At 45.0% G+C, this 125259-nt stretch overlaps 4 protein-coding genes, 2 non-coding genes and 2 pseudogenes across 15 annotated transcripts; 1 reads left to right on the top strand and 7 right to left on the bottom strand.

The window, feature by feature from the left end:
• Positions 1-24791: 24791 nt before the first annotated feature.
• RPSA (ribosomal protein SA) lies at positions 24792-33459 on the bottom strand. 2 transcript variants are annotated; one of them, XM_037890211.2, is made up of 7 exons: positions 33311-33459; positions 30418-30586; positions 28880-28998; positions 27015-27260; positions 25846-25974; positions 25449-25638; positions 24792-24933 (listed from the first exon to the last, which is right to left on the bottom strand). In XM_037890211.2, the coding sequence occupies exons 2-7, from the start codon at positions 30548-30550 to the stop codon at positions 24839-24841; spliced, it is 912 nt and encodes a 303-aa protein (XP_037746139.1). In that variant the 5' UTR covers positions 30551-30586; positions 33311-33459; the 3' UTR covers positions 24792-24838. The 2 variants fall into 2 exon arrangements, with proteins under 2 accessions (XP_037746139.1, XP_043396677.1); XM_043540742.1 differs by lacking the exon at positions 33311-33459 and adding an exon at positions 31840-31954.
• On the bottom strand, positions 26658-26817 carry LOC114022109. Its single transcript, XR_003566345.1, has one exon. It is a non-coding gene; the product is annotated as a small nucleolar RNA SNORA62/SNORA6 family (small nucleolar RNA).
• On the bottom strand, positions 29077-29236 carry LOC114022110. Its single transcript, XR_003566346.1, has one exon. It is a non-coding gene; the product is annotated as a small nucleolar RNA SNORA62/SNORA6 family (small nucleolar RNA).
• Positions 33460-40278: 6819 nt separating the features above from the next.
• Positions 40279-54853, bottom strand: SLC25A38 (solute carrier family 25 member 38). Of its 8 annotated transcripts, none has more exons than XR_006288893.1 (9): positions 54633-54825; positions 53782-53858; positions 50536-50675; positions 49764-49848; positions 48976-49155; positions 47906-48074; positions 46962-47128; positions 41320-41499; positions 40279-41241 (listed from the first exon to the last, which is right to left on the bottom strand). XR_006288893.1 is itself a non-coding variant. In XM_027832843.3 (8 exons), the coding sequence occupies exons 2-8, from the start codon at positions 53848-53850 to the stop codon at positions 41377-41379; spliced, it is 915 nt and encodes a 304-aa protein (XP_027688644.1). In that variant the 5' UTR covers positions 53851-53858; positions 54633-54853; the 3' UTR covers positions 40279-41376. The 8 variants fall into 8 exon arrangements, 6 of the variants coding, with proteins under 6 accessions (XP_027688644.1, XP_043396673.1, XP_007070741.1 ...); XR_006288894.1 differs by having other exon boundaries at positions 50536-50657; positions 54633-54820; XM_027832843.3 differs by having other exon boundaries at positions 40279-41499; positions 50536-50657; positions 54633-54853.
• A 9102-nt stretch (positions 54854-63955) lies between these two features.
• LOC102947272 (caspase-14) lies at positions 63956-91616 on the top strand. Of its 2 annotated transcripts, none has more exons than XM_043540737.1 (7): positions 63956-64411; positions 66984-67081; positions 71575-71730; positions 77319-77547; positions 84021-84149; positions 88213-88322; positions 91102-91616. In XM_043540737.1, exons 1-7 carry the CDS (start codon positions 64150-64152, stop codon positions 91129-91131), a joined length of 1014 nt encoding a protein of 337 aa, XP_043396672.1. In that variant the 5' UTR covers positions 63956-64149; the 3' UTR covers positions 91132-91616. The 2 variants fall into 2 exon arrangements, with proteins under 2 accessions (XP_043396672.1, XP_037746136.1); XM_037890208.2 differs by having other exon boundaries at positions 63958-64411; positions 91116-91611.
• Positions 91617-92055: 439 nt separating this feature from the next.
• On the bottom strand, positions 92056-93880 carry LOC102947051 (annotated as a pseudogene).
• A 7978-nt stretch (positions 93881-101858) lies between these two features.
• On the bottom strand, positions 101859-112051 carry LOC102946817 (C-C chemokine receptor type 8). The gene is made up of 2 exons (XM_007070685.4): positions 111531-112051; positions 101859-105745 (listed from the first exon to the last, which is right to left on the bottom strand). The coding sequence occupies exon 2, from the start codon at positions 105735-105737 to the stop codon at positions 104670-104672; it is 1068 nt and encodes a 355-aa protein (XP_007070747.3). The 5' UTR covers positions 105738-105745; positions 111531-112051; the 3' UTR covers positions 101859-104669.
• A 10835-nt stretch (positions 112052-122886) lies between these two features.
• Positions 122887-124352, bottom strand: LOC119565515 (annotated as a pseudogene).
• Positions 124353-125259: the final 907 nt, after the last annotated feature.

The following is a 125259-nucleotide window of genomic DNA, read 5'->3' as shown; positions in this document are numbered from 1 at the left end:
TGCATTTGCAACTGCAAATGGGCAGGTTCACTTCTCACATGGAGGAAAGGCAGAGGTGGGGTAGCCCAAGATGTCTGGGAGACTGGAAGTGTACTGGCCTGTCTCAAAAACAGTCAGCTTTATCTTTGTTTAATCAGAAATGCCAGTGGCCACCAGAGCTAGAAGCTAGGAGTTCCCAAGATTTGGTGGTTGAGATATCAAACCTTTCTGGGTCATGGTCATACTTGCATGTTTGCTGTGCTGCCCCTGGGCTTACAGAATCCCACCCCAGCCTCCGGTTCAGGCAGTCTAGCTGTGCAGAGAGGGTGCTCTGTGCATTGTTGTTTAAATCCTGTAGAAAATAAACCCGTGCTTCTGAGTAACAATAGAATCCTAAATTTCTTGCTGTAAGTTTTACACTTGAATCAGCTGAGAGGCTCAGGCTCAAAGGCCTCCCCCTACACCTCTTCTCCCTGGCTCTGCTGCTGCTCCTCAGCCCAGAGACGAGTAACTCTTGATAGTGGGGAGGCAGGTGACCGCCCCATGTATCGCCTCTAGGCTGAGGAACAGCAGCAGAGCCAGGGCCACCAGTGCAGTGGCAAGCGAGTGCCTTGGGTGCATCTCCTGGCAGTCTTGCTCCAGGGGCCGGGGCAGTCTCCAGACGGAACAGCAAATCCATTATTTTTCAGAAATGGTGATTATCTAAGGCAAAGAGTAGCAAAAGGCAAGTTTTGCCATCCCCAAATATATTGTGATGGTGGACAGATTACAGTCTCCCCACAGCACTGCGCCTTTCCCTAGGAATTGGGAGGCTGTTTGCTGAAAAACGTCTCTGTAACTCGCTCGGTGCTCTTTGAGGCAAGTTGCTCGGATACACAGTGTTGATGAAAAATCTTCTCTCCCCCCATTGTCACATCACCACCAGTCGCAAAGCAGCATGGTGAGCCTTTACTACTGCACAAAGTCTGCAGAGATTCCCAATGAGCTAAGTTCAGAAGAGAGCCAAAAGAAAATGCCTTTCAACTGCCTAAAGAGCAGCTGCAACAGTCAGAAGAAAAAAGGCTCAGTCATGAACACCTTAAATGCATCTCAAACTCTCACAAATGCCCCAGTTAAGAACAAAACAAAACTGAATTCTGAACCTTTTGGACCTAATCTGGTTTCCACCAAAGTCCCACAGGAGGAATCGGTCACATTTTTCAAGGTGTATTTAGCAGACATGCAATCAGCCCTGTTAATCCGAATTAGGATGGTTTCGGGGTGATGTTAGCCTGATTTTCAGTCAAAACCTGGAGTTCCTCTTGGGTGGCCTCAATTCTCAGTACAAGTGACCCACAAAGGGAAAAAGATGGATTAATGTCTCACCTGCCCTTTCGTAGACGCCCCCTTTGATGTATAAGGAAAATCTGAAAGATTGAGGAGGGGAGGGCAAGAATCTTTCAAAGATTTTTTTCCCCTTTTTTTTAAGTTAACTTTAGAACTATGAGGGATATTGTTTATATCCTAGCCGCAGCCAACAGAAAGTAGGGCCCCACTGCTCTAGGCCCCGTACAAACACACAGAGCTGGATGGGCACCTTACAGTCCAGGCCAAAAGGCTTTTGGCCTTACAGTCCAGGCCAGTGCTTTTGGCCTCAGCAGGCATTTTCAATTTCTGCAACCTCTGCTGAAATCCAGCCCCCCTACCCCACTCCACAGCTGGCCAGTCACCAAAGAGGGCAATAGCTAAGGAAAGGAGAGGTGATTAGACACAATGCTGAATGCTTCTGTCATTCTACAGTGGTTTAAAAGTAACCGGGGCAAAGAGTTTGGGAAGGGCAGACAAATCACATTTGTCATACAAAATGCTATCCAGTTCCTGTGGAAGGTGCAGAATGCAGAGCTACTTGACTACTGGCAAGCATCCAGAGGTGCTGGGCACAATGGGTGTTCAGGGACTCTCAGAAGCTCAGGGACATCAGGATGTAAGAGGTGCTGGTATGCTGGCTATTAAAGTGTTTTCTCCCAGGTGAGGACTGTTCAGATTGGAACCAGGAATGCTAACATGATTAAAACAAGAGCTGACCTGAATCATTTGTGAGGTTCAGGGAAGTTACAGTAACATCTCCCTTGCACTTCTGTATATTCTACCTGATCCCAGTGGATGGGTCTGTTGCACACACAGGAACATCAGCTCCAGCGGTGTCACTTGCTATGGCACAAGGTTGGGGGGCAGTTCCCCCCCCAAAAAAAAACCTTCTCATAGGGCTATATGCCCCACTTGGTACCACCCCTACCAGGCTTCACAGGATACAATATAAATCACAGGTAATGTTCTATAAGATGACACAACTTTGCTGCCCTACCACCAAAACCAAAATTTTTTCTTACACGATACCCCTGATCATCTCTACTATCACTTGAAAAATACCCATGAGACAGCATAAAGAGGGGATGAAGGAAATATCAGCACAACCTGCCACAGAGCTCATGTTATTAGGGTTGCCAACTATGACTGAAGCTATTCCAGATTTCCCCCCCACTCCCCCCAACGTGATGTAATGTCATTTTCTTAAAATATCCTATTAAAATCTCCCAGATTGCTTTCAATAGTCACCAGGAGATTGATGCCAATTCCGGGAGACTCCAGGCCAATCCTGGAGGGTTGGCAACCCTACACGTAATGCCTGGGGGCCCTCCACAGCAGGGGATCCTTGCTCTGTTGCTCAGCCTGGGGCCCTCCAAAGGGGTTGGCAGGGGGATCATCACCCTACTGTGCTGAGTAAATGCTCTTCACCAGGCATTGGCTGTGAAACACCTTTGAAAGCCAGCCTGTTGGTGCCTTCTTGGGGGATTAGAAGATCTTGCCAGAGCAGTAACCCAAGTCGCCTCCCAGCTCTGAACTAAGAGACATGGTCAAAACTAGGGGGTGTAGCAGGATCAGCTACACCAAGCACAGCCTGTTCAACATACACAAACAAGGTCAGGCTCTTGTGTATCCTCACAAGGAGCAGAGATGCAGGCAAGGCTCCTAATGAAGACTTATTTCCATTGCACACATGGCTTCAGGGAAGCTGAAACATCAGCTTATCTCTGGCTGCATCCCACTCCAGTTCAGAGTCCCTTCATTAGGAGCCTTGCCTGCATCTCTGCTCCTTGTGAGGATACCTTTGAAAGTGAAATTTTTAAACTGGCCTCTTTAAGAATGACTCATGGTGCTGGCAATAAGTTACGCTGGCTTTCATCTCTAGATCATTGGATCAGATGTGGCCTGGCTTCCTAACAGTGATAAGGTACCATTGGCAGATTGGAAGGCCCTGGAGGTTTTTCGCCTTCCTCTGTAGCATGGGGCACGGGTCACTTGCTGGAGGATTCTCTGCTCCTTGAAGTCTTTAAACTACGATTTGAGGACTTCAATAGCACAGATATAGGTGTGAGGTTTTTTTGTAGGAGTGGTGGGTGAAATTCTGTGGCCTGCGTTGTGCAGGAGGTCAGACTAGATGATCATAATGGTCCCTTCTGACCTAAATATCTATGAATCTCATGGTTGCTCAGAGGCCTGTGTGGAAAAACCACCACTAGAACAAACAGGGCTAGTTTTCTCTCTTGAGCATGTCTGGGCTGCTTAGCCAAAGTAATTCCCACAGTTAGTGGAGTGGCTACCGTAGCTTATAAAGTAAGGCAGCTGCAGTATGGAGGTGAAAATTCTGAATTGGAATTCTTGTATTGCTTCTCATCGATCTCCTCAGCTTGACACCTTACTCAGAATAGCAATCTACAGGTATCCCTCATAGTTACACATTATGCTCACTCAGTGCATCCCTCACTGCAAGCCATTTATTTTCCCCACGTGGAACCCTTTATTTTGCATTTTGGTTTAAAGTGATTGAGAGATTCCCTGACCTAGAAAAGCAAATGATGTCCTGAACCAGCACCTTGAAAGAGAAAAAAAAAAAATAGTTCGAGGCAGTTTATGAAGAAATCCTTCTCGACTCTCTCAGGTGGTATAACAACACTGTCTGCCATGAACAGAGACAAAAGACACTGAAACAACAAGATGACTGATTAGATGCGAGACCTTTGTCCCATTGTTTATTTGTTTGTTTGTTTTGGGGTAAAATGGCAATCCTATCAGCTGCTAAGTTTCAAGGGATGTGATAAATGACTGTCTTAGAACAGGTGGGGATGATTTTAGAAGCAGATGATGAAAAGACTGAAGAGGCAAGCCAAAAAAAGAGAGAGGAAGAGAGATAACATTTGGGAGTTAAATTCCTTATTGAATTGGTTTAGAAATTGCTGTTCATAAGACAGATGGAGTTGTTAATAAAAGATTTACAGGGATGAATGTGGTTCACTGTTTTGAATAAGTGTTTTAGGTTACCATAGGCTAGCAGATGCCATACTGTCAATGGATAAAGATGTGCAATACTTTTGTCTCTCTTCTTGCGAAGTATAACACAACATGAAAATTAAAGCCTCAACTCTTTAAAACCCTGTCACTTCTGACCATCAAAGGAGACTGTTTAGTCCTCACCACAGGACTGAGACCGTTCCTCCAAAGCAATTCCAAAATATGGCATAGAACTAACCTCCCATTTGTTCTCCCATTATGCAGTGAAAAGATGCTTCTCTGCTTTGGAGAAGTGGGGTCTTCGTATCACAGGACCAACCACAAATGTAATATCGACTGTATCTGTATGGGTGTGGGCACACACATGTTAATATGTGCATCTCATCCATATTTTAAACAAAATCCTTTATTTGGAGTCTAATGTTCCATGTTAATGATCAGAGAATTCACTGTTCCATATTTCAGCAAAGTACACTATATGATACTAAGTGATTGAATTCTCAATGTGTGTAATTTTTACCATGAATAAAAATCATACAGACAGGTGGCCCTTTGAAAATCAACTTTGTCCTCATACCTTTCACACAGTTGTCCTTTTATTTCCTTGAAATGTGAGTGGCCACCCTAGTTCATCTGGGAAACAAGCATTTTCTGCAGTGCAACCCCCACCCCACCCCGAGGTTTGGTAGTTCAGTAGACTGATTAAAGGAAGGCTGGAGGCAGGGGACAAGGAGGAGAAAATATCAACAAATTCTGATGTTTGTTTTCCCAAAGTCCTTTCTGAATTCAGCATTGTGAGCTGTTGGCAAAAGTGAACACGCAAAACTCAAATGCTGAAGGTTTTCCTATTTGGTTGGAAAAGTGAGATGCAGTGGGAGCTATCTGGTCACACACCACTGAGCATTTTTTCTGCTTAGAGTGAGCTTCAGGGGAGGCTTGGGATGGATTTGATTTTTCAACAAATACCAGGGCAGGGGGAGGAAATCAGTGTTGGATTCTTAGTCAAGCATTTATTGCCATTACTAAGAATATAAAAATGGGGACTAATCCAAACTCTGCAGAAGGGTCTAATTATTTGTTGTTTAACCTCCAAGTGGCATTTGCATAAATGGCAAATAGATTTAAAAATAAATTTTTTGTTCAATAAACTTGGTTATTTTTAAAGGGGCTTTCCAAATGGTGAGATAAAATAAATGGCCCATCTTAGAATCAGATTACCAGACTGCTTGTGTTTGCTGCAGTCATTGAACACCTAATGCATCCAGTACAGCCTGAAGGCTCTGTGCTAGCTAAAGATATTGATCAATTAGTGATGGCCAAACCTCAAAAGATTAATTAGTTAATGTGAATCAGGTGCTTTGAAAATGATTAAATGCTTTGTAACTGCTCTGTTTTTGTTAAAAGGGTTAGCGGCCTGACTCAGGTAAGCACTCAGACATTGGGATGGTTATTCAAACCTTAGCTGAAGTGCTCTAACCACTCAGGTCTGCAGAACTGGGCTGAACACTCAGGAGTTCAAGCATTCTCTTAATACTTCCTACTTCCAGCACTCGGAGAGAAGTGCTGGGGGAAGGAATTTGCCTGAACCTTAAGAAATGGGGGGGCGGGGGAGAAGAGGGAGTCTTTCCATTTACTTCAGTGGGCTTTAAATCAAGTCCCTGGTGTCCATGCCACTTCCTTTCCTTATCAAGATTTCCCCGTGGTGAGCTAGCTGGCCACAAAAACTTTGAGCTTGAGACTAGCCTGGTTCAGCTGAATCTGCACGGGGATGAACATGCCATCATTCTATAAAGCAACATGCTGCTTTTCGGTGGGAGAGAGAGATGGGCTGCGTTGCTGATTAAAAGAAAAGTGTATTTCTGCCTGGGTCAGAAACTGCCCCAATAAAATGGAACTCACTGCTGGCAGTGTAAGAGGAATATCAGAAGGAGAGGAGGAGTAAATAAATGTACGAGCGAGAGAGAATATATGAGGACATGCACAAGAGAGACTCCAATATTGCTGTCACAGTATTTGTCCTGTTGGTTCCCGCGACTGATTTATTGACGACAATAAATCAAGTGGATCCCCATGCTCTGCTACCATGATGCAGGTCAAACTTAGACCTTCACAGTCAACTTCACTGAATTTCTAGAGTATGTCCCTTCAGAGCAACTCTATTCCTTCTGAGCAGTGACTGGCATGAGAGAGTGGTCAATGGGTGGTTGAAATGGTGCTAGCATCCCTTCCTTTGATTCATGCTGCATTCCTCTGGCAGAGCATCCTGCAATGCTGGCTGGTCTCTGGACTGAAAGCTTAAGGGAATTCTCTCTAACTATATCCACTTTTTTTGTCCCTTGTTTATATGCTGCAGGAGCTTGGCCTCTGGCAGGTGTTACCCCGTTTTCATCTATATACCCTGACTCGTTATTCCACATTTGTCTATATTTAACATTCACTATTTCTTAGTCAAAAGGCAGAGCCCCATGTGACTCAAGTCTTTCTAGATCACACTCTAATCTCTGCTATTCAGCCTTCTCCAATAATGTGGTCTGAAATATTTAATTTAAATTAAACAGATGTACTGTAAATAAAACATGTCAACCTAACCCTGTGCCCTATAATGCCCTGCTAATATCTGTAGGGTTTTGGTTTTTTTCCCAGATTTCCCACCCCCATCAGTTCTCAGTCGCGTGAACCACTTTCTCCCTACTCTTCTTTCTGCCAATTAGAAAAGATGAAATGATGGTGAAGGTTTCCTCTAAAACCTTGGAGCTGTCCAGTGTGTGCAGTCACATTATGCATCACATGTAGCCAAGATTCCCCATAAGATGATATGCCACATTCAGCCAAAAAAATGGATTGCATTAGGTCTCATGCAGAGAGGTTATTGTAGGTAGCATGATCCAACTCCACCAAAATAAGAGAGTGGGTCCAGTATATGGAGTAAACGGCTTCTTTTGAGGAGCTGACCTAGCACCTGAACAATGATCTGACAAATTTCAGAAACTTCTGGAAATAATATTTTATGTGAGCAGACAAACACAAATTGGGGAAGTAAATGTTCAGTCAGAGAAGGAGAGAAAGGAAAAGAAAAGTTAATCTTCTTTCTTTAGCTCATTTAAACTCTCTCCCTCAATCCCTTCTTGGACTCAAATGTGTTTAATTTCATACACATGTAACCCTTCTGCCAGTCAGAGTTGGCAGCAACAAGGGCCAGGTTCTGTATCTAGGGGTTCCATTCCAATAACACAATGCAAAACTGGCTCAAGCCCCCACCCAGTGACCTGGGACAAATATATACCACCCTCACTGGGCGCCTCTAAGAGGCAATACTTCCCCTCTCGCAAGCACAGAGTCTGAGAGTAGCAAGTCCCCCCATCATAACAAAAGGCCAAGTGCAGTTCCACTGTCCTTGATTCACATAATCAGGATAATAGCAGTTTATTCTTCCTGCCCCAATAACAAAGAAACTGGGGCTCCTACAGCACCTAAAGTGACCATCTAGGCGAGGTGGGTGTGCCTATGCAAATGAGATCAGCCCCTGAAGTTCTTTTCCACAACCCACCACAACTCGCCACCAGATGTCAGGGTAGAGCTCATCCTGACTCTGCTTACACACACATCTAGTTCTTTATTTATGAAAGTGTGAGTGTGAGTGTGAGAGACTGACTCTCTATGGATAGTGATTCCATGCTTGAATAATAAGAATATAGCTGTAAGGATATATTATCTGCCACCTGACCAGAATGTTGATAGTGACTATGAAATGCTCAGGGAGATTAGAGAGGCTATAAAAATAAAACACTCAATAATAATGGGGGATTTCAACTATCCCTATACTGACTAGGTACATGTCACCTCAGGACAGGATGGAGAGATAACGTTTCTAGACACCATTAATGACCGCTTCTTGAAGCAGCTAGTCCTGGAACCCACAAGAGAGGCAATTCTTGATTTAGTGGAGCACAGGATCTGGTCCAAGAGTTGAATATAGCTGAACTGCTTGGTAATAGTGACCATAACATAATACAATTTAACATCCCTATGGGGGGTGGGAGGGGTAACAACACCACAGCAGCCCACCACAGTAGCATTTAACTTCAGAAGGGGGAACTACACAAAAAATGAGGAAGTTAGCTAAACAGAAATTAAAAGGTACAGTGCCAAAAGTGAAATCCCTGTGAGTATCCAGTGGTTAAGGGACTGGATACCACAGGGGGAAGCCTTGGCAGTTGGAGCACGCCTATCGCTAGCATTGCCTGTGGCTGGGAGTGTCAGGGAGCCGACCCCTGGTAGGTACAGACAAGACTATCGCACACTGAGCACAGGTGGTAGCGAGGTGCCTCACAACTCTGGGAGGGGTCACAGAGGACAAAAACAAACAAAGTTAGTGGACATTTCTATAACCTTTGACCTTAATCATCTTTTGCAGGGCTGTAACCAGAGCAAGGTGCACAGGGCAGAAAAAAAAATGTCCCCCCTCCCCCTCCCCCCAATTTCTTCCGCCTTCCATTCAACACAGAGGTTTTTAAACTATGTGGCGCACCTCACCTAGGGGGGCACAACCCACAGTTTGAAAACTGTGCCCTCCTACCAGGAGCCAGCAGATTGGAACCTGGTGGGAGCTGCCCAGCCCTCTTGGGCCCCTGGCTCTCTGTGCTGCGGGAGCTGAGGTGATGGCTAGCTGCCCGGCAGCCCTCCCTGCCCTGCTTCCCGAACCAGGCCGCCTCTCCATGGCCAGGAGCTCCTCAGGCAGGGCGGGCGGCACACCTCTGGACTGCGCCCCTGACGCGCTCTTGCCTCTTCCCTGAAGGAGCCCGTCACCAACTGGTGAGGCTCCCTGGAGCTGGCCCCTGTCCGCAGAGGCTGGCTGCCATGAAATGCTCCCCAAGGCGCTCACTCTCCGCTGCCCTGGTGCTCATGGCTCTGCTGCTGCTCCACAAGTGCCTCGGGGAAAAGGCAAGAGCACGTCAGGGTCGCAGCTCAGAACTGTGCCACCCACCCTGCCTCAGGGGTGCCCTGCTGTGCAGAGGTGGCCTGGCTCAGGGAGCAAGGCAGGGAGGGAGGGTGGTCGGGCAGCCAGCCAGCACCCCAGTTCCCACAGTGCAGAGAGTCAGGTGCCTGAGTGGGCCGAGCAGCACCCACCAGCTTTGGATCCCCTGGCTCCTGGCAAGAGGCAATTGTTTTCAAACCGTGGGGCGTGGCCCAAAGCGTCTGTGCTTAATGGAGACAGAAATCTTTTCATTACATTCAAGGGGCCCTAGAGAATTATTTTTCTGTTTTTATATAACAGTTTATAATTTACTTATATACAAGCTGTAACCCTAGATGCTTTACAGCGTTAAATACAAGCCAGTAGATGAGAGACCTCAGAAATTATGGAAACTAGAGGTGTCATGATGACAAAAGCCTTAAAGCTGAGGGCCTGTGGGGAAATTAAAAAGGAACAGTTGAAGGATGGTGTTAGCAAAGGGAAAATTGATTATGGATGACAGGAAGGCAAGAGATTTAGGTTTTAAAAAACTACAGGTTAAAAATCTGAGAATGAAGAAAATCACTGAGAATGAAGAAACAGTCACTTTTCATCTACTCAAGCAGCAGCAAATGTGACCTAGCTGCTTGCAAACCCTCTTCAGTATGTGTTTGTAAGGGTCTGGCACAATGAGACCTCAATCCCTGTTTGGGGCCTTATGCACTATTGTAATATGAATTATTATTAAAAATGAAATACTTTCCCTGGGAAATGAGTGGTAAGCATAGCAGGCTGGAATTCAATGCACGGCTGAAAGTCAATTTTAGGGCTTGAGAGAGAGATTACTGGAAAGACTTGGACTGGGCCTGTCTTAGTTATATTTTTGGTGATAGGGGTAGGGGAGGTTGGAAGCTTACTAGGAAATAGCTGCAGGATACAAGAGTTACAAACCAGGACAACTTTTGGAGGCTTGAAGCAGCCCCAGAAGGAGTAACAGCTAGAGTAGGTTTTTCAAAGGAGCTAGGTATCAACAGAACAGTGCTCAAAGAAGATGCCAGTGCTAAATTAGATCTCTTCAGGCAGATAGCAGGGGTGGGTGGAAAGCAGCTGAGCTAAAAAGGAAAAAGATATAGATTTGGCTAGACAGCTCCACCATATGGCCTGTCTCTAGGTTGGTGAAAAATTACCAAGCACCAAAGATCAGGTATGCTGAAAGTGCAACAATGTAAGTGATAGCTAGACCTTAATTAAAATGCAGTAGGGCTGAGTAGGCTATTAGCACATTCTATTGGGGAATGACTGCTTCTGAAGCATCCTAAATAGGCATGTTTTCCCCACAAAGCAATGCTGTTTAGTAATACCTTTACACAAACACGTCATTGTTTTAATTAAGGAGCGCTTCACAGATATGATGTTATTTTTATGGTATGTGTAGTAAATAATTCACCGTCTAAGTAGATGTTTATGATCTTCAGTATATGAAGGGCTATATGACTGATTCATAAAGCATATACTAGGGGCCATAAACATCCAATCAGAGAGCAACTGCTTTTATAATAAAACATTTTATACAGTAAATGGAGCACATTGTGTATGAAGTTTGGGTATATCAATGTAAATGCTACCTGAATATAAAAGGGAAAGGAGATTGCACTAATACAGCAATACAGACACAGACATGGTGTAGCTCTTGGGATGTTGATATTAAGATATTGGACAGAAAAAAATACACTGATCATATTGCTCAAACATGTCTTTTTTGGGGGTGGGGGAGCAGAGTTCTCAAAAAGGAGAATGGAAATTTTACTTCTGAGGGCTACAAAATAGGGTATTGCAGTAAAAGGTGCTACACCAAAACATGTTTGCATTTTTGCTAAATTGTATCTTTTATAGACCGTGCACCCTAAGATTATTCACGCAGTTAAATAATGCAGGTATGTAATAATAAATAAATACCTAGATCTTATATTTTGTTTTTCATTAATAAATCTCAAAGCACTTCACAATCTTTAATGTATTTACCCTTTAATGTATTAGTGTTGGTCAGGAAATGTATCGGTTTTCTGATGAAAGATAGCAGAGATTTTTCAACAACACTTAACCCGCCCCCCCAAACCTGATTTCCTACCAGTTCTAATAAAATATACGGTCTTCCCACAATTAATGCATGTATGTACCACTGCCCTCTACTGGTCATGATGTGTTAGAACTTCTCACCTATGGCAACCATGTTACCCTCATCAACAGGTGTTATACTCTAATGCTGCAGCACACAATACCCTTGCAAAAAGAAAAAAGAAAAAAGTTTAGGGCGGAGAGAGGAAATCTGAAAGTAAATGAAGGGCCGTGAAGGTACAGGAAAGCTGTACCTTCTGATGGCAAGATATGCATCTATAAATTAGGATACATCTTTTAATGAAGCCTTGCAATACTGTTGTGATTTTCTGAGAGGAACTGCAGGTGCTCAACACCTTGAAAAAATCATCCCACAAATCTAGTCACCAACCTTTTCTAGCATTGATAAAAATAATGAAAAACCTAACATACCACTTACCCAAGGGGATGCCGGGGGGAGGGGGGGGGTGATATTTCTCACCTGGGCGGATAGACAAGCAGAATTTTTTCTAAACTGATTTAGCATTAGATCCTTTCTGCCAGTCACTAGTGGCCATATAGGTGGAAGATCAGGAGACAAGGGTAATTTTGTAAAAGAGAAGAGGACAAAATTCTATCTTTGGGGCATTAGCTGTCTCTTACTTCAAGTGCATATAAGGAGCCTAGCACAATGGGTCTCTGATCTTGGCTGGAGCCTGTGGGTGCTACCATAATGCAAATAATCAAGAAGAATAAATAAATAAATGAACCAAATTGTTTGAGGATGAATCTTACACAATATAACCCAAATACATTTCAGGACAAGAAACTTATCTGAGCAGAATCCTGAAAACAAGAACAGTTTGAAGAAGAAGAAAAAATAGAAAGATCTCTCAGTAGTGTCTTGAGGGCACCAAGTCCAAGTCTCAGAACAACAAAGTGGAGTGTTTTTAATAAACCAGTGTGCACTATTGTGCTGATGCAGAGAGCATGGGATGAGAATGAGCTACTGGCATTTCACAGTAGACTGAGGCTATTATAATCGTTCTTTCTCCTCCTGGGATGATTAGCATTCAGAGATGGGACACAGACACCATAGTATACAGCACTATGGAAGTATGCTTCAACTGTTGAACATAAACAATGTATGTTAATGGTGTTTCACAACAGTACTTATCAGTGAAAGGTTAGCTGTTAGCAATGTCTTGACAATAGCACCATAGCACTGTTTGCAGTGCCTTATAGATTGCAATTGACTTCTAGCTGGCAGGCAGATCTGAATAAAGCTACAGATACTGAATCTTTAGACCAGCATCTTGGCAGAATGCCAGTGTTTGGGACTACATGTATTTGCCTTGGTGTTGTTCAAACCTCATAGATTATACAGATAATTCAATCAAATGAGTTCAGAAGCACCGTCATTTCCATTGAACAACGCTCATGAGGAGGCTCATCTGACAGCTTATTTTAGGAAAATTTAGAAATGGTGCACAGGATTTCCAGGTGGACCATATACAGTACTACATGTTAAACGTGACAGTTTATCTGATAAAAAAATAATGCAAAGTATTAAGAGCTGAAATTCAAGACCCACTGGGCCAAATCCCAGTCCTTACTCAGGCAAAATTCCTATTGATTTAATAAGACTACATTTACAGATTAGGAAACAAAAGCAGAGGTTAAGCAGCTTTCCCAGGATCACCGAGCAAGCCTGAAACAGAGCTTGGAATGATTTTGCAGCGCTCCCATCACTAGCTCATACTTTAACCACTACTAGACAATATTTCCATGTGTACTTACAATAGCCACACAAAGCATTTCAGTAAATCCCCCCACCCAAGTTATGTTAATCAATGGATTTAACAGGTTATACCTTTACTAGTGGAAAGTCACAGATACCCCAGTATCACCTCATGGGGGTAGAGGAAGGGAGAAAGAATACAAAGCTTTGTTCAAATAAATGAGTGATGGGAAGGCTGGGGGAGACCATGCCCTTCTGAATAGATTGTATAAACCATATTGCCATATTTTAGTGCTGGCTCAGTGCAGCTGCTTCTCCTCTTTGGAGAGAATGCTGTTATGCTTTTGGGAAGGAGTTAGAGATGAATTACAGGGAATCCTCCACAGATTGCCTGAGAAAATGCTTTACCATAAGCAGGGGATCTTACAGGCTGCTTGGGAGCTGACTGCTAGTCTCCATTTCCTTCCACTGCATACTATATAAGGGCCTGATCCTGAAACACTTATATCGGTAGAACCAGTGGAGTCCATGGGACTGCCTGCATAAGTAAAGACTTGGAGGATCAGTGCCTGTAGCAGAGTGCAGTGATGGAAATCTGTTAAAGGGCACTCATGCTCAGTGCTTCTGTGTGCTGCCTTAATCCTAGTGAGATGCTGAGCATAGCAAAGCGGGCAAAACAAATGTTCTACTCCCTTCTGGGGGAGCCACACATTAACTAGGACTGGATTTAAAATATCAGAAATTTATATCTCCCCATGCCATTCACACCTTTTACAGTATTTACTAGTATCTAGAAAGAACTACTGAAGATTTTCTCTTCCATCACAGAACCAAAATTTAAAGGTAAGCCAAACAATGCCACTTCTGGGGTGGAACACAGCAGTTGCATACCACCACGAAGCACCATTACAATGCACTTTAGACCAGAAAAAGAAAGCCACACCAAACTGGAACTGCAGGGGAATTTCAGGTAGGCAGAATAAAGTTACCCAAGCTCAAATTTTGCCTGGACAGAACTCACAACTCTAACAAAAAGTACCACAGCATCTTTAAAGCATACACAGGCCCTCCAATTTTACATTTCTCCCTAAAAATACTCTTCTCCAGCATCGCACTATGCTGGGATGTTCACAGCAGGTACTCTTCCTTCTGAATCAGTGCAGAACTAAGCCATAAGCACAGCTTCCTACAGCAAACGGATATTGCTTCAATATCTAGCTTCCAAATATAGACCCAGCCTGACCCAGTGCTGCCTCTACTCCTCTTAGTCACGGCTCATTTACTAAATGTGTTTAGAATCAGTGTCTTCCATGGGTTAATTGTAGCTGGAATAGAGCCAGCACTAAGACATCTGTCTTCACAAACCATCTACAGATAGCACAATAATACCTATTTCCAAAGGCATTTGGGCCTCACTCTTAGAACTGAAAATAAGATGTGTACAAATGCAGCCTTACATATTTAAAGTAATGAGTCCCCCACATTAAAGAGGCTGCCAAGGACAAGAAAAGGCTTATCCTGTATTTCTAATGAGAGCTGGCAGGCAGGGCTATTCACCAGCTACCTGAGTTATCAGCCTGAAGCTCAACACATCTCTAATGAGACAGTTTACTCTACTCAGGAGGAACAAAAACTGTTTGCATGTTGCATGGCTCCCTTCTAGGCTGCAGGCAGGGCCACACAAAGGCTATGGAGGCGCCCCCCCCCGGGCAAAAAAAATTATCGCTGAAGGGAGGCCAAGCAAGGGGTGTGTGTTAGAAAGCAAGCCCTCCCCATGGTGGTAGCTCGTGTCCTGGGAGGGTAGGGGGCTGTGGAGCTGGGCCTGGCTCCAGGAGTTGCAACCTGGAATGTGGGGGTCACAGCACCAATCACTCAAATCAATCAAATTTGGCCTGGCTGGTGACGGAGGGGCTACTGGGCCAAACCTGAGTAGAGTTGCAATCCTGCACACTGGATCCCCCTGCCACAAACTCATATTTGGCCTGGCTACCTGCGGTCACAATAAAGGAGTGTTCAGGCCAAACCAGGTGCTGCGACTCCTTTGTGCCAGCTTATAACACCATTCAGTTTGGGGGCCCTCTCAAATGGCAGGCCTCGGACAAACTGCCCTTTTGCCACCACCCCATCTGCATGGCCCTTGCCCCTTATGATCATTCCAGGTACTTCTGCTTAGCTAGAGATCTTGCTCAGATAGTCTGAGTTCACACACTGTAAGAACGTCCTCCAGGTGCTGAAATCAGGAGAGAGCTGGGCACATATATGGAGCTGTTGACAATTAGCACATAGGAGCTGTTGAGAGCAAAGAATCTGAGCCCATCCAGGGTCTGTAAAGAATCTGGGCGTAGGGAGAACTTTTTTAAAGCAACGTTTTAAAGCCCTGGATTCCTGACTCCTATGTTTGGGGGACCTCACTGGTGTGGTAGGTTTTCCTTCTCCTGTAGGAGCAGTGTCTGGCATACAGAATGAGTGAGGGCAAGTAAATCCGCTCCCTAGAGTCTGGAGCGCTGCAGCAGGAAGGCCTGCTCCACGTCCCTGTAGGAAGAGAAATAGAGAGAATAGAAGGAAACAAATGGAAAGGGGGAGAAAGAGTACCAGAGAACTGATTTTTTCAAAGAAGAATAGTCTTGGACCCATTCCTCAAATACACTCCTCTCGCAATACTGAAGAAAATATATAGCTCTTAGATGGCTTTTCATCAGTAGATTTCAAAGGGTTTCACAAAGTCAGCCAGCATCATTATCCCTAATTTACAGATGGGTAAATTGGGGGACAGAAAGGTGAATGGCTTGCCCACAGCAAGCCCATAGAAGCTCTGGGAATAGAACCTAGGTCTCGCTAACTCCCAGTCCAGGGCTTGCCCTGCGAAGCCTCCACAGGTATGGCACTGTCTGCCAAACACAGCATTTCGGCCTTCACCTGGCAGTGGCAATTTAGAAAGCTTTGATGAAGGCTCTATGCTGAGCACCAGCTTTTACTGACAGGAGACCTTGTGTGAAAACTGACAAACTTCTTTGTTTTACAATGTGCTTTCTGGCTGGTGACACATGGGCAACCTGATCCCCAAATCCCGCTGTGATGAAAAGCCTTTTTGTCCCTTTAACGTTTTTTGTGAAAAGAGCTCCATACATCAAGGACTCCCTGCTTTTACCAGCTCCAGGGAACCCATGAGACTGATTTCAGAAGTAAATCACATCACATTTACATTTTTAATGTGTCAGTTATAGGCAAGTACTTAAACATGGCACTTTTCCATCATCTCTCAGGAGTCACTAAGCCTTAACTAATGATGATAATAAAACAGTCTTCAGGAAGGTACCATACCCTTTAAAATCTGAATGGTTCCTAAGCAGAGATATAGCATTGCGGAGAGTGGGGAGGGAATTGAGTATTAGGCTACATTAAGGAGACTACAATGCAGAAAATACATCATAGATCATTCTGCATCTTAAACACCAAGTTCATTTTTGGTCACCATCTCTCAGAAAGACAGAGCAGGGTAGGAAAGGAGCAGAAAGGGGCAACAGAACCAATCTGAGATATTTGGGAGAGCAGGAGAGTCCAGATAAGGAGAGACTAACAGCCCATGGAACTAGTTGGTTTAGAAGAGAGCAAGAGGAGCTATAAGAGGCATTGTCATAGTCAGTTCCCTGCAATTACCACTCCTGGTCTCTAGATTTTTCCCTGTGTCCCAGGGTGACTACAGTACTTTTAGGGAACAAGTTCCCTTCTGTCCAAAGCAGGGACTCCACCCTCCCCCTGGAGTCAGAGATTTGCTTTCCTTCGCTGTGGAACGGCCCCCAATCATTAGCCCCAGAAACAATCCCTAAACCAAGGCTATCTTCAACAAAGTAGCATTCTTGTCCCAAACTAGCACTAGTTTATCGCGCTGTGTTACACATACACATGAAGAACCCTTCCTAATTTATCTGCAGTACCAGGATTTCTCCTGGATAGTATTCAGCCCTATTGAGGGAGATAAAAGTAAACGCTATAAAGAAGGCCAATCAACTATTCCTCAAATATAACAAGAAACACCTGAAATTTTAAAATAAAATATAAATTAAAATGAATACAAAGCCCTGCTACTTACCTATCACCGCTGTAGGAGTCGTACTGTCTGCTACCACCAGATTCTAAGGTGCAACAGGTTTCAGAGTAGCAACCATGTTAGTCTGTATTCACAAAAAGAAAAGGAGGACTTGTGGCACCTTAGAGACTAATCAATTTATTTGAGCATAAGCTTCTGTGAGCTACAGCTCACTTCATCGGATGAAGTGAGCTGTAGCTCACAGAAGCTTATGCTCAAATAAATTGGTTAGTCTCTAAGGTGCCACAAGTCCTCCTTTTCTTAAGGTGCAACAGTCATCCAGAGAGCTAACCCTCCCCACATATTGCAGACTCACAGGGACTGAAGCCCAGTGCATCCACTCCATAGAACTGTAGCTCAGCTGCAAATTCTCACAATTATATTGTGAGTTTCATTATATTTGATTTTTTTTCTTAAAGGCTCAGCTCAGGCTCATGTGATTAGGTAAGAAAAAAAGTGTGTAACCTTGATGGTTGCAGAGAAAAGCTTAACAATATGACTTGACCTGAAGGCTCAAAAAAAAAAAAAAAAATACCCACAAGACTAATAAACTGGATCCAAAATGGATTCTATTTTTTAAATATCTCATGATTTTTGAGGCCCTATTCCTGGTTTTTGAACACTTGGGATTGTCAGTATTGGTTGCTGGAGATGCCAGACCCCCAAAATGAGCTGGGGCAGCATATTTGACTACCTACAATGTCCAAACAAGGAATCTTTAGCTCACCTAGTTTTGCTAACAAGCTAGAGAATCACCACTCCCTGTAGCTATATTAGGATAGCAAGCTAGTACATCCGTTCTGGGGCGACCAAAAGCCAAGTTAAATGGAGAAAAGGAGATTTCTGGAGCCAGAAAAACATTCCACTTCTAGCTGCCAGCTCTCTTCCAAATGGAGAGAAAAGCCACACCCAAGGGAGTGGCTGAAGAGCTACACACTCAGTCTATAGCCCTTGGAGAGAGGTAAATGGCTGTACCCAAACACACAGGGGAAAAAAAAGGCTTTAAAGGAACCTGCAGGGAGGACTAACTGCACTGTGAATGAAGACTGTTTACTTGTAGATGGTAGGGCCTAAATGAAAGCTTAACTGCAGACTGTGGTCACCTGAGTTTTGGGGGAAAAACCAGAAAGCAGTAAACAAAAGAGGATTTGGGTAGCTGTGAGAAGGAAAAGATGCTGCTCCTTTATTCTGCCCCAATGAAGCCACCTCCCTGTTTCCCCTAACGTCCCCTCTCCTTCCAGAACAAAAAGTCAGGACCAGTTACAGCAATATGTGTCTGTTCTTTTCTTCTCTTATTTCCCAAGTATTTCAGTCCCTCCCTTCTCTTTCACTCACAACCAGTCGTTTTCCTCTCTCCTTCCCGTCCGTTACGGTGGAAAGGAGCCTAAAGGGCCTGTGTCCTGAGTGGACTGAGTGGTCCAGGGCCCCTTGAGGGGGCTGTGAGCAGGTTTCAGGGGGTCCATCAAGCAGGGCCAGCATCAGACTCACTGGGGCCCAGGGCAGAAAGCCAAAGCCCCAGTGCATGGGGCTGAAGCCTGAACAGCTTAGCTTCATGGGGCCTCAGGAAATTGCCCTGCTTGCTACCCCCTAACACTGGCCCTGGCTTTTATATGCAGAAAATCAGTCATTGTGACACAGGTAGGCCATGGAGGTTTTATAGCATGCTGGGAGGGTGGCTCAGAAAGAAAAGGGTTGAGAACTCCTGATCTAGGGGTCCTGTCTCAGCACTGGGGAATGGACTAGATCAGGGGTGGCCAACCTGAGCCTGAGAAGGAGCCAGAATTTACCAATGTACATTGCCAAAGAGCCACAGTAATATGTCAGCAGCCCCCCCCCCACCCCATCAGCTCCCCTGCTCCACTGATGAGCACCTCCTGATCAGCTGTTTTGTGGCATGTAGGAGGCTCTGAGGGGGAGAAGCAAGGGCACTGCAGGCTCAGAGGAGGTGGCAGAGTGCGGGCAGGGCCTGTGGCAGAGTCAGGGGTTGAGCAGTGAGCACCCCCCAGCACATTGGAAAGTTGGCACCTGTAGCTCCAGCCCCGGAGTCGGTACCTATACAAGGAGCCGCATATTAACTTCTGAAGAGCCGCATGTGACTCCAGAGCCACAGGTTGGCCACTCCTGGACTAGATGACTTCTCAAGCTGCCTCTCAGCCCTACATTTCTATGATTCAATAAGAGCCACAGTCAACATCTAAAAACTCCTGGTTTTTTGTAACACCAGCAGGGCAAGCTGAGGGAAGTATAAGCTTCTCAAGGAGGGAAGTTTTTCTGATCACCCAAGGCAAAAGAGAACAAAGGAGGGTAGACAGTAGGACTGGGAGAGGGAAAACCAAAAAAAAAAAAAAAGCAGTGATTGTGCTGGGGAAGCTGGGACTAGGAAGTATAGGGAAGAAGCTACATAAAAGGGGAAAAAACCTGAGTCAACAAGGAAAAGTATTTGTTTTCAAATAGGGCCCAAAGCAACAATCTTCGAAGAACCAGAGTAGAGTAAACAACAGAGCCTGAAATGCAAGGCAGACAGATGGTGCCAATCAATCCAGGTAGCAAACCGCTGTGCTCAACCTGATGGAAATGGCACCAGAGACCTTCTGCTTCAAGGATTTTCCACCTCAGCTTGTGAGTACTATGGCTACAAGGAACCTGAGAACTGAATCTGGGAATACTTGAAACAAAGCTGCCATGCTAAAGATTTCCGTGGAGAGGAACATTTATGAGTTTCTACCCAATTTTTATCATTAACCCTTTGTGGGTTCCACTTTCTCCCAGAGATTAGAGAGAACCAACGGTGGCTTAAATTAGGAATGGAAGTGTCAAAGGCTCTCTTCAAATTATAAGGCCAATGACCACCCATGTGTCCTCTATAACGGAAATAAAACAATGTAAATTTTACAGCAGAACACTGAGAAAGTTTAATATTCAAAATGTGTCTAGCCAGAGTAACATCTGCAGTTAAATTACAATATCACTGAGATGCCTCTTATCAGGATGAGGGTTCTACTGGGAGATGGTACCATTTAAATTTGATAAAGATGCAGAGCTGGATGTAATCTACTTACTGATGGCACTTTATGCCATATTCTCACCAGCTCTCCCAGTGGTTTCAGAGATGTTAAGATGGGGAGAGGACTGAACCTTGTGAAGTGAGAGTGTTTGAGGTGGAAAAACTGTTGCCCAAAGCAACTCTCTCTATTTTCAGTGAAAGAAAAGACCTGAAATATTTCTGGGTGTTTCCTTTCAATCTCTTAGAGGTAAAATGGGATTATATGAAAGTCAATATTATAAAATGTGACACAAATCCATTAGGATGATTACTGATGTACTGTAGCCTGCAGACAGGTCAGCTGCCAGATCAAGTGCTGTCTATACCATGTTCTAGCCCTGACTGAAAGAGACCAGAAGGCTGACAAGCTGGGACTGAAGCCTGTCTTTCCAGCTTCCCAAGTAACTTGCTTAGCTAGCAGTTATGCAATAGGTACTAATGATTGTTTCTTCAGTACTGCTTAGAGAATGGCAGGTTTTAGGATGGGTGATAGTCTCTTGGAGGACAGGAGTCTTATCAGGCCCTTATTGAACCCAGAGACGGATTTACCATGAAACAAACAGTGTGGTGGCATGGAGCCCCCCAGTAACAAGGCCCCCGTAAATGCAGGACAAATCTCATCTGACAACCTGCCCCCGAGTCCCGGCTGGCTGCGCAGCAAGGCTCAGGCAGGCAGGCAATACTGGGTTTAAAATGGTTCCAGTGGCTCCATGGAGCCGGCCCATGCTGAGAAGGCTCCGCTTGCACTGCTCCCCGAGACCCTCCTGCCCACCACTTGCTCCTCTTGGCCTGCCTGCTGGCTAGCCGAGGACCCCTCTCTGCACCATGGCCTCACCCCCTGCTCCTCTCAGCCCCCTGGCTGGACCCCAGTGCACCTCCGGCTCCAGACAGTATCTGCTTCCCATCACCTGTGGGGCCCTGCCTGTCTCCCTGGAGCTGAGCCACCTGTAACTGGTGCAGAAGCCTGGCCAGTGTCAGCCAGGTGTGAGGGGAGACAGTGCAGAGGGCTTGGCTGGGCCCCTCCAGGCAAGTGCATCTTGAGGGAGCCCAGCCAAGGCAGGCCCTGGCCTGGCTGACTGCACCATTCCCGAGGGGCTGGAGCGATTCCCAGCCCTGGCTGCGCTGCTGGCTCAGCCTAGCAACAACAGTTGCCTCCCAGCAGGGTTGGTGAGTGTGGCCGAGTACCTCACTTTATTTTCATTTACTTCCTATTACTTATAATATAGAAGGCTGAAGGGGAAAAAAATGAAAAGCAGAGGGTGGGTGTCTGCACTGCTGCCTGCAGGTACCACCCCCACAGAGATAGAAGGATGTTCTTTTTCTTGGCTGGGTCCTGGGTCAAAAAGGAAGCTGCATACAGGGCCCCATTAACTCAATCTGCCACTGACTGAACCAGTGGAATCCCACTCTTCCCCTCAGGTACTGCTTTGTCAAGCACTTGTTTTTCAGTGTTGCACTGCTGGACTCCGAAGCAGCCTAGATGCAACAGCACCACCTACTTGGCTTGCACAAATCAGGGGAAATTATCCAGCTCTGGGGTTCCCAAATTGTGGGTAGTCCACAGGCACAACTGCGTTCTCCAGTCAAATCTAACTCCAGCTGACTCATGTAATCCCAGTAAGCTATATAAGTAACTTTTGAGCTGTATAGGGTGGAGTATAGACTTTCTTAAATGCAATGTCACATTTAATTCTCACAAGTACAATGGTGCGTTTCACTTTAAATAACCTAGAGCAACACACTGTCCACCATTTACAACAGTATAAAATGACCAGCAGTATTTCAATCTGACATGGATATATTTATTTTTCAAAAAATAAAAGGAGGCACTGGTGGAGAAGATATTTACTGGATCAGATGAGTACCTGTTGCCTCAGGGTTTTTATTTACAATATTTGATTTTATAATTAGTAGAAAATAGTGGGGAGTCTTTACTTACATAGCCCACATTCAGATTTTACACTAAAAAATTGAAAAGTATTCAAAGTTGAATGATTACTTTAAAATCAATGAATGTTAACATGGTGTTTTTTATACATTGTACATTAATATATGGTGTGCTCCCTCTGAATACATTTTGCTCTCAACTTTAATTTAAAAAAAGTAGTTTTAGTAGAACCATTTTGTTCCAAAGATCTTGAATTTCTTTGAGTGAATAGTGGTAGGCATTTCTATTACAATCATTTACATTAAAATGAAAAGGAAATGTACATTTAGTTTATATGTAATATTTTTCCTGCAGTGGAGGGCCTCTAGCAAAGTAGTAAGAGTCCTGATCTAGCTGATGAGGGAAACAAAAACCCTCCCAAGCAGCGAAGATTTGAACATGCACCTTCCCCAATCAAGTTTAAGAGTTCAACTGTGTATACGTAAAATTTCAACAGAAGTTAAACTACCTCATCCCTACCTTATACTAAGTGTTACATCCCAACATTATCAAAACTTTATCAGGTGAGGGATTTATAGTAGAGGACATGTGGTGAGCTTCATGGTCCACAGAGAAAGGGACAAATTCTCAGCATCAACCCAGGTTTGATTTACCACAAAGGCAATGGAGCCATCTGAACTGGTTTCATACCAGACATTGTGGTGTAAAATGCCACCAATTCTGCTAGAGACAGTCCATTATGTCCAATGTGGGGAGCCACAAACCATGATCATATTGTTGAGGACTGCAAAATGACAACTTCCTGGAGGTCTTAATACCTTGAACTTTGTTGATAAGAACACTGGTGCTTGGCTTACAGAATTGCATATATCAAATCATGCACTGTAACCTCACAAGCCTGGTGGCTCTACGGCATAAGCCACTCTAAACATCAAAGACTCATTGGTTTATCAGAGCACCTAAAATCAGCAGCAGCACAGCTCCATATAAACAGTCTTATATCCACTAGACAAGGACTATGCATAGACTTGCCTGCACTCACCCATGTGTCTTATAAAATGGTTAAATTTGAAATTAAAAGGCTGGTAGGGTCACCTGCTTCATAGTTGATTTCTAGCCCTTTCAGATTCACTTATAGTACTTAAACATTCAAAACATCCTTCATTTCCACCACCCCCACTCCAACAAAATTAGGCTTAAGATATGATACACAGCTTGAATCAATGCCCACACAAATATATTCTGAAATGGTGGGAAACAAGCAATCTGAATAATGGTAAAATGTGAGAAAACTAAATGCTACTTAAGTTAAAAACTGCACTTGTTTCAGAAGCATCTCTCAATGTTGGGCATGTAGATGTATAACAAAGGGGCACAAGGTCTTCCCAGTTTTTGTGTTAGATACAATTTTCAGTTCTCCTTAGCATCAGGCCTTAAATATCTAACTCCCAGCACAATTTTAATATGCAATTGATGAGATTCATGTATGCATTCAAGAAGTGGTCTGAGGTGGTAGTTTGTGCAGCATGCATGGACATATCCCCTTTACTGCTATCATCCATTATTTGGAATTTTTAAGGAGTTACACCTATATGATAGGAGACAAATGCACACTGGCTTCTTTTTATATTGCTTTAGTTTTCCATCTGTCTGAGTTTCAACAGCCCCCATCCTACCAGCCATGGAGTTTAGAAGCTATGGCCAGTTAAATGTGAATATTGGCTTTTAGTACTGACAGCCAGTGAACTTCTGTCTTTACTCCTTCTTAGTCTGTTTCTAGATTATTTTTGAGTCAATCAACCTGATTTACTGCCACTATTAACTCCTGGCTCACCAGCCCTGTAAATTGCCTCTTGAAATTATTCAACTTTGCAGGAAATGGCTTCTCTATATTGCTTGTTTTACAGATCCAGTGTACAGATTGGTCACTTACACCAGCCTGAAGGAAAATCAAATCAGTGCCCAAATGTGCATTTACTTGTTGGCTAGTAGTTTATCATAGCTGTAATGGAACCAAGCCAATTAAGGTGACTGAACTTCTCCTTTGTCCTTCTGAAGTATTCTGACTTTTCTATTTCCTTCACAGCTGCATTTTTTGCCTATGTATAACAAGCTACTGGTTTTGAGACTTCCCGTACTGTGGGTCTCTGCTTCATGATAGTCTAGACTCTAGAGAGAGATCGAAAGGAAAACTTGAGCTGACAGTTGCTGGGGGTCTTAACAAAGGGGCCTGGAAGCACGTCTTTACTCTTCCCCAAACTGTTGTCTTGGAAGGTCTGAAGACCCTTAATATGACCCTAGGAGTGGATTGGGGCAACTGCTTTCTACGGAGTTCTTCTGTCCCTCTTCCCCTTTGGGAAAAAGGGGTCTCACGGTTTGGCTTCTCTTGCCATGAAGGATTTGGGAGTGCTTAAGGCCTCAAGATTTCTTTATACTACCTGGCTTTCCCTGGAGTGGCTCCTATTGTGCTCTTTGAAGCATTTGTGTCTGAAAAAGCACAAAAGACGACTTTACAAAGTGAAAATTATAGGTTATATCTTGGGCATCCCAAATCTTGGCAAGTGCCCCATCTCAAGTTTGCCTATGTCTAAAGAAACTAACTGGAAAGTAACAAATTGAGATTTCAGAAAACACCAACATAAATATACTAGAAAGGAGGACCAGAAATGCAAGGTGTAAGAAACAGATCTTTATTTACTTCTTTCACTGTACTTGTACGGAAGTTAAGACCATTCAGTGGCAGTCCCAACCCACTCAGTGGCCTGTGCTGTGGGAGCTGCAGACCAGTCTTCAGTGGCAGGCTGGGCACTCCAATCCTCTGAAATAACAAAGTGACTATCAGGAACTTCTACAGCAATTGTACTCTCATTCTGTGCACCTATTAACAAGTTTCACATGCATATCTAATCATGCATTTGAATAGGCAAGAACACTTATGAAAACAAAAGTGTGGTTGACTGTTCATGTATCCCATTGGAAAACAATTTGTGACCACTAAAAAGCACTGATCCAAAGGTTTAGGCTCTTAAGACAGGGAAATCTATACAAATTTCCAGATGACTATACAAAATACTTCCCAATATTCAGCCATGCTAGCCAGAGGACATCTGCAGGAAATGTTTGGCAAATACTATGGAACTGCACCCAAACCTAATGAAAATCTGAGGAAATTCACTCAATGCATATGAAAACTAGTCAGAGCTCTATGTACATCTCCAAAGTTTCATACAGTTGACTATCACTAACTCAGGTCTTAAAAAAAAAAAATCCCCCACATAAGAAATTCTATATCTGCCATCAACTCTTCCTTCAAACATTTCTCAAAAAACTCACCGGTTGGGAATGGTTGGATAGGCACAGATGGTACCTGCACCCCCTCAGACCAATCTGCAACCTCAGGCTGAGGAGCAGGAGCAGCAGCAGCCGCAGCAGCGGTGAATTCAGGTGCTGGGGCTGTCCATTCACCCTGGAACTCCTCCTTGGTAACTGCCTTCTCAGCTGCAGCCTGCTCCTCCTTTTCAATCTACCAGACACAAGATTGTGAGAATCTCAGAGGGAGGGAGTACATTCCTATATTCGTTAACTTGCACTGATTGAAGACCATTTAAAATTGAGGTTTTAACTATTTTAGTGATTGTATTACAGATGAAACTGCCCTCAAGTGACCTGCAAGGTTGTTTCCATACCCTCCCCTACATGCACACTCCCAACCCAATCCAGAAGTTTTTACCTCCTCAGGATCTCTGTAGAAGTAGAGGTCAGGCATAACCTCCCACGGGTGTTCACGGGAGATGGTGCCACGCATACGCAGGACCTCACGGGCAAGCATCCACCACATCAGACCCACTGAATGGGCCCCCTGAAACACAAACTGGTGTCTAACCTTTGGTTCAAAACCAGTCCTTTAAAAAAAAGAGATATACGTAGCTGAAATCTATAAAGGAAGAGCACAAAATGGACATACCAAGTCCAAACTGCTTAAAAGCACAAGCTCTTGGAACTGACGAATGCTTATTTTTCCCTCAAACCCTTCCTGAGGATCCTTCACAAAGCAAGAAAAAGGCAACTCTTCTGGGCACTGCTCACTTTTCAGAACAGTGAAAAGACCACATGAATGTAGAAACAAACAGTTGTACTATTTATGGCAGACATTAGTATGGATCAATAACTAACACCTGGGTAGACTGTACATGGCTCAGTGAGAGTCATCCTCTTGGCTTTTGAGGGTCAGACCCCACAGACACCCCAAAAGCATCAAGATTTTAAGAACAGACATGAGTAGTATGTTTATGGGGTAACTGAACTGACATAGCTAAGAAAGCCTGACCAGACATAATTTACAGCATATTCTGAATATGTTCAAGTTTTGACTTAGATATGAACAAATTTCAGAGGTAAGGGTCTAATCAACATCCTAGGCTCCTGCTCCCTTCAGTCTCACCATTGGGGTAGTTCCAGAGGGAGTGCAGATGTTTCCAGAGCAATTTCTTCATCAGCTGGAAGACTCATCTTGGTGCTTCACTTTTATCTCTCACATTTAAGAAATGTCGCAAGAATCACTATCAAACTCCACTCATTGGACTGCAAAGGCCCTTGTGGCGTTAGCGAAAAATCCTGCTGAGGTTACTGTAGCACACGTCCTACACTTGAGAGTTCATTGGCCAGAAACTGACCTCAGCTCCAAGCTCTAACAGTGTGCAGTTCAATCCCTCCTTCACACCATCTTCCCCCCCCGGCCCCATGCCAAAGGCTTTAACTGATTTTTACCAAATTAGATATGCCACTACTTTCTAGCCCTTCTCTGCAGATAGGGTTTCGAAAGAGTGCATACTAAGGTTTCCATACCATGGATCTAGAGTGAATGCCAAAAGGAAAAGCACTGAACACTAGAGCAATTACCTTATTATTGCATGGGATAGCAATATCCACATAGCGCAGCGGGGAGTCTGTGTTGCACAGAGCAATGGTTGGGATGTTAACGTAAGATGCCTCAGTCAATGGCTGATGATCAGCCCGGGGATCTGTAACCACCAAAAGGCGTGGCTCACGGAAGGCAGCCTGGATCTGATTTGTGAAGGTACCAGGGGTGAAACGTCCAGCAATTGGTGTAGAGCCAGTGGCAGCAGCAAACTTCAGAACGGCACGCTACCAGGGGAGTAAAAACAAAACCAGGATTACACAGCTGGATTGACAATCTCTCTGTCGTGGCACTGTGGCAACCAAAGAGGATATGTATTTTTGAATGACACTCTTTCTATCTTAATTTCCACTGTCTGAGTGAACTCCTCTGGCAACTCAGCTCTGGCATGAAACAGAATGGAATTGTATTCACAGTTATTCCCAGTTCTGCAAGACTGAAATGAAGGAGTAAAACTTTATCTGTCAGTGAAATAAGCAGCCAGCCCAGGACTCTGGAAAACAAGGGACCATTTCCTAATCCTAACCATATGTGACTCCCCAGAGGTCCTTTCTCTTAAATGTCACTAAATCTAGCTTTACCATTTACCTTGCCTCTGTATTTACACTGATCCTCTTGTAACAAATACCGGGTGAGGGTGAAGGGTGTAAGGAAACGGAAGACAGACAAAGAGCAAGATATTTCTCCCCAAATTTCTATACAGTATTTCAACTTCCCATATCTGGCTGCAGCAAAACTTTAATCACAGGTGAAAAAACTCAGTTAAATTTACCTGTGACAATGTCTCAGGAATATACGACCAAGTCTAATTTATTGAAAAATTCTTTAAGCCTATCAGATTTCTCAACTAACTGGCACATGGCAGGGATTGCCATCAAACTCCAGTCACGGAAAGACCATGTTCTGGTGTTAGCAAACATCCTGACATGCTGCTTCACTGTAGCACACTTTTGGCACTTGGAGCTGACTCTAGTTTCTTGCCAATGACCTCTCAAGTTTTAACAGGATGCAGTTGAAGTATACAACAAAATCCATTCATAACCTGATGCTCTTCTGCTTATATCTTAGACCTATACAATACCTACTTATCATGGCACTATGAATTTGAACCCACTTTGGTCCATCTCTACCAATGCAGAGAGGCAAAAGCTAACAGTGGCTAGACTGGACTTAATTTGAAGGGTAAATTCCCTGCTGTATCACAACTGCTTTTATGGCAGCATCTCTAGATTTGGAGAATGAAAGTAGGTCTTACAAAGAGTTTATTACTAAAATGAAATGTGAAAGCACTGCAATGCAGGAAACCCAGAGATACCATCTCATTAAGCAACAACCCCTACCAACATGCAATGTTAACAGATTCCCAAGGGACTTGGGAAAAGTGACAGCTGCAATACTGGGCCTCCAAAAAGGATGTATAATGCAGGAGCTGATTTTTCCCCAAGATTACAAGAAGTGAAGAAAGAAATGTGCATAATTAGAATGCATGAGAACCCATCTAAAACAAGTGATTTAGTCACTAATCTGTCATTACCTTAATTACTGTCACCTAGCGCTCACATCCAAGACACTTGCTCTAAAAGACCAGACCAGCACACTATGAACTATTCAACTTGTATCTGCAAAATATACAGATTTGAAGCTTCTGTGTATGTGTGAAATTTGCTGGAAATGGACACTCACACATTCTTCCCAAGCCCCAGATGCGAAGAGTCTGTGTCCAAAATAAGCATTAGATTTCGGGTCGCCTGCTTCCCATTTACTGAGCCTCACAGCCCTGCATGCAACATATGTTCAGTGAGCACAACTCTACAAAAGCAGGCCTTGTGCCCTGTAAATAACATACCTGTCCAGTATTCCTGGAAGAGATGACGCTCACATCAGCTGGGTTTTCAATGGCAACGATGGCACGGGCTGCCAATAGGAGCTTCTCCCAAGTCCTCTTCAGATTGATGATGTAAATACCTAGTGTTAACATCAGCATCCACAATAACCAACAAGTATAAGCTCTCATTGGAGCTGCACTTTTGTGTAACTAGATTGGCATGTGGCAGCGATTACTATCAAACCCCAGTCACAGAGGGAACACCTCTCCTGGTGTTAGCGAATATCCTGCCATGCAATTCACTATAGCACACTTCCGACACTCAAGAGGTCATTGGTCAGAATCTGGCCTAATCTCTGAGCTTTAACAGTGTGCAGTTCAGACTTATAATGAGGAAAAAAAACAATGGACCACCACATATGCACAAAACAATTTTGTTATTCAAACCCAGAGCTGTAGAAATTTTCTGAATTTCAGTTCGGTCATTGATTTAACAATTTGACAAAAAGCATTTTTGGATCAATACTATAGCTGGGGGAAAAACTGACAATAAAAGCCTCAAAGTTTTGATTTTCAAAAACCAGTTAAAAATTTAAAAATCCTGCACAACACTTTCCCCCCTATTTTTGGCCAGCTCTATTCAAGCCATTCCTGCTCGTTTGGCACATCATTGTGTAGAGAGATAATACAGTAAGGAAAAAAGATACAAACCAATAGAATTTACTAAGTGATTTGAAAGACAAAAAACTACACTTGGGTCTTTATTTGCCCCTTTTTTGAGGTATAGGTGGAGGCCTGGAATTGTGACATCATACCTACCTAAATCGTGAAAGCTGAACAGGGACATGATATGGAGTCAGACTGTTTTTGTTAGCATCTATTTAACTCCGGCATTAATTAGTATTTTGGCTAAAGGACACCTTTGTTGAACATCCCTAAGACCTTCCAGATATCCTCCAGCATAATCCGGTTAGACTAGACTATTTCTAAGGTAAAACCATAAGCAGGAAATAAAGGTTTGTGAAAGTTTATGTGCATCATAAGCCAGAAAAGGTACAAACTCAAGTTTTAAAATATGCTTTGCGGGTTAACTTTCAGTCATATATACATATCAGTGAGGAGGCTGTAGAGGTCAGGGGTGCGCAAACTTTTTGGCCCGAGGGCCACATCGGGGTATGGAAATTGTATGGTGGGCCATGAATGCTCACAAAATTGGAGTTGGTATGGGAGGGTGTGAGGGCTGGGGGTGCAAGCTCTGGGGTGGGGCCAGAAATGAGGAGTTCAGGGTGTGGGAGGGGGCTCCAGGCTAGGACCAATGGATTCAGAGGGGGATCAGGGACGGGGCAGGCCGGACGTGGCCGTAGTATGCCTACCCCTGCTCCAGGTACTCAATGTTGCACAAGAAGAAACAGAACCCAGCTCATTCTGCCGAGTTGATTCTTCAAGGATAAAACTTAGCTGTGAATGGGTGACATTCTTATGTAACCCTGTTAATCATCATTACCAGTTGCTGCTACTAAACATCCATTGTAAGTCCTAAAGCGCTGCCAAGTACATACCATCACTTTTCCTTTTGTAGATATACTGTTCCATCTGAAAGTCTAGATTGGTGCCTCCCAAGTGGGTTCCTGCAGCAAGGAATTTGAGGACATCCTCCTCCTTCATCTGCAGGACATCGAGACCTCCGGACATTGTGAAAGTTCCCCTTTTAAAGTAACGGCAGGGAACCTGGAACAACAAATCAGTTCACTCCACCACAAACTTACACAGAAGTAACAGAACATTGGGGAATCCTAGTCACTGGAGGTTTTTAAAGTTTGTACAAACATGTAAAGGATGGTCTAGATCAGCGTATCTCGCATGCAGCCACCATGGGCTTTTCTTGCAGCCACAGCCCCGCCCCCCGGGGAGGGCGTGCATGACAACAGCCCCTCCCCCAAGCCCACCACCAGGAGTTGGGCCCTGCCTCCCTGGAGCCAGCCAGAGTCCCCACCTTCCCAAGCGCAATGGGGCTCAGCCCAGGGGTGTCAGGCAGCAGGCTCCAACCATGGGGTTGCAGGCTTTGGCTGCATCCCCCTGCCAAAGGGCTGTAGCACCAACCCCACGCCCACCTCCCCAGCCAAGGCTTAATTTGTTCCCCAGCTTGCCAGGGCTGAGTAAGTCTGCTGTGAAAAGTGATCTATATGTTTGTTAATCACTTCTGACTGCCTCCCACCTAGCTATCACCTCTGCTGCTAAGAAAAAATGATTTCACAGCAGTAGACTTACTAGCTAACAAGTTTAAAAAGTAGGGCTGTCGATTAATCGGACTGTTAAATAGAATACCAATTGAAATGTATTAAATATTTTGGATGTTATTCTACATTTTCATATATTGTATTCTGTGCTGTAAGTGTATATTTTTCATTAAACTTCAGAGCCTATAAGTCCACAGAGTATTAATTCTTGTTCAGCCAATTGCTAAGACAAACTAGTTTGTTTACATTTACAGGAGATAATGCTGCCCGCTTCTTATTTACAATGTCACCAGAAAGTGAGAACAGGCATTTGCAGCACACATTGTAGCTGGCACTGCAAGGTATTTACCTACCAGGTATGCTAAACATTCGTATGCCCCTTCATGTTTAGACCACCATTCCAGGGGACATGCTCATTAATGCATTTTTTTAAAAAATGCAATGTGTGACTGAACTCCTTGGGGGAGAATTCTACGTCCTCTGCTGTTTTACCTACATTCTATCATATTTCATGTTCTAGCAGTCTCAGATGATGACCCAGCATACCTTGTTCATTTCAAGAACACTCACTGCAGATCTGACAAAATGCAAAGATACTTCCAAAGATGGCTACAGCACTCGACCCAAGGTTTAAGAATCTGAAGTGCCTTCCAAAATCTGAGAGGGAGCATGCTTTCAGAAGTCTGAAAAGAGCAACACTCCAATGTGGAAACCACAGAACCCAAACCACCAAAAAAACCCAACCTTCTGCTGGTGGCATCTGACACAGATGATGAAAAAGAACATGCATCAGTCCACTGTGCTTAAGATCCTTATCGAGCAGAACCTGTCATCAGCACGGACACATGTCCCCTAGAATGGTGGTTGAAGCATGAAGGGACACGTGAATCTTTAGTGCAGCTGGCACGTATATCTAGTGACACCGGCTACAAGAGTGCCATGCGAATGCCTGTTCTCACTTTCAGGTGACATTGTAAACAAGAAGCAGGCAGCATTATCTCCTGCAAATGTAAACGAACATGTTCATCTGAGCGATTGGCTGAACAAGAAGCAGGACTGAGTGGACTCACAGGCTCTCAACTTTCACATTGTTTTATTTTTGAATGCAGTTTTTTCGCACATAATTTTACATTTGTAAGTTCAATTTTCATGATAAAGAGATTGCACTACAGTACTTGTATGAGATGAACTGAAAAATTCTATTTCTTTTGTTTAGAGTGAAAATACATGGAATAAAAAATATAAAATGAGCACTGTACACTTTGTACTCTGTGTTGTAACTGAAATCAATATATTTGAAAATATAGAAACATCCAAAAACATTTAAATAAATGGTATTCTATTAACACTGCAATTAATCACAATTTTTTAATTGCTTGACAGCCCTACTAAAAAGAAAGCCACCATAAAAGCAAAAGAAACAAAAAAATGAGAACACGCAAAGCACTTTATTTGTGTTTCTATTCTGTTTAGGCTCAGGAAAGACAGACAATACCTTATTTTTATCGTGTTTGCAAAACACCCTACATAAATAAATTACTATGAACTGCACGTATGATGTATGGGCAGAATTAACTTTAGGAAAAACTGTGAGAGCAGCCACAAGCAAGAGTTGGCGTCCACATCCGGAAGCCACCCAGAAATTTGTCGAGAGAACCAGCGGTCTCGCTTTGGTCCTGCCACAGGACAGGGCTCGACTCCTTGAGGCCCCTTCCACGCCTACATGCCCACGACAATCCCTAGCGTGGGGGTGTCACGTAAGGAAGGGGTGACTGAAAACCCACAGTTAAACGGCTACCAAAAAAAAAAAAAGCAACCGGCCCACTCCGCAACCCTGCCACTGGTTTGGCTTCTGCTTAAACCACACGCAGTACGGCCGAGCTAACGCAAAAGGAGCGACCCCCCCCCCCCCCCGCACCCAGCACGGGGCACGCAGCGGCTCTGCGCACCATGCAGCCGCCGCTCCCCGAAACAGCAGCAGCGACGCCCAACCCCACCTCGCTAGTGGCGGCCGGGGGGAGGGGAGGAGAGACACGCGCTCACCGCTCGCTTGGCGGGAGCCGCTTTGCAGGCCGGGCCCACGCGAGCGGGAGGGGGAGCATCTCGGACCCCGCCCCGGTCCCGAAACCGCCCCAGAAGCTTCCCGATCCGTAGCCCGCGGTGCGGACGGTCCCCCAGGCCGGATCCCGCCCCGCTGCTCCTCCGCAAGCCTCACCCGGTGACAACGCCGTATGGGGGACCTCGCTAGGCTCAACGAGCGAAAGAGGGAGGCCGCGAACAGTGACGTTCATTTATATAGTCCCGTCGGCCAATCAGCGGCAGCAACGTCAGCGGAAGTGAGGCAAAGGGTTGAAGGTGGTCTGGTTCCTAAGGGGCGGGAGGGAGCCCGGGGGCTTAGCAACAGTCACGTGGGCAGCAGCCGGCAGGTGGCAGCAGAGCTGCGAGTGCTGGGGACTCCCTGGCTGATGCGGCTGGGGCTGGGCTCGGAGGGGGCCTGCCCCTGGGCTTTGCTTGGGGCTGGGAGCCAGGCGTGCACCGGGTGCTAAGCTATAGGAGGGCTCTGGGGGCAGGGAGAGGCAGTGCCTGGGGTGGGGTCCTAGAGCAAACACGTGGCCGTCACTCCTCTAGTACAGCGGTTCCCAAACTGGGGTTTGCCAAATGTGACGGGGGGTTCTCAGGGAAAAAATTCCCTAATGGCGGACAGAGCGGTCCCTAGGGACCCTGGGCAGCACGGGGCCAGAGCCCCTGGACTTCCAAGAGCTAAGGAGATCAAAGCATGCATATCTATCACACTGAAGAAAAGGAGGACTTGTGGCACCTTAGTCTCTAAGGTGCCACAAGTCCTCCTTTTCTTTTGCGAATACAGACTAACACGGCTGCTACTCTGAAACCTATCACACTGAGGAGATTTAAACTTCCAAGACTCATAAGAAATGGAAAGGGAGGAGGATATTTCTTGCTGTTTTTAAAATTAAATAGGCAGCTAGTATTGTTTTTAAAGTTATTATGAAGAACAAGTTTAACCTTTGTTGTAACGGGCGTTGTTTGCCTGGACTTTTTGCTCAAGACCTGAATGCTTGTGTAGGAGGAACTCTGAGTTGATTTCTTAAATACCTTCATGCTGTTTCACATCTGATACTCCTTGATGAAACATAAGAGCCTTGTCTTATAACAGGCTCATTCAAAGTGATACATGTTACAAAAGTGAAATCTTGGAAGAGTGTTGCCATTTTCATAATGTAATAAAAATACTGCAATGATAAATAATAATGTGTAATAAGCATGTCATAAAAACAAATTTTGTGTTTCTAAGATCACCGCTTTTATAATTTATACTCAGATAAAGGAGAAAATCCCTGGAAATATTCATTTTTAGGAGGGGGTTCGTGAGACTTGACATTTAATTGAAAGGGGTTCATAGGTTGTTAAAGTTAGGGAACCACTGCTCTAGTGTAAATCACAACCCCCCCACACACACACACACTGCTGCCAGCTCCCACCATTTTATCCCCAAGCCCAGGCCTGCTGGTATTTGGGTTCCAGTCCCAGCTGCTGGAGTCCTTTGTTCTGCCCAGACCCTCAGCTTTCACACCCCATACAAGTAAGGGTCCCAGCCCTCCTGGTTGTGGAGAAGAGCTTGGAAACAGGAAGCAACTGCACCCTAACAGCTCAGAAACCACTAGTAGGCAAATTAAAATAACCCAACCGATGATTTGTGAATTATTTGCTATTAGCAGTCCTGCTGTCTGCATTGATCACTGCAGTGCTGAAGTGCTGCACATGAGTAACTCGTAGCTAGGGCCTACCAAATTCATGGTACATTTTCTGGCCAGAGGGTTTTAAAATTGGTCAGTTTCATGATTTCAGATGTTTACATATAATTGTGTGTAACCAGAGGTTATTCCATAGTAATTGATAAATCCTTTGATAATCTTCATAACAGTATTAACAATAATGTTCTGATCTTAAGGAGTTTGTAAAAGATATAGGCAAGGGTTGGGTGAAAATATATTACGGCAATTGGGGAAGAGTTTTAGATGTTACTGCCTTTCTCCCTGCTCCTATTCTGTGTTCTCTGTTTTAGACTGTGAACTCTTCAAGGCTGGGATCCATCTTACGAAGCTGATGCTGACAAGCAGCCTTCAGGGCAGTATAGAAATCACAGAATCATAGAATCATAGAATATCAGAGTTGGAAGGGACCTCAGGAGGTCATCTAGTCCAACCCCCTGCTCAAAGCAGGACCAATCCCCAATCAAATCATCCCAGCCAGGGCTTTGTCAAGCCTGACCTTAAAAACTTCTAAGGAAGGAGATTCCACCACCTCCCTAGGTAACGCATTCCAGTGTTTCACCACCCTCCTAGTGAAAAAGTTTTTCCTAATATCCAACCTAAATCTCCCCCACTGCAACTTGAGACCATTACTCCTTGTCCTGTCCTCTTCTACCACTGAGAATAGTCTAGAACCATCCTCTCTGGAACCACCTCTCAGGTAGTTGAAAGCAGCTATCAAATCCCCCTCATTCTTCTCTTCTGCAGACTAAACAATCCCAGTTCCCTCAGCCTCTCCTCATAAGTCATGTGTTCCAGACCCCTAATCATTTTTGTTGCCCTTTGCTGGACTCTCTCCAATTTATCCACATCCTTCTTGTAGTGTGGGGCCCAAAGCTGGACACAGTACTCCAGATGAGGCCTCACCAATGTCGAATAGAGGGGAATGATCACATCCCTCGATCTGCTCGCTATGCCCATACTTATACATCCCAAAATGCCATTGGCCTTCTTGGCAACAAGGGCACACTGCTGACTCATATCCAGCTTCTCGTCCACTGTAACCCCTAGGTCCTTTTCCGCAGAACTGCTGCCTAGCCATTCGGTCCCTAGTCTGTAGCTGTGCATTGGGTTCTTCCGTCCTAAGTGCAGGACCCTGCACTTATCCTTGTTGAACCTCATCAGATTTCTTTTGGCCCAATCCTCCAATTTGTCTAGGTCCCTCTGTATCCTATCCCTGCCCTCCAGCGTATCTACCACTCCTCCCAGTTTAGTATCATCCGCAAATTTGCTGAGAGTGCAATTCACACCATCCTCCAGATCATTTATGAAGATATTGAACAAAACCGGCCCCAGGACCGACCCCTGGGGCACTCCACTTGACACCGACTGCCAACTAGACATGGAGCCATTGATCACTACCCGTTGAGCCCGACAATCTAGCGAACTTTCTACCCACCTTATAGTGCATTCATCCAGCCCATACTTCTTTAACTTGCTGACAAGAATACTGTGGGAGACCGTGTCAAAAGCTTTGCTAAAGTCAAGAAACAATACATCCACTGCTTTCCCTTCATCCACAGAACCAGTAATCTCATCATAGAAGGCGATTAGATTAGTCAGGCATGACCTACCCTTGGTGAATCCATGCTGACTGTTCCTGATCACTTTCCTCTCGTGTAAGTGCTTCAGGATTGATTCCTTGAGGACCTGCTCCATGATTTTTCCGGGGACTGAGGTGAGGCTGACTGGCCTGTAGTTCCCAGGATCATCCTCCTTCCCTTTTTTAGAGATTGGCACTACATTAGCCTTTTTCCAGTCATCTGGGACTTCCCCCGTTCGCCACGAGTTTTCAAAGATAATGGCCAATGGCTCTGCAATCACATCCGCCAATTCCTTTAGCACTCTCGGATGCAACTCGTCCGGCCCCATGGACTTGTGCACGTCCAGCTTTTCTAAATAGTCCCTAACCACCTCTTTCTCCACAGAGGGCTGGCCATCTACTCCCCATGTTGTGATGCCCAGCGCAGCAGTCTGGGAGCTGTCCTTGTTAGTGAAGACAGAGGCAAAAAAAGCATAAATAATGGCTTTATAATTCACATAGTGAGTACAGAGTATTATTGAAATCTGCAATAACCTTGCTTTTACTGTGCCAGTTAGATGTTTTCCTTCTCCTTACCCCTTCTATCATAGGTCTTGGTTTTAGATGCACACAGCAGGAGGCAAGGGACATTAGAATAATCTTTCCATAGCCTGAAGGCGACTTTGTGCTTCGGAATTACCTTGACCTTCCATTTTCCCTCTGGTCTATTTCTACATTAGCTAAGGGTTTTGAACCTCATCAAGCAGCAGCTGTGCATAGCAGATAAGAGCCAAACGGTTGACTCCACCCCATCTTCCTTCTGATCCATGCCTGAGGCTGAGCCCTGCAAAAATCTCTTCCTTTTGGGACAGCACTAGCAGAGCTAGGCTGGTAGAGCATGTTGTGTGGAGATGGGGAGGTAGGGCCTAACGTAGGCAGACTCTGTAGAATCAGTGGGGCTCTGTGTAGTACACATGGGAATGGAATCACGAAGAGCAGAAGGCTGCTGACTTTTATGCCATAGTAGCATATGTTCATGCTTTTAAGATCTACAGGTTTCTCCTGGTAATTCCACTTACAAAATATACAGCATTTGTAGTAGTCAGACTTGCACAAACCAATTTCACCTTAAGCAGGTTCCATTGTAATTTACACATATTGCCCCCCAAATAAATGGCAGACTATCATTCCTTCCCCAAAGAACTTTAATTCTACACCCCACAAAAAACAACAGCTGCGGAACTTTCAATCCATGAAGTTAGATTAGCTTTCAAAGGGTTAGCAGCCAGAATTGGGGTTTGTACAGTACATTTCAGACTCTAGTTCTCTTAGCAGGGTTGAAGAAGGGGAGTGATGGTACAAACCTATACATTACCTGTTATCTGCTTAGCAGCAGGTTACGCACAGCTTGGGGTACCAGAACTTTTTTTTTTTTTTTTTAAACTGAGCTCAACATCCTGATTCCTGCGCTGCCTTGTATCTTGTGCTCCAACCTAGGGGCACTAGATTGGACACGCTTTGTGGCAGGGACTTTTTTGTTCTGGTTGTTCACCACCTAGCGCTCTGGGGGTCTTGCACTTGTGTGGTCATTTCTATCTGTGCACAGTGAATATCCATCCTAAGGGGAGCATTTCCTCCTCCTTGGCATTGGTGTGAATGACTATGCAGGACCCCGAGCAGTAGAGAACAAGGCCCCAAACACTTTCACACATTTTCTTTGAAAAATGCCTGGGGATTGTTAATTTCCACATGAAAGCCTGGCAAAGGGGGTCTGCAGCTGGTTTCCTATGAAGGCCAATACCATTAACATAGCAGATTTCAGAGTAGCAGCCGTGTTAGTCTGTATTCGCAAAAAGAAAAGGAGTACTTGTGGCACCTTAGAGACTAACCAATTTATCTGACCATAAGCTTTCGTGAACTGCAGCTCACTTCATCAGATGCATTCAGTGGAAAATACAGTGGCGAGATTTATATACATAGAGAACATGAAACAGTGGGTGTTACCATACACACTGTAACATCACTTAAGGTGAGCTATTACCAGGGGCGGGGGGGGGGGGGGGACCTTTTGTAGTGATAATCAAGGTGGGCCATTTCCAGCAGTTGACAAGAATGTCTGAGGAAGGGGGGAGGGGGGGGGGAAATAAACATGGGGAAATAGTTTTACTTTGTATAATGGTCCATCCACTCCCAGTCTCTATTCAAGCCTAAGTTAATTGTATCCAGTTTGCAAATTAATTCCAATTCAGCAGTCTCTCCTTGGAGTCTGTTTTTGAAGGTTTTTTTTGTTGAAGAATTGCAACTTTTAGGTCTGTAATCGAGCGACCACACCCATTGTTTCATGTTCTCTATGTATATAAATCGCCCCACTGTATTTTCCACTGAATGCATCCAATGAAGTGAGCTGTAGCTCACGAAAGCATATGCTCAAATAAATTTGTAAGTCTCTAAGGTGCCACAAGTACTCCTATTCTTTTTATTAACATAGCAGTTACCTTCCTCTCCTCCCATGACTGCCAAGTTAGGGATTCCATTTAGTGTTGCCTCTAAAGGCTAGAGGAACCTTCAGCAGCTTAAACATGAACATGCTTTATGTCTTGCCAGATGTGGAGCTCAGTGGCAGCAGAATCTGCAAGCTTGGTGGGGAGGCTGTGCACAGTAGTAGTTCAACTTCTGTGCCCTGATTCCATGCCAGAGAAACCTGCTGACAATTAGGCCTCGCTGTCCAAAGAGGCACACGCAGATGCCATCGGAAAACAACTCCTGCTTCTATAGCTCTCCCTCCCCAATCCTGGAACATGAATGTCTTAGCAGATAAGGTGTCTGCAAAAAGGCCCAGCTATGTGCCTAGGAGACCAATGCCACAGGAGTGCCTGGCAGACATCAGCTGTAGCAGGTAGTTAATGTTTTTGGCAGCATCCCCTGAGCAGTAGGCTTCCTCCAGCAATAGAAGCGCCTGTTGTGTGTGCCCTTCAGTCAGTATCTAGGCTCTCTCCTCTCTACAAGGGCAGTCAGCTTAAATAATCAAGAGTTTTTCTTGCTATAAATGTTTATTGGAGATAACACACAGTGCCAGACGCTTAAACAAGTGCTCAAAGCTAGGGGCACTGAAGGGGAAATGCATTCCTCCCCATACACAGACGGGAAGCTCTTTGGGGCAGGAGCTGTGGTTTGGTTCTGTTTATACAACATCTGGCACACTGGGGTCCTGCTCCGTGAAATTCTCAACAACTCCTTTGAGAGCAATACTATGTGATTCTTCTGTGGTGCACCTGCTTAGGAAGAGACGGTCTGTCTACAGAGCAAAAAAACCAAACCAAACCAACAATAAAACCCTGCAGCACCAAGTCTCAGAGCTCAGGTCAACTGACTCAGGCTTATGCTATAAGGCTAAAAATAACCCAGGGAGCAGGGAGGGCCCAGGCTCCAGGAGACCAAGCCCAAATGCCTACACAACTATTTTTAGCCCCAGAACACAAGCCTGCATCACTTCAGCTGGGCTCAAATTCGCTGCGGTGGGTTTTTTGTTGTTGTTGTTTTGCCATGTAGACATAACCTGACTGTGCCTCTCCTGCCGTCTCCAACAAGGCTGTTTGCCCTCATTGCTTTAGTAGAACTGGTCCCCATGGAAGTCTATTGAGCTGTGTCTCACCTCATCCCCCACCCCACACACCAGGGAGTTTGTTTTCCATCTGTTTCTTAGGTGTCCTAGTGTTTTTAAAAAAAGAGAAAGGCACTGAAACTAAGACCAAAATATTCCCCTCCCTCCCTTGGAAAGAAAGAGAAAGGAGATGCTAGTCCATTTTGCAGCCACAAATGTAAATGACAGTATAGAATACAACCTTCTTGCATATGTTTTATTATAGACACATTTACATCCATTGCAGTTAAACCTGGATAATGGTCCAAAGCTACAGTTCAATTTAAACAGTGCAAGAAAAACAGCTGATACAGAAAGGCTGCAAATGGAGTTTCAAAAAAGACTCCACTTCTCAAGTCCTTTTTCTGGCCTTCCATCTCTCTTAGCTAAGTCATATTTCAAGACAGTCAGTGCTTTTGCCCTGCCATGGTAGTCATGTGGGTAGGCACAACAAATGCCTATAGACAAAGAATATAGCCAGTGGAAAATGTCTTCTTCCACGACATTGGGTCATGCTGTGGGAAATACAACCTAAAGCACAAGGGAAGAGGCGTAAAGGCCTTTGCTGCAAGCCATAACGGAGATGTCAGTTAGGTTCCCAGCTATGTTATCCAACATCAAAGCTCCTGTGCAAGGTATGGTAAGACTGCATTTTCCAGCATTCCTTTCAGCCATACATTTTCCCCCTCTCTCACTCTAATACATGTATTAATACATTAAGCAAACTCTGAAACAAATGGTTACACTGTGCCCCTCATAGCATTCTCCTCCATACCTTCCCTCTGGGTGCAGAAGCAAACGACACTGACAGATAACAGGATGAGTGTCAGATGGCACATGGCCTGGGATCGTAGACTGGGTACACCACCAGGTTAGAAAGTTGCTGAGTTCTGTAGTCCAAGTCCAATCACTTCTTCCCCAGATGGCTTCTGTGCAAAGGCTTCTCAGGGCACACAGGACTATTCTGAAAGGATTTCTTTCAACAGCCTTTACCGTAAACACGTAGTTTGTAGGATACTGAAACTTTCCCATCTTCCAAGGAAGTTGAATGAAAGGGTCCTCCTGGAATGCTTTACTCTGAAGATGCAAAGTCAAAACCTTCTCTCCCCTACTTGCATTTGTGTCAGAGAGGGCGTGTTTTGCAGCCTGGTCCCCTGGATCAGAAATCATTATCGCTTTACCACAGTGGAACAAAGATCCACCCCAGCAGAACTGGGAAATCTCCTGCTCACCTGGATGAGCTGGTGAGACATGAAGAGCTTAGGCTGGTCTCCTCCACTACAAGTCCTTCAGGATTTCAGCCCCATTTTTGCCATCATCTGCTCATATAAAGTCCATGCCATCGCTGCCATCAGAGTGCGCCGCAAGGCACGGGGGACACCGCCACGGAAAAAGCCAACCAGTCCATAGTCCTGCAGGAGGAGACAAAACAAACACCATCTGTCTCACTTCATTTAATTCCTAGATCTACTGGATGGCATAATCTATGGCTGCACTGAAATATATTCTGTAGTAGTCCCTAGTGCCTGAGAAATCCATGCTCACACAGCACTCAGCCAGCCAGAGGGACAGCAGCAGGGAAGGGATCTCTAGCATCACTCAACTGCAGTGACTCCTACTGATGAAGGAACAGCAGTTACTGGACAGCAGCTATACCATGAGGCACGGTACACAACAGTAAGAAGAGGGAGGGGAACCATAGGGCATGCAGGGAAAGCCCCACGTCTGCCAGCAGAAAAAAGGAGAAAAAGACAAGAAACAGGGGGACTGAGTCATCTATCTGCCGCCCTGACCAGGAAAACTGAGAAGCCTGCTGCTTGCCAGGAATTAGGATTCACGATGTAACGGAGAGACTGCCGAGACTCATCAAACCCTCGGATCGCTACCCCTTCCTGCTTCTCCATGTGGGCACCAATGATACTGCCAAGAATGACCTTGAGCGGATCACTGCGGACTACGTGGCTCTGGGAAGAAGGATAAAGGAGTTTGAGGCGCAAGTGGTGTTCTCGTTCATCCTCCCCGTGGAAGGAAAAGACCTGGGTAGAGACCGTCGAATCCTGGAAGTCAACGAATGGCTATGCAGATGGTGTCGGAGAGAAGGCTTTGGATTCTTTGACCATGGGATGGTGTCCAAGAAGGAGGAGTGCTAGGCAGAGACGGGCTCCGCCTAATGAAGAGAGGGAAGAGCATCTTCGCAAGCAGGCTAGCTAACCTAGTGAGGAGGGCTTTAAACTAGGTTCACCAGGCGAAGGAGACCAAAGCCCTGAGGTAAGTGTGGATGTGGGATACCGGGAGGAAGCACGAGCCGGAGAATGCGAAAGGGGAGGGCTCCTGCCTCATACTAAGAAAGCAGGACAAACAGCAAGTTATCTCAATCATAGAATATCAGAGTTGGAAGGGACCTCAGGAGGTCATCTAGTCCAACCCCCTGCTCAAAGCAGGACCAATCCCCAATTTTTGCCCCAGATCCCTAAATGGCCCCCTCAAGGATTGAACTCACAACCCTGGGTTTAGCAGGCCAATGCTCAAACCACTGAGCTATCCCTCCCCCTAAGTGCCTATACACAAACACAAGAAGCTTGGGAAACAAGCAGGGAGAACTGGAAGTCCTGGCACAGTCAAGGAATTATGATGTGATTGGAATAACAGAGACTTGGTGGGATAACTCACATGACTGGAGTACTGTCATGGATGGATATAAACTGTTCCAGAAGGACAGGCAGAGCAGAAAAGGTGGGGGAGTTGCATTGTACGTAAGAGAGCAGTATGACTGCTCAGAGCTCAAGTCTGAAACTGCAGAAAAACCTGAGTGTCTCTGGATTAAGTTTAGAAGCGTGAGCAACAAGGGTGATGTTGTGGTGGGAGTCTGCTATAGACCACCAGATCAGGGGCATGAGGTGGATGAGGCTTTCTTCCGGCAACTAATGGAAGTTACTAGATCGCAGGCCCTGGTTCTCATGGGAGACTTCAATCACCCTGGTATCTGCTGGGAGAGCAATACAGCGGTGCACAGACAATCCAGGAAGTTTTTGAAAAACGTAGGGGACAATTTCCTGGTGCAAGTGCTGGAGGAACCAACTAGGGGCAGAGCTCTTCTTGACCTGCTGCTCACAAACCGGGAAGAATTAGTACTGGAAGCAAAAGTGGATGGGAACCTGGGAGGTAGTGACCATGAGATGGTTGAGTTCAGGATCCTGACACAGGGAAGAAAGGAGAGCAGCAGAATACAGACCCTGGACTTCAGAAAAGCAGATTTTGACAACCTCAGGGAACTGATGGGCAGGATCCCCTGGGAGAACAACATGAGGGGGAAAGGAGTCCAGGAGAGCTGGCTGTATTTTAAAGAATCCTTATTGAGGTTACAGGGACAAACCATCCCGATGTGTAGAAAGAATAGTAAATATGGCAGGTGACCAGCTTGGCTTAACAATGAAATCCTTGCTGATCCTAAACACAAAAAAGAAGCTTACAAGAAGTGGAAGATTGGACAAATGACCAGGGAGGAGTATAAAAATATTGCTCGTGCATGCAGGAGTGAAATCAGGAAGGCCAAATCACACATGGAGATGCAGCTAGCAAGAGATGTTAAGAGTAACAAGAAGGGTTTCTTCAGGTATGTTAGCAACAAGAAGAAAGTCAAGGAAAGTGTGGGCCCCTTACTGAATGAGGGAGGCAACCTAGTGACAGAGGATGTGGAAAAAGCTAATGTACTCAATGCTTTTTTTGCCTCTGTCTTCACGAACAAGGTCAGCTCCCAGACTGCTGCACTGGGCAGAACAGCATGGGGAGGAAGTGACCAGCCCTCTGTGGAGAAAGAAGTGGTTCGGGACTATTTAGAAAAGCTGGACGAGCACAAGTCCATGGGGCCGGATGCGCTGCATCCGAGAATTCTAAAGGAGGTGGCGGATGTGATTGCAGAGCCATTGGCCATTATCTTTGAAAACTCATGGCGATCGGGGGAGGTCCCGGACGACTGGAATAAGGCTAATGTAGTGCCCATCTTTAAAAAAGGGAAGAAGGAGGATCCTGGGAACTACAGGCCAGTCAGCCTCACCTCAGTCCCTAGAAAAATCATGGAGCAGGTCCTCAAGGAATCAATTCTGAAGCACTTAGAGGAGAGGAAAGTGATCAGGAACAGTCAGCATGGATTCACCAAGGGCAAGTCATGCCTGACTAATCTAATTGCCTTCTATGACAAGATAACTGGCTCTGTGGATGAGGGGAAAGCAGTGGACGTGTTGTTCCTTGACTTTAGCAAAGCTTTGCTAAAGTCACAGTCTCCCACAGTATTCTTGCCAGTAAGTTAAAGAAGTATGGGCTGGATGAATGGACTATAAGGTGGATAGAAAGCTGGCTAGATTGTCGGGCTCAACGGGTAGTGATCAATGGCTCCATGTCTAGTTGGCAGCCAGTATCAAGTGGAGTGCCCCAAGGGTCGGTCCTGGGGCCGGTTTTGTTCAATATCTTCATAAATGATCTGGAGGATGGTGTGGATTGCACCCTCAGCAAGTTTGCAGATGACACTAAACTGGGAGAGGTAGATACGCTGGAGGGTAGGGATAGGATACAGAGGGCCCTAGACAAATTGGAGGATTGGGCCAAAAGAAATCTGATGAGGTTCAACAAAGACAAGTGCAGAGTCCTGCACTTAGGACGGAAGAATCCCATGCACCGCTACAGACTAGGGACCGAATGGCTAGGCAGCAGTTCTGCGGAAAAGGACCTAGGGGTTACAGTGGACGAGAAGCTGGATATGAGTCAACAGTGTGCCCTTGTTGCCAAGAAGGCCAATGGCATTTTAAGATATATAAGTAGGGGCATTGCCAGCAGATCGAGGGACATGATCGTTCCCCTCTATTCGACATTGGTGAGGCCTCATCTGGAGTACTGTGTCCAGTTTTGGGCCCCACACTACAAGAAGGATGTGGAAAAATTGGAAAACGTCCAGCGGAGGGCAACAAAAATGATTAGGGGACTGGAACACATGACTTATGAGGAGAAGCTGAGGGAACTGGGATTTTTTAGTCTGCAGAAGAGAAGAATGAGGGGGGATTTGATAACTGCTTTCAACTACCTGAAAGGGGGTTCCAAAGAGGATGAATCTAGACTGTTCTCAGTGGTAGCAGATGACAGAACGAGGAGTAATGGTCTCCAGTTGCAGTGGGGGAGATTTACGTTGGATATTAGGAAAAACTTTTTCACTAGGAGGGTGGTGAAACACTGGAATGTGTTACCTAGGGAGGTGGTAGAATCTCCTTCCTTGGAAGTTTTTAAGGTCAGGCTTGACAAAGCCCTGGCTGGGATGATTTAGTTGGGGATTGGTCCTGCTTTGAGCAGGGGGTTGGACTAGATGACCTCCTGAGGTCCCTTCCAACCCTGATATTCTATGATTCTATGAACAAAACCACTTCAGGTCCCTTAATATAGTGACCAGCCTCACTTCAGAATTTTGTGTCAGTTAATATTTACAGAATTGCCCACAAGTGTTTTTAAAGCTCTGCCTAGGATTTACATTCACTGAGCAGAAAGAGAAATTCTGAATGGGAGCAAATAGACTCTAAGCAGAGGCATGGCTGAAATCCAGATTCAAACAGACTCAAACTTTAAGGAGGAGGATTGATATGGACCTGAGCTGCAAAATTCAGCTCCAGAGCTTTCATTCTGAGTTTGCAGGCTCTCACTTGCAACAAAGAAACAGTCTAGCCAAGAGTCATCTTATCAGCAAGGTAACCCAATGTCAGGACAACTGTAACTCAACTCTGATTTTGTGTAACATCACAGGAGTTGTGAATCACATACTGGGCTAGCATTACATCACAGGAGTTGTGAATCACATACTGGGCTAGCATCCGACGGACATACATCTCTGGGGCCAAATACAGGTCGATGAGTGCTCCACTGGGGTATCCATTCCCTGCATCCCCACCCAGTTCCTTGGATAACAGATCTGTACATTCACTTATTGCTAGTGTTCAAAGGACAGATAATTGTTTTATAGCCCATCTATCCTTGACACTCATGTTTATAGAGGAGCATATTACAAAAATCCTCTTTCCTCAGTCTGGCAATCATAGGCGTACTACAGTGATAAGCCATGGGTGCCAGCAGCCCAGGACTGGGTACAACCAGATCCTGCAAGGTTATTTGCTAACACAATTGAAATCAGTAAGTACATTCTATTAACAACAGTCTAAGGGTAAAAGTGCTTTTTATAATGGAGTGGAGTGAAGAAAGGTGAAGTGAAACCTGTAGTCATACGATGGCTCAGGAGACAAGTTAAGATTATGTGTGAGGGGTGAATGTAACATGCCCAAATGTGTATGACTGTCATCCCCTTTTTATTCACTCACTCCCCATGCTCAGCTAGAGAGAGAGAGAGAGAGTTTGCTTTTCCAAGGATTTGTCCTATGTACATAGGTAAGGGATGATGGAGCACCAGGAATAACCAGGTGGTGGTGAAGTTAACTGTCTAGCACATTAATTTTCATACCACTCAGAAGGAGCAAGAAACAAACAGTAGCATGTTGGGAGCTGTCTGCTCCCAAGAATGCTGATGTGGATATCTGCCCAATGGGGTGGATATCTGCCCAATAGGAACTGGACTCAGACCACCAACCAGTCATCAGATGGGAGTAACTTCAGTCACTGCTGACCCAGGCTGTATATGAACCAGTGACCAAGAGATGACGAGTTCGCTTTCCCATAGCATAACACAGAGGAAGCATTTCAGAAGCTACATTGTGTTCACAGTACTATACCTAGTAATGACTCATTTGAAGGTCTGCTTTAGAGATGAAGGCAAGAACCTTCTTATCAAATCTCTGGTGAAGTGACCAGAACTGAGGTTACATTCACACAATCTTCTCAGCCTCACCTTGAAGATTGAGGCAATGGCCTGCCCTATCCAGTGGTATTTTTCAGATGTCAGCTGCATGTGGGTTTTGATTACATCAGCAGGCTGTGTCGCCAACGAAGCCAGGATTCCAGCAAAGATTCCGCAGCCGAAGTTCACTAAGGGGGTGAGCGCTGGATCAAACTGGTCTGGAATGGAGCAAGATGCAGCTTAGTCAGACATAATACAGTACAATTCTGTTCTGTAGATAGTGACTTTCTTATAAACTGTATCCCAGACTAAATAGTTACCAAATTATGAAGTAGATAACTGAGGAAGAGATATCACAGGCATAGAGAAGAGACTTTTCAAAGGAGATTAGAAAATAGACACACCAATGCTAATTTTAGCTAAACAAATCACTTCCACTGGGACAGAATTTGACAGATACACAGAGCTAAAGAAAGGCTGGTTTAGAGGGCAGAAGCTGCAGAGGAGAAGGCTCTCATACCAAAATCAGGCAAGTCTCAATTTAGCAGAGATTGCAGGAATGTTGGGGAATTATACAGTGGGCATGAAAATGAGCAACTGGCAATGTCAGATGTTGAGCAAGTTTTCCTTATACACAGCTCTGCCAACTCCTCATCCCTAACCCACAGTACCCCCTGCTTGGTAACTGCATCCCTGAAGTATCTGTCTCATACTTTGCTCTTAGGCAAACTCAACAGATCACCATGAAGTGTGCAATCTAGACCTGAATCCCCTGAGCACCAACGTGACGCCCACGTCATTTTCATTTGACACACCTCCAGAACGTGAACATCCAGTTCTCTACAGGTGGAACACTAATGCCCCACCTAAGCCCTACAAGGGATTGATTTAACCACCGAGAAAAAGGCCAAAGTAAAGCATGTGGACAGAAATGGAAGGATGCTTGGAGTGAGAAGAACCACATTCTGTGTTATTACATCCACATTCAGCCTTACCCTGAGGCATAACTTTTTTGGTCTGGGTGTAGAACATCAAATAGATGCCAGAAAAGGGTGCATCACGCAGGAGCGTCGCAGTCAGCCCACAGAACAAGCCCCGGGCCCCTTCTGTCCGATAGATATTCCTCAAGGCTCCATACACACTCTCATAGCCATACTTCCCACTCTGCAGAGGACACACAAAAATGGTTACCTACATGTCAGATATAGGGTCCCTTGTGCTGGGACATCATTACTGAGCAAGCCTTGAAGTGAAATCACCTCTCTACACACAAAGGAGTAGACACTTACCTCCGACTCCTAAATGCTTCAGATACACCACCACATGGGCAACTAGTCAGATTTCTCCTTTCCCAAGGCCAATCATATATTGTAGTTACAGAATATTTCTAAGTATATACACGAGGCGAGATGACATAGGAACTATTCCAGCGACATCACAGCAGGCCCAGAGAGCAGCTGTCTTGCTACATTGTCAGCAACAGAGCTTCCCACAGGTTTTATCACACTATTTTATCAGCTACTTCTGTAGCAGTTTACTTCTCCCACTCCATCCACTTCCACTGGCTGGAAGATTTAATCCCAGTCTCCTCGCAGGGCTAAGCATGGTGCCTCCCCAGCAACCCCCACCAAGGATGCAAGAGATAAGGAAGGGAATTTGCACTTTATCTCCTGCATGGCAGATCTGTGAAATGGAACTAATACATATAAAATAAATATACACTATACAGACCAGCTTTGCAAGAGTGTTAACAGCCCAAGATACATCCACTCTCCCCCACTCCTGCCATCATGATGATGATAATTTTATTTCTTGCTGAGCAAGTAAAATATAAAAGCTACTTGCCCAGGTGTGTGAGCGTGGAGAATTTTTCAGCCCATCTAGGTTTCAAACCATACCCATCATTGCAGTATTTAAGCACCTTACGCAGTATAGAAGCAGCATATAGGATCTCAGTTTCTCTATCCCTGATACCCAAGACAGAAGAATTTTTTGTGCTACAGGAGAAGGTATGATATCACAACACAACAGAAAGTTCTAGGAGTATGAAAATTGTGACACTCACCTCATACCGTGTCTTCACCACGGTTATGGGCAACATGCAAACACCTGCTACTGTACGGGAGCTAATGCCCAGAAAAACAGACTCTAGGGCTGTGGGGGAGCGGTCTGAGAGAAAGTACTGTTTCATCTTGTACAAGGTGCTGAAGTAAATTCCGACCCCAGGGATGCATCTTGCGAAGGACTGCAGAAGAGTGAAAAATGGAGAGAAATTAGGAGGGAGCAAGAACACACTACAGAACACTAATACAAGAGTGTGTTAAGCCAGCTGGGAAGCTTCAGGCCCAGGGGATGGTCACTGAAAAGAAAGAGCTGGCACTCCAAAGAAAGGAGAAGAGGTGAAGGGCAAAATCGTGACTCCACTGAAGTCAGAGTTTTGCTATTGACTTTAATGGGGCCAAGATTTCACCTAAAGACTCCATCCCCAAGTACATGCACATTCAGGAACTGAAAAAGGCTTACGCCAGTGCACCAGTCATCTATAAAAATCTTGGCCTATATATCTGTAGACATGGCTTCCTCTCAGCACTGCATGGCCTAAGGAACATAGACAGCTACCTCCCAGTTTCAAAAGTGACTTGGGCACTTAGGAACCTTAGACCCACTGCCCTTCAGTGAGAGAGACTTAGGCTCTTAAGTGCCTAAGTCACTTTTGAAAATAGTATAGCCGTCTAAGTCACTTTGGCTTTGCAACACTGAGTGGAGCAACATTTAAATACCTTTTAAAATTCTAAACCATACTTACTAACACATGCTAGGTAAGAAAAAGTCAGGGTTAAAACAGTCACTTACTGGCGAGACCCCTTTCCAGAGCCCTAGGAAGCTTTCAGTGCGAACAACCCTAATGAACAAAGCTACCATCCCAACATGACCTGACCTAGAAGGAAAACAAGAAAGGAATTACATAGATATATTGCAGCAGTTAACCCATGGGACCAAACCTACAGCCCTGCTCTAGTCCTCCCTCACCCACCCAGAGCACTCCAGAGATATACACCTGTGTACTAGCTATAACACCTTTAGAAGCTCTTTCTCTATTCAGCCTATTCTTCCTTGTTCAGTAAACCTGTCTCCACCCATGGTTTACTATGCCACAATCACTCCCACTGGGATAATCTATGGATTTTGACAGCATAGTTAGCATCAGCCTATGGAAGCAACTATGATATCACAGTTTACTATTTCTGACATCATAGTTCATCACCACCGGAGCAACTGTAGATTAACAATGGATGGGGTCATGGATGAATATATGAGGCAAGAGGAAGAGGTTGGTTAGATATTGACACACCAGTTCCCTATGGGGCAAAGGTATGTAGCAGTCATATGGGATTTTCCAGAGCACGGTGGGCATCAGTGTAACCACATGGACCTACCTAGGACAGCTGCTTCAACAATGAATGCAGTGCTCTCAGCTATACGCTTCCCAATGCTATGACTGAATATCACTAGGGTAGAGCTCAGGAGAATAGGGTCTCACTACCATCTTTCACTTTGTAGGCTCCTTCAAAATACTTCCCCTCCCACACACATACCCCGAACAATAGAAGCTTCAAGCACTTACCCATTGATGGAAGGCTGCAGGGTCTGCAGCCGGGTTTTAAGCAGATCTAGGGGCTGGAAGAGAAGGGTGGAGCAGGTCCCACTGATGGAACCGCACACAAAGGCCTTTAGCACTGGATGCATCTGAAAGAGAAGTCCTGGCTTTAAAAAAAGTCTCATATAAAGACTTAACTGGAAAAAGCGCAGGAGGAGATGAGTATTCACTAGTTCTGTGGGTGATTTCTGAAGGCAGGGGGAGCATTTGGTGGATGAACACTGAGCAATAGCAGTTCAATGTGCTGGAATAGTTGCCTAAAACCTTCTGAAGTGCACATGCACACACTCCGTGAAAGGTGTTACAAGTGCTTTTTAATTTATCTTCATGGATTTCCTCCTCACTGTTGTGCACTCATATACTACAGTGGAGGGTGCAGTATAAGGACCTGAACAGAACAAAAGCATGTATTGGCATAAGAACATAAGAGTGGCCGTACTGTGTCAGACCAAAGGTCCATCTAGCCCAGTGTCCTGTCCTCTGACAGTGGCCAATGCCAGGTGCCCCAGAGGGAATGAACAGAACAGGTAATCATCAAGTGATCCATTCCCTGTCGCCCATTTCCAGCCTCTGGCAAACAGAGGCTAGGGACAACACCCTGGCTAATAGCCATTGATGGACCTATCCTCCATGAACTTATCTAGTTCTTTTTTTGAATCTTGTTATAGTCTTGGCTGTCACAACATCCTCTGGCAAGGAGTTCCACAGACTGACTGTGCGTTGTGTGAAAAAATATTTCCTTTTGTTTGTTTTTAAACCTGCTGCCTATTAATTTTATTTGGTGACCCCTAGTTCTTCTGTTATGAGAAGGAGTAAATAACACTTCCTTATTTACTTTCTTCACACCAGTCATAATTTTATAGATCTCAATCATAGCATCTATAGAGGTGAAAGGGACAGCTGCAATGCAAAATATAGAATACACAGCAGGCTAGAGAAATCCAGAAATAATTTTTGCTTTACAGAGCAGATGCTAAAAAGTGAGGAGTTACTTGGAGGGTGTTGGGATGCGCTCAAAGCAAAGTACAATGTCTTCTCAGCAGAAGATCAAGAGACTGCGGAAATGCAGAGTTCATTAATTTTCCTCTCTTTCTCCTCACCCCACTCCTTCAGCTCCAAATCTTGCTCCTAAGGCAGGTTCTTTCCCGATCCAAAGAGGACTTAAGCATAAGCCACAAAGCAAGCAGCAGGCTTACTGTAAATAAAACCACCTCACATGATTCCCAAGAGACAAAGAGCTTCTGTGCCCTCGGCACAGAACCACATCAGAGAACACATCCTCCTAACATAACGCCGCCCGGACACACCACAGAACCTCATGATTAACGTTCATGTTTTCAGCTTCACTTGACGTGTGTTTAGCTCTAACAATAAGTCGTTTAGATCCCAGTAGCTTCTAATGTTTACTTTAGTTAGAGCATCTTTCTCTCACTAATGGATATCACCGGACTCCCATGTGAGGCTCCTCAAGCATTATCATCATTAGAGTATTAAACAAGGTATAAACAATAAGCTTTCCCCCATTCTGTCCTGGCAGTGGCCTAGCTGAAGCATTATGATAATTATGAGCTCTTTTGTGGGGAAAGGAAAAAAAGACTTAAAAGGCTACACACCCTGCACTTGAGATCCCTTAAGGACCTGGTTTTCCTGTATACCCAGCACAAGGCACTGGAAAAGAGCAGAGGGATTCTCCCCTCCAAGTACAGACCTACCCACCCCACTTAGCCAGGACAGGAACGTGCCCGGCTGGGCCTGACAGAAGATTACAGCAGGGGTCCCCCATCCACGTCCTGGCCTAGCCTAGCCCTGCTCAGCTTGGGAGGGGGGCTGGGATCGCAGGCACGGGGCAGCGGTATCTCCACAGGCTCCCCCCAGCCACACCAATCACTCTCCTCATCACCACTTGCGGGCCCGCCCGGGACGTTCACAGCTGCGGGAAAGGCAGTGATGTCAGATTTCAGAGTAGCAGCCCTGTTAGTCTGTATTTGCAATAAGAACAGGAGTACTTGTGGCACCTTAGAGACTAACCAATTTATCTGAGCATAAGCTTCCCTGAGCTACAGCTCACTTCATCCGACGCATCCGATGATGTCAGAGGCACCCCTCCGGAGCCAGCCAATCCCAGTAGGCGAGCTCCAGCCAATCAGGAAAAGGGAAGGGCCCAGAGTTCTGTTAACTCTTTCCCCCACCCCGGGTCTGAGCAGGAGAGGCAGCTGCAGCTGCATGCCAGGCTCGCTCCGGGCCGGGCTGTGTTCGGCCCTGCGGTTCAGAGCGCCCCGGGGCAACCTGTAGCCGCCCCGCACTCCGCCATACACACTGCGACAACCCTAAAATGCCCCGCACCCTCCTCTGCTCCTGCAGTACCACAATGCGCTGCCCCACCCCTGCACCTATCTGTGTGCAGTCCAGCAGTACGCTGCGTTACCCTCCAGCCTGTACCATGCACCCTCCCCTCTGATCTCCTAGTGCCCTGTCCTGTGCATCACCACACAATCCTCCCCATACACTGACACTCAACTAACAGCACATCCTTCCCCTGCGCTGCACTCCCATCCATGCTATACCTTGCAATCCCCTATATATCAACTGTACTGCTCACCATGTGCCATGCAGCCTCTACAAGACATTTCATTGGACCTACCCCCATTATATACCATCTACTCCCCGTGATATTGTAACTCAGTGCTATACAACCTCCACTGCTCTGCACTGCCCCGCTCTGTATGTCATGCAGTTCTCCTACTGCACCCCAGTACCAGGCACCCCCACTGCACTGCACTCCATCATATGACACACGAGTTTTCTGGCTCCAGTCATCGTGCAGCCTTGCACATATCACACTGCATATTGCATATCCTCTGCACACTGTGAGACACTCAGCACTGCTCCCCATTGTAAGCCACACAACCTGTAATACCAAACTGCAGCCCCCCACCGTGCAACAACCCCAGCGTGATCTCTTCTGACCAGAAAATACTGGATTTCTCTACATGAACTCGCTCAATTTCCAGTAAGAAAAAGCCTGCAATGCCCAACACAGAGGACTTCAGAAAACACAAGCATGGAAGGGTGACTCTTAAAAGGACAAATATACACTGGGTTTTTCAGGATGATAGGACATCACTGTCATTCCTTCCCTTCTCCAGACCTTCCATTCCAGGGATTGTGGCAAACAAACAAAACCACACACATCACCCTTTTCCATTTCCTTACCATTAGTGTTTCCATCTTGTCTCCTACATCTTCAGCCTGGAGCAGCGGAGGCCTGGTTTTCTGGATCATTTAAGAAGCTGGACACATAAATGAGGGGATGATGTTTTATAAGTAGTTAAACAGATTTCTCCCCACCCGCTCCTTCCTGGAGATAGGCAAGAATTGGGTTTGAACAGGGGCCAGCAAGCAAACAAGGTCTGTGAGAGTTTAAGTGATCATAATTCTGATTGGCTCCTCCCAGATGCGAAGAGGATTTCTTAATTCCAAACTCAAATCACATTTGGTGATTTTTTTTTTTTTTTTTTTTAAGAAAAAAGCACATCCGCAATTCAAGAACAACACAGGAAAACAAAACACTTCGTTTTTGCCAGAAAAATAGAGACTACCCTAAAAAATTGGAATTATTTTACCCTTTGTTAATATTCAAATATATACTTAGCACACGCGCGCACACACACACAAAGTTCCTTGATTTCTCTGCCTTTTCTGCTCTTTGCAGTTTCCTTCCCATCTGGTTATTTCCTCCCCCTCATTAAGCAGTTTCACCCCCACGAGGTGTCTGCCTTTTTAACAGTCTTTGTATTGACAATTCTTGTAAATCCCTCTTGTTTTTGAATACTTATCTCCCCAAGTGCTCCTTCCCAATCTTTACCAGGCCTTCCCGAGGTCAGATTTTACAACAAACCAAATGGCTTTTATATTCACCTTTAAACTCCAGGAACCCTCGTTTGTGGGATATTACATATGCATTTCCACAGCACCTAACACGGTGGTGGCTGGGCTTTCGTTAGTAGTCCGCAGGCAGGCTGCTAGCCTTCAGACAATTTGCACTCCGCTTTCACTGCACTCACCAGATTGCTAGTCTTTTTCCACCCTGTGCTTCCAGATTGCTCGCTCTTCTCTTCCTTGTATTGGTGGGTGCACAAAGGAGAGTGGTGTTATTGCAGCTCTGTCATGTCAGCCTCCTCTGAATCAACGTAAGATCCTTGAGCCAGAGCTGCGTATGGGCGGCCAGTCGGCTTCCGGCGTGATAAAGCCTGCTTCATGCTCCATGCCGGAGTCACTCCTGCTACAGCACGGGGATGACGCCAGCTGGTGAACGCTGGGTACTGTAGTCAGTTGTGACAAAAATTCAATTTAACAAGAAAATGTTTTAATTTTGTTTCAAAATTTGCCATAACACTAACAAAATGTAATTGAACATTACATTTTCCTAAAAAAAAATCATTTTTAAGACAACCCCAGGGTGGGATACATTTTCAGCTGAAAAATGTCTAAGCAACTGCTTTTGCTAACTCTGTGCAGAAGCTAAAGAGGAAAAGGGGGATGAGGCACTGTAGAAACATGAGTATTTTACATTAGCTACCAAAGGAAGCTTCAGTCACATCTTTAACATAAGAAATCAGAATGATGGAACAAAATCAGGAATATCAGGAATAACATCTTTCGGATAGTTTTATTAGTGTCCAGAGTTCTGTGTGTATATGTGTGTGTGTGTGTGTATATATATATATATATATATATATATATATAAATTTCACATTACAGTATTACTAGTGTAAAAACAAATCTATGTTAAACTCGTTCAACCCTCATGATTCAAGGCATAAATCAACCTCTTACCACTGAGCGCTAGGAAGAAATTTCTCCTTTACACAAGTTGTTCCAAGGCAGTAGAAAGGCAAGCAGGCTAAACTACAGATTTATTTGGGTTTTATATAGAGAAGTCTTAATTGGTATTTAAGAAGAAGTCTGTGCGTCTACAAACACAAGAAAGAAAAGGAGTACTTGTGGCACCTTAGAGACTAACCAATTTATTTGAGCATAAGCTTTCGTGAGCTACAGCTCACTTCATCAGATGCATACTGTGGAAAATACAGAAGATGTTTTTATACACACGAACCATGAAAAAATGGGTGTTTATCACTACAAAAGGTTTTCTCTCCCCCCACCCTACTCTCCTGCTGGTAATAGCTTATCTAAAGTGATCACTCTCCTTACAATGTGTATGATAATCAAGGTGGGCCATTTCCAGCACAAATCCAGGTTCCCCCTCCCCCGCCCCCAACCCACTCTCCTGCTGGTAATAGCTTACCTAAAGTGATCACTCTCCTTACAATGTGTATGATAATCAAGGTGGGCCATTTCCAGCACAAATCCAGGGTTTAACAAGAACATCTGAGGAACGGGGGGCTCAGCCTTCTAACTTTTTAAAAAGTAACCTATTTCCCCTTGTTTATTCCTTCCCCCCCTTCCTCAGACGTTCTTGTTAAACCCTGGATTTGTGCTGGAAACAGCCCACCTTGATTATCATACACATTGTAAGGAGAGTGATCACTTTAGATAAGCTATTACCAGCAGGAGAGTAGGGTGGCGGGAGAGAAAACCTTTTGTAGTGATAAACACCCATTTTTTCATGGTTTGTGTGTATAAAAACATCTTCTGTATTTTCCACAGTATGCATCCAATGAAGTGAGCTGTAGCTCACGAAAGCTTATGCTCAAATAAATTGGTTAGTCTCTAAGGTGCCACAAGTACTCCTTTTCTTTTTGCGAATACAGACTAACACGGCTGTTACTCTGAAACACAAGAAAGAGGAGATGCCCTTTAAAAAGCTGGTAAAGAAACAAATGATGTCACAATCAGTTCTTGAAAAGTGTTGTTTGACTTTATTTATATGTGAAGGAAAATATACAAATCTCAAAGAGCTGACTTTCTCTGATCTTGTAACAAAGTGCTTGATAAGAATACAGAAAATAAAATCAAAACATGATAGAAAATAGTTTCTAGAAGTATTATAATAAAGCAAACTAGTTAAAAGGAACATCCTAAAGAGACTATATATATCATTTGTAGAAGGTGACTTAACTGCTATTGAGTAGGAAATGAGGTTTTGTTTGTTTGTTTTTTGATCAGGCAACTCAGGAGCATGGTATATAGCTTTTCTAGGTTGAAAGAGTCCCGCACAGAGATCAGAGTTAACAATCAGGTCACCCAATTGCTGGGTGTGAGAATGCAAGAGAGAGGAGAAATGATGGCAGTTTCTGCCAGTTATGGCTTTCCAGAGTACGTGACTAGTCACCCCAGCCCGGATCTTCTCTCCTTGAGGCTTGGGCTACACACAATTTTTGTACCAATTTAACTACTTCTGGTTTGTTTGTTTTAAAGTCTCATCCCTAATCAAAAATAGTTAAAATGGTACAAAACCTGTTTAGCCCAGGCCTGATGTGCTGCATAGGTCTTATGTTGCCCTCTGCAGAGGGTGAATTTTACCCTTCAGAGTCTTCCAGTGGAGACAGTCTAAATTCCTAACATAAAAAACAAGCTGAATAATAACCTATAAAAAATTTTCAGGCTGCACTTATACATCATAAACAAGTTAAGTGCAGAAGCCCAAACAGTTTCCTTTGCAGGCTACCTCTGAAGTACTATTTACCCAGATAGGCTGCACATTGACATCAATAAATAAATCCCTAATATGCCACTCCATGCCATATCTGCGAAGACTTCCTTCATTGTTTGAATCATTAGAGAGTCTTCTTCTGGGTCACACAAAACAAAATCTTGTGCATCTCCTGGATAACAGCTCATCAGAGATTTCTTTCTGACTCCTACTAAGTGTTAATTGATAAAATTAAATTTGAGAATTTGTCAAAATATTTGTTAATTTCTTTAATTAACAGCCACTGTCAAACAATGTTTTAGATGAGAAAATAATTTATTTATATGACAGTAGTGCCTTGAAGTCCCAGCTCCTTGTGTTATGCTGTGTACAAATACACACTGAGATAGTCCCTGTCCTGAATATTTTATAATCTGAACAGGAAAGACAGACCAAGTGTAACATAAATGAAGTATTATCACACCCATATTACATATGGGGAACTGAAGCATGGATTAAGTTCTTGCTCAAGGTGATCTTGGGAGTCTGTGGTCAATCTCCAATTTGGTACCTTAACCACCAGACAATCCTTCCTAACCATGGTGACTGAGGACCACATTTTGCTGCCATTTACCTTCCTTCCATTTCAGCTGGGCTCCCCGAGTGCAACTCAGAACAGAGGACCTGATCTTTCAGATTTGGGGACAGAATGTAGCACTGAATGTATTATGGGGCTAGTTGGAAAAAAACACAAACAAATAAATCTGAATATCTGTTTGTTAGCTCAACCTAATGAGACTAATCCCCACCACCACCTCACACACACCAGGGGAGACAGTGAAATGGTATCACGTAAAAGTTATTTAAAACAAAGGGTCAGCTGCCTCCTGAGTGCCCCCTTGTGACCAGAGGTCATTGTGTGGCACCCATCTCTGTTTGCCTTTCATAAGGGCCCCTTAAGAGCAGCACACCGGCTCTAATGTGGATAGCAGCTCCCCCTGTTGGGGCTAGTTTAGAAGCAGAAACAATTCTTTATTACCACCACCCTGGCTGAGACCAGTTTATTTTGGGACCCTGAGGACTGTTCAGAACTAGTTCTGTTATTAAAGTCCATCTCCACGTTACTTCGCTCTGGTGTCTTCCCACATAGCCAGAGCTCTTCTGTCCTAGTCTGTTCTCAGCCTGTCCTCCCAGATCTTTCTAGCTGGAGCTCAGCCTTCTAACTTTGACTTTAGGATTTATAAAAAGCTGTTTAATAAAAATATCAGTATTGCCAACCACAAGCATTCAATAACCATGAATCACGCCCTCAAAAATCATGAGAGTGGTTTAAAAATAATGAGATTTTTAAAATATATACATTTTGGGGCTTTTGTTTTTTCTCCTGGTTTTTGAGCCTTCTGGGTTTATTCAAGGCACATTTTCAGGCTTTACTCCACAACTTTGAGGGCTACAAATTTTTTCTTTCAAAATGAAAGCTGAGATTCTCCTTCAGTCTTAATTCCAGCAGCTGGAGCTTTAATAAAAACATATCTGAGAGTTGGCAACACTGAAATAAAAATAACCTTAATGAAGTAGTGTCAGAGGAAATTAGAGAAGAATCTGTTTAATGTATTACATGTCTCTGGTTTCCTTCTCCAGACCTGAGGAAGAGCTCTGAGAAGCTCAAAAGCTTGTCCCTTCCACCAACAGAAGCTGGTCTAATAAAAGATATTACCTCACCCACCGTGCCTCTCTCTCTCATATCCTGGGACTAACATGGCTACAACAACACTCGACAATAGTGAAGTGAAACAGATCAAATCTATATCTTTAGAACTGTCTGAACCTCCCTAGGCCATTTATATGGCCTATGAATCTCTTTTCTTCAAAATCTCTGGAGTGGTGGTGAATAGCTCTCATTTACCATGGAGATTCACGACAGATTTTTGGAAATGTATTATTTACAGCCAATTCTGCTCTCTTAATCAGTTTCCAAAAAGGACATAAAACAGAAGTTTTAAATGTTGGTTATGTGGCACTGACAAATTCCAAGTAAGCTACTGTACATCTGTCATATTCAAGGGTGTAATCCAGACCAGTGAGGGGTTGTGTCACTACCTGTCCTGCAACCTTGAGTGCCTCATAATGCTTTGATGTTGCAGCTCTCATAGGCGCTGACTCTGTGGGTGCTCAAGGGCTGGAGCATCCATGGGGAAAACGGCAGCCCACTTATAAGCTCTCCCCTACCCTCCAGCACCTCCCACCCGTCAGCAAGCCCCATGGATCAGCGCCTCCCCCTCCCTCCCGCAAGCAGCTGTTTCATGGTGTGCAGGGAGGCTGGGAGGGATGGAGTGGAGACAGGGCCTGGGACAGAGCCCAGGGTTGAGCACCCCCGGGCACTTCTTTGAAAAGTCGGCACCTGTGGTAGCTCCCAATCCAGGCCACTCACAAACAGACTTCAAGCATACAGGTCACAGCTTGAGTGTCTGTGTATAGCTGTAGCCCTGGTCCAGCAGCTGGGACCCCATGAGCCTGTCAGCAACACACCAATCACACTCTGGATTCCACCAACCTTGGTTACTACTTGCAGGGTGACTCCAACACAATCCCAGTCCTGAATTTTTCCAAAAACATGTTCTGCACTGTCCACCCCTCTCCAGGCCAGTTCAGATATCAAGGTTTCTTGCTCCTGACCAGTCAATATTCATCTGTTTCATACTTTAATTGGAGTCCCCAAACAGTTTAAACACAACACTGGATGAGTTTAGATTAAAAAATAATACAAGTTTATTAATGAAAGAAGTTAGGATTTTAAGTTAATTCAAGAATGGTTACAAGCAAATAAAAGTGAAAACACATCGGAAAGTCTAAAACTTAAACTAGCAAGTTTTGGTTCAAGGCTTTGCTTAAGATGGTCTGTCTTACCCATAGTCTTCCAGCAAGATGGTGACTGTCCCTTTCCTTGGTCACGGTCTCTCCCAAAGATGGTGGTGCCTTTTCTTCTTAGGTGAAAGAGAGAGAGAGAGACCTGTTTAACAACTTTTGCCTAGGCAGGGCTGTGTGGTTTTGAATATGTGCTAACAACATCATAAGTTTACATATACTGTTGCTACATACAATTCACTATGATTTTACTGACCAGTTATTAGTTTTCAAACAATACCTCGCAAGACATATTTTGTACAAAGATTACTACAATAGTGTGTAGGATGTGAATACGGGGTGCTTTCAGTCACAGCATCAATTGCCACAACTGTGATTTAGTTAATTTCTTAACATGCTCTGTCACATAAACCACTGAAATATCATTTCTTTTCCCATGACAGACACCAAGTTACATAGATAATATATCTGATTTGTCTAAAAATGCTTAAATAATAATAAAGGCCAACCCTAGGTCCCACTGAAGTTAATGACAAATCTCCAACTGGCTACAATGGGAACAGGATTTAGCCATTACAGTCTGTGGGCCCTGTCCTGAGAGGTTCTAAGTGCCCACTGATGTCAATGAGAAGTGAGGACATTCAGTATCTCGCATGGTCAGGTCCTACGTGAGTTTAGGAACATCGGAAATGTCATGTTAAATCAGAGCAGTGGTCCGTCTAGTCCAGTGTCCTGTCTCTGCAATAACCAACACCAGATACTCCAGAGGAAGGTGCAGCAAACTTCACTGTAGGACAGACTGGTAGGAAGGACAGTAGGACCATCAACAGCCCAACCATGTTATCAAGAATGTCCAAAACTGGAGACTGGAGATATTGCTGCACCTGTTAATGCTGTAAAGGCAGCTTGGGTCTCTGCCACTGCCTTATTAAAAACCAGTTCAGGAACTTGCTTGCTATGGATTTTTACCAGGTTGGGTGCCACTTTTGGGTCAGTATTATGTTCAGTGACTCCTGGAACTGAGCTGTGCTAGACACCTGGGATGAGGAGCAGTTCCTTCAAAACTTCCAAGTATGAAGACCCTTCTTTGTCTCCAGAGGGCTTGCCCCAAAGTTGGAGCTCTGTTCACCGTAGCCAACAAGTGATGGTTACTCAGCAGAAGTTGACAACCCCAGAAACAATGTCAGTCACTGGGATGCGCATTCAGGATTGGGAAGCCCACACTGAAGGCTGATGAGTTGCTGGTGTAATGGCAATACATAAAGTTCTGCAGGGTATTAAATCTGTAGCTAGGTTTGCAGCTGGCACAGGAATCTGGCCACTATTGTGGGAGGTGCTGACAGCAAGCTAATTCAGGCAAGTGGGTGGAGCCTTACTGGAAGCTATAATGTAAATGCCCTTAAGACAAATTCAGCTACAAACAGCAGAAAAGTTAGCCAATTTCTCTGTCTTCTCTGATCTTTGCAAATAATGTGATGCAAGATTCTTTTGATCTGGACCTGTTTTGAACGGACTGCCCACGTCTATCCCCTGCAGCCAGCTCCAGGACCAACTGAGCTCCCCAACTCCTCCTCCTGTCTCATGATGGCACTGACCCTTCCCCCTTCTCTGTCCCTAACTAGCCCCGAGGGACAAAGTGACCAAACCCTACCTCTTCCCTCCAGCCAGCCCCAGGGACTGATAGAGCCCCTGCCCTAGGGACCAACTGATCCCCTATCCATTCCCACCCACTGACAGGTTGTTGGGACCTGCCAACAGAGTCCCCAATGAGCTTCCCTCCTCCAGAAGACCCAGGGTGCCTTTCCCCTTCCACTATTGCTCAGCAACTGTGCCCTGGATGCTACTGTGATGTTGCACTCCCTATGTTTTATGGAAATATGCTGATGAGTGTGAATATAATGTAACTGTAACATACTTTACGCAAAAGTCTCTTGTGTGGTACCATTACAAAGCTTATAATCTACTGAGTGTGTTCATCCTATTTGTATTAATGTATCATTCTTGTATCTGAAACTAGGTGTATGAAGTATAACTCTGGGGTCCAACTGTAATTACGCAAAGCGTGGGCCATTAATGGTGGTTTGGAATCTGGATGGCTCCCATTAACTAGGACAATTGCCTGTAAATGGCTGTTTACTTGCAAACCTTTCTGGGTGTGTGCGGGTCAGCCCTGGAATAATGGAGGGTGGGGTCTCACAGGACATCTGACCATGTCACCGGGTAATTAAATCCATTTTAAATCTGGTACTTTTCCATTTAGAAGGAGGGGTGGGGACCCAGAGAAACAAAAGATTCCCACCTTGGCCCAAAGCTATAAAAGGGGATGGAACAGAACAAAGGGGCTGCCAGTCATGAGAAAACCCCTAGTTACCACCTGAGCTGAAACTAACAAGGACTGTACCAGGGGAAAGGATTGGGCCCAGACTAGAAAGGAATCTAGTCTGTGAGAGAAGCTTATTGGAACATCTCTGAGGGTGAGATATTACCTTTATCAGTTTCTTAATGTATTAGGATTAGACTTGCATGTTTTTGCTTTATTTTGCTTGCTGACTTTGTTCTGTCTGTTATTACTTGAAACCACTTAAATCCTACTTTGTGTATTTAATAAAATCACTTTTGTTTATTCATTAACCCAGAGTAAGTGATTAATACCTGGGGGAGCAAACAGCTGTGCATCTTTCTCTATCAGTGTTACAGAGGGCGGACAATTTATGAGTTACCCTGTATAAGCTTTATACAGAGTAAAACAGATTTATTTGGGGTTTGGATCCCATTGGGAACTGGGTGTCTGGATGCTGGAGATAGGTGACCTGCTGAGCAGTTTTTGGCCAAAGCCTCCGCTTCACCCTCCGACATGTGCACCGTAGCGGGCTTTGCTACTAGATTGGTATAGTGAAAGTTACCTAAAAACATTAAAATGGCCCTAATAAGTCAGATCAACAGTCTATCTAGCTTAGTACCCTGTCTTATGCCAGATGCATCAGAAGGAATGACCAGAACAGGTTATTATCCAGAGATCCATCCCCTGTCATCCAATCCCAGCTTCTGGCAGCCAGAGGCATGGATGCTGAAACATGGGAGGCCAACGGGTCATGACCCTCCCATTTTTGAAAGTGGACAGTCCTGTCCCTTCCCTTTTTGCCAAGGGCCCAGCCCCCTGCCCCTCCTCTTCACTCCTAAGGTCCTATACCCCGGCCAAGCCAGAAGCTGGAGCCCAGCCTGGATAAGAGTGGCCCAGGGAGCTCTGGACCGTCTGTCTGCCCAGGGTGGGTGTGGGCCTGAGAGCAGCCACTGGCCTGTGTCCCCAACCCCTTGCCCAGGGCAAATGGAGGGTCCCCGGGTCCCCACAGCTGTCTGTGCAGCTCTTTCCATGGCCCGGCTGCGGCTCTTTGGTCCCCAAGGCCCCATCCCCAGCCAGAAGCTGGAGTCAGGTTGGGGTAAGAGCCATGCAGGCAACCGTGGGGAGCCACAGACCCTCCACCTGCCCTGGGCAGGGGACCTGGGGCTGCTTTCAGGCCACTCCCCACCCTGGCGTGGTGGAGGGGTCCAGGTTCCCCAGTCCAGCTCTGCCAGGGGGTAGGGCCTTGGGGAAAGAGGAGGGCCAGCGCCGGGGGTGGGGGAGGACTCAAAGCCCCTCACTTTTAGGAAGAATCGGTGGCCCTTGGTCAGAGATTTAAGGACACTCAGGGCATGCGGTTGCATCCCTGACCATCTTGGCTAATAGCCACCGAGGGACCTATCCTCCAGGGACGGCTCTCCTTCTTTTTTGAGCCTAGTTCGGCTTCTGGCCTTCCCAAAACTTACACCAAAGGCTTGGCTGCATGAGCATCTCACGCGGTACCCACAGCTCCGTTGATTTCCCGGGAACTTCTAAGCCCACAGAGAAGGCAGGCTCAGACTCGCACCGAAAAGGGGCCCCTGGAAACCAGTGAGGAAGCCGCCAGGCCGGAAGGGAGACGCGCGCACGGCGTGCCTGGAAAGAGCTGGAGTCAGGGTTTCGCTGGGGTGCGGCTGGGGCGCGGCTGCCGCTGGCTTCCCCGTGCCCACAGATCCCGGCTTTTCAGGCTCCGCCGTGCGGACGCTGCTTGCCAGAGAGGCGCGGATCCCGGACCCAGCCGGGGATGGAGCGCCTGGTCCACGCCGCCTTGGCGCAGCTGAGCGAGGAGGAGCTGGCGCGCTGCGCCTTCTACCTGCGGAGCCCGGAGCCGGCGGGCGGCGCCCGGGCCGAGCTCCAGGGCGCAGGTGGGAGCCCGGCGCGGCTGGCGCAGCGCTACGCGGGCCGGGCCGCCGAAGTGCTGCGAGAGGCGCTCCGCGACATGGGCCGCCGCGACGTGAGCGAGGCGCTGGCCGGGCAGGAAAAGGCGGGAGCCGCGGCAGCGCCAGGTAAAGGCAGCTGGCGGGGGCGGGGCGGGAAGGGGGGCGGGCTGTAACCTGAGCAGCGCCGCCGGGGGGCGAGGCGCTGAACCGGGCTAGCAGGCACCAGCTACAGCCCCCTCGGCGGCTCACCTGCCGCGAGCTCCGTTCCGCGCCGCGGCGAGGGGCCTCTCGCAGCTAGAACGGAGTGGGGACTCCGACCGCCTGCCCAGACAGCCCCCACCCCCGGGCGAGTGCGGGGGGCTGATGGGTGCCTCGCCCCCGCCCCTGTGGACGGGATGTATTGCGGGCTGGAGCCTGCCGATTTCCTCCCCTGCAGCATTCCGGCCCCTTGCCGATCAGCTCTGTGAGCAGTGACCCCCCCCCCCCCTTCAGTCCACGTGTGTGTGTGTGTGTCTGTGGGGTTAATATTAAATACCGAATAACAGCTTTCAGCCCCCGCTGCCCAGCCACAAAACAGGGGTCTGTTTAAAGAGCCAGGGGAGCCATCCAGCTCCCCCCCGCCCTGTCTGGTGGAGTTGGCAGCGCTCTGGTTTTGCTGAAGAATTAGACTAGGCAGAGGAAAGCACGGCCCTGCGTTTGAAAGCATGAGAGAGGTGAGTAAAAACGCACGAGATTTGTTAAAATAGGAAATCCGGGGGTGTGTGCGTAAGGTACTGACAGTGCTGGAGATAAAGCTCGAATAGTACGTGGTCCTATTCTCAGAGCCGCTACAGAATTATATTGCTCTGTCAAACTAGCCCTCCTGAACTCTGATTTGTTTCCTGTAGGCACAGCCCCTGTGCATTATCTCTGGATCACAGTTTCAAAGCCAGTGCCATACCCGCAGGCACTATCAACTATGCTCACTGAAAACTAGGACATCTAACCTAGTGAATTGTGCAATCCACAGGTGGAATCCTGCTGCCAGTGAAAATGATGGCAAAACTCCCACTGACTTCAAAGGGAGGAGGATTTCACATCACACCTGCAAAACTAAGCCAGGCTCATGAACAGACATTTGTTAATCAGAAAAATAAGAGACTGTGCCCAGGCTGGATATTTACATTGCCAATCCTAGTATTATAGCTTTCCTTTTGTATTTGAGAAACTAAACTGAAAACTTAAACAAAAAGAGGGTTACAGAAATAGACTGTAAAGATGTACTTCATGTGACTAAGACAGTAATTTAGAGAGACAGGGTGGGTGAGGTAATATTTTTTATTGGACCAATTTCTGTTGGTGAGAGAGTCAAGCTTACACAGAGCTCTTCTTCAGGACATTACCTCCCCTGTCTTGTCTCTCTAATATCCTGGGACCAACACAGCTACAACACCACTGCATAAGACAGCAATGACAAAAAATAGTAGACACCAACCCAGGAGCTGGAATCAAAAGGTTTTTCCAATTTGTTTATATAATCAAGGTTAATATACTATAACTTGGCAGGTTAAGAGCTGATAGCCAATACAAAATAATGTAAACAGGACATAAACCTGCTATCCTCAGTTTTTATATAGGTCTGACCTAAACAAAATCACTGTTTCCTTCAATGAGAATGTTACATAAGGAAAGCTCATAATCCAGGCAGGCAAAGTTTTAAGTGTAGAACAATAAATCTGTTAATATATTAAGGGTTCTGAAGAGATTGTGGTCAGAACAACAGTTTGATACCAATTAAGTAGTACTACTATTTTGTTTAAAATGAGTTTTTCCAAGTTTTGAGATAACAGACTGTTCACTCTTGTAGTTCATTGTATAAAATAGTAGAATGTTGGTGATGCTAAAAAAGGTGAGATGGAATTAAAAGATGATAGCGCAGTACAATACAGACAGGGTTTGAACGTTAAACACTTAAAAAGAGGAACACTCCTCTGCAGTCCTCTTCCTAGTTTTAACAACTTATTTTAAGGGAAGGGAACAGTCTTCCTTTCCAAATCACTCCCTGAACATAAGACACTTAAATGCAGAATAATAAACCACCAGATAAAGATTTAGAAGTTTGTTTCCAGTTGAGGTAAAGTTCAGCACAGCAAGTTCCCAATGTATGGGCCAGGCTGAGGCTCTGTTTTGGGCTTCTCTCCCCTAGGCCTTTTTGGCCAGTGATTTTGTTTTGGTGCTGCCACTGTTTCAGTTTACATGGTAGTAGCAACAGTAGGAGAACTAGTGTAGATAAGGCAACTGGCAGTATTTTAACCATGGTGTCAAGTAAACTTTGTCTGAGTAGGCTTAGATAACACTGTGCTTAATATACTGACAACTGCCTTAAGTCCTAGACACTGTTGTCACGAATGGTGGAGTTGGCGCAACAGTGAGAAACTTGACAAAAAAAGCCTAGTTCAGACACAGGCTTAACTCACTTGGTCAAACTGCAGAGCAGGAGAAGCATATTCCTAGGCCTGCAGTGATGTGTGCGTTTAGCATCGGGGGAGGGGTGGATTCTGAATCTGGTTTGTCTCTATAGCAGTTTGCACTGTCCAATGTGTCAACTGAGACTTACAAAAAATGAGGAAAGGAAGATATTAAAAAAGTCATACAAAAACAGCTTTACCCGTCATTTGAGCTGCACTTGTAAATTACTTGTTTTTAAATATCCACACAGCTGCTGTACTGAGAACTGGTGAACAACAAACCACGAATCAGACAAGTGATACAAGTTTTAAAGGAAGACGGACTGAGCAAAGTGACTATGAGGCACTGGTAATTGTATTTATTTTTCAGAAGAGTTCAATGCCCGTGAAGCCCCTGGGCCAAGTTCTCCCAGTTTTATGGGTGCAACTTCCCTGGACTTCAGTGGGAGCTGCCCTTGTGTGACAGAGAGCAGAATCGGCCTGATATTTGTAAATAATTGAATTTTCCTGAATCATTATGCAGTTTTCTCAGGTTGATAAAGACGACATTAAATAGTTTGCTTAACCCTGCTATACTGTGGGCTGGGAGCCTGAGTATAGCCAGGTTAAGCGGAATTTCCAAAAGGGGATCTCCCTTGGTATGCAGGTCATGGCCCATCCTATAAACACGACCAGTTGTAGGGTTTGCTACCATGTAACCCCATCAAAATTAATAGGATTATTCATGGCAGTAATCCGTATGTGAAGATATGTTTGCAGAATTAGGCCGTTAGCTGTTTCATGGCTGTAACTATAGCCCCTGGACGATAGTAGTGATTGCTTCCCCTATGCTCTGTCTACAAGAGGGATTATGGCTAGTGAATCTGCATGATTATGGATCCACTGGCCACTCTCCTCTCCCTCAACCCAGGATCAGGCATTGTCATGGAGAGAGTTGGCATGGAGCACTGCTCCTGGAACAGGATAATATCATGAGAGAATTTTGAAAAACAGGAAAAGCTTGGAAGCAAATCAGTGTCACATGCAAAATTAAAGGAAGCTATACTTACGCCTAAGATATGAGTGCTGGAAATATGCCTGTCAAATTTATTAAATTCCAAAATAAAAATAATGAGAGATGATACAATCCTGGAGCTCACAGGCTCTGCTCCATAAAGGTATTTAGGCTTCTAACCTCCATTGACTTCAATGGAAGTTAGGAGCCTAAATAGATCTTTGTGGAACTGGGCCTTAGAGCTCAGGTATAGCAACAGCACAGAGTAACTTCAGAAAATTATTAGTAATTTTACTGATAACCACATTTCTATATAGTTGTAGAAAACTAGCATTTGTAGATATATATTATAGAATAATTCCATGCAGTTGGGTTGAAATCCTGGCCCTGTTGAAGTCTGTGGCAAATTTTGCCATTGTCTTCTGTGGGGTATGCATTTCACTCCACTTCACTTGAGACATTATGTCAAATTGTGTCAGATTGTGCCTGGCTTCAATGGGGTTGCACAGGTGTAGCTGAGAGCAGAGTTTTTCCATGACTAGAACCATCTGATATTTATCTCCTCTTCATGTATCAACCTAAAGTCTAAGAATTTTTTTTTAAACTGAAAGAACGAGGAGTACTTGTGGCCTTATGCGCAAATAAATTTGTTAGTCTCTAAGGTGCCACAAGTACTCCTCGTTCTTTTTGCTGATACAAACTAACACGGCTATCACTCTGAAACTTGTGAAACTGAGGAATGAAAAACATCCATCTTTTTTTCCTCTTCTGAATCAGGCCTGTAATGTCAGCATTCTCCTGTGACTAATTTTTATATTGCAACTATCCCCGAAGTGTTGAATGTTCAAGGATAATGTTAACTAGCTTATTTTGTTTATTGCTTGAAATACAGAAATAACTTGAACCCAAATCCTTAAATACAGATTTTTTAACCTGCTATTGATCATTTTAGATATTTTCTAACTGAAAAATTTGGGCCAAATTCTCCTCAGTTGTGATTTTAAAAAATCACGATTAATTGCAGTTTTAACTGCACTGTTAATAGAATACCAATTGAAATTTATTAAATACTTTGGATGATTTTTTACATTTACATATATCATGTATTCTGTGTTGTAATTGAAATCAAAGTGAATATTTTTTTACAACTATTTGCACTGTAAAAATGATAAAATAAATGTTTTTTCAGTTCACCTCATACAAGTACTGTAGTGCAATCTCTTTGTTGTGAAAGTGCAACTTACAAATGTAGATTTTTTTTTTTGTTACATGACTCCACTCAAACAAAACAATGTAAAACTTTAGAGCCTGCAAGTCCACTCAGTCCTACTTCTTGTTCAGCCAATTGCTAAAACAAACAAGTTTGTTTACATTTAAAGGGAGAAAATGATGCCCTCTTCTTATTTACAATGTCACCAGAAAGTGAGAATAGGCATTTGCATGGCACTTTTGTAGCCGGCATTGCAAGGTATTTACGTACCAGATATGCTAAACATTCATATGCCCCTTCATGCTTTGGCCACCATTCCAGAGGACATGCTTCCATGCTGATGACGCTCATTAATAAAAATAAAGTTTCAATTAAATTTTTGACTGAACGCCTTGGGGGAGAATTATATGTCCCCTGCTCTGTTTTACCCTCATTCTCCCATATATTTCCTGTTATAGCAGTCTCCGATGCTGGCCCAGCACATGTTGTTAATTTTAAGAACACTTTCACTGCAGATTTCACAAAACGCAAAGAAGATACCAATGTGTGATTTCTAAAGATAGCTACAGCACTCAACCCAAGGTTTAAGAATCTGAAATGCCTTCCAAAATATGAGAGGGACAAAGTGTGGAGCTGGCTTTCAGAAGTCTTAAAAGAGCAACACTTCGATGTGGAAACTACAGAACCAAAACCACCAAAAAAGAAAATCAACCTTCTGCTGTTGGCATCTGACTCAGATGATGAAAATGAACATGCATTGGTCCGCACTGCTTTGGATTGTTATCGAGCAGAACCCCGTAGTCATAAATATAAAGGGAAGGGTAACCACCTTTCTGTATACAGTGCTATAAAATCCTTCCTGGCCAGAGGCAAAGTCCTTTTACCTGTAAATGGTTAAGAAACTCAGGTAACCTGGCTGGCACCTAACCCAAAATGACCAACGAGGGGACAAGATACTTTCAAATCTGGAGGGGGGGAAAAAGGCTTTTGTCTGTCTGTGCGATACCTTTGCCGGGAACAGATCAAGGATGCAAGCCCTCCAACTCCTGTAAAGTTAGTAAGTAATCTAGCTAGAAAATGCATTAGGTTTTCTTTGTTTTGGCTTGTGAAATTCACTGTGCTGGAGGAAATGCGTATTCCTGCTTTTGTGTCTTTTTGTAACTTAAGGTTTTGCCTAGAGGGAGTCTCTGTTTTGAATCTGACTGCCTGTAAGATTATCTTCCATTCTGATCTTACAGAGTTGTTCTCTTATCTTTTTTTGTTCTTCTAATAAAGTTCTGTTTAAGAATCTGATTGGTTTTTTTGGGTCTTAAAAATCCAAGGCTGATTTGTGCTCATCTGGTTTATTCTCAAGCCTCCCCAGGAAAGGGGGTGTAAGGGTTTGGGGGGATATTTTGGGGAAATAGGAACTCCAAGTGGTCCTTTCCCTGATTGTTTGTTAAATCACTTGGTGGTGGCAGTGTTTACCTAATCCAAGGGCAAAGACTTTGTGCCTTGGGGAGGTTTAACCTAAGCAGGTAGAAATAAGCTTAGGGGTCTTTCATGTGGGTCCCCACATCTGTACCCTACAGTGTTAGAGCGGGGAAGGAACCCTGACACCCATCATCAGCATGGACGCATGTCCCCTGGAATGGTGGTTGAAGCATGAAGGGACATGTGAATCTTTAGCGCATCTGGCACCTAAATACTTTGTAATGCCAGCTACAACACTGCCATGAGAACACCTGTTCTCGCTTTCCGGTGACATTGCAAACAAGAAGCGGGCAGCATTATCTCCTGCAAATGTAAACAAACTTGTTTGTCTGAGTGATTGGCTGAACAAGAATTAGGACTGAGTGGACTTGTAGGCTCTAAAATTTTACATTGTTTATTTTTGAATGCAAGGGTTTTTTTTGTACATAATTCTACATTTGTAAGCTCAACTTTCATGACAAAGAGATTGCACTACAGTACTTGTGTGAGGTGATTGAAAAATACTATTTTGTCTTTTTTTACAGTGCAAATATTTGTAAACAAAAAAATATTAAGGGAGCACTGTACACTTTGAATTCTGTGTTGTAACTGAAATCAGTATATTTGAAAATGTAGAAAACATCCAAAAATATTTAAATAAATGGTATTCTATTATTGTTTAACAATGCGATTAATCGTGATTAATTTTTTTAATCGCTTGACAGCCCTATTAGCAACACATCAGTTTGATGTTCTAGACCAGTAGTCTCCAAACTGGGGTGCGTGCAAGACAATCCCTGGGGGTGCGCGGCAGGAGGAGCGCCGGCGGCACACCTGCGGCGGCTCTTCTATGTAGCAGCTCTTCCCTTTTTTTTCCGTCGGCGGCACACCTGCGGCAGCTCTTCCCCTTCTTTTCTTTGGCGGCATGCCTGCGGCAAATTTTTTTTTCCCCTTGGGGGTGCGCGATCAAAAAAGTTTGGAGACCACTGTTCTAGACAAGGCTATAGAAACCCAATCCTAGAGGTGCTCCCACAGTCAGTGGGAGTTCTCTTAGCAGAGTAGTTGCAGGATTGGGCCCTCAGTCGTTTGTTTCGTGTGGAAAAAACATACTGTGTTAGAATGCTGTTGTTCAATTAAGCTACAGCCCATTTGTCAAACATTTTAATTTAACATTTTGAATTAACAGGATATGTATGACATGAGCAAAACCCGTGTGGCTTTTATGATGTGTGTGACAACACACAGGCGCGGTGCAGAAAAGGATATTGAAATAATGAACAAGTGGTTTGACAAGTATCAGTTTGAAACGCCTTCTGGACAGTGCATAGACCCTAATGGGCAGGTAAGTCTTAAAAATTATACCATACCAAGCAGATAGCTTCAAATGGAATGCCTTCCACACCCCCAATAAGGGCTCACTTGGTGCTATTTGAAGCTGTACTGAAGCAGAAGTCAGTACTGTAAAATGTTTAGAAAATATTTCCCCACCAGAGGTATTGATTATCTTTTATAGACAGGGCTTGGGTTAACTGAAGTCCCTGAAGCTTTGGATGTGGATCCCTTGCAGGCTGACCTTCCCAGGGAAAGGGACAGCCTAATACAGAAATGTTTAAAACTTCAGCTCCTTGGGTGGCAATAGAAATTCTCCAAATGAGCTCCCCTCCTCCAATACCCCACAAATTCAAATGATTGGGACACTCAGTTTCCTTATCTGCAGCTGTGTGGCTATAGGCTGGCTGGAGTAACCTCTCTGAATGATTGATTCCAGGCTTGACTTGAGACTAGCTGAGCCACAAAAGAAAAAGTTAATTATTTAGAAGGATATAGGGGAGTGGTTTTTTTTCTTCCTTCCCCTTTCACCCCTTTATTGCCAATCTGCTGTATATTATTACACTATGGGGCTTCCCCCCTACCTTTGATCGCCCTTTTGTGGAAGGGCTAATCTTTAGGCCTCATGATCTTGGTAAGGGACTGAGGCATAGGCAGTGTGGCCTAGCAATCACAGCTAGGCTGGTATCCACCAGACAAGGATGGCCAAGAGGTGATAATCAGTGAGCAGGGATCAGAGTGATTGCCAGAGTGAAGATCAATAAGGAAGAGTTAGAATCAGGCCAGGGATAGAGTCCAGTGAGCTGTTAGCCAAGGAGATCTTGATAATGTTGTCATTACAGCATTGCTGAAACTGGCCCCTTTTCTTCCATAAATTCCTTCATGTATTTCCCAAGATTATAAAATCAAGTACAATATGTGGGTCAGATTCTACCTTTGCTTACACTTGTGCAACACTATTGATTTTAATGGCAGTTGTATCTGTGTAATGGAGAGCAGAATTTGGCCCAACAATGTTATTTCTCTGTGCCTGAGGTAACATGAATAATTTCTAAAATATTGTTGCACCAACTTCCTGCAAAGTTTTTGTACCATATCATGCTGAAAACCTATGAATTTAAGAAAACGTAAATGTATTTGAATTGTAAAGGTGCCAATATAGACTGCATTGAACACCTAAAATGTAGTATATAAAGTAAAGTGCTTGACAGCTTTCATATTTGCATTTACATTCTAAAGTTATAATTTCTCAGCTCGGTTTCCTTTCTGCTCAGATCCAGTGGCACAGCACCACAAAATCTGCATATGCAAAAGCAAATGCTTGCATTTTAGAATTCAGGCTTGTTCCTGGTATTAAAATGCAAGGCTGCAAAAGCTAATCTGTACCCCTATTTACAAATGAGCCCACCCAATCTTGCTCCCATTTAAGTCAATTGGAATTTTGCCATTGATTTCAGGGGGAATAGGATAAGACCTTAGGGATTTCAGTGGGAATTCTGGGGGCACAGCTGCAGAACTGACTTTTAAATACTCTCATGGCTCTTCTTTTAAGGAGTTGAGTAAAATTAGGTTAGTGGCAGGCAAATGTCAAATGGTTATGAAGTTCTGTAAACTTGTAATTATAAAGCAAACTTTTTAGAATCTCTTTATTTGAGGGCAAAAGGGCTCATGGACTTTCCATCGCCACATCCTCATTCTGGAGCATTTTTAAATTAAACAAAGTACACGTTTTGAGGACTCAATTTATTTCAAATGAAGAAATGATGGGAGCAATGGCAAAGGAAGTGTTTTGAAGGGTAATTAACTGGGACTTAGAGTAACAGCTGTGTTAGTCTGTATTCGCAAAAAGAAAAGGAGTACTTGTGGCACCTTAGAGACTAACCAATTTATTTGAGCATAACCTTTCATGAGCTACAGCTCACTTCATCGGATGCAGTGAGCTGTAGCTCACGAAAGCTTATGCTCAAATAAATTGGTTAGTCTCTAAGGTGCCACAAGTACTCCTTTTCTTTTAACTGGGACTTGAGCACATTTACCAGGAAAAAAAATACACATGCCAAGATCTTTGTGTGCCTTGTATCAAGCCTGTAATTACTTGATATATTTTTGTAGCACAGCAGGCACTCACTGCCATGGTGCCTCCTGCTGGTCATCCAGGAATTAGCTCTGTTCCAGTCTTAGAGTGCCTCCTGCTGGCCGGTGTCTTCCTACTGGTGCCTGCTTCCTCCTGATTTCCACCACTTATAGCACTTCAGGCCCCATGTTCCTCCCAGACCCCGGTGCCCCTTACCTTGGGGTGCTGCCCCGCAGCAGTGCCCCCACACTCTGGGTCTTCCCTCCCCAGGGAACCCCAATTCCCTAATCCCACCTCACCTCGGTGACCCACTGTCAGTCCTCATCTAACCCCTTCCCACAGGGGCAAACTGCAGTTTGAAGTGGCTAGTCATCATTGGCAAGAGGGTTTGGACCTGTTGCCTTTCCAGTCCCAGCTGCCTCCCTGCAGCCCTAGTACCTCCCCTGGCCTTTAGCAAGGCCTAAACCTGGGGACTCACCAGGCCAGAGCACCTCAGCTCTGCCGCAGGTACCCTGCTTGCTCTCCCAGACAGCCTGTTCCTCTCTGCTCCTCAGCTGGAGCAAGAGTGTTCTCTCATTCCCTCAGCTTGCCCTTTTATCAGGGTCAGCTGGACCCTAATTGGGTGTGGCCACATCTGTAGCTGTTTACCCAACCAGCCTCCCTCGGCTGCTTTTAACCGCTTCTTAACCGGAGTGGGGTGACTGCACCGCTACAATTTTAGATGAATAATACCAAGTGTATTGCTCAACTACAGCAGTTTAGAGTCACAAATCCTTACAGGTCTGATTACGATCTCACTTTGCAAGCATAAATGAGGATCAATTTTTATGAATTTGCTGAGGTGCCAATTAGATTTTAAAGATGGAATCTAACAAACTAAATTTGTCAATTTGATAAGTTTTATAGCTAATATAGGAATGGAATCTAGTTAGGATAACTTCTTTTTATTGAGTCCAGGGAGCATAACTTACTAATTTTAATGCAAGATTCTATTCACGCCAGCTTTTACTTTTGATTTGAGAAATACTGGTTCCAGACACGTGATGCTCTTAATCAATCAAGATTTTGATAATTCACCCAGAACCACATATGTGTACAATCAACCGTTCATCAATCAAGTGTAGACATAGCCAGTGTTCTAGGTATGTACTGAACAGAAAAATAAAGTCTTGCAAGCAACTGTCATAGACTAAGGTTGAGATTTTGCAGTTATCTCATATACCAGTACAAATCACCAACATTCCTAATTACACTTACTTATGATCATCTGTTGTCAATTCTTTAGTACCTCCAACACATTTACCGCTCTTCCCATATTTCTCTAAGTAGTAAGGATGCACTTGTCTTAAAGATACTTTTAAGAATCCCTATTGTTTGAATGGGGTGACATGGAAGGGACAAATTTAAATTTTGAAAACAATTGTATAAATTATGGTTTTAAATCTTTTAGGCCAGTTTGCATGGGCTTACAAAGATGAGCATGCTTATAGCAATAGTTAGTTAATATGCAACATATAGTTACTTGAGGTCTCACTAAAGAGTGTAGACTCAAGGTAACTTTCAGTTATTTATATTCAAGATCAGAAAGAGAAATACAGGCTGAGGTGAAATCTCACCATTTCTTTGTCCTGTAACCCAAGAGGAAGTGAGAGCTGTTCACCAGGCTGGTCAGTGTCCAATAGCACATTTGGGTTCTGCAGCTAATCTGTAAGCTCTTCTTCCTGTAACCCTGGATGAAGGGAGAGGCTGTTTGAAGGGGATAAGCTAAACTCTGGGGTCCCATAAGGTGACCCAGTTTATGTATCCTGTTTCAGGGTCTGTTGGAGAAGGGCAATCCTCTGATTTTCTATCTGATATTGTCTAACTGAGGGCTCAGATTTCAGCTGTTCCTCTTTTGTTTCCATTGGTATCCACTAGATGGCATGAGCATATAACAAATTTCTTCAATCCTTTTCTTATTGGAAGCTTTTTATGTTGGATTAATTTCAAGGATTTTTATTTCAATCCTCCACAGACTAGCCTGTTTGCCCTAAAGCATGGGGTCACAGCGCTACTCAGGTTTGGCAGAGCCACTGGTTTCATGACAGAGGGGTGGTTGGACAAAATTTGAGTGAGTAGCGTTTTGACCTGGTGCACAGGGTCACAACACCACTCAAAAATGGCCCGTCCCCTGTTTGTCATGATGGAAGGGTGGCCAGACCAAATCTGCCGTCCCAGGCTGCTGCCCAGAAATCTACCACCCTAGTCAGCTGCCTAGTTTCCCTATAGCTAGTGCAGTCTCTGATGACGGGAATGTATTGATTCTCATTATCTTTAGCTCCAAGAGGAAGCTAAAGGTTTGGAATATGCATAAGGGCAATTGGTAGCAGTCTAGGCTATGTCTACACTGCGCATCTTACAGCGGCAGAGCTGTGCCACTGCAGCCGTGCTGTTGTAAGATATGCAGTGTAGCCACTCTTTGTCGGCAGGAGAGAGCTATCCTGCTGACAAAATAAAACCACCCCCAATGAGGGGTGGTAGCTTTGTCGGCAGGAGAGCATCTCCCACCAACAAAGTGCTGTCCAGCGCAGGGCAAAGGTGTGGTTTTTTTCACACCCCTGACCGACAAAAGTTTTCCCGACAAAAGTGCAGTGTAAACATAGCCTTGGTTGCTGCAGACAGAAGGGCAGAGTGAGAACTGTAGCTGTCAACAATGTTTTTCAGGGCATGTTTGATACCTCTGCCTTCTTACAACTTACAGTAGCTTTATATTAATATAACTCTAATGACCTTAGTGGGGTTACTCCTCATTTACAATTATGTGAGTGGTATCTGAAGCAGGCTCTAAGGCCCCAATTCAGAAAGGTACTGCCTGGGACCTCACTGTCTACTTATTGGTAGGTTAGCACAAGCAGGCAGAGGCACACAGAACATCTTTTTATTAGTGGATGAGGGCACAGAGGCAGCTCCCCTCCTGCCAGTGATGCTGCTGACCAAACACAGTTTTGTCTTCTTCCTACAGCAGGAAGCACATTCACTCCTGAACTATCTCTCAGAGTTACTTCCTGCATCAGGGGCCTTTCCCTGCTGGGAAGAACCGCTCACTTAGGAGCTATCTGTTGATGTGCTCAGAAACACCCACTCATACAGTAATTGTTACAATGTTTAAGAAGAAAGTGACAGACTTTATGCATGTGATTAGTACCACTGATTTCAATAAGACTTGTTCACATGCCTTGCTGGCTTGGGCTCTAGATCAAGAAGGGAAGAAATCTAAATCACAAGGCTGTGGGGGAAGAGCTGCCATAATACAGCTGTTTGTTAGCTATTATTATTTATTTGTGTTATAGTAGCATCTAGGAGCCCGAGTCGTGGACCCACTATGTACAGTTAATGACACTGCAAGGTGTAGTAGTGGCTTTAAAAATACTTGTTATGGCTAATTCAATTGATCCTTTAGCCTTATTGTTATTTCATTTGTTAATAAATAATCTCTTTTGAGAATTAATTATTTTGATCAGCGTATCTAACACAGCTGTTTGTGACAGGAAATACTGCCAGCATTGGAAGAGTTCCGGGATCAAATCAATCAATCTGAGGATGAAATTAGCTGCTGCCTCATTGCTCTTATGAGTCATGGGAGGAGTCACGGCCTCATTCAGGGGAAAGATGGTGACACAGTTGATCTTGATGATATATTTGCATTGTTCAACAATGTACAATGCCCAAAGCTCCAAGAAAAACCTAAAATCTTTATCATTCAGGCATGCAGAGGAGGTGAGTAGGACATTAAATAGTGTTTGCAGGATTTCAGAATTTCAGTTTCTTTCTATGAAGGTTTCATTTCAAGTCTTTATAAAGGGCCTAGAGTATGTATAATTAAATCTAGTCCAGTGACCTCAGCAGTTCTCTGTACTCTGGTGTTGGTGTTGGACAGCTGGATTCAGTCCCAGTTCTGGTCTCTCCAGTCTCAAAGCAGCCAGCATTGAAAATAACACAGAGAACATGCGTTCCACCCAGAGGGGTGGCAGTGCCTTGCGTTACTGCACAGTGACATCCTGGCCTTTTAAGGACACCCCGTTACAAAATGCCAAAATGTATCTAACCTATCCTCCTAACACAGCAGAATGGTGGAGGTGACAGGGGCCTCAAAGTTAGAAGTGGAAAATGGGGTAGTCCTCAGGGCTCTGACTGGGAAACTGAAGACAAACCCCTTCCTTACAAGAAAAGGTATATAAGGCCTGACTTCAAATAGTGCCTGCTCTTATTGGGCGACCTTCTGGCTTAACAGTTTGCAAATTATCCACAAGGGTATGGAGTACAAATATCTATCTTCTTAGAAAGGCCAGCTTTGCTAAGCAACAGGCTTTTTTCAGTCCATTGAATAGTCCCATAAAACCAGTTTCACTGATGAAATGCTTGTGGGGATTTGCTATACATAAGGGTATGTCTACACTATGAAATTAGGTCGAATTTATAGAAGTCGGTTTTGTAGAAAGCGTTTTTATACAGTTGATTGTGTTGTGCATGTTGTCTAAGTGCATGTTGTCGGCAGAGTGTGTCCACAGTACCGAGGCAATCGTAGACTTCCAGAGCGTTGCACTGTGGGTGGCTATCCTACAGTTCCCGCAGTCTCCGCTGCCCATTTGAATTCTGGGTAGAAATCCCAGTGCCAGATGGGGCTAAAACATTGTCGCGGATGGTTCTGGGTACATATCGTCAGGCCCCCGTTCCCTCCCTCCGTGAAAGCAAGGTCAGACAATCGTTTTGCGCCTTTTTTCTTGAGTTACCTGTGCAGACGCCATACCACGGCAAGCATGGAGCCCGCTCAGCTAACTATCACCGTATGTCTCCTGGGTGCTGGCAGACGTGGTACTGCATTGCTACACAGCAGCAGTTTATTGCCTTTTGGCAGCAGACAGTGCAGTATGCCTGGTAGCCATCATTGACGTAGTCCTGGGTGCTCTTTTAACCAGGCGCCTGGGCAAACATGGGAGTGACTCAGCCAGGTCATTTCCCTTGTTTCGTCTCGTGGCGATTGAGTCCTACCGGCAGTGCACTGTCTTTTAACCTCCAGCTAGCAGAAGATGTTGGCTAGTTGTCATACTGCACCGTCTTCTGCCGAGCACCCAGGAGATGATGATAGCTGGCGGTCATACTGCACAGTCTGCTGCCAGCAAGACGTATAAAGATAGATGAAGTGGCTCAAAACAAGAAATAGACCAGATTTGTTTTGTATTCATTTTCTCCTCCCTTCTTCCCTCCCTCTGTGAAATCAACGGCCTGCTAAACCCAGTTTTGAGTTCTGTCCTTGAGGTTTTGAGTTCTATCTTTGAGGGGGCCATTCAGTTTCTCGTAAAGCCACCCCCTTTGTTGATTTTAATTCCCTGTAAGCCAACCCTGTAAGCCATGTCGTCAGTCGCCCCTCCCTCCGTCAGGGCAACGGCAGACAATCGTTCCGCGCCTTTTTTCTGTGCAGACACCATACCACGGCAAGCATGGAGCCCGCTCAGATCACTTTGGCAATTAGGAGCACATTAAACACCACACGCATTATCCAGCAGTATATGCAGCACCATAACCTGGCAAAGCAATACTGGGTGAGTAGGCGATGTCAGCGCGGTGATGTGAGTGATGAGGACATGGACACAGACTTCTCTCAAAGCATGGGCCCTGGCAATGTGGGCATCATGGTGCTAATGGGGCAGGTTCATGCGGTGGAACACTGATTCTGGGCTCGGGAAACAAGCACAGACTGGTGGGACCGCATAGTGTTGCAGGTCTGGGACAATTCCCAGTGGTTGCGAAACTTTCGCATGCGTAAGGGCACTTTCATGGAACTTTGTGACTTGCTTTCCCCTACCCTGAGGTGCAAGAATACCAAGATGAGAGCAGCCCTCACAGTTGAGAAGCGAGTGGCAATAGCCCTGTGGAAGCTTGCAACGCCAGACAGCTACCGGTCAGTCGGGAATCAATTTGGAGTGGGCAAATCTACTGTGGGGGCTGCTGTGATGCAAGTAGCCAACGCAATCAAAGATCTGCTGATATCAAGGGTAGTGACCCTGGGAAATGTGCAGGTCATAGTGGATATATATATATTGCTGCAATGGGATTCCCTAACTGTGGTGGGGCCATAGACGGAACCCATATCCCTATCTTGGCACCGGAGCACCAAGCCGGCGAGTACATAAACCGCAAGGGATACTTTTCAATAGTGCTGCAAGCACTGGTGGATCACAAGGGACGTTTCATCAAAATCAATGTGGGATCGCCGGGAAAGGTACATGACGCTCGCATCTTCAGGAACTCTGGTCTGTTTCAAAAGCTGCAGGAAGGGACTTTATTCCCAGACCAGAAAATAACCGTTGGGGATGTTGAAATGCCTATAGTTATCCTTGGGGACCCAGCCTACCCCTTAATGCCATGGCTCATGAAGCCATACACAGGCAGCCTGGACAGTAGTCAGGAGCTGTTCAACTACAGGCTGAGCAAGTGCGGAATGGTGGTAGAATGTGCATTTGGACGTTGAAAAGCGTGCTGGCGCAGTTTACTGACTCGCTTAGACCTCAGCGAAACCAATATTCCCACTGTTATTACTGCTTGCTGTGCGCTCCACAATATCTGTGAGAGTAAGGGGGAGACGTTTATGGCAGGGTGGGAGGTTGAGGCAAATCTCCTGGCTGCTGGTTTCGCACAGCCAGACACCAGGGCAGTTAGAAGAGCACAGGAGGGCACGGTGCGCATCAGAGAAGCTTTGAAAACCAGTTTCATGACTGGACAGGCTACGGTGTGAAAGTTGTTTGTTTCTCCTTGATGAAACCCCCCGCCCCTTGGTTCACTCTACTTCCCTGTAAGCTAACCACCCTCCCCTTCTCCCTTCGATCACCGCTTGCAGAGGCAATAAAGTCATTGTTGATTCATATTCATGCATTCTTTATTCATTCATCACACAAATAGGGGGATAACTACCAAGGTAGCCCAGGAGGGGTGGTGGAGGAGAGAAGCACCAGGAGTGGTGGTGGAGGAGGGAAGGACAAGACCACACAGCACTTTAAAAGTTTACAACTTTAAAACTTATTGTATGCCAGCCTTCTGTTGCTTGGGCAATCCTCTGGGGTGGAGTGGCCAGGTGGCCGGAGGCCCCCCCACCGCATTCTTGGGCATCTGGGTGAGGAGGCTATGGAACTTGGGGAGGAGGGCGGTTGGTTACACAGGGGCTGTAGCAGCGGTCTGTGCTCCTGCTGCCTTTCCTGCAGCTCAACCATACACTGGAGCTTATTGGTTTGATCCTCCAGCAGCCTCAGCATTGAATCCTGCCTCCTCTCATCACGCTGCCGCCACCTCTCTTCAGCCCGCCACCTCTCTTCCCAGTCATTTTGTGCTTTCCTGCACTCTGACATTGTCTGCCTCCACGCATTCGTCTGTGCTCTGTCAGTGTGGGAGGACAGCATGAGCTCAGAGAACATTTCATCACGAGTGCATTTTTTTCGCCTTCTAATCTTCACTAGCCTCTGGGAAGGAGAAGATCCTGTGATCCTTGAAACACATGCAGCTGGTGGAGAAAAAAAAAAAGAGACAGTGATATTTAAAAAGACACATTTTCTAGAACAATGGCTACACTCTTTCACGGTAAACCTTGCTGTTAACATTATATACACAGCACATGTGCTTTCGTTCCAAGGTCGCATTTTGCCTCCCCCCACCACATGGCTAGCCCCTCACCCCTCCCCGTGGCTAACAGCGGGGAACATTTTTGTTCAGCCATAGGCAAACAGCCCAGCAGGAACGGGCACCTCTGAATGTCCCCTTAAGAAAAGCACCCTACTTCAACCAGGTGACCATGAATGTTATCACTCTCCTGAGGATAACACAGAGAGATAAAGAACGGATGTTGTTTGAACGCCAGCAAACATACACTGCAATGCTTTGTTCTACAATGATTCTCGAGTACGTGCTACTGGCCTGGTGTGGTAAAGTATCCTACCATGGTGGATGGAATAAGGCTGCCCTCCCCAGCAACCTTTTGCAAAGGCTTTGGGAGTACATCCAGGAGAGCCGCAAATGCCAGGGCAAATTAATCATTAAACATGCTTGCTTTTAAACCATGTATAGTATTTTAAAAGGTACACTCACCAGAGGTCCCTTCTCCGCCTGGCGGGCCCGGGAGGCAGCCTTGGGTGGGTTCGGGGGGTACTGGCTCCAGGTCCAGGGTGAGAAACAGTTCCTGGCTGTCAGGAAAACCGGTTTCTCCGCTTGCTTGCTGTGAGCTATCTACAACCTCCTCCTCATCATCATCTTCTTCGTCCCCAAAACCTGCTTCCGTGTTGCCTCCATCTCCATTGAAGGAGTCAAACAACACAGCTGGGGTAGTGATGGCTGAACCCTCTAAAATGGCATGCAGCTCATCATAGAAGCGGCATGTTTGGGGCTCTGACCCGGAGCGGCTGTTCGCCTCTCTGGTTTTCTGGTAGGCTTGACTCAGCTCCTTAAGTTTCATGCGGCATTGCTTCGGTCCCTGTTATGGCCTCTGTCCTTCATGCCTTGGGAGATTTTGAGAAAGGTTTTGCATTTCGAAAACTGGAACGGAGTTCTGATAGCACGGATTCCTCTCCCCATACAGCGATCAGATCCCGTACCTCCCGTTCAGTCCATGCTGGAGCTCTTTTGCAATTCTGGGACTCCATCATGGTCACCTCTGCTGATGAGCTCTGCATGGTCACCTCTGCTGATGAGCTCTGCATGGTCACCTGCAGCTTACCACGCTGGCCAAACAGGAAATGAGATTCAAAAGTTCGCAGTTCTTTTCCTGTCTACCTGGCCAGTGCATCTGAGTTGAGAGTGCTGTCCAGAGCGGTCACAATGGAGCACTCTGGGATAGCTCCCGGAGGCCAATACCGTCGAATTGTGTCCACAGTACCCCAAATTCGACCCGGCAAGGCCGATTTAAGTGCTAATCCCCTTGTCGGGGGTGGAGTAAGGAAATCGATTTCAAGAGCCCTTTAAGTCGAAAAAAAGGGCTTCATCGTGTGGACGGGTGCAGGGTTAAATCGGTTTAACGCTGCTAAATTCGACCTCAGCTCCTAGTGTAGACCAGGGCTAAGATACAATATTTCACAAGTACAATTTTATCAAAATTGACACAGAATCAGAATTAATATACTGCCATTTTTTACCAGGAGACTGTGTTCCCTAATTATTAAAAGAAAGAGCTGGGAGCCAAAGAGGAATCAGGGTTCCAGCAGGCAGACAGGCTCATGGAGTCCTAATAGGTTCAGAGAGGCACCTAAAAGTTTGGATACCTACATGAATCTTATTCTAATCATCTGAACCTCATAGATCTCCAAAATGGAGATAGAAAGCTCCCAAGAACAGGCTCTTTCATGATATTTTGTGGGGCTCTGGGAAAGATGTAACCAAAACCTGAATCCACCCCAGTTCAGAGCAGACTTTAGGTTTTAACGCAAGTCAAACATCAAACAAGATCCATGGTTGTTTGCAGACTTGAGCTGTTGCTATTTGCACAACTTTAGACATTATTGTCCCCTATAAGCCACTGACCCACAGCCAGGCCAGACCTTCCTCCCAGACATTGAGACTGTCTAGTAGAGTTGGTTGATAAAATTATTTTATTTATTTATCATTACAATATTTGAAATTAAATTGTTGTTTTAATTCTTCAGGTTACTGAGATACATAATTTTTGTTTTCAAAATTTTTAGTGAAATTTTCATCAATTTTTGGTTTCAAAATGTTTGTTTTCAATATTTTTGATTTTTTTGTTTTTTCTTTTACCCCTTTTTCTTCTTCTTTTCCATTTTTTTCCAGTTTGCAGGGAGGGCAGTGGAAAAAAAGAAGGGGGGGGGGAGGAAAAATGACAAACCAGAAAACTGAAATAAAAAGAAGAAAAATGCTGTTATTCATTTTCTAACTTTGAGTTTAAAAAGTAAGAATTTCTGATTTTGATAAAACAATATATTTAAACAAAATGTACTTTACTCAAAAAGTTTCCTCAACTCTGCTATCTAATAATCCATCTAGCTAGATTACCATCATATCTCAGTCCCTGCATTCCTTCAGTAGCTATAGGTGGGAGTGCCAGGATGGGAAAATATTCTGATACCTTATAGCTTTTGTATAAGAGGAACAAGTGTATAAACAGCAGCCCATACATGCAAGTCACTTGGAAATCATTTGACACCAAGCAGTCATTTTACAGTGTGTTTAAACATATTTCCTTGTCATAAAAACAGGAAAAGAAGACCATGGAGTTGAAGAAATAGAGCATGAATTCAAGGAAGCTGATTGTACTTATAACTTAATAGCTATCAGGAGGTTGCCAACAGCTAGTGATTACTATGTCGTGTATTCCACTCAAAAGGGTAAGAGAGATGAGGCCAAGTTAGGCCCCAGTTACATGAATTGTGGTTGATTCCAGTCGGGGTTTGTGTGCGTGAGAGTAGAATTTGACGCTTTACAAATGCAATTTCTGACTGGTTTTTTGGGGGGAGGGGGGTCCAGTTCCAAGTTAGTATAGTAGTTGTTATCCCCATTCTACAGAGAGGTTAAATGACTTGCCCAAGGTCACACAGGAAAGCTTGTGGCAGAGCTAGAAACTCTTAACTCTAAGCCCTGTTCTTTAAATACAAAAGCATTTCTGACATAGGCTTTGGGGTCTTTCAATAACTTGTATTTCATAGTATGGGGAAAAGGGTAAGAGATTTATACTGAGGAAAATACAATTTTCCTCTATTGGGGCCAATATCCAAACAGGATACAGAAGGAGAATGTGAATTCACATCAGTAGTCGTTGTATGGGGAACAGACTTTTCCATTCCTCAAATGGTGAAACCGGGCCTAAGTGGAAATGCTGATGTAACCTCACCCTGATATGATAATGAACTCTAACAGCTGGGAGGTGGCCTGGAACAATGGCCTGACAAGCAGGCCCTAGTTGGATAGAGAGACCTTTGAGACCCAGTAGGGAGAGGCAGTCTCAGGTTGTCCTGACAGAAAGGGGGTCAGTAAATAGACACTAATTTCAAAAGATGTAAGATTTTTATTTTATTTTCTCTACATTTAAAGGCTCTTTTATATAGGAAAATTATACTAATCTAAGGCCTGAATTTAAACCAATATAGTACTGCTGGTGTAACACCCCATGTGGACACTCTTATTCTACTATGAGTGCCTTTTTCAGTTTAGCTTATGTCACTTGGAAAAACTAAAGCAAAAAAAGATTTTCTTTACTAGACTGTGTGTATCCACTCAGGAGGGAGGGTGTGTATGTAGTGCTGGTAGAGCTATACTGGGAGTTAGGTGCCTAGGCGCTTTTGAAAAATCCCACTAGGTTCCTATCTGCTTCTTAGGAATCTAAATATCTTTTAAAACCTTGCCCATAGTTAGGAAACCAGGTAAGTGACTGTTTTTTGGCAGATGCAGCTGCTCAGCATCTCTGAAAGAAATTAGCTGCTGCTGAAGTCAAAATTGACATGGCTATTAATAGCAGTGTTCACCACTCAGAAAACAGAAGCCTATCACACCTCCAGTTTACTGAAACCCCAGGCAAAAGAATTGTCAAACACAGCTTCTGATGAAGAATTTTACTTTACATGAGTAACAAGATGGGGGAAAATCCACTAAAATTTGGTGTCACATGGGTAGACTAAGGCACTTGTGCTATATCATGATGGAATGAAAAACAATGCGTCAAATTCTTCATTGGATTTTGAGCTGGCATTGTTCAGTTTCATCTGTGACTAGTATATTCTAACCTAGTGAGTGGGTGGCGGGGGGGAGAAGGGATCAATAATGTGTGTTTGCATTTCTTTGTCCTGATTACGGTAATGATAATTGCATTGATTTTAATGAATTGCGTATTTTTTTAAAGAAATATGATAGCGGGAACTGGAGGTGTGTGAGGGAAAACAGGCCTTGAACTGGGGCTTCCTTTATCTGGAGTCTTTCTTGTCCTTCTCCTCTCTTTTCCAAATTAGCTCTCCCTGCCCTTCCCCACAGAAAGACTATATTGTTCAACATGTATAAAAACAATAGAGATTTGAACAGGGCTTTCTTTTGTGGGAAGGGTTAGAGGTGGCCTATCTGCGGAGTTCGATACAGAACATTCCTTGTAGTTGCAGGTACCAAAGTCCCTTACATCGCAAAGAAGCATTTCCACTAATGCAGTCAAACTGACATAAGTCTCAGGTGTTGTTTGACTTTAGCAATTTTGTACTAACTAGAAACCACAAAAACCAAAGCATTCAGAAGAAAAGCCACACAACTACATACATCCCTTCACACTCATCTACATCCACTCTCGAATACACATAATCCCTAACAACCGAGCAAATCAACCACAGTCATCAAGGCAGTTGCAGATTTAGAGTTAGTGGGGTCCTGGGTGCAGTTTCATTTTTGGGGGCCCCCCCTCAGGATCTAGCCAAGAAAAGGAACATTCTCTCTTATCTCCCCCACCCCCATTTTTCATTTTTTTTCTTCATTCTCCTCCTATATTATAAGTAATAGGAAGTAAATGAAAATAAAGTGGGGTACGTTGATTGGGGCAGGGGGTTGGGGTGCAGGAGGGTGTGTGGGGGTCAGGCTCAGGGACGGAGTTTGGGTGCGGGCTCCGGGCTGGGAAAGGGGGTTGGGGTGGGGTGGGGTGGGGTGAGGGGTGCAGGCTCTGGGAGGAAGTTTGGGTGTGGGCTCTGGGCTGGGGCAGGGGGTTGGGGTGAGGGAGGGGTCAGGGGGGCATCACTTACTTGGATAGCATGGCTCCAATGCAAACTGGGCACACCCCTCTGGCATCAGCTCCTAGGCAGGAGGGGCTGGGGGTCTCTGCGCACCACTCCCGCAGCTCCCATTGGCTGCAGTTCCCGGCCAATGGAAGCTGTGGAGTTGGCACACGGGGTCGGGGGCGACATGTGGAGACACCCCCCAGGGGCCGCAGGGACATGCTGGCCGCTTCCGGGAGCAGCACGGAGGGAGGGAGGCAGTGCAGGCAGGGAGCCATCTTAGCCCTGCTGCTGGCACGTCTCTGCGTGCCCCTTGGGGGGAGGAGGGCAGGGGCGAGTCTCCGTGCGCTGCCCCTGCCAGCACACAGAGCTGCCTCTCCCCCCCGCCCCCCTACCAGAGGCATGCAGAGACGTGCCAGCAGCTGGCCATTTCCAGGAGCATCGTGGGGCCACCGGCCACGGAATGCAGGCAGCCTGAGCCCTGCTGCGCTGCCCACCGGGACTCGGGGGCAGGTTGTGAGATGAAATTTGTCCTGCATTTTGGGGGGCCCCCTGTCATTGGGGGCCCAATTCCACCACACTGTTTGTTTCATGATAAATCTGCCTCTGCATCAAGGGATGCTTGACAGCTTTCACTGTGCCCGTGGCATGACAGAATTTCTGGGAGTGAGAATTTATTAGTTTTTATTTGTATTGCAGACCTCCCAACAGTCCTGGGTTTTGTGGGACTGTCCTGCTTTCACCCACAAAATCCCCTGTCCCTGTTGAAGCAGCTCCTGTCCTGCACAACTGACTGGGCTTGTCTCCCCACTCGGGGCTTTTCAACCTGGCCCTGGCAAGAGGGGTTGCAGTGCCACACAGGTTTGGCCTGGCCACCCTGATGGGGTGGGTGGGCCACATTTGACTGAGTGGCATTGCAATTCTGGTTGTATTTGGGGGCCAGGCAAAACCTGAGAAGCACTGCGACCCTGTGCACTGGGAGCCAAGTCATGATGCCTGGAGCAGAGTCAAGCCCAGCCAGCCCTGCAGGACAGGAGGCGCAGGAGCTGCTGCTGCTGTGGGGTGAGCGTGGGGTGAGCTAGCTCTTCCACTTTCTTCTCCCTCCCTTCCCCACTCCCCCCAGATGCCCTTTCCTGGGTCTCCCATCCCCAAGGGCAAGACCTGTCCTGCTTTAGCTACTGGAAATGTTGGGAGATATGGTATTGGCTTTATAATACCTTGCTATTTGAGAGCAGCATTCAGTTGTTGGGCAGTTTGTAAAGTAAGCGTTACAGTTTGTTCGGTCAGGAAGAGCCCCATTAAACTGGTGGTGTTGTCTGGCTTGCCACAAGGGTGTGCAGCCTACTTCCTCCTTCACCTCCACCCACCTCTGTTAATCAAGGCATTAGGAGGTGGGGTAGCACCACGGTTCTGCCAGCTCCCGCCCCTTTTCTGCTCACTTGCTCGTGGTGGTGAGCAGTGGCAATGCAGGGACTGCACTCCACAGGAGACTCAGAACCACAATCGATTCTAGCTGATCCTAACATGGCTGCACAGGAAGGAAGGGGAGAACCATTATGTCTCCCTTTTCCTCTAGGTGCCCATGTTAGTGCTAATGATCACCTGGTGTTCATATGTCTTTAAAAGTTCTTAAGTTGAATTTTGACAATCAACTTTTATTAGGAAAAATCTAAACTGATGAGCTGTTCCTGCTTTTTTCCACCTGTAGGTTATGTTTCTTTGCGTAACAGGGAAAAAGGCTCTAGAATGATTGAAGCAATGGATGAGGTCTTTTCAGAGCAAGGCATGAAGTGGCATATCGGGGATTTATTTACTAAAGTAAGTATGCAACAAAACAGGATAAAGACCTGCAAAGGAAAACTAATTGGGTATCTGCTCTTTATTGCTTCTTTGCCATGTATGAAAATAGGCTATAGGGTAGGTATTTGGGGTGTTTTAAAGTTTTTCTCCTTTTTCACTTCAGAAATTTGGACTTTGTTTACACTAAAAGATTCTGAAAGGCAAAATTCACTCTTGTTCTGAGGACCAGCATAAGGTCTGTGCAGTACTCACATCTTTAAAATAGCACTCCAGTGGTATTTAAGTGATACATAGACCTTGTGCTGTCATTCTGCACAGGGGTGAATTTCACCCATATGCAGCTGGTAAAATAGTGGAATTGTAATATCTCAAGAAACAAGAGACTGACAACTAAGGAATTGGAGAGGAGAGGGATTTTTTAATCTGATTGTTTTAAAGGTCTTTGAGTAACAGCTTATTTACCATCAACCCTTTAGACATACTTGGAAGAAAGGATGGTATGGTTAGAGTCACCACAACTGCCCAGTTTAAGAACGCTCCCAATATGTGCCTGATACTTCCAGCAAAATCAGGGAAGACTAAACTTAGCGTTCCTGATATTAGCAAGGCAAAAAAAAAACCCCAAATGTGAAAAAATAATACACGTTCAGGTTTTCTTTATATAAATAAGCAACTGTAACAACAACAAAATGGAACAACCTTAGTATTTTAAATTTCCTTTAGTGGTCACCCTTAATTACTGTGTATGTTGGGCCAGATCCTCAGAGCTACACCAGTTTACAAGAGCTGAAGATTTGGTCCATTAAATACATCTAAAGTAATAAAGTTAATAGAGACCGTATATTTTACATTCACACGTGATACTATTGCTGAGTTGACGCAAGTGGCTTTCAATTTTCATTAACAATAAATAACATCAATTTCACTGTACACACACAAATCAATGAAAAAATATTTCCATTGATGATGATCAAAATTTAGAGGTAGGCAAAGTAAGAAAAATGCTCCTTGAGAAGTCAGAAATCCAGTGATTTAGACTTTTGAATTTGGCTTGTTACAAATGGACTAGCGAATAGTAAAAACAGGTCTGATTTGTTGATCTAAGGATATTTACAATATGATGTTGACAATTTGTGTTTTTAACCGTATATAAAGTTTAATTTTTTGAATTTCAACCTCTGTTTTCATAAATAATTGTCTGATTGCTCCCCATAATTTCACACCACTGTGAAAATTTAAATTGATAAAATCTTTTAAAAATAAACATTTGATATTAGCCATTGAAATGATAAAAAAAATAAAAATTGAATTCTGGCAAGGCTAGCAATAAGATACTAAGAAAAGGTCAGCAAAATAAAAATCAACAAAATAATGTACATGACTGAAAACAAGCTGATTAAAATCATAGGATGCAGGATGGGAGTGGAATACATGGGGGTGGGGGATGCCCAGCCAAGGGCTGGAGTGAGTTGATTTTCACACAGACTCGCTAGAGAAGTAGTTGACATTAGGTCAGAGCCCAGTACTTTTCACTGTGGAGGCTTATGTTCAGTTAGGTGACAAGTGGGCAGAAGCCCACTTGTCACCTTTCTGTGGTTAAAAACCTACAGCTAGAAGGGCTCAGTGAAGTCTGCAGAGTTCACCTCAGATAGGGTGACCAGATGACAAGAACAAAATATCGGCAGCCACAGGCTTACGAGGGTCGGCTGTAGGTTTTTTGCTGCCCCAAGTGGGGGGGGGGAAGCCGGAGTGCCGCCGAAGCAAAATATTGAGACAAATGGCATCCCGACCGGCGGGACAAACAATTAAATATTGGGACAGTCCCGATTTTATCGGGACATCTAGTCACCCTAACCTCAGAGTTTCTGTTTAATACTCCCTTAAGGAGGAAGGGATTAGATGAGTCTCAGGCAGAAGAAACAGCTTCTAACCCAGGCATGGGCGAACTTTTTGGCCCAAGGGCCACATCTGGGGATGGAAATTGTATGGCGGACCATGAATGCTCACAAAATTAGGGGTTGGTATGTGTGTGGGGGGGGTGAGGGCTCCGGCTGGGAGTCCAGGCTCTGGGGTGGGGCTGGGGAGGGTGCGCTGAGCTGAGACAGGGGTTCGGAGGGCGGAAGGAGGATCAGGGCTGGGGCAGGGGGTCGGGGCACAGGAGGGGGGGAAGGGGTGCAGGCTCTGGGCGGCGCTTACCTCAAGTGGCTCACAGAAACAGTGGCATGTCCCCCTCTGGCTCCTACGTGGAGGCTCAGCCAGGTGGCTCTGCACGCTGCCCTGTCCACAGGCACTGCCCCTGCACGCACGGAGCGGGTCAAGCCCCAGACCCTGCTCCCCGGCTGGAGCTCAAGGGCCGGAATAAAACATCTGAAGGGCTGGATGTGGCCCCCAGGACGTAGTTTGCCCACCCCTGTTCTAACCGCTCACCAATCCAAAGGGAAAGGAACCTTTAAACCTGTGGAGCGGCCTCGCTGTGGTGTTGTTGAGTTTTGCCAACTCGCTAGACAGGAAGGAGCCACACTGTCATTGGCTGCTCCTTCCATGAGTTCCCCCTCCCCCAGATGGGAGTGCAGAACAGGTGCTTTGCCTCAAGTAGAGCTTTTGCTTCTTGTTCATTTGTAGATGCAGATTTAGACAAGACACAAATGCTCCAGGACCCAAAGATGCATGGTCTTCCTTAGGGCTCAGCCTACATTCCTTCCCCCACCCCCACTCAGCCCTGTAACAGATTCTGTGTGTAGTAGCATCACTCACCAGTGAAGGTTTGGATAATGTTTTTATTTATTTTTTGATTAAGGTTTTATTTTTCAGATCAATAACAACCTGATGCACGAAACTTTTAGTGTCCATGGATGCCCTGTGAAAGAGACAATAGTCGTGGAATCAACTCTGACCAAAGCCGTGTACCTTGCACCTTAACTGGTTGATCAGTGGAAGACTCACTGCCTTTTGAATTGCTCAAAATACAGACAGTGAATAAAAATAAAATAAATACAGATAATAAAGTTTAAATAGTCATCTTTTTCCAAATTATAGCAAAATTATTTAGGATGTTCCTTTTAACTAACTAGCTTTATTTACTGCATTTTAACAGCTATTTTCAACAACGGCATTTTCTTTTCAACTAATAGTCCCATTTTTAGAGAGCACTTTTTTACAGGATCTTTGAAAAAACCCAGTTTAGGATCTTATATTTGTCTTCATTTATAAATAAAGTCAACCAGTACAAACAGTTTTATGTTGAGAGATCACTGGCTCCTTTTCCAGTTCTGCAGAGGGCATTTTCTCATTCCCTGTACGACTACTTAAAACTCCACCATAAAATCTTAAATGATAAGTTTATGGAGGAGATGGTCTGATGGGATAACATGGTTTTGGTAATTAAATATTCATGGTAAATAGGCCCAATGGCCTGTGATGGGATATTAGATGGGGTGGGATCCGAGTTACCCAGGAAAGAATTTTCTGTAGTATCTGGCTGATGAATCTTGCCCATATGCTCAGGGTTTAGCTGATCGCCATATTCGGGGTCGGGGAGGAATTTTCCTCCAGGGCAGATTGGAAGATTTGAGATTTCTTTCAAAGTCACTGATACTATATCACATCAAATGCATCCCTGAATGGTTGTATTTGGCCCATTGTATTTTACAGGATAGGGTCAACAACAGAAGAATGTGAGGCCTGGGGTGCGCATGGAAGAGGTGCTATAGTGACTCTAAAAGACATTGTGGTCTTTGCAAGTCAATAAGAATCATGTATGCATTTGGAATATTTCATGAAGGTATTTCTTGAACTTTTCACCCACAAAAGCGTAGATCACTGGGTTCAGGCAGCAGTGGATGAAGGAGATGGTTTCAGTCACCTGCAGGGACAGGTCTAGGCTTTTGCTCATCTTGCAGTCATCTATGATCTGCAGGCTTCGCAAGGAAACCAGAAAAATCACAATGTTGAAGGGCGTCCAGAAGAGGAAAGACACAACTACAACAATGAAAACCAGCTTTAAGCTTGTTTCAGTTCATGCATTTCTGCAGGTTTTACAAGATGTGGGAGTAACAGCTAATGAGAGTGCCAAAGGGGATCAGGAAGCCCAATATATTGACTTCAAAATTGATTAAAAGTTTCCAATAGTCCTATTATACTGGTAATAAGAAGCACATTTCATAATGCCATCTTCATTAAATTCTTGGATGAATAAAATATTTGGTACTGAAGCTAAAGTGGCCACTGACCAAACAGCGAGGCTTATAACAATGCTGAGCATGGTTGTTCGAACTTTCCGAGCATACACAGCATGGACGATGGCTAAATACCTGTCTATGCTCATGAGGGTTATGAAGAATATACTGCTGTAGAAGCCAATGTAGTAAATTCCACGTATTATTTTACACATTGCGTTTCCAAAAGTCCATTGGCCTGAAGCATAATGAGCCAGGAAGGGCGGGGAGAAAACATAAAGGAGGCCAGAGACGGCGAGGTTCTGCAAATAGACATCACTCAGCTGGTCAGTTTCTTGCAAAGTACCAGAACACAGATGACCAAGCTGTTTCCCACCGAGCGGAACATGAACACCACACAATAAAAGACTGGAAAAAATACTGATCCAAAGATCTCAATGTTCTCTGTGCTGCAGGTGGAGCCCCACTTGGAATAGTAATCATAAAAAGTAGGCGACTTGTCTCAGTTGAATAATTCATCATGAGGTGACCTGTTCAAGAGCACAGAATTTAATACAACCCAACAATCCTATTGTTTAGTTAGTAATCTAAGCACAATGCTGCCCTGACACCTCACACAAGTCAACAGGATTGCACAGGCTGTAAAGGGATAGAATTTGGCCCCTGAGGACAGGCTAGCCTGTTCAGTTAAAAGAACATTCCGCCCTCAAGCCTCACACAACACCTGAACCAAATCAAAGCTTTTTTTGACGTTTGAAAATATTTGGGTAACTTTTGGGTTTCATTAGATGTATTTTTTGTGAGCATCTCCGCTTTCAGTTATTATTGTCAAAATCCCACGAGAAAGGTTGTTCCGCAGTGCTTAATTTGTGCCAAGGCTTGTCAGGGCTGAGCTTCGTCACTTCAGGGCTTGGCAGTTTGTAGCCTCAGCACTTCTGGGCTTCCTCTTTCAGTTATGAAAATAAAAAAATTGCTTGCACCCTAGCACCTAATTGCTTGAGCCTCAGCACCTCTTTCATTGCATATTAAGCACTGCTGTTCCCAAACCATTTCCATGAAAATGAAAAGAGGAAATACTGGGAAGCCTATGAGATAACTTCTCGCAGGGTTTCTTACTCAGTTTTACAAGTGATGCAGAGATGGCGACAGGCTAGCATTGGGGAGACACTGGATTTGTGACTTTCCTGGCTGGTGTGTCAGGGATGTGATGTGTTTCCATGAAAAGGGGAACACCAAGTAGTATGTTAGTGAGCAGAAGTATTTTGAGAGCCTGGTTACCTAGAAAATTGCAACAAGGCCTAAATCCTGTCGCCAGCGCTCAGCCTGAAAGAATGGTACTCATGGGGATTCCCATTCACTGTGCATCCTGTTGAGCGGGTTAAGGAACCAGACTGACTTCATGGTGCATAATTAAAGCACCAATAAAACTGAGGTAGTGAACATGCTGAGCACCCTATTGTTTATCATTTCCTTGTTTCTAAATGATATTCTAAACTATGCCCTCCCACTTTTTACCGGTTGTAAGATGAGCAACAGGGGGCAGGAGGTGGAGAGGAACAAGCGAGGGATGTGGCCTCCGGGGAAGAGGTGGCATGAGGGCAGGGCCACAGTTTGGGCACCTGTGGCCCCCCCACTTTTAGGGAGCTTCTGTCGCTCCTGAGTCTGGCTCACCTGTGTGTTAGTATAGTTGAAAGAGATATTAGAGTTATATCAATGTGCTTAGTGTTTCGACTTTATAGAACGCTTGTAGGATGCTGCGTATATTAATCCTACTTACAATATCTTGTTGTGTATCTGAAGTTAACGACAATTCAAGATTGTTGAATAACAGGCTCAAAGATTATCAATCAGAGATTAGTACAGCACTACACAGAATTCAGAAAGAATGGAAATATTATCATCCTTTGATGTGATGATGATTGATGATGAAGAGCTGGCTATGTGTCTCTCCTTCAGCGTAACTGGAGGGACTTGCAGTTTCATTCCCTAACTAAGTTCCAACACCACTGTTATTATATAAGTTTTTAAACAAAGAAATCTCTTTGTCAAAAGAAACATATGTTCTGATGTCATTTCTATACATGCTCAGTTTACCTCATTTATGTTATGTGTGAAGGCATAATTATTTACAATTATTTGAAAGGACTAACAATTCTATAAGATAATAATAGCTTTCAGTGGCTCTTTCTTCCCCCATAATCATTCTTCCCTATTGATTCCCCAATAGGAAAATCAGCTGTAACAATCATCTCTCATCATATTTCCCAGTTTTATATATGCTTATGTACTCATTATATATATGTGTAAGGGAATGGTTTCCAAGAACATCTGGAGTTCTATAGGTCAAAGAGATTATTAGATACAGTCTAATGCATAGAATTCCTGAAGAGTTATTTATTTGTCAAGGACAGTGGCACAGGAGCCAGCAAACAGAGCTGTAAACAGGTGAGTTTGAGTGGGAGTTTGAAAGGGGAGTTTGCATTGTGGTGCTTGTTTGGGGTTTGTTTTTGCTGTGGGTGGTGGTGTTTTGGTGTGGTTTGTTTCCCAGATTAATAGGATTTAGGTGGGAAGGCTATGACAGATACAGAGGCAGCAGTGGGAGTGACTCATGTAGTGGAAGACACGATGAAGATGACTGGATATGGAAGCTGCAGTATGTACATGATCCTGGAGGGGGTACCTGGTAAGAGTTTTGTCTGCATGAAATGCCATCTGATGGAGCTGATGGAGGAAAAGATCCGAGGTTTGGAGATGCAGGTGGAAAGTCTGGTTGAGTTTAGAAAGGGGTTCAAGCAGATTATGGAGCAAAGACATGAGGTATCTGAAGGGAAAAGCTCAGACTTGCAGATGGAAACAGGACTGAGGAATTCTGAGGGGAGACTGGGTGAGGAAAGTGGTCAGTGGAAACATGTGACTAAAAGAACCAGGCAGAGGAAAAAACGGCCTAGTGAAGGAGAAATAGAGCTCAAGAACAGGTTTGCAGAGTTGGAAAATGAAGAAGGGGCTCAGCAGGTATTCATTGAAGGTGGAAGGGCAAGGAAGAAGAGAAGAGCGGCTAGTCCTATAGGAAAAGGGGAAGAGTCAATGGAGACTACACCAAATATGAGCCCCAGGAGAATACAGGATGGGTTGAAGAGGATTACAAGGGAGAACAGGAATGAAAAGAACTTGCAGCCAGAGGGAATGGGATAGACTGGAGAATAGCACCGTCACCAGGAAAAGGCAGGTCGATGTGATCGGGGACTCTTTACTCAGAAGAATAGACAAGCCTGTAATCAGAGCTGATCCAGAGACTAGAAGGGTATGCTGTCTTCCAGGTGCTAAGATACGGGACGTAGACCTGAGGTTAAAAAAGATCCTAAAGGGAGCAGGAAAGAATCCCCTAATTATCCTTCATGTGGGAACAAATGATACAGCTAGATTCTCGCTGGAAAGTATTAAGGGAGACTATGCTTGGCTGGGGAAAACGCTTAAGGAAATCGAGGCTCAGGTGATCTTTAGTGGGATTCTGCCTGTTCCTAGAGAAGGGCAACAAAGGTGTGACAAGATTATGACTATCAACAGATGGCTTAGGCAGTGGTGCTATAAGGAGGGCTTTGGGATGTATGGCCACTGAGAGGCATTCATGGACAGAGGACAGTTCTCTCAAGATGGACTTCATCTGAGTAGGGAAGGAAATAGACTTCTAGGATGGAGGCTGGCACAACTGATTAAGAGAGCTTTAAACTAGGAATTTGGGGTAGATGGTTGGGAGATGTCCAGGTAATCTCCACGCCGGATTTTAGCATTGAGAGGGAAGAAAACGAAGTAAGAAAGGATACAGCCGTGGGTAGAAGAATGTATATAAGGAGAAAGGGCAGTGTGGATACCAGTCTAATAGGTTATACTGGCTGTAGAATGACGGTGCCTAATAGGGTACAGAATGTGAGCGAGGCCAAACAGCAAAAATTAAGATGTTTGTACACTAATGCGAGGAGCCTAGGTAACAAAATGGAGGAACTAGAGCTACTGGTGCAGGAAGTGAAACCAGATATTATAGGGATAACAGAAACATGGTGGAATAGTAGTCATGACTGGACTACAGGTATTGAAGTGTATGTGCTGTTTAGGAAAGACCGAAATAAAGGTAAAGGCGGTGGAGTAGCATTGTATATCAATGATGAGGTAGAATGTAAAGAAATAAGAAGCGATGGAATGGATAAGACAGAGTCTGTCTGGGCAAAAATTACATTGGGGAAGAAAACTATTAGAGCCTCCCCTGGGATAGTGCTTGGGGTGTGCTGTAGACCACCGGAATCTAATTTGGATATGGATAGAGCCCTTTTTAATGTTTTTAATGAAGTAAATACTAATGGAGACTGCGTGATCATGGGAGACTTTAACTTCCCAGATATAGACTGGAGGACAAGTGCTAGTAATAATAGGGCTCAGATTTTCCTAGATGTGATAGCTGATGGATTCCTTCATCAAGTAGTTGCTGAACCGACTAGAGGAGATGCCATTTTAGATTTGGTTTTGGTGAGTAGTGAGGACCTCATAGAAGAAATGGTTGTAGGGGATAATCTTGGTTCAAGTGATCATGAGCTAATTCAGTTCAAACTGAATGGAAGGATTAACAAAAATAAATCTGCAACTAGGGTTTTTGATTTCAAAAGGGCTGACTTTCAAAAATTAAGGAAATTAGTTAGGGAAGTGGATTGGACTGAAGAATTTATGGATCTAAAGGCAGAGGAGGCCTGGGATTACTTTAAATCAAAGCTGCAGAAGCTATCGGAAGCCTGCATCCCAAGAAAGCGGAAAAAATTCATAGGCAAGAGTTGTAGACCAAGCTGGATGAGCAAGCGTCTCAGAGAGGCGACTAAGAAAAAGCAGAAAGCATACAGGGAGTGAAAGATGGGAGAGATCAGCAAGGAAAGCTACCTTATTGAGGTCAGAACATGTAGGGATAAAGTGAGACAGGCTAAAAGTCAAGTAGAGTTGGACCTTGCAAAGGGAATTAAAACCAATAGTAAAAGGTTCTATAGCCAGATAAATAAGAAGAAAACAAAGAAAGAAGAAGTGGGACCGCTAAACACTGAGGATGGAGTGGAGGTCAAGGATAACCTAGGCATGGCCCAATATCTAAACAAATACTTTGGTTCAGTCTTTAATAAGGCTAAAGAGGATCTGAGGGATAATGGAAGCATGACAAATGGGAATGAGGATATGGAGGTAGATATTACCATATCTGAGGTAGAAGGGAAACTCAAACAGTTTAATGGGACTAAATCGGGGGGCCCAGATAATCTTCATCCAAGAATATTAAAGGAATTGGCACACGAAATTGCAAGCCCATTAACAAGAATTTTTAATGAATCTGTAAACTCAGGGGTTGTACCATATGATTGGAGAATTGCTAACATAGTTCCTGTTTTTAAGAAAGGAAAAAAAAAGTGATCCAGGTAACTACAGGCCTGTTAGTTTGACATCTGTAGTATGCAAGGTCTTGGACAAATTTTGAAGGAAAAAGTAGTTAAGGACATTGAAGTCAATGGTAAATGGGACAAAATACAACATGGTTTTACAAAAGGTAGATCGTGCCAAACCAACCTGATCTTCTTTGAGAAAGTAACAGATTTTTTAGACAAAGGAAACGCAGTGGATCTAATTTACCTAGATTTCAGTAAGGCATTTGATACCGTGCCACATGGGGAATTATTAGTTAAATTGGAAAAGATGGGGATCAAAATGAAAATTGAAAGGTGGATAAGGAATTGGTTAACAGGGAGCTACAGCGGGTCCTACTGAAAGGTGAACTGTCAGGCTGGAGGGAGGTTACCGGTGGAGTTCCTCAGGGATCAGTTTTGGGACCAATCTTATTTAATCTTTTTATTACTGACCTCGGCACAAAAAGTGGGAGTGTGCTAATAAAGTTTGTGGATGACACAAAGCTGGGAGGTATTGCCAATTTAGAGAAGGACCGGGATATCATACAGGAGGATCTGGATGACCTTGTAAACTGGAGTAATAGTAATAGGATGAAATTTAATAGTGAGAAGTGTAAGGTTATGCATTTAGGGATTAATAACAAGAATTTTAGTTATAAGCTGTGGACGCATCAATTAGAAGTAACGGAGGAGGGGAAGGACCTTGGAATATTGGTTGATCATAGGATGACTATGAGCCGCCAATGTGATATGGCTGTGAAAAAAGCTAATGCAGTCTTGGGATGCATCAGGCGAGGTATTTCCAGTAGAGATAAGGAGGTTTTAGTACTGTTATACAAGGCACTGGTGAGACCTCACCTGGAATACTGTGTGCAGTTCTGGTCTCTCATGTTTAAGAAGGATGAATTCAAACTGGAACAGGTACAGAGAAGGGCTACTAGGATGATCTGAGGAATGGAAAGCTTGTCTTATGAAAGATGGAAGGTGACCATAAAAGCACATTTTGCCTTCCCATCTTCCCCACTATCTGAAACTACAAATTTTCAGTCCAAATTGGGGGACTTTCTTAGTCAGGAAGGAAAGACCATGGCTGAATTAAGGACTTTTTTGGGATGTCATTCTGTGCCTCCTCTCACTTTCACTGGGTTGGGGTGGAGGAGGGGGGAGAGGGCTGGGGGTGCAGGCTCTGGGGTGGGGCTGGGATTGAGGGGTTCGGGGTACGGGAGAGGCCTCCGGTCTGGGGCAGGGGGTTAGGGTGTGGGGGGCTCTGGGTTAGGGGTGAGAGCGCCGGGTGGGGCCAGAAATGAAGGGTTCAGAGTGCAGGAGAGGGTTCCAGGCTGGGGCAGGGGGTTGGAGTGCAGGGAGGGGTGGACTCTGGCTGGGGGTGCAGGCTCTGGGGTGGGGCCAGGGATGAGGGGCTTGGGGCATTTGAGGGGGCTCCAGGCTGGGGCTGGGGGCTTCGGAGTGTGGGAGGGGGTGTGGGATCCAGCTGGCGGTGTGGGCTCTGGGGTGGGGCCGGGGATGAGGGGTTTGGGGTGAAGGAGAGGGCTCAGGGCTGGGGAACGGGCAGGGCTGTCCTTACCCATATGCAAATTACGCAGCTGCGTAGGACCCTATACAGCTGTGTGCTGCTCCAGTGGCCAGCCCAATCCCCCGGCTGGCTGTGCTGGCCAGGAAACCTCTGCCTCTTCTCATCCCTGCTCTGCCCCAACCCTGCTGCCTCGCCACCCCTTCCCCAAAGCCTCTATCCTGCTCCGCCCCAGCCCTGCCCCCACTCCACCACTTCCCCTGAGCTACATCCCAGGGGACTGCAGCTGGGATCAGGCGCGCCCTGCACTCACCGGGCAGCGGGAAGTGGAGCAACCTGGCCCCAGCCCACTCTGCTCTGCCGGCTCCCAGCTGCGCCATGGATGAGTACTGGGGGGAGAACCCCTGGTGTGGACAGCACTATGTCAGTGGGAGAGCTTCTCCCACCGACCCAGGTACCACTGCACGTGGAGGTGGTTTTATTATGTCAATGCGAGAGCTCTCTCCCATTGACATGGAGTGGCTACACAAGTAATATTCTTACATCAGTGGTACAGCTGTGCCATTGTAAGCTCCCTGGTGTAGACATGGCCTTAGTGAATGCACTGATGTGTACTTGCTCCAATTTACTGCCATGCATTGTAGTACTAGGCCTGAACAAAGCATGTTGCAGTGGAAGGAAGAAATTATGGCTGAGAAAATTTTAGCCCAAGCCAGAATGTACCACATGTTGGCCTGAACCTGAAGATGGTCATTTATAATATTAAAAATAAGAATGGTTTTAAAAAACATTTTCAAGGAATTCTTTGCACCTTGGATGAAAGGGTAACTAACGTGTTACACCCATGACTTCTGAGGTCTGGTCTACACTACAGACCTATATTGGTATAACTGTGTCACTCAGGGGGGTCAAAAGTCCACTCCACCCCAGTATGACATAGTTATACTGACCTACGCCCCCGTGTAGACAGTGTTATGGCAGCAGGAGAGCTTCTCCCATTGACATAGGCAATGTCTACACTACACAGTTAAGTCGACTGAAGTAACCTTGACATACAGCCTCTGCTATAATTAAACCGCTGTTGTATGTCCACACTAGCTCCTTGTGTGGGCGGAGCCAGTGCATCCACAGTAGCATCTCTTGCATGGACACAGAGAGCAGTGCACTGTGGGTAGCTATCCCACTGTACAGCTGGCCACAGATTGTTTGGGGAAGGGTTTGCAATGCCTCGTGGGGGCAGGGTCAGTGTCACATGATGCAGGTTTCTCAATCCCATCATTCCATGGGCATCCTACTAGGTTTCCAGCTGATTTTCAACTGCTCTGGTAACCTGTGAGCCAGCCATCTCTGCCAGAAAGCATGGATCCTGCACTGCCCTTCTGTATTGTGCTGTGAGTTATGAACACCAGGCTATAAGAAGAGTTCAACGGGAGCGGGGGCGGAGGGGGGGGCTATTCATCACCACACTGACCCCAGAGCCCTCCTTGTAGAAACGGCATGTCTGCAGCTGTGCACCAGAGGCAACTATTTCCTCCCTTGCCTTCTGCTGTGCCTGCCGCAGCTCTTTGAGTTTTACACGGCACTGGTGCTTGTGTCCCTATCATAGCCCTTCCCCTCCATGCCCTGAGCAAGTTCCTGGGACTGGAGCAGAGCTGTGCCTGCACATGCAAGGGGAAGCATGCAACGGGAATATTATCACAGGGCTACGGTTCATAATTTTTGCACCTCAGGGCTTGGCAGGTCCTCTTCCGTGCCCCCCCACAGGCAGGAGATGGGGGGAGCAAGGAGCAACAATAGGCGCTCCCGTGACTCCAGGTCAGTTTCCCCATAGGAGTGCAAGAAAGGGGTACAGGATGGGGGTGCAGGGTGAGGGACGCAGGTAGGGGTGAGTGCTCTCTGGCTACCCAGCCAGTGCTTAATTTTTCAGGGACTTGCTTTTTTCATACATAAGCTATGAGCTGCAGACAGCTGCTTCCCCGCTTTCAAGATCCTATATTCCCTCTCCCCTCTGTATACAGAGAAAGGGGTGGTGATATAGATCAAGACAGGCAGCAAAATCCCCCATGCTCCTATCAATGCAGTTAAAGCAGCTAAACAATTTAGGAAACCTCTCCCGATGGGCAGTTGGAGAGGGAGGTAGCTGCTTCTGCAAAGTAAGTCAGGAAACCACACTGACTTACTGTACTTTGCAGAAGCAGCTGCCTTCCAGAGGCTTGGCTGCTTAAACAGCAGGGGTCACCGATAGGAGCATGGGGGATTTTGCTGCCTGTCTTGATCTATATCACCTCTCCTTTCTCTGTATAAGGGGCAGGAAGTGGGGAGGGAATATTTAGTCTCTATGGAGAGAGGGGTGGACTTTGCTGTGAGTTGGTCTATGTAACACTTCTCTCTCTTTGGGGATGGGGGGGGCTCTGTGTCTCTTTGAAGTACACGCAGGAATCTCATTATATCCGCATCTGATCGGCAACCTGAGGTGCCTTCTGATCTATGGGGCTGGGGGAGCAAAAAATGAGGAAAAAATAGAAAGGCATTAAAAGTACACAGTCTATTTTTTTAATAAACTGGGAAAGGAAAGAAAATAGAAAAACAGAACAGGAGATGACACAGATGAACTAAAACAGAAACATAAATAAAGTGGCCCTTCCTTTTTTAAAGGTTTGGTACCACTCATATACAGTGTGTGATGAATGTTCAGTATACCATTGAAATGCTGATTCTACCAGCCATAAGTACCATCTTTAAGGCTTTCGAGCTTTACGATATGTCCACCCAGCAACAGACACTTGCGGCTGGCCTGTGCTAGCCGACTCAGGCTTGCAGAGCTTGGGTTGAAGGGCTGTTTCATTGCTGTATAGACTTTCAGGCTCAGGCTGGAGCCCATGCTCTAGGACCCTGCGGGATGGGAGGGTCCTAGAGCTCAGTCTCCAGTGCAAGCCCAGAAATCTAGTCAGCAATGACACAGCCCCACAGCCTGAGCTCTGCGAGCCCCAGTCTCAGCTGTGGGGTTTTCTTTGTTGTGTAGACATATCCTTAGATATACTCCTCCTTGTCTTCTCAGTTAGAGCAAATTCCTGGAAACCTTTACTCATACAAGTTGTCTCAGGAATGTAAATTAAACTATTCACAAGTAATAATTAATCTGAGGAGTAAGCATACTTCCATTACCCACGTGTTTAAAGCAAGTACATACTATTAAATATGGTAGAACCTCAGAGTTACAAACACCTCAGGAATGGAGGTTGTTCGTAACTCTGAAGTGCTCGGAACACTGAACAAAACATTATGGTTGTTTTTTCAAAAGATTACAACTGAACATTGACTTAATACAGCTTTGAAACTTTACTATGCAGAAGAAAAATTCTGCTATTAACCATCTTAATTTAAATGAAACAAGCACAGAAACATTTTCCTTGCCTTGTCAAATCTTTTTAAAAAAACTTTACTGTTTTTAGTAGTTTACGTTTAATACAGTACTGTGCTGTATTTGCTTTTTATTTTATATTTTTTGTCTCTGCTTCTGCCTTATTGCATACTTCTGGTTCCAAATGAGGTGTATGGTTGAACAGTCAGTTCATAACTTTGGTGTTTGTAACTCTGTTTCTATTGTTCATATTTAAGAATGGGGGCTGTCAAGGTTCCTTCCCCACTCTGAACTCTAGGGTACAGATGTGGGGACCTGCATGAAAACCTCCTAAGCTTACTTTTACCAGCTTAGGTTAAAACTTCCCCAAGGTACAAACTATTTTACCCTTTGCCCTTGGACTTTCGCTGCCACCACCAAACATTTAACCGGTTACTGGGAAAAAGTTGTTTGGAAACGTCTTTCCCCTCAAAATCCTCACCAAAACCTTGCACCCCTCTTCCTGGGGAAGGTTTGGTAAAAATCCTCACCAATTTGCATACGTGACCACAGACCCAAACCCTTGGATCTTAAGAACAATGAAAAAACATTCAGTTTCTTAAAAGAAAAATTTTAATAGAAGAAAAAGTAAAAAGAATCACCTCTATAAAATCAGGATTGTAAATACCTTACAGGGTAATTAGATTCAAAACAGAGAATCGCTCTAGGCAAAACCTTAAGTTACAAAAAGACACAAAAACAGGAATATCCATTCCATTCAGCACATCTTATTTCCTCAGCCATTTAAAGAAATCATAATCTCACGCATATCTAGCTAGATTACTTACTAAATTCTAAGACTCCATTCCTGTTCTGTCCCCGGCAAAAGCATCACAAAGACAGACCCAGACCCTTTGTTCCTCCCCCGCTCCAGCTTTGAAAGTATCTTGTCTCCTCATTGGTCATTTTGGTCAGGTGCCAGCGAGGTTATCCTAGCTTCTTAACCCTTTACAGGTGAAAGGGCTTTTCCTCTGGCCAGGAGGGATTTTAAAGGTGTTTACCCTTCCCTTTATATTTATGACAGGGGCTTTTGAACACAACCAGAAAAAAAGCAGTATACATCAGGAAACTTTTTTTTTTTAACCACCAGTGACAACATACATTACTGTTAAATTCCAGTGGTTTGGGGAACATCTCAATCTTTTGACTAACCAGGTGTTAGGATAAATAGAAGTGCTATTTTGAGATGCACTGTCACCGATACAGAAATACGGGGAACAGAGGGAGTAATGGTGATGTTAGCATCATACTTTGTACTTTATTAAAAAGAGTAAAAAAATAACTTTATTGAGACTTGCTATACAAAATACAAATCTGTTGATTAGAGCTTACAGATTGAAAGAGGCTAATTGAGAAGATGTGTGTGTGATGAACTAACACAGGGCTACCAGATGGACACACTGTAGATTTGGGTAATTAGGATTTTTGGATAAAGGAAATTTGGATAATTGGAATTATACTACAAAACCAAGCTCAGAAATTAGGTTGATAGTTATATGTCTTATACATGTCCATAGGTCCCTGAGCACTTGAGTGAGGGTTAGGATTAAAAATAATAATATTGATAACAGCCTGGTTCTCCTTGTAAGGTAGCATATTATATATATGAAGCTAAAATTGATATATTTAAGGACACTCAAATTATAACATTGTCTGAGCTTTAATACCACAGTCATTACTAGAGTAATAGAGAGCTTTAATTGAAAGCTAAGTCCTCCCAACTACAATGTGAAGTAATGTATTTACTGAGCTGCCTGGAGTATTTGCTTTCAAAGTCACTGATACTTATAACACACCAAACGCATGCTTGAATGGTTGTGTTTGCCCCATGCTATTTTACATGACAGGGTCAATCACAGATGAATGTGAGGACTGGGTGCGCATGAAAGAGGTACTATAGTGACTCTGAAAGACATTGTGGTCTTTGCAAATCAATAAGAATCTTGCATGCTTTCTGAGTATTTCCTGAAGGTATTTCTTGAACTTTTCACCCACAAAAGCATAGATCACTGGGTTCAGGCAGCAGTGGATGAAGGAGATGGTTTCAGTCACCTGCAGGGCCAGGTCTAGGTTTTTGCTTGTCTCGCAGTCATCTATGATGTGCAGGCTTCGCAAAGAGTCTAGAAAAAGTGCAATGTTGAAGGGTGCCCAGAAGAGGAAAAACACAACCACAACAACGAACACCAGCTTCATCGCTTTATACTTGTTTCGGTTCATGCATCTCTGCAGATTTTTCAAGATGTGGGAGTAGCAGAAAATGAGAATGCCAAGCGGGATCAAGAGACCCAAAACATTGACTTTAGAATTGGTTACAAGTTTCCAAGCAGTCCTATTATCCTGGTAATAAGGAGCACACTTCATAATGCCATCTTCATTCAGTTCTTGGATAAAGAAAATATTTGGTATTGAAGCTAAAATGGCCACTGACCAAACGGCAAGGCTTATAACAATGCTGAGCACGGTTGTTCGAACTCTCCGAGCATACACAGCATGGACGATAGCTAAGTACCTGTCTATGCTCATGAGGGTTATGAAGAATATGCTGCTGTAGAAGCCAATGTAGTAAACTCCACATATTGTTTTACACATTGCGTTTCCAAAAGTCCATTGGTCTGAAGCATAATGAGCCAGGAAGGGGAGGGATAAAACAAAAAGCAGGTCAGAGATGGCGAGGTTCAGCAAATACACATCAGTCATGCTGGTCAGTTTCTTGCAAACTATCAGAACGCAAATGACCAAGCTGTTTCCCACCAGGCCGAACACGAACACCACACAGTAAAGAAATGGAAAAAATACTGATCCAAAGATCTTGATATTCTGTGTGCTGCAGACGGAGCCCAACTCAGGATAATAATCATCATAAAAAGTGGAGAGAAGATTTGACTCAGTTGAATAATTCATCATGAGGTGACCTATTTAAGAACACAGAATTTAATATGATCCAACAATCCTATTTTTTAGTTAGTATCTAGGCACAATTCTGCCCTCATACCCCACACAACTCCACTGAAGTCAACAGGGTTGCACAGGGTGTAAAGGGGTAGAATTTGATTCTGAGGACAGGCTAGCCTGTTCAGGTAAAAGAACACTCTGCCCTGTGACGTTATCTAATTGAAATATAATCATGCAAATCATTATTTCTACCATGGTTATATACTTGCAACAAATCTTATAAAGAGTGTAACACATGGCCGGAAAGGGTTAAGCATCCTGCAGGCTAATTAACCCAGCATCAGCCTGTAGAGACATGTTAGAAATTATAATTAAGGCCATTGGATGCTAGATAGGCTAGAACTTTGCAATGCAAACCTATCTTGTTAAAGTTAGAGGTGATACTAATTGTATATGTGTACTCATAAATGTTAGCCATGTAAACGGACAGTTCCTGTCTGTCACTATAGCTATGGATTCAGAGATCAAAAGGGAATATGAACATTTAGATGAATCTTGGGTGAAGTAATGTCATTGTCTATATGTCTCTGAAGTTTGTGATAGACTGTCTAAATGACTAAATTGCCCTATGTTAATTTCTGTAACTAATTACTGGTGGTATTTAGGAAGCAGAAGGTTACATCAAAAGCCTATTGTTTGCCCAGGACTGTATGGTCAAGTGGATGCTAGGACACTGTATAAAAAAGACCCTTGAGTCCTGATCATGTCATCTCAGATCTGCTTGATGCTTGAACGCAGGGAAAGCTTAAACCACAAGATTGAGATCCCAGTGCTGACTGGTCCGCCCTGAATATAATATTGGACATTGGACTATAACCTGTGGACTAAAATCTAAAAGAACTTTTTGCAGCTATAAAGCTTACCATCTCTGCTATGAATCTGAACCTCAAGTATTGAACTCATGTCTGTATGTATATTGATCTTTTAACCATACTCTCTCTCTCTCTTTTCTTTTTAAATAAATTTTAGTTTAGTTAATAAGAATTGGCTGTAACTGTGTATTTGGGTAATATCTGGAAAATTCATTAACCTGGAGGTAATGTGTCCAATCCTTCGGGGTTGGTAAAACTTTTTTACATGATGAAATAAGTAGGGCTGTCAATTAATCGCAGTTAACTCATGCGATTAGCTAAAAGAAATTAATCGTGATTAATCGCACTGTTAAACAATAGAACACCAATTGAAATATATTAAATATTTTTGGATATTTTTCTACATTTTCAAATATATAGATTTCTATTACAACACAGAATACAAAGTGTACAGTGCTCACTTTATATTATTCTTTTTATTACAAATATTTGAACTGTAAAAATTAAACAAAAGAAATAGTATTTTTCAATTCACCTCATACAAGTACTGTAGTGCAATCTTCTTTATACTGAAAGTGCAACTTACAACTGCAAGAATTATGTACAAAAAATAACTGCATTGAAAAACAAAACAATTAAAACATTAGATCCTACAAGACCAGTCAGTCCTACTTCTTGTTCAGCCAATCACTAAGAAAAACAAATGTAGATTTTTTTGTTACATAACTGCTTTCAAAAACAAAATAATGTAAAACTTTAGAGCCTAGAAGTGCACTCAGTCCTACTTCTTGTTCAGCCAACTGTAAAGACAAACAAGTTTGTTTACATTTACAGGAGATGCTGCTGTCTGCTTCTTATTTACAATGTCACCTGAAAGTGAGAACAGGCATTCACATGGCATTTTTGTCGCCAGCGTTGCAAGGTATTTGTGTGCCAGATATGCTAAACATTCATATGTCCCTTCTTGATTCAGCCACCATTCCAGAGGATATGTTTCCATGCTGATGATGCTCATTAAAAAATAATACCTTAATTAAATTTTTGACTGAACTCCTTGCGGGAGAATTGTGTGTCTTCAGCTCTGGTTTACCTGCATTCTGCCATATTTTTGTTATATATGTTATAGCAGTCTCGGATGATGACCCAGCACATGTTGTTCATTTTAAGAACGCTTTTTTCACAACAGATTTGACAAAACACAAAGAAGATACCAATGTGAGATTTCTAAAAATAGCTAGAGCACTCGACCCAAGGTTTAAGAAACAGAAGTGCCTTCTAAAATCTGAGAGGGACGAGGCATAGATTATGCTTTCAGAACTCTGAAAAGAGCAACACTCTGATGCGGAAACTACATAACCTGACCACCAAAAAAGAATATCAACCTTCTGCTGGTGGCATCTGACTCAGATGATAAAAATGAACATACGTCCATCCGCTCTGCTTTGGATTGTTATTGAGCAGGATCATTATCAAGCAGAACCCATCATTAGCATGGATGCATGTCCTGTGGAATGGTGGTTGAGGGGACAAATGAACCTTTAGCACATCTGGTACGTAAATATCTTGCAACGTCAGCTATAACAGTGCCATGCAAACTCCTGTTCTCACTTTCAGGTGACATGGTAAACAAGAAGCGGGCAGGATTATCTCCTGCAAATTGTGACCAAGTTTGTTTGTCTGAGTGATTGGCTGAAGTAGGACTGAGTGGACTTGTAGGCTCTAAAGTTTTACATTGTTTTATTTTAAAATGCAGTTATTTTTTGTCCATAATTCTACATTTGTAAGTTCAGCTTTCATGATAAAGAGATTACACTACAGTTCTAGTATGAGGTGAATTGAAAAATACTATTTCTTTTGTTTTTTTACAGTGAAAATATTTGTAATAAAAATATAAAGTGAGCACTGTACACTTTATATTGTGTTGTAATGAAAATCAATATATTTGAAAATGTAGAAAACATTGAAAATATTTAAATAAATTGTATTCCATCATTGTTTAACAAAGCGATTAAGCATGATTAATATTTTTAATCGCTTGACAGCCCTAGAAATAAGATTTTCATTAATCTTCATCATAGCTGACTTGGGTAACTAGGTGAAGGCCTGAGGCTGGGTTGCTTTAAGGGAACTGCGTTGTTGGCTGCTGGGTAGCCAGTGAGGTATTATAGAAGTGGTTAGTGCTGACTTGGTAAATCTAAGTATTAGAATATCCACCAGCTTTGGGGATTGTCTGCCCCACTCTTTGCAGTTCACTCTGATTGACTGACCTCAGCTGGCTCCCCCGGGACTCCGGTCACACGCCCTCATACAATGCCTAAACTAAATCAAAGCTTTTTGAGATTTGAAAATATTTGGCTAGCTTTTGGGTTTCATTAGATGCTCCAGGGGGAGAGGTTGTGGCTCGAATGCATCCATGGAGATAAGAAACTCTGCCCCATGGCCGAGCAGGGCCGTCCTTACCTAGACACAAAGTACGCAGCTGCGTAGGGCCCCAGGAAATTTGGGGCACCAAATTTTCTGGTGCCCTGCGCAGCTGCGTGCTGCTCCAGCCCCTGCTCCGCCTCTTCCCCATGGCCCACGCCCCTTCTCTGCCCTGCCCCATCTCTTCCCCACCCCAGCGCTGCCTCTTCTTGCCCCTGCTCCGCCCCAGCCCTGCCCCCACTCCCCTGAGCTCTGCAGCATGCGGGCCTGCAGTCACTGGCGAATGCCAGTGAATGCTGTGTTGGGCCCCAGAATAGCTAAGGACGGCCCTGTGGCCGAGGTACCTCTGGAAGTTATGGGGAAGTTTAGATGGAAAGGGGTTGGGGTAGTGGTGACCATATTCCATCCTGTTTCACTAGGCACTGACTGGAGCCCCTTCCCATTAGGGAATCAGACGGGGATCCGGGGCCCCCGTTGGAAAAAAATAAAATCATTGCGGAAGGGGAAGCCAAAGCTAGACATGGGGGGTGGGAGGAGTGGAAAAACATTAGACAGAGAAACATTAGCCAGGTAGAAAGGGACGGGAGGACCCCTAGAGAAAGTGGGGGGGAAGGAAGAAAGGATAGAATTAGCCTTGCAGGATAAGGACAACCAGAGTTCACTGGCGGGGGCTAGGCAATCACTGGAACCCCACCACCCGAACGATGGGAGGAGGGACAGCAGGAGCAGTTTGGAAGCCTGGGAGAACTGGAGATCCTGGGTAACCAGGAGGGTGAGGGGTGCCAACAATCCTGCCACAAAACAAAGGGGGCAAGAGTAGGAAGAGTATCCCACTGGGTTGCCCCTGACGTGAAGACCTATGGGCTGAGACAGAAAACCAATTGTGGTTTTTGCAGGTGGAGAATGAGTAAACCCCATCAGGGGACCATGGAGGACCACCCTGGGGGCAAAGAACAACACCAGGAGAGTATCACATCCAGTAAAGGAGTAAGAACCCAGGGAAGGAGGAACTTTTCTGCCATACAAGGCGGAGGTTTGGGACAGTGTGAGAACAAGCAGCTGAACCAGCACTCTGGTCACTGTAAGTCCAATTAATTTCCTTGGAGAAGGGCCTGATTGAGAGAAGCTCGGGATAATTACGAGATCAGTCTGCACGGGGGAGAGTTAAGCTGCTAGTTAACCCCATTAACTAGAAGAGTAGAAAGGCACACAGGAAGAAAGTGCAAGGGGAGGGAGGGAAATGCTAGCAAAACCAAGGTAAAAGGGGATCCCTTAGTGGATAGATATCTCCCCTCTATGACAAAGGGTCCTGATGCTGGTATGTCACAGTAAAGACAGTTGCTGCATGGGGCTGTAAAGGGTGGTGTTTACAAACCAGAGGTTTTAGAGCCAGTAGGAGAGGACAGAAGCACAGGGCTGCATCCCTGTCACAGGACATCTCAAAAGGGAGGCGCCCAAAATTAGCAAATGCTTTTGAAAATGTTGATCAAAAAGTCCCATATTACACCAACACTTTACTGTAGATTGGCTGCACAGAAGGAAGGTAGTCACATCTCAGTGCAGAGATGTTTACACAAGGAGTTCTCAGGCATCCAATGGAGAAAGTGCTAAAATGCTAATAAACACCCATCAGCGCCAGTGAGAAACTTCTAAAAAATATTTCTGGTGGTACCTTAGAGACTAACAAATTTATCTGGGCATTGTCTGTCTGTATCTGCCACAAGGACTCCTCTTTATTTTTGCTGATACAGACTAACACAGCTACCACTCTGAAACCTAAAGAATATTGTGAGAGATTGGATGTCCTTTATTGCATACCAGCAGCACTATCTTCAATTAAACACAATTCTTATTAAAGATTAGCCAAATCACTCAAACATTCAATTTTAGAGTATGGCGACACTACACATAAAAGGTGTGTTGTGTTCTTTGCTTGGGTTAGCTCTCCTGGATTAAAAGAGCAGAGAAGACACAGCAACTTGTGTTAGCAGCTCAAGTTCAAGGGGTATTCACTGCTGTTTGGTCCCGAGTTAGCTAACGTGAATTAGGTAACCCAAGTTAAGCGCACACGTATTTGAATATGTTCAGACACACCCTTACTCTCTCTCTGCACCAGCAATGCACTAAATCACATGAAGTAGCCACAGCACTGAATAAATTAAGCACAGCCTTGATCAAAGTACGGTCATAGCATTTGCCACAGCAGATCAAGTCACTTGTCCATCGTTCCAGTAACCTGCCTCCCACATTACTGAAACCTGATAGAAAACACCACATAAGGCATCCAGCTACCCGTCCGATCAAACGGTATCTGTGAGCTTTCTCTTAACCATAATGAGCTATCATTTTATGTTTGCAATTTTAACTTCACAAAATATTCTGATTCTTACTCCTTTTCTGATACTTTGGATACATTGTGCCACTGACACTATTCACACTGAGGAGAATACATTAATTATGAGACAGCTGGCTGTAATTTTTTGTGCCCCACCCCCCCACCATGCATACTTACCTTCACTATTGAGGTTTCTGTTTCAGTGCCACTTCATAAGTGAGCTCCTTATCTTCACAATTAAAAATGATAAAGTCTTCTTCTTCCTTCGTCTATTACTTGAGTACCACAGCTATAGAATTGGGATAACAGCTATCCAAATATGTTATCTTTTACTCTTCAGTAGTGAGAATATAAATACTGTACCGATCTGACTAAAGAATGTGAGTGTTCACCTTAGAATCACACCTCAATATGTTTAAGATCTGGCAGATAATTTTGCTCATTAGCCAACCTCAGAAACGTCATGGACAGTAGTGTTTTAACTCAGTTTCCGCAGGTGTAAATGATGCCCACAAGGTGCTGGCCCGTAACCTCTGTGGTTCCCTCTATTCCACCCTTTTCCCCCACCCAACAGTCTCCTCAGGAGCTCTGCTGTCCCTTCCCATTCCATTAAAGGGAGGCAGAGCACAATATTTGGTGCTGGGCTCCAAGACTGAGCTGCTACCGGTGATGTTGAGAAAGAAAATACCATGAGTACTAGTTCCTCTGGCAAGCTGCTTGGGTTTTTTAAAGATCACAGAGCCTCCCCTCAGCCCTCTCCCCACCCTCCCACCCCCCGCCCCCGACTAGATTAAGGGATTATCTGCATTGCCAAGTGGGAAGTGCTAATAAAGAGGTAACTGAAGCTGATGATACTCTAAATAGTCCAGATAGTGCGAGGGACAGGAAGTCTGTTCTCCCGGTGGAAGCATGTGTAACTCCCCCTTTCCTCCCTGGGTTACTTGGGACCAGACAACACTCACCTGTGTGCCTGGGTGCCTGATGTTGTTGACATTAAAGGAGATCCTGGGTATCCCAGTGGTGATGTTGGATAGGCAGGTATCCTCTATCCACCCCTCTGCTGCAGTCCTTTTACTCCTAAAGGAAGTTAAAATTGGCAGTGCCTCCACCTGGCTGGCTCCTGTACACACTCAATGGCACGCCTTGGGAACCTCCAAGAATAAGCCTATTCTAATAATAATAATGTGTGGCATGGGTCTAACTCAAAAAATACCAATTATAAATAATATACATCCAAGGTACTTAAATTAGACCTTTCACACCTTTGCTTAACAACTTAAAGAAACAGGGTATAACAGACTAAAATTAAATGTCACCACTAATTTAAATCCACAGGGAGCAGTTGAATAAAATCAAATAACAAATATAGCATACAGTGATAAATGAAACTTACCTAACTGGGATTTACACTGCCACCATTTACCCCACCCTGGAGCGCACACTCCTCTGGATTTCAGCGTCCTAGACGCTTGCGTGGGCGCGCTTCAAGATCTGCAGCTGCAGACAGCACTCTGGTGGTTCTGTGTATCAGCCCAGCCGAGGCAACAAGCTGCCTCTGATGACTGGAGCTGGCCCCACCAAATGTCAGCAGCTCTGGGTCCTGGTTCAATGGGACGATCACTCTGCCTGTCCTCAAACTCAGTCTCTCTGCTGTGCCCCTTCCCTTGCAAGTACTTTCCCAAACAAGAATGTGGGGGTATTCACAGTTCCTTCACTGCAGTCCCACCTCAGGCAGCTCCAGGCACAGCAATAGTCTCTCCCCGGCTCCAGTGAAGCCACCAACCACCTCTGAAGTTCCCTGCTCGATGAAAGGGGGACTGGAACATATGATTTATGAGGAGAGGCTGAGGGAACTGGGATTGTTTAGTCTGCAGAAGAGAAGAACGAGGGGGGATTTGATAGCTGTTTTCAACTACCTGAAAGGGGGTTCCAAAGAGGATGGCTCTAGACTGTTCTCAGTGGTAGCAGATGACAGAACAAGGAGTAATGGTCTCAAGTTGCAGTGGGGGAGGTTTAGGTTGCATATTAGGAAAAACTTTTTCACTAGGAGGGTGGTGAAGCACTGGAATGCGTTACCTAGGGGGGTGGTGGAATCTTCCTTTGAGGTTTTTAAAGTCAGGCTTGACAAAGCCCTGGCTGGGATGATTTAGTTGGGGATTGGTCCTGCTTTGAGCATGGGGTTGGACTAGATGACCTCCTGAGGTCCCTTCCAACCCTGATATTCTATGATTCTATGAAAGCCCCTGCAGGCTCTCAGCAGCAGCTTCTGGCTTCCTAGCAGTAATCAGCAGCAGCTCCCAGTGTGTATAATACTCCTGGGGGAATTCTGCTCCAAAAAATTAACAATTATTCACACACCATTTTAAAATTCTGCAAATTTTATTTGCCAATAAATAAATGTGGCTCCAGCATGGTAGTGGGGAGCACAGGCCACTAGTTGCATTGAGGTGGGAGATCACCCTGAAGCCCCCACCTCCCATGGTACAGAGACTCAGCAGTGAGGCTGCACCTGACTCTGACACAGTGCAAGGGCCAGGCCTGCCCCAGAAAACACCCTGGGGCCCTGCCCCTCTGCACCAGGCACACTAGGTGTGGGTGGGCAGGCTCAGCCCAGTAGGATCCCCAAGTGTGGAGGGGGGTTGTGTGGGGTGAGAGGTTTCTGTGGGGAGCAATCTGGATGCGGGTGGCTCAGTGGGAGATCTGGATGCACAGGGGCTCGCGTGGGGGTTCCAGGTGCAGGGGCAATGGGATTCTGCAGGTGATCCAGGTGAAGGTGGTTGGGACTCAGCAGGGGCTGTCTGTGTGTGGGGAGATGGGGCTTGATGGGGTGGGGGTCCAGCTGAAGCTGGTTGGGGCTCAGTGGGGTGGGAGTATGGGTGTGGGGGGCTTGTCTGGGGGGTCCAGATGTAGGGGGGTAGGGCTTGTCAGGGTGAAGATTTGATGGGCCTGCTTAAAGGGGGAGCCCCAGCTGCTGCCAAGGGGATACTGCATGCTGGGCTCCCACTTCCCCTCACGATTCCCCTGTCCCCTTTTCTTTCCCATCTCATCCCCTCCCAACTGCCCATCACCCTCTCCTCACTCACACATTCCCCTCCCCTGCCCTAATCCACCTCCCTTCTTTCCACACTGCTTTTTCCCCCCACCCCCGTCAACTCCCCCTTCCCTCATTTCCCCCACCCTCCCTTACCCAGCCCCACTGCTGGCACTCACTGTTGCACATAAAACAGGAAGGCTCCCAGCACACAGAAGGGGACCATGACTGGCGCTAGGACTCAGAAGGTGGCATTCAGCTGCAGAGTCAGTGAAGCCAAGACACAGCCTCCTTCAGCTGGGCAGTTCTGTGCTTGCAGACATGAGGAGGTGGGCAGTGGCATGTAACTTAGTGTGGCCTTCCATGCCTCACACCTCTACTGGGGGGGCAATCCCCCCCAAAAAACTGCGCCCATGGTCATCTCCCCTCCCCGTGTGGCTTCCCTTTGCTTCACTGCTGTTTTCTGCAGGGAAGCACAGGAATTCTGCAGGGGGAGGGAAGCGTTTTCTGCGGGTGTGTGATCCCGCAGAATTCCCCCAGGAGTGACACAGGAATCTCATTATATACACATCCAATCCACGATCCGCAAACGTGGTGAACAATACAATGGCTTCGGATGCAGATAACCATGGATTTCCAAGGCTCTACTTGTTCCATCTCTTCAGGTGGGCAGAATTCAATGACTGTTAGTGCCTTTGCTGTGTCTGGATCACCGCTCTTCTCAGGCTCATTGCAGGGTACTTCTGTATTCAGCTGCCAGCAAGGAGAAGAGACCTTGCGATAGCCACAGAACGTATTTTATGGCAGTTTTAATAAGAAGGTGAACAAGGCAGTCATAGTTTTCTGAGATCGGCTTAATACGATGTATCCTGTCTTCAGTTTCTACGGTATATGCAACCCAGTTCACTTTGCGGAAATTCCAGTGCGGTTTCAAGCGTTGATTTAGTCAGCAGAACTCCAAAGCCAACATGTAGAATAATGGGGCAGTGTCAGCTGCAAGGAAAGTTTCCAAGCACTATTCGTGAAGCTCACAGAAGTACCTTGTAATTGTCTTTCCTCAGAAAACAGAGGTCAGGGTTATGTTCAGTATTCCGTCTGCCCGAGCAAAAAGTCCCAGGCTGTGTAGGTGGACGCCTATGAACGTGGCCGAATCTGTGACTGGGGTGGGTGAAAGAGAAGCATCAATATTGCTGCCATCTACCTTGGCCCTCGGGGTGCATGATGGGTAATTATGCCTGTTGTTATGAAAAGGAACTTAGGGAATTACCCTTCTGCCAGGTGGAGCCAGAAGCAACCAGGGCTGGTTTCAATATCTAAGAGATTCTTTCCATTGATACAACACAGAACTGGCTCGAGCCCTCACCCAGTTACCTGGGAAATTTACATACCACCCCTGGGCGCCTCTGAGAGGCAATACTTCCCCACTCACAAGCAGAATCTGAGTGTAGAAAAGAAACTTTTAATAAAAGGAGGGAAGTAACTTGGTGTTAATTTGGGAAAACACTGCAAACAGGGTTCATAAACATAAACCACGAGTAAAAGACCCACCCCCCAAGTAGGTTGGGCAGAGTCCTTTTCCCCACAGGTTCTTAAGTCCAGCAACCCAAAAGTCCCTTTCATGTGCCCAACCCTTCTCTGCACCCCACTCAAAGTTGCTGTCCTTGGCCAGTGCAGACCCAGAGTTCAGAGGTGCTTCTGCAGAGTTCACCTCCCTCCCTGGGTGGGGCAAAGAGGTACCTTACTTGCTCCGCTGCTCGGACACTCTCTCGCCGCCCCTCTCTGCCAGCCACCCTGCTGGCCACTCATTGTGCCTCTCTGCTGTACTAGCCACTCGTTCACCAGCTGTCAGTCACCTTTGCTGCCACCTGCCTCTCTGCTGTGACCTCTGCACATCAGTCTCAGACCTGGTCTACACTACGAGTTTAGGTCAGATTTAGCAGCGTTAGATCGGTTTAGCCCTGCACCCGTCCACACTATGAAGCCATTTTTTTAGACTTTAAGGGCTCTTAAAACCCGTTTCTGTACTCCTCCCCGACAAGTGGATTAGTACTAAAATCGACCTTGCTGGGTCCAATTTGGGGTAGTGTGGACGCAATTCAACGGTATTGGCCTCCAGGAGCAATCCCAGAGTGCTCTATTGTGACCCCTCTGGATAGCACTCTCAACTCAGTTGCACTGGCCAGGTAGATAGGAAAAGCCCCGTGAACTTTTGAATTTCATTTCCTGTTTGGCCAGCGTGGCAAGCTGATCAGCACAGGTGACCATGCAGAGCTCATCAGTGGAGGTGACCATGCAGTCCCAGAATTGCAAAAGAGCTCCAGCATGGACCAAACGGGAGGTACTGGATCTGATCACTGTATGGGGAGACGAATCCGTGCTATCAGAACTCCGTTCGAAAAGACGAAATGCCAAAATATTTGAAAAAATCTCCAAGGGCATGAAGGACAGAGGCTATAACAGGGACCCACATCAGTGCTGCTTGAAACTTAAGGAGCTCAGGCAAGCCTACCAAAGAACCAGAGAGGCAAACAGCCGCTCTGAGTCGGAGTTCCAGACATGCCGCTTCTATGATGAGCTGCATGCCATTCTAGGGGGTGCCCCTACAACGACCCCAGCCCTGTGCGTGGACTCAGTCAGTGGACTCTCAAGCAACAAGGATGCGGATTTTGGAGATGAGGAAGATGAGGAGGAGGAGGAGGTTGAAGCACAGCAAGCAAGCAAGTGGAGAAACCGTTTTCCCTGACAGCCAGGAACTGTTTCTCACCCTGGATCTAGTACCCTCCCAACCCACCAAAGGCGGGCTCCCGGACCTAGAAGGCAGAGAAGGGATCTCTGGTGAGTGTACCTTTGTAAATATAATACATGGTTTAAAAGCAAGCGTGTTTAATGATTAATTTGCCCTGAAGACTTGGGATACATTTCAGCCAGTACAGCTACTGGAAAACTCTGTTAACTTGTCTGGGGATGGAGCGGAAATTCTCCAGGGACATCTCAATGAAGCTCTCCTGGAGGTATTCCCAAAGTCTTTGCAAAAGGTTTCTGGGGAGGTCAGCCTTATTTCGTCCTCCATGGTAGGACACTTTACCACGACAGGCCAGCAGCATGTAGTCTGGAATCATTGCATAACAAAGCACGGCAGCATATGGTCCCGGTGTTTGCTGGCATTCAAGCAACATCCGTTCTTTATCTCTCTATGTTATCCTCAGGAGAGTGATATCATTCATGGTCACCTGATTGAAATAGGGGAATTTTATTAAGGGGACATTCAGAGGTGGCCATTCCGGCTGGGCTGTTTGCCTGTGGCTGAACAGAAATCATCCCCGCTGTTAGCCACGCGGTGGGGGAGGGGTGAAGCGATCATCCCAGAGAATTGTGGGGGGGGAGGTGGTGGGGGTTTAGTTGGGTTTGTGCTGCACATTAACCCAAAAACCGCAGCCCCTCCATTTAAATGGCCAACCCATTTTAAAGGGCCAACCCAATGGGTGCTTGGTATGTGAAATGGGGGTGCTGTTGAAACCATTCCCACATGTTAGGAAGGTTAAAGAAGCCACGAGGCTGTGGCTTACCATGTCTGCCTGCAAGCCGAAGTCTGTTGCCCGCCAACCCTGCGTGTGTGATCTCTCACACCATATCGGCAGGCCCTCGATATAAGAGGCAAAACGCGACCTAGTAAAGAAAGTACATGTGCTATGTAATGTTAACAGCTTGGTTCACCATGAAAGAGTCTACCCATTGTTCTCTAAAATGTCTCTTTTTAAAGACTAGTCTCCCTTTTTTCCTTCCCGCAGCTGCAAATGTTTCAACGCTCCCCCTATCATCTCTGTCCCAGAGGCTATCGAAGATTAGAAGCCAAAAAAAACGCACTCACGATGAAATGTTCTCTGATCTCATGCAGGCCTCCCACGCTGAAAGAGCCCAGCACAATGCATTGAGGGAGACAATGTCAGAGTTTAGGAAAGCACAAAATGAATGCAAGCACAGGAGGGATGAGTGAGAGGACAGGAGGGACGAGCGAGAGGAGAGGTGGCGTCAGCGTGATGAGAGGAGGCAGGATGCAATGCTGAGGCTACTGGAGGATCAAACTGATATGCTCCGGTTAGTGCCTTTGCACTAACCTATGGTTGAGGTGCAGGAAAGGCAGCAGAAAAGACTGTCGCTACAGCCCCTGTGAAACCAACCGCCCTCCTCCCCAAGTTCCGTAGCCTTCTCACCCAGACACCCAAGAACGCGGTGTGGGGGGCCCTCCAAGCACCCAACCACTCCACCCCAGAGGACTGCCCAAGCAACAGAAGGCTGGCATTCAATAAGTTTTGAAGGCCTTGTCCTTCCGTCCTTCCCACCCCTCCTGGGCTACCTTGGCAGTTATCCCCTCATTTGTGTGACGAATTAATAAAGAATGCATGAATTTGAAACAACAGTGACTTTATTGCCTCTGCAAGTGGTGATCAAAGCAGGGAGGGGAGGGCGGTTGGCTTACAGGAAAGTAGAGTGAACCAAGGGGGCAGGTTTTCATCAAGGAGAAACAAACAGAAGTGTCACACCGTAGCCTGGCCAGTCATGAAACTGGTTTTCAAAGCTTCTCTGATGCGCAGCACACCCTGCTGTGCTCTTCTAATCACCCTGGTGTCTGGCTGCATGTAATCATCGACCAGGCGATTTGCCTCAACCACCCACCCTGCCATAAACGTCTCCCCCTTACTCTCACAGATATTGTGGAGCGCACAGCAAGCAGTAATAACTTCCCTTGGCAGTGCTTTGAAGTGTGAGCATGGTCACGCGCGAGTGCTGGGAGAGAGCTCTCCCAGTGCTCCTGGTAATCCACCTCCACGAGCGGATTAGCTCAGAGTGCTGGGAGCGTGGCTCCCAGTGCTCGGAGCCTGTCCAAACTGGCGCTTTAAAGTGCTCAGACTTGCTGCATTCAGGGGGGTGATTTTTCACTCTCCTGAGCCAGCAAGTTAGAGTGCTATAAAATGTAAGTGTAGACAAGCCCTTAGTCAGGAAACATACTGCAGAGATGTCTCATAGCTTTCTCCATCCTCTGATACCCCAAAGCACAGGTCTATGGGTAATCTTGGCTTTCCCCAAACATCAAGAGATATGGGGTGACTCCTGTAGCTTCATTCTTCGTGGCATTGTGGGCATGCACCAAAAACGCTACACGCTGGCTCCAGGTTGCTTTCTGCTCTGGACATAAAGTCCACAGCATATACAACAGAATCCGATTAAATCTCTCCGGCTGAGAGTTACCTTGTGGGTGGTGAGATGTTGTTCTGAACTTCTTAATTCCTGCCATCCTTTGCACCTCCTTCAGGAGGCGACCCTCAAAATCCCTTCCCTAGTCAGAGTGTGTCTGAAAAATATACATTGAAAAATATTTCTCCCACAACACTCGAGCAACAGTGGTTGCCCTCTGCTCACATGTGGGATATGCCTGTGCATACCATATAAAATGGTGTGGCAAGGCACCCTCTTGGTCTCATCAGCCTGTGCTGGTTTTAGCCTTGGTGAGACAGGCTTGGTGAAAAACAGTCCCTCTTGGCTGCACAGGGACAGTCCGTTTCTTCTCTCTCTCTCTCACCCCTCTTCTCCCAACAGGGGAGGTTTTAAAAAGGTCTCAGGCAGCCCTTAGTTGGAATCAGCTGATCCCAATTGACCTCAGGTAACTCCCTCTCAGCTGATCCTAATTGATCTCTGATAACCCCTTCTCACCTGAACCTGATTGACCTGTAGTCACCCCCCTCAGTTGCGCTCTCAGAGCTGCGCCACTTAGACGGGACGAGGGTGCTGCGCCCCCGGCCACAGCAGGAAGGGGAAGCCCCAGCCCCGGGATGCTGAGCTGCCAGGGCCCAGCCGCTACCTGGGGAGGAGAGGGCACATCCTGCCGGGGAGCCGGGGCTGTGCCGCCTCATCTGCACACGGGCTGCTGCGCTGCCTTGTGCCACCCCTTATATCGGGGCTTCTCTGCACAGCCAGGTGGGGGAGGGGGTAAAGCCCCTGCAGGCGCTGAGAGAAGGTGACATCACTCCCTCCACTTCCAGCGCCACCTGCGAGCCCCAGCCCCGCCTGAGCGTGGGGCAGCAAATTTTTTGCTTGGGGCGGCAAAAAACCTAGAGCCGGCCTGCCCCTGAGGGCTGGAGGCGGGGGAGAAAGGAGTAAGGACCGGCGCCCCCATGACTCCGGGTCAGTGTCCCCGCATGGGTGCAGGAAAGGGGTACAGAAGGGGGGTACAGGGTGAGGGGTGCAGGTGGGGGTGAGTGGTCTCTGGCCACCCAACCAGTGTTTAATTTTTGCAGGAACTTGCCTCTTTCATACACAGGCTATGAGCTGCACACAGCTGCTTTCCCTTTTTCAAGATCTTATATTCCATCTCCCCTCTGTCTACAGAGAAAGGTTTCAGAGTGGCAGCCATGTTAGTCTGTATTTGCAAAAAGAAAAGGAGGACTTGTGGCACCTTAGAGACTAACCAATTTATTTGAGCATAAGCTTTCGTGAGCTACAGCTCCCTTCATCGGATGCATTCCAACACTCATGTGTTGGTCTATGTGACGCTTCTCTCTCTCTTTGGGGATGGGGGGCTTTGTTTCTCTTTGAAGTACATGCAGGAATCCCATTACATCCCCATCCAATCAGCAAACATGGTGAACAATGCACTGTCCTCAGTAAGTTTTATATCACAATATATTAGTATTAAGAAGTTGAGATAAAGTAATATGGTCACTTAATCCTTTTTTAAAAGGGGGGACATAGCAGTAGTATATTATCATATTCAACTTTACTTTTTAAACATTATTATCTGTATTTATTTTATTGGTATTCACTGTTTGCATTTTGTGCAATTCACATAAAAAACTGTGAGGAAAATAGATAACTTGTTAAATGTTAAAATGTTTGAGTCTCTCTCCAAGACTGACTGTTCCAGTGATCTATCTAATCTATCTATCTGTGGTTTCCTGTTTGTGTCCCTACTCTGTTTTCTTCTGTCACACGGAAAGAAATGCAATGATATTTTAAAATGAAAAATATGGCTTCTAATTTTGAATTATTGAACCAAATTAATCTTTGTGTAACACCGAGTGGCTGAGGGTTATTTCAGAGACAAATTTGATCCGTGTTTTGTTTTCTGTATAAGGTATGGCTGGTTTTAGTAAACCAAAGAGCCACCAATGTATGTTCCACCACCCTGAGGTGCCTTCTGATCTATGGGGATGGGGGAGCAAAAAATGAGGGAAAAATAGACTGTGTACTTTTAATGCCTTTCTATTTTTTTAATAAACTGGGAAAGGAAAGAGAATAGAAAGACAGTAGAGGAGATGACAGAGATGAACCAAAACAGAAACATAAATAAAGTGGCCCTTCCTTTTTTAAAGATTTAGTACCACTCATATACAGTGTGTGATGAATGTTCAGTATGCCATTGAAATGCTGATTCTACCAGCCATGTGTATGTACCCTTTTTAAGACTTTAGAGCAGGGGTGGGCAAACTTTTTGGCCTGCGGGCTACATTGGGGTTGCAAAACTGTATTGAGGGCTGGGTAGGGAAGGCTGTGCCTCCCCAAACAGCCTGGCCTCTGCCTCCTATCCGCTCCCTCCCACTTCTCACCCCCTGACTGCCCCCCTCTGAACCCCCAACCCATCCAACCCCGCCTGCTCCTTGTCCCCTGACCACCCCCTCCTGGGACCCCCACCCCTAACTGTCCCCTGGGACCCCACCCCCTATCCAACCCCACCTGTTCCCTGTGCCCTGACCCCGCCCCCCCGAACCTCCACCCCATCCAACCTCCACCTGGCTCCCTGTCCCCTGACTGCCCTGACCCCTATGCACACCCCTGCCCCTAACCGCCCCCCGGGACCTGACTCCCCATCCAACCCCCACTGCTCCCTGTCCCCTGACTGCCCAAACCTCTATCCACACCCCCGCCCCCTGACAGCCCCCCCGAGACTCCCACACTTATCAAACCGCCCACTGCTCCCCGTCCCCCTGGGGTTTGTAACTCTCAGTTTCTATTGTCCATGTTTAAGAAGAGCGGCTATTAAACTCAACCAGAAAAAACGCAGTATACATCAGGAAACTTTTTTTTTTAAAAGCACCAGTGACAATGTACATTACTGTTAAATCCCAGTGGTTTGGGGAACATCTCAGTCTTTTGACTAACCAGGTGTTTAGATAATTGGAAGTGCTATTTTGAGGTGCACTGTCACTGATACAGAAATACAGGGAACAGAGGGAGTAATGGTAATGTTAGCATCATACTTTGTACTTTATTAAAAAGAGTAAAAAAATAACTTTATTGAGACTTGCTATAAAAATACAAATCTGTTGATTAGAGCTTACAGATGCAAAGAGGCTAATTGAGAAGATGTGTGTGTGATGAACTAACACAGGGCTACCAGATGGACACACTGTAGATTTGGGTAATTAGGATTTTTGGATAAAGGGAATTTGGGTAATTGGAATTATACTACAAAACCAAGCTCAGAAATTAGGTTGATAATTATATGTCTTATACATGTCCATAGGTCCCTGAGCACTTGAGTGAGGGTTAGGATTAAAAATAATAATATTGATAACAGCCTGGTTCTCCTTGTAAGGTAGCATATTATATATATGAAGCTAAAATTGATATATTTAAGGACACTCAAATTATAACATTGTCTGAGCTTTAATACCACAGTCATTACTAGGGTAATAGAGAGCTTTAATTGAAAGCTAAGTCCTCCCAACTACAATGTGAAGTAATGTATTTACTGAGCTGCCTGGAGTATTTGCTTTCAAAGTCACTGATACTTATAACACACCAAATGCATGCTTGAATGGATGTGTTTGCCCCATGCTATTTTACATGACAGGGTCAATCACAGAAGAATGTGAGGACTGGGTGCGCATGAAAGAGGTACTATAGTGACTCTGAAAGACATTGTGGTCTTTGCAAATCAATAAGAATCTTGCATGCTTTCTGAGTATTTCCTGAAGGTATTTCTTGAACTTTTCACCCACAAAAGCATAGATCACTGGGTTCAGGCAGCAGTGGATGAAGGAGATGGTTTCAGTCACCTGCAGGGCCAGGTCTAGGCTTTTGCTTGTCTCGCAGTCATCTATGATGTGCAGGCTTCGCAAAGAGTCTAGAAAAAGTGCAATGTTGAAGGGTGCCCAGAAGAGGAAAAACACAACCACAACAACGAACACCAGCTTCATCGCTTTATACTTGTTTCGGTTCATGCATCTCTGCAGATTTTTCAAGATGTGGGAGTAGCAGAAAATGAGAATGCCAAGCGGGATCAAGAGACCCAAAACATTGACTTTAGAATTGGTTACAAGTTTCCAAGCAGTCCTATTATCCTGGTAATAAGGAGCACGCTTCATAATGCCATCTTCATTCAGTTCTTGGATAAAGAAAATATTTGGTATTGAAGCTAAAATGGCCACTGACCAAACGGCAAGGCTTATAACAATGCTGAGCACGGTTGTTCGAACTTTCCGAGCATACACAGCATGGACGATGGCTAAATACCTGTCTATGCTCATGAGGGTTATGAAGAATATGCTGCTGTAGAAGCCAATGTAGTAAACTCCACATATTGTTTTACACATTGCGTCCATTGGTCTGAAGCATAATGAGCCAGGAAGGGGAGGGACAAAACAAAAAGCAGGTCAGAGATGGCGAGGTTCAGCAAATACACATCAGTCATGCTGGTCAGTTTCTTGCAAACTATCAGAACGCAAATGACCAAGCTGTTTCCCACCAGGCCGAACACAAACACCACACAGTAAAGAAATGGAAAAAATACTGATCCAAAGATCTTGATATTCTGTGTGCTGCAGACAGAGCCCAACTCAGGATAATAATCATCATAAAAAGTGGAGAGAAGATTTGACTCAGTTGAATAATTCATCATGAGGTGACCTATTTAAGAACACAGAATTTAATATGATCCAACAATCCTATTTTTTAGTTAGTATCTAGGCACAATTCTGCCCTCATACCCCACACAACCCCACTGAAGTCAACAGGGTTGCACAGGCTGTAAAGGGGTAGAATTTGGTTCTGAGGACAGGCTAGCCTGTTCAGGTAAAAGAACACTTTGCCCTGTGACGTTATCTAATTGAAATATAATCATGTAAATCATTATTTCTACCATGGTTATATACTTGCAACTAATCTCATAAAGAGTAGGAGTACTTGTGGCACCTTAGAGACTAACCAGTTTATTTGAGCATGAGCTTTCGTGAGCTACAGCTCACTTCATCGGATGCATAGCATATCGTGGAAACTGCAGAAGACATTATATACACACAGAGACCATGAAACAAAACTTCCTCCCACCTCACTCCCCCGCTGGCAACAGCTTATCTAAAGTGATCCTCAAGTAGAGCCATTTCCAGCACAAATCCAGGTTTTCTCACCCTTCCCCCCCCCCCCACACACACATACAAACTCACTCTCCTGCTGGCAACAGCCCATCCCCCTTTGAAACCCCTCTTTATAATGCGCATGATAATCAAGGTGGGTCACCTCCAGCACTAATCCAAGTTTTCTCACCCCCCCCCCCACACCCCCCTTTTCCAAAAACCATACACACAAACTCATTCTCCTGCTGGCAACAGCTCATCTTACAATGTGCACAGCAATAATCCAAGTTTAACCAGAACGTCTTGGGGGGGGTTTTGCAGGAAAAAAACAAGGGGAGACAGGCTACCTTGTATAATGACTTAGCCACTCCCAGTCTCTATTCAAGCCCAAATTAATAGTATCCAATTTGCAAATGAATTCCAATTCAGCAGTTTCTCGCTGGAGTCTGGATTTGAAGTTTTTTTGCTTTAAGATAGCGACCCTCATGTCTGTGATTGCGTGACCAGAGAGATTGAAGTGTTCTCC

Source organism: Chelonia mydas, chromosome 2, assembly GCF_015237465.2.
Source record: "Chelonia mydas isolate rCheMyd1 chromosome 2, rCheMyd1.pri.v2, whole genome shotgun sequence".
NCBI lineage: Eukaryota > Metazoa > Chordata > Testudines > Cheloniidae > Chelonia > Chelonia mydas.
This window is presented reverse-complemented; position numbering and strand designations above follow the sequence as displayed.

What these genes read in the sequence shown, in the direction of transcription:
- SLC25A38 (XM_043540738.1), bottom strand. Translation starts at nt 53,850, where the DNA reads ATGATCCAGAAAACCAGGCCTCCGCTGCTCCAGGCTGAAGATGTAGGA. An exon ending in TCTGGAAAGGGGTCTCGCCA is followed by an intron (nt 49,156 to 49,763) that starts GTAAGTGACTGT and finishes ACTCTTCTGCAG; the next exon opens with TCCTTCGCAAGATGCATCCC. An exon ending in CAAAAAAGTTATGCCTCAGG is followed by an intron (nt 47,129 to 47,905) that starts GTAAGGCTGAAT and finishes GCTCCATTCCAG; the next exon opens with ACCAGTTTGATCCAGCGCTC.
- LOC102946817 (XM_007070685.4), bottom strand. Translation starts at nt 105,737, where the DNA reads ATGATGAATTATTCAACTGAGTCAAATCTTCTCTCCACTTTTTATGAT.
- RPSA (XM_043540742.1), bottom strand. Translation starts at nt 31,881, where the DNA reads ATGTTCTTTTTCATCATCTGTGTCAGATGCCACCAGCAGAAG. An exon ending in CTACAAAAGGAAAAGTGATG is followed by an intron (nt 28,999 to 30,417) that starts GTATGTACTTGG and finishes TGTTAACACTAG; the next exon opens with GTATTTACATCATCAATCTG. An exon ending in TATCCAACCATTCCCAACCG is followed by an intron (nt 24,934 to 25,448) that starts GTGAGTTTTTTG and finishes TTGTTATTTCAG; the next exon opens with AGGATTGGAGTGCCCAGCCT.
- LOC102947272 (XM_037890208.2), top strand. Translation starts at nt 64,150, where the DNA reads ATGGAGCGCCTGGTCCACGCCGCCTTGGCGCAGCTGAGCGAGGAGGAG. An exon ending in GGGAGCCGCGGCAGCGCCAG is followed by an intron (nt 64,412 to 66,983) that starts GTAAAGGCAGCT and finishes ATATCCACACAG; the next exon opens with CTGCTGTACTGAGAACTGGT. An exon ending in AAAGTGACTATGAGGCACTG is followed by an intron (nt 67,082 to 71,574) that starts GTAATTGTATTT and finishes TTGAATTAACAG; the next exon opens with GATATGTATGACATGAGCAA.